Source organism: Phaseolus vulgaris, chromosome 6, assembly GCF_000499845.2.
Source record: "Phaseolus vulgaris cultivar G19833 chromosome 6, P. vulgaris v2.0, whole genome shotgun sequence".
Taxonomy (NCBI): domain Eukaryota; kingdom Viridiplantae; phylum Streptophyta; class Magnoliopsida; order Fabales; family Fabaceae; genus Phaseolus; species Phaseolus vulgaris.
The window spans coordinates 17172084-17316262 of record NC_023754.2 but is presented as its reverse complement, the minus strand read 5'-3'; the positions used below and the strand labels follow the sequence as shown (position 1 = coordinate 17316262).

The following is a 144179-nucleotide window of genomic DNA, read 5'->3' as shown; positions in this document are numbered from 1 at the left end:
TTTAAACATTTGATTGATAAATTTAACGGCGAGGATCAGTTATCACTTACAGCCGAAAGGTGGTCCCCACTCACCTGAATCTCTGCAGTAACGAATTTACAAGTTAAATGCGATTTCCCAAAAAAGTCATTAGAAGAAGTCAACAACTCTCTCAGGCTAGGATCCAATATGGATCTTCCTCTTTCTTGCCTTAGTTAACCTCAGCCGCTATCAATTTTCCGATAAGATCCTCGGTGAACTCTTTGACCAGAGGTGGCTTCTTGGTGATGTTAGTTTTCAGTGGGTAGTATAAATAAAAACACTGAGAACACTTTTTATAGAGTTCTTTTTTTATTTCAAATGAATCAATGTAAAGTACTGTTAGGGTTCGTTGTTGGTTACATAGGTTGTTTTGGTTAGTTATGTTTTTCAATTCAATCGATACAGTGAACACTGTTCCTCTCTTTTGTTCTTACCTTCTATCAAATTGTTCTTTCGTGGAAGTTGTGATTAGGGAAACTTGATCTGTGAACCTCTCGAGCAACATATAGAATTCGTCAATAGGTGGATCTGGTTCTTACAGATCTGGTGTGTGTGTACCACCATCTGTGTCGTTCATAGATCTAATGAACATGGAAACAGTGACCATGGTTGTGGAGCCAACGAACAAGGTTAAATAGATCTGGAAGTGTACGGAACACGATCCGTTTGTAAACTGCACAAGGTTTCCAAGAAGGCAATGGAGAATATCAAGCTGTACCATAGTTTGGACGATCTGTGGCATTTGTTTTCTGATGGCCATCACACTTTTTCAGCATCTCAATGGGCATAACTGTCTCAATAATTACTCCAGCTAGAACAATCTTACCTGGTTGAGGATAGATGTTCAATTAACAATGTAGAGATATAGCTTTGGGGATGTGACTTTATGCTGTTATCTGATGTTATTGTGGTGTGCTTTTATTTTTTTATTTTTTAAAGCTGTGTTATTTTTCCTAATTAAAGAAGGGGTAGGTTTTGTCAACTCTGCTGAAGGAAGAATGATGGAAACCAGGAAGAGTGCAGGAGGCAATGGAGGGAGGGTGTGTTATCTCACCAAAGATTCTCAAGCTGTGCAGGGGTATTCGTTAATTGGCTGTGGAGAAATTAAAGACCCTTGCTTTTTGTCTGGAAAGACTTAATTCGGACACGCCTCTTCTGACACATACTTATTGTAGGACACATGAAGCTCTTTTGACACATACTTAATGTAGGATACAGAAAGAATAGTACGATTTTAATATAATTTTTTTTTATAAAAATACATTAATTTTTAGAAATTAAAATTTATTGTATAAAATTTTATTATAATTATAAAAATAAAGAACAAATCTTTTGGACGAGAGTCCTGATAAACACATCTTTCTTTTAACAAAAACAAACTGAAATACATACTTGTGCAGATAAAGCTTTATTTAAAAACTAAATAATTAGTAGTTAAAACATTGGTAACTAATTAGATATCAATTATTTAAAAATATAATAGAAATTAATTTAGAAACCAATACTTTTTTTTGTCTCTAAAAAGGTCTCTAATCTAGTCACTATAACCACTAATTATTTTTTATCTCTAAAATTAGTTTCTATTTAATGATTTTCTTGTAGTGATGTATCTGATGACACTCTGAGGGAAGTGTCCTACGTAGGAGCATGGAAAAAAAATTCTATTTTTTTTTTTAAATTTCAGGTGTTTGTCACAACACATATTTTTATTTAAAAAAAATCAGGAATTAAGAATGTTTTGCTTTAGGTTTGATTTATGTTTTAAAAAAAAACATATATAATAATGCTTTTTAGTTATATATTTCAAAATTTTATTACATAAAAAAGTTAGAATTTAACTTTCTTAAATTCAAAAAAAGTTTTCTTAATAAAAGTATTATATGTTCTATAAGATCATTTAAATTATAAACATTTAAAATAATTTACAGCATTGTAATTTATATAAAATTATTGTAAAGAATGCTTTTGAGAAAACAAAATAAATAAATTTATTTCTAGCTTATTAAAAAAAAAATATACATGTTTAAACATATGAAACTTCTATAATAAAGTTTGTCCTAACTTGGTGTCACCTTTAGATCATTAAATGAACATTTGGATATAAATCATGTTTGAAGTTGAACATATTTGTATTTAAAATTTTAACAGAGTAAAAGGATTTTGAATTAAAACTATAGAGTTTTATTGTCCAAATGTGAAAGTGATAGTTTGTTGATTGTATTTCAAGCTAAGTTATAGTGAAGAATAATTTTTTCTTTTTTCTCTCTCATCATCAACAAAGTAATCTGAATACAAATGGATAATAGAGGGGACATCTTTCTTCTTATCAAATTTTCCTTTTGATTTCAAGGAAACAAACATGTAGAAGGTTTTTCAAAGATGGGAAAGAGTGAGTGACGTTTTTATATCCAGGAGATTGAACATTAAGAAACAAATTCAAATTTGTTAGATTCCTGGGTGTTCAGAACATTAGGGAGCTGGAGAAAAAGCTGAATACAATCTGGATCGGAGTTTGGAAAATCAATGTTAACAAACCCAAATACAATAGAGTAGCAAAAACAAGAAAGGAATGAAACAATAAACAGAAGGAGAAAACAAAATTGTAAGAGAAAGTGGTTAAAAAAGTGTGGAGGGAAAAAAGAACAAATCATTCGTACGCACACATTGTCAAGAATGGGAACATATCACAATCACAGGACAAGACAAGAACAAATGCAATACGTTTCAAATTGGAAGAAACACCTAAAGAATCAAGGAAGTTATCTTTTAAGTTTGATGGACCTTATCAAATCCTGAGAAAGGTAGGTAGTGACTTATTATGAGATCGCTCTACCTCCTCAGTTAGATAACATGCATAATGTCTTTCACGTGTCTCAGCTAAGGAAATATATCCCAAGCCCTAGTCGCGTATTGGATAATTTGTCTTTTGAAGCAAAACCCGTTAGGATTGAAGATCATTATAATAAACAATTCAGAGGCAAGACCATCAATATGGTGAAGGTGGTGTGTGATGATAGATTTGGTGATTTAACTTGGGAATTTGAAAAAAAATCCATGAGAAAAACTTATCCTATCTCTTTTTTGGTAAGTCAATTTTCGGGGACGAAAATTTTCTTGTTTGGAAGAATGTAAGGATTTAGAAAATAACTTTAGAGTAGAAGTGATATATTTTAAATGACACCTGAATATTTTATTATTAAAATAAAAAGAGTTATAAAAAGAAAATTTAGTTATTGAGGTTTCATTTTAAAAGAACCACCATCTCTCTAAAACTTCTCTTTTTCCTTTTCTCTCCCTTCTTTATAAGATTTTGAACTTCTCGCTCATCAATTTGATGATCGAAGTCCGCCATTAGACTCCTGATAGTGAAGACTACAAGACTGCGTGATCAGAATTTGTGATAAAGTAAGTTCATTTTTACTCTTCTCTTTGAGTCAAATTTTGAACTTGTTAGGTTTGTCTCAATCTAGGTTTTTCATGTGACCCTTTTAGCTTTAGGATTATCCGGATGTAGGGATGGCGTGGTCACCAATTCCAAATTTTGTTGGCAGGATTGATTGTGTATTAGTAATGCAGGGTATTGTTTGAAATAAAATGTGAATATGTTGATTTTGATATGGATGATTTATGGTAGATGTTTTGGTTTGAATATGAAAATTTGGTTGATTTGTATAGTTGATATAGTGTAAGTTACTCTTGAAGTGAATAATGTAGAAACTAGTGGAAGTAAATAAGAGAAGACAATAGGTTGTAGCAACTGAATGAACGTAATTGCACAAAATTGTAATACTGATCGTATTCATTTTGATTTACTTCAATAATATATATAATAAAATTACAATTACTGAAAGCTATAAAATAGGAATACTAACAAGCCTGTAAACTGACCATCAATGCAATATAACGGTAAAATAGTTTAAAGATAATAAATAATAAAATCAGAATTAATAATAATAAAATCTGAATTAGTAATCAACATCCTCCCTTAATTCTGATTTGGAACAACCTTCCCAATTTTAGTCATGATATTGTTTTTCTCAATCACCATCAATTCTTCATTCATAGTCTTTTGCCATTTGGGGTGTTGAATGGCATCGACAAGTCTCACAGGTTCTGATCCTGCAAAAAAAGCAAAGTGAACCAAATCTCCATTGTCATCAACTACATCATCAAGATTTACTTCGCAATCTTGAAGATGTACAGGTTGCCGCTGTTGCCTTCTTGGTCGCTCCATCATAGTTGCAATTGGAGTTGCAACTTCAGGTTGAATTACAACTTCAGGTTGAACTGCAGCTTCAAGTTGAACTGCAGGTGCTTCAAGAGTGACTCCATCTTCCATATCATCGTTCAAAACATAAATATATTGTTTTTTCGAATCTATTTCAGCTGCTGCATTCCATTGCCATTCCTCATCTTCGACAAATGTAACATCACGACTAATAATCACCTTCTTTGTCATTGGATTATACAGTTTGTATCCTCCATTTTTATAACCAATAAAAATGGTCTTCACTGCCTTATCATCCAACTTCGATCTTGCTGTTTTAGGGACGTGGGCATAAGTAATGGACCCAAATACTTTCAAGTGTTGCACATTGGGTTTGATTCCGCTCCATGCCTCAATCGGAGTTGTGTTAGGAACACTCCAAGTGGGTGATCTGTTTATCAAATATACCGCACATGTTACGGCCTCAGCCCAAAAATAATTTGGCATACCTTTCGCTTTAAGCATGCTCCTCGCCATGTCCATGATTGTTCTATTCTTTCTCTCAGCAACTCCATTGTGTTGAGGTGTTTAGGGGCAAGTAATGTTATGTTGCAACCCAAGTTCTTCACAATACCTCTTGAATTCATTAGACTTGTTCTCACCTCCTCCATCACTACGCACCATCTTAATTTGTCTGCCACTCTCTCTTTCAACAAATGCTTTAAATATTTTAAAGTAGTGGAATACCTCATCCTTGCTTTTCAATACATAAATCCAGGTTTTCCTTGAAAAATCATTAATAAAGGTTAAAAAATACTTATTACCTCCAACCGATGATATATTCATCGGGCCACAAACATCTGTATGAACAAGCTCCAAAGGAAATTTTGCACGCCAAGGCTCCTTAACAAATGGTATCCTGTGATTCTTTCCAAAAATGCAAGCCTCACACAATTGATCAGGGTGATGAATATGAGGTAAACCATTCACTAAATTTCTTTTGGAAAGATTTTCCAAGCACTTGAAATCACCCATATGAATATCTACTGGAAACATACGGTTTTTTGATAAAAAGGATTTAAGAATCAAACTACCTTTTTTTATCAAAAATTGATAATTTATTTTCAACTATGTTCATCACATAACCCTTCTCGGCCAGCTGCCCCATACTCAACAAATTACTTTTCATATCAGGTACATAGAAAACATCATAGATGTACCTGTGATCACCATTCTTCAATGTGATAAGAATTCGCCCTTTTCTAGTCACCGGAACGAACCTACCATCACCGAATTTCACTTTTGTGCAAAATGAGTCATCCAAATATGCAAACAACTCCTTCTTACCACACATGTGATTTGTGCAACCTGTATCCAAATACCAAGTCTGATTGTTTGGTGTTTCATTTGATGTGGCTGCCATTAGTACTGCATGATCCTCTTCATCTTGTTCGTGATTACTGTCTTCTTGAGCACACTTGGCAGCATGATTATCACCTCTTGATTTGCACTCATTTGCATAATGTCCACGTTTATGGCAATTATAACACTCAACATTTGATTTATTATAAATGCCTCCTCGTCCTCCACGACCATGTTCCCCGTGCCAAGCGCCTCCATGATTCTGGCCACCACGACCTTTGCTGAAATAGCTACCATGTTTATGATATGAGCTACCAATTGAGACTTGTGCTTGTAAAGCCTGTTCAATTGGTTTTTCAATCTTATTGTCATTCATCCGCTGCTCATGCGCTCGTAGAGAACCAGACAATAACCTTACTGTCATTTTTGAAATGTCATTGGCCTCTTTAATTGCGGTAACAACATGTTCAAATATGGAAGTTAAAGATCTCAAAATCTTCTCCACCTTTGCCTGCTCCGAATGTGTTTCACCATTGACCTTCATCTGATTTGTCAAGGCAATAACTTTATTTATATAAACATCAATAGTCTCTGTGGTTTCCATCTGCAGCAATTCATATTGGCGTCTTAGGGTTTGAAGACGCACCCTCTTAATCTTGTCATCACCTTTATAATTGTTTGACAAAATGATCCAAGCCTCATTGGCAGTTGTTTCTCCTTTTATCTGCTCAAACGTCTCGTCATTCATCCCTTGATGGATGAGATACAAAGCCTTATTGTCCTTCTTCTTCTGATCACGATGCGCTACTCATTGCGCCTCAGTTGCATTATCACCTAATGTAGACACTCCACTCTCAACGACATCCCATAACTCATGATAATCAAACAAAACTCTCATTTGCACACACCACCGATTGTAATTTTTTCCATTAAGGATAGGGACTGATAATTGGGTAGAGTTCATAATAACAGACTAGCTCTTGATACCAGTTGCAGAAACTAATGGAAGTAAATAAGAGAAGACAAAAGGTTGTAGCAACTGATTGAACGTAATTGCACAAAATTGTAATACTGATCTTATTCATTTTGATTTACTTCAATAATATATATAATAAAATTAAAATTACTGAAAGCTATAAAATAGGAATACTAACAAGCCTGTAAATTGACCATTAATGCAATATAATGGTAAAATAGTTTAAAGGTAATAAATAATAAAATCAGAATTAATAATAATAAAATCTGAATTAATAATCAACAAATAAGTTATTGAAATTGTTTTTGTTTCACTCTAAATGATGAAATTAGGGAAAATTACGCAGATTTTTCTGTATATCTCGTTTAGGCGAGATAATTCTCGCTTGAGCGATAGTATAATGAAAAGATGGGGTGTTATCGGGTCCGTTTTCGCCCAAGCGAGAGGGAATCTCACTCAGACAAGGCCTAAGATGAAATTTTGGATGCTCTCAGGTTCAATCTTGCTAAAGCAAGAGAATTTTCACTTGGCAAACGAACAAATTTTCCCTCAAGCTAGTAAAACAATTAAAAGTTTTATTTTTTATTTTGAAAGCCTAGTTTTATATTGCTTATTATTTTTAAGAGAAAATTCTAAATTTTATTTTAAAAAATGATTAAAGGAACTTATTTATGTGTTTAAGTGAATTTTGATATATATTTGGATTGCTTAGAAAGTTTAAAATATAATGTGATTGAATGGTGTATTGATATGTTAAATGAAGTATGCAATGAGGTGAAAGTGTGATCAAGACATAGTATTTTCAAGAAAGGAAATACCGTGTTGAGATTGTTCTTAGGATATATTGATTTGTGAGTATCCTGTGAATGAGACAATCTTGACTCTACTGATATAATGGAATCTTATAAATGAAGTTATTCGGTTGGTGAGAGTCGAAGGAGTTTCATTTGACTGAGTCTGAGGTTGGAAAGAACTGATCATAGCATATCATATGGGTTTATCTTAGCATATGAGATGATGAGATACTGAGATGATTGCGTGCATGACTTTGTGGATTTCACAACGAGTAGTATGACAAGTGCAAGTCTTTGGATGGTAATTTCAATATACGAGTCTTCCGAAAGTAGAGTCAAATGTCTGAGTATGTGAGTCAGTAGAAATCTGACTTGAGTAATGTGGATGATGAATGTTGATAGACAATTGATGATTTTATGCAAATAACGAGAATTTGACGGATTATGCTTATTATTAAAAGTTAAACTTATATTAGAATTCTTAAAAATAACTAGCTTACATTGTTCTTTGTTTTATTTAACTTGTAATGATCGTGTTGATTTACATAGGGGCAAATGAGCTTGCAGGTGAGTATGTGAGTCAGTAGAAATCTGACTTGAGTAATGTGGATGATGAATGTTGATAGACAATTGATGATTTTGTGCAAATAATGAGAATTTGACGGATTATGATTATTATTAAAAGTTAAACTTATCGTGTTGATTTACACAGGAGCAGATGATGTTGCAGGTGATAGAGCTCTTCAATGAGTAGTCGGAGGAAGAAATATTTTTATTTTGAATTTTTTGTTTTTAAATTTTTTTGTATATATTAAAATCTCTATGAAGAGAGATATATTTTGAGATAAAGTATGAAATAACTGTAAATGTTTATATGTTAATTAGATATTGTATGTATTTGCATTTTATTAAATATGGATAAAAATATGGATATTACAATTGTTACTTATGAATATTAGTTATCATCATTATTTATAATTATTCATATTATAATAATACTATTAATATAATTCATATTATTAATACTATTAATATAATTCATATTATTAATACTAGCGGGAACACAGGCACGTCAACACAGGCACTGACGTGCCTGTGTATCCGCATTTTTTATTTCTGTTTCTTTAGTATTTTTTTTTTGTTTTTAAAAAATAATTTCTCTTAATAATATTAAAATGAGAAGTTAAAGAGTATACAGTTAAAGAGTGTGTATCCGCATTTTTTATTTCTCTTTCTTTAGTATTTTTTTATTCTTCAAAAACAATTTCTCTTAATAACATTAAAATGAGAAGTTAAAGAGTATGTTAATAAAATAGTGGAGAGGTAATTAAAAGTTACATATGGTAAAGAGAATGAATGAATTTTCAAAATTTAAAATTCAAAATTACTATTTGAATTCAAAATTGTCTCTCAAGATAGAAAATAATTAAATAGAATTTGAGTTTCATATTTTTTTATAATTTTTAATATTTTATTAATTATGGGTAAAAATATATGTATTTGGTAATAGTTAAAATTTATTTAAAACTACAAACTCAACCGAAAAAATAATTAAATAGAATTTGAGTTTCATTTTTTTTTAATAATTTTTAAGTCTTATGATGACTTTCATCATGTACCCTTGTCTCCTCTTGTTGAGTCCTTCTTATCCCTCTAGTCACATGTTTCAAATTAGTGTTTTACAAATTGAAATGCATATAAAGAGAATTATGTTGTGATGAAGCGCACAACTTTTTTTGAGTCGTTTCGTTCCCTCTAGTCACAAACTTCAATTACAATTTCATGAAACAAATGTCAAATTAGGGTTTCAGAAAGATTAATCAAATAAATGAAAGTATGATTTTACATGAAAGTAAAAAGGAAAGAGAAAAGAAAGTGAGAAGTATGGTATAAAAAAATGTGTTATGTGTAGTGGAGAGAGAAAGTGGGAAGTATCTACCTATATATGAGAGAGAAAGTGGGAAGTAGGTACCTATATATGAGAGAGAAAGTGGGAAGTATGATACGTGAGTTATGTGTAGTGGAAAATCATAAAATTTGTTTTCTTAAATCAATTTTAAAATTCTACAATTTTAATAAAAAAGAATATCAGTTTAGATCAGAAAAAGTAACGATCTCCACTCTCCTGCTAAAGTAATCCACAAAATATTATAAATATCTTTAATTTTTTTATTTAATAGAGAAGAAGATTATTTAAAATAAACAATTTAAACTATCTAATTCAAAATTAAATAAGTTTTAAAACTTTCAATTTAGATATATAAATATATACAATTTTATGTAAGTACTTTGATGTTGAATTTAATAACCGCTTTATGACTATTTTTTAATATGACCTGTATGTTTTAGATATTTTAAATAATTTCTTAAATTTTCAAAATAAAAAAGAAAACGTCTACATGCATTTGAGATCTCAACTTCGATCGAATTAAAATTTTAAATATAAATTAATAAGTTGATAAGCAAAAACAAATTATGGAAAATATAAAATAATTTTTAATTCTGTAATAGTAAATAAAAATCCAATGAAGTTCAAAGTAAAGTATGACAAAAATATATATACAAAATTATCTCTAACTTTTCCACCATTAAAAAAATACATTATTTATGTATATATGAGAGTTATTTCTCATACACTAATTACAAATAACATTTACATCCATAACTATTCATTTATGCTTTAAAATATATCTATCCATCAAACAATTAGTCTTCCAAACAACTACTCACATATTCTATAGTTTATATTTCAATTCTGTTTAAAATCATTGATTCTTATTTTAATTTATCTCATTTTTAATGATATTTTTTTTCATCTAACAGAATTTATTAAAACCTTTAAAAAAAATCTTAAATCATTAATCAATTTCTTCGATAAATATTAATCTTTATTTTAATATTTTTTTTTCAATTATTGTATTTTTAAAAAAATTACTCATTTTTAAATAAAATGTATTTTTAATTTGTTTTAGATAATTAAAAATAATCATATTTAAAATATAGTACCTCCAATATTTCCAATTGTAATGACGTTTAATTTCTATACTTAATTTTTGTTTATAGTGAAAGTGAATTATTATAACTATCATTTATCTCCACTATATTTGTGAAAATAGATGATTTATTGGACCAATAATACAATATATTATAATTATTAAACACAATTGTTTTTATTATTTCACATATATTTTGTATATTTTATATTTTTACTATAATTTTATTTTACTTATATAAGTTAGATATTATTAAAAATTTATTAATATTACTAATGTTGTCATAATATTTGTAAAAGCTTAATTTTTATTGAATTATGATAACTTTTCAATTGTGAAAATTAAGATTTATCTTAAACTGTTGTCTAAACTGATTAAATGCAACAGGTGCGCATTATAATATATTCTATATAATTTAATAAATAAGTATATAAAGTATAAAATATTCTTATATTTAAATGTTGTTTATATAAACTGAAGTACTTATAATTTAATGGAATGTGGGAAATTTTATTTGTGGGTTAATTAGTCTTAGTTGCCAAACAAAGCATAGTCCAGTCCATTGTTGATGTGTTCCTTTAAAACATCCGGTATTTCTTCCGACACCCCTCATTCTTCTTCCTGCACCTCATTACTTTTTGAAATCCTGAATTACCCGTTTTATTTTATTTCAAAACGCATTTTCCATGGTAGCGAGGGTGTTTTCAGAAATTGGATTTTGAGAATGAATTTCAAAATTGAAAATCCATAAGTAAAAAAACACATTCCAAAAATAAGTGCTCCAAGATGGAAAATTGTTTCCCAAATGGAATTTTCAAAAGAAAAAAATTTATAAATATATGATTTTTTTTTATATCATTCTAAAGTGTTGTACATGATTATCTTAAGGTGCATGCATTTGCACTTGCACTTCTCCTCCTACTCAACCTGTTATATCCAGAATAAGCACCAAAATAATAAGATCTCATATATGAGTAATAAATTTGTCAATGTAATATAATCATAATGTTTTGATAAATCTCTAATTTATACTAGAAAATATCTTGCGAAATTTGAGAAAGTATGAGAACTAAAACTTCAAAATACCTAAAATAAGCTTAAATAATACTAAAAAAAATGATATTAAATGGTGGATTTTTGGAATTTTGGTAGTGTGATTGTGGGGAGTTTTAAACTCTTCGTCTCCCTTGTCCTCAACTCACCATTGTTTATTCCTATTATATCATTTGCAACTAACAACGTTTTGTTCATCCAATTTACATTCTCCAAAGTATTTATAAGGCTTATAATGTCCAACTTCATCAAGTGCATAATGAAAATTACTAGTATGCTTACATTGAGTTATTTTTTAAGAGAAACTATGTGTTTTTGGGATTTGTGTGCTCCTTGGTTAGAACCTCTAAGGGGTCCTAATGGTTTAGAATGAATTTTATTGAAGATCTTCATATCAGACATAGAATCTGAAAGACCAACATCTAGATGCATTCATAACATAATGGATGAGTCGGATCAGAACAAACAAAAAAAAATGCTTTTAGTGTAGAAATGAAGGGCACAATAGCAACAATTGTATGTATAAAGAATAACATGTTGTCATTTGTAAACAATCTTTTGTATTATGATAAATAACTTTCGATTTCTTGTATTCTTTAGCATACTTACATGTCATTGAACTCATTCATGTCATTATCAAAGTAGTTAATATCGTAATCTCTAAATAATTATAATTAACGCATTATTACGCATCTAAAATTTTCAATTCTTTTTACTTATACATATAATTATTGTGCACTATACTATGTGAATTACAAACCCTAAACCCTTAACATCAACTCTAACCCTAAACATTACATATTTACCGTATAGCATAACACTAACTGTGGCCCTAAAACTGAATCCCTCACATCTAAACCCCAACCACCACAGTACTATTAACATTGCCCGTTAAACCCTTAGATTTTTTTTGTTAACACTCCTCATTAAACCCTACCACCTCAGTTTTCAGGTTTTATTCTTTTTTTCACTTACCAAACTGAAGTCGTACATGACTGACACAATTTTAGTGTAAAAATAATACAATTAAAGTCGTGTAATGCACAACTTCAATTGTATTATTTTTACACTAAAATTATGTCATGTTGACGCAAATTTACTTAAGCTTTAATTTAAAATTAATCATAATCGTCCAAGTCACTCACAACTTATGTATTATATGGTTTCAACTAAAGTTGTTCATAAATAACACGATTTCTATATTAAATAAAGTTGTGTATTTCTGACATAATTTTTTTTTTATAATAAAATTGTGTTAATGAGATATATTTTATCCAAACACGTGATATTTTATTTTGCCTATATGTCAATAATAAACGAAGTGAATTACATTAATCTCCAAAAAAACGTAATAGTCAAGTATATTTGCTTAGAATAGTTATTTGGTTGAACCTTTTACTTACTAATTTTAGATACATTATCCTTTATCCAAAAGAAATGGTACGTGCTTTTAATTGAAAGAAAATTCCAAGTGTTGAATTTTCTTCACTTTTAACTCACATGTTTCTCTCCGTTGTCATCTTGTCCATGTTGTTTTTAACAAATACAAGTGTCAATTAAATATTTTAAATGTTGGTGTTGCCCTCCGTAATTCTCTTTCATAGCTCCACGACAACATATCTTTCGATCCTTACAATTATTCGTTACACATTTCAATAGATGAACCATGTTTTTTATATCTGTAACTGATTTTTTTTATATGTTTTATTTCCAAGAAAATTATATTCCTGGGTATATGTTTTTATTCCTGTACCAAGAAGGTATTAGAATCAAATTTTTCGATTTTTGATAAACCCAATTGATCATTAACACATTAATTTTATTTCGTATTTATTTGTACTCAAATAACTTTATCATTCGAATGATTTTTGGAATTTTGGGACTCCGTTTCGTCTGTCTCATATGTCTAGACAAGAATTAGTTGAAAAATGGAAATACAATTTTCTGTGAAAAAATATATTTATTCTTTTTCTAGCTATATTCATACATTTTTATTTATACTACTGACATAAAATTACTGAAAAGTTTGTTTTCGTGAGCGTCTCTAATTTTTAAGCCTAATAAGGTCATAACCGTCCATGTTCATTACTTCATCAAAAACAATTTTCTAAACCTTCTCTTTGACCTGATTTTGACTTGCACATCTGAGAAGTTAAGGTTTTCTTAGGGATAAAGTCTTGAAAACAAAAAGTTAAACATATTTTTTTTTTTTGTATAATCAGGGAAATTGAGGGAGTGATAGAAAAAATAGTTAAAAAGAAAAAGAAAAAGAAAAATGATTTAGCTAAAAATGTTTATTGTTAATATTTAAAGAATTAAGTTAATTACTCATGTTATAAATAAATTAATTTAAACAATTATGTATGAATATCCCGTAAGATTCTTGGTTATTTTTTCTTCAGATGTGGGATTGTCTCCCCCAAGATTTCTTCTTCCACAGTCAAATATTGCTCTTTTGTGGAATTTGGAAGAAACCAAACTGCAGGCATTCTCACAGGAGTTTTTTTGTTTTCAGTGAAAAGGCAACTGAAACATCTTGCATTGAATGACCAAAATTTTGCTTGACCTCTTCTTGCGTGTTTGAATCTGTCCCACAATCCTGAAACCACACGAAGCGTGTTTCCTTTATCTGTTTCCATTATCAGCAAATGGCGGCGGCACAAGAAGGACCCACAATGAAAGCCTCCTGAGTTTGAAGGCGCCACCATGCAGATCACTATATTCTCCAACCATTTGCTTTTTATCATTACTTCACTGTCGAATAACAGAGCTTGAAACAACGTTCGGAAGAATCAAGATTCTATTTCCATTTCATTGTCATTATAGTTTCCTAGTAAATCTTAAATCAATAATTTAATCGCGATTGAACACATAATTGCGCGTAACTTGGATTTGTAATCGCATCTCTGGGTTTTCCACTAGGACACTTAGAACTTGTGGCTCCGTTTTCTCTGACTTTGTGTTAAGTATGATTCGAATGCTGAAAATGACTGTCAAATTTATGTTTTTCTTCTATTTTAGGGAGTTTATATCATCCGCGGAATGTAAATAGGAATTGTCTTTTGAAATTAACCTTTTTATACTTAAAAAAAGGAAAAGTAAAACTTTTGTCAGTGTATAAAATGTGTGAGAAAAGTACTCCTCTCAAATGTTAAAAAGTCTTTGGTTTAAAGTCAAGTCACATGATTATGCAATCATTTTGACTAGTGATTATTTGCAATATATTACATAGTTCTATTAGAGGTAATTAATGTTTGTTTATATTGAATATGGACATAGCAAAACACACTAAAATAAAAGCTTAATATATAATTTTAACTAAAATACCAATATTATTTTGAAACAGAATAATAAATTACAAATAAGACATATAACATGATAACGCAATAATCATTGTTTTAAATTGTTAATTCACTCATTATTGAAATATGGAAACTAATTAGAAATTTCTTTAGTATTTATAATATCAATTATCTTTTTTAAATATAATGAAGTGTTGATTTTAAATTCATTACTTCCGCATATACGTTTTGAATGGGAAAAATTAAATGGAATACACATCGCGCGCGGTGGTGCGGTGATTGCAGGTTGCGATTCGTACGGTGGTTGCAGATTGCAGGTCGACGGTGGTCTTGGTGGTGCCGGGGTGATGTGGAATTAGGGTTGTGATTTACGTTATTAGAGTTCTATTTTTTTTTTATTGGGCTTCGGAATACTGGGCTTCAAATTGGAATTTTTTTTATTTAATTGAGGTGCAGTTTTTCTTTTGGGATGCTTTTTTTTTTTAATTAGGAAAAATTGGTGTAAATTTTATTTTGTTTTGTCAAAAATTGAATTTGGAGCAATATATATTTTAAAGAATGTTTGGGAGTAGATAAAATTCAACTGAGATTAATATAAGTGCATCATCTATTTTAGTAGAAGTAATTTTTTTTCAAAAATTAAATCAGATATTGAATAAAAGTATAGAATAAATATTAATGTACAGGAAAGGACATAATTAGAGAAATGGACATATAAATTTTTATAATATTTTTTAAAAAATTTAAAATAATAAAATATATCATTATACTATTATAATAGGTTCTCAAATGAAATGTTTCTTTTTCGTTTCAAAGTATCATTTTTGGTTTTCAAACTTCCATAAAACTTCCTCCCTTCCTTCTATTTGAAACTTCAAATAAATAAGTCAAGTTGGATTAATGGTAACTGATGTGACATTTTTCTGAGGGTTGAGTCTATCTACGTCATGATCATCAAAAAAAGAAGTAAGAAAAGAGTTTATCATTAATTAATAATAATACTTACAAAATACAATTATTTTTATAGTTGATCTTGGACGTTGAATACGTGTCGCAGAATATAAAGTAAATAAATAGTAGATGATAAGAATATAAAACTAAAAGCAAATAATTGTTATTTTAAAATTTAAAAATATATTAATAATAAATAAGTATCTAATTTAATTAACATAATAATTCTTTTTTAAAATTAATTTTTATTTAATAATTTTTTAAAGTAGATTGTCTTAAACATATTTATTAATGTATATATATTATTTAAAATAAAAGCTTTTATAATTTTTATCTGGAATATAAAGAAAAACACGTGAGTACATGCAGTATTATATACAACTTTTAAAGGAAATAGAGCTTGGGAGGCATCGTAAGCCACCGTCATCTTCGCCGTGCACTTATAATTCCATTTATGACGGCCATACATAACTATAATAATGCTTTATACTAATCTTCATTCTTCATTTGGCTATTATATATAATATTAACTACTGTTTCTATCCCGTCATCTAAATATTTCACTTTATATCATCATATTAATAACAAAAAAGGATAATGATAAAATTTAAAATATTGATTTTTAAAATAATTAATTTAAAACGTAAGGATGATAAAAAAATGTGTTAAAAAAAATTACATATTAATAAAATGAAAATAATGTTAAATAGAATTTGATGACATTCAACTGTTCACTAATAGAATTTGAATTCATAACTTCTTCCAATGGTTTTAGACGGCTACTCTTTTGTTATTCATATATATATATATATATATATATATATATACTACAAGAAAATAAAAAAAAATTGGTAATTAATTATATTTATTAATAATAAAAAATAATTTAAAAATATTTTTTTAATAATAAAATAGTATCTAATTTAGTCAATATAGTAACTAATTATTTTTTATCTTTAAAATTAGTTTATATTTAATAATTTTTTTTAGTAGTGATATATATATCATATATGATTTGTTAGTTTCTATTTAATAATTTTTTAATAATAATATATATATTATATATGATTTATTGTTTTAAGAGTTTAAATTAATTTTACAATGTGTAGTTAGAATAAATAAGCTTTACCAACAAATACAAGATTATTTCATTCAAATCTTACTCATTTAATTTCACAGGCTTAAATCTCCAACTACATATAATTTAAACTCATATAATTCAAATAATGCTCCGTATTTTTTTAATAATAAAATAAATAAGATAAGATTGGAAATACCTTATTGAGATAAAAATAATTATAAAATAAATTAAAATAATAAGGATAAAGACATCTTACTGACAAAGATAATTAGATAATTATAAATATATATATATATATATATATATGAAATGATAATCAATTTCTTCTCATACATAAATATTTGAAGATTAAGTCTAATCTCTTGTAACTCGAATGATTTTTAGGATTTGTCCTTAACCCACTTTTCTCTTTATTTCTTTATATTGAGAGACTCGACATCCCACATCCTTTTTTATAGCAAGGTTTATCATGATTTTTCAATTTAAACTTTGATTTTGTTATTTGATTTCAAACGAAATGAAAGTTTTGATGGATAGTTTGTAAGATATATGTACATGTGATGAAAGGATAAGTTCTCTAGATAATTTGTAAAAACATAATCATGTAATGTGAGAAGAAGAAAGATATAATCAAGCTTATCCTTATCCTTTGCATTAAATTTTTCATGCTAAAGGTAAACATATTTTTTTTTCTTTGTCCTTATGTGATTGAATGGATTTTGTGTGAGAAAAAGATTGAGTCTGAGTTTATGGTTGACAACCTTGCTAAATAATTTGTTGAGATCATATATGATCTTATACCAATTTAATTGGTCTAGACCCTTACATAGTTTCCTTTAGACCTTTATATGATCTAATGATATATAAACATATTTTTATTCATCTTATCATTTTAACACAGGGTTTATGACAACTTTAGTTCATTAGACACACGTTAAGAAATTATCCAATTTATCAAACGAAGCCTTGAGTAAATTTGTTAGAAGAAGTCTTGACTTCATCCGTTATCAAAAGTTTGTTAAAAAAAGCATGTCAGATGTAGTCTTGTTTGCCCTTTAAGGTTCATGAGATAAGCATGTTAGACAAAGTCTTGGGCTCATTTGTCCACCAAAATTCGTGAGAGAACCGCATTAGACAAAGTCTCAAATTTATCTATCCTTTAGAGTTCGTGAGACAAGCTTCAAATAAATCCTTGTTTTCAGTTATCCTTTAAAGTTCCTCGGAACAAGCGTTAGATGAAACTTTTATTTCATTTGTCTTTTAAAATTCGTTGAGCGGAGTTTTGGTTCGTTTATCCTTCAAGTTTCATCAAACAAATGTCAAACAAAATTTTGATTCATTTGTCCTTTAAGTTTCACAAGATGAAGCATGTAAGACAAAATCTTTAATTTGTCTACTCTTTAGAGTTCATCTTACATGTGTTATTGGTGTTGCTTAAAATCAAAACTTAAAATATTTAAGTCATGTTTATATTAATGTGATTTAATATATATATATATATATATATATATATAATATTATTTTATAAGTTTGGATGTTACAATATGGCTTTCTTACCATGTATGTACCAACATACACTACAAGAAAAATCCATTTTAGCTGTCAACAAAAAACGGGGGCTATAAAATAGAAGTCACTAGCATGGGTGAAGTCTACTCAAGTTAGACAAAAATAAATAAATATCAAATATCCACTACAAGAAAATCATGAAATAGAAACCAATTTTTAGAGACCAAAATAATTAGTTACAATAGGAACTAAAATAGAGACCATTTTAGAAACTAAAAAAAAATTGGTTTCTAAATTAGTTTCTATTATTTTCTATTATTGTTAAATAGTTTCTAAATTGGTATCTAATTAGCAACTAAGGTTTTAACTACCAATTATTTAGTTTCTAAATTTGGTAGCAAAAACCTTGGTTGCTAATTAGATACCAATTTAAAAACTATTTAACAATAATAGAAACTAATTTAGAAACCAAATTTCTTTTTAGTTTATAAAATGGTCTCTAATTTAGTTACTATTGCAACTAATTATTTTGGTTTCTACAAATTGGTTTCTATTTCATGATTTTCTTGTAGTGATCGTGTCCACAATGGAAATCTTTAACACACTAAAAATTATTAAAATAGTAATAATAAGTTAGCGTCTAAAATGGGGACACAAAGTAGATGCAATAAAAAAAATTAAATGACAGAATAATATTGAGTTTAGAATGGAGACACAAAGTGTATGTAAGTTAAAAATTATTAAAATAATAATAATAAGTTAGCGTCTAGAATTGGGATACAAAGTAGATGTAATAAAAAAATAAGTTGCAAAATGATAGAATGGAGATACAAAGTGGATGCAAGTTATTATTTAATATTTTATTACATTTAATATAGGTCTAGGCGACACTGAAGTGGCGTGGAGGTTTATTCACGCTAAGTTATTTAATGAGAAAAAAAATATTAAAACATTTTTGTCTCACATTTTCATTTTCCCACACTTTCAATTTCTGATTTTTGTCTCACTCTTTCAAACTCATTATCCTGAAATTCCTCCCAAAAATCCTACGTCTTCTTCGTGGTTATTTCGCTATCCTTAAGTGCATTTTACTCATTTATTTCCCAGGTAGTGTCCCCAATGGCTAGGGATGGCAATGCGAGCTAGTCGCCCCACACTTAGCCCGCCCCGCATAGAATATGCGGGTTGATTTCTCTAGCCCGCCTCGCATAAGGATTGGCCCGTAGGCCAACCCGCATAAGAATTATTTTTTTTAAATTAATAAAAATTATTTTTTAAATAGAAATTTTGAATAAATTTAATTTTTTATTTATTTAGATGCATTAGGTAAATGGTATCAAATATTATTCTCACAGGACATGCGTAATAAGATGTTATTAAAAAATTTGGAATGTGAAATATGAGACTATATTAAGAAAATATGGGGGTGTAGAAAAAAATTTCTACATTTTTAAGTTATGCAGGTCATGTGGGCCAGCTCGTTCTGCCCTCACTTAGCCCGTGCGAGTTGTGGGTCATGTGTGGCAGGCCTGAGCAGATCAGTGGGTTGGAATAGGCAACCCGACCCATGTTTTCTCTAAGCGGGTTGTGGGTCGGCCCGCATAGCCCGTCCCACTTTGTCATCCCTACCAATGACGACAATTTACTCACATTTGCTTTCCCACGTAGTGTCCCCAATGGCGACGCTAACTTTAATTATTATTGGAGATCTCACATCGACTAGAGATTATGACATTTCATAGTATATAAGTGGGTGTAAACCTCACCTTATGAGCTAGTTTTATGAGGTTGAGTTAGGCTTAAAGTCCACTTCTTAAAATGATATCATAGTCATTTCGAGTCTATCCTAAAGATTGTTTTTTGGGCTTATCAGGTCACCCGCTATCGGTCGATTATCGGACCACCCATAATATATAGTCTCACGCACGAGTTGGTAGGCTCGACGTGAGGGGGTGTATTGGAGATCTCACATCGACTAGAGATTAAGACATTTCAGAGGGAATAAGTGAATGAAAACCTCACCTTATAAGTCAATTTTATGAGGTTTAGTTAGGCTTAAAGTCCATTTTCTAATAATTATTTAATTTTATATCCATTTTAGTGTCCTTCAAACCTACGTTATAGTTAAATAATATATTTTTCTTTATGTAGGCTTAGTCAACACTATCTTGTAAATTTGTTTCTTATTGGAGGCCTTCTCTAATGCATAGCCACCGTAAGATTAACTTTCATTTCTATTGGGACGTTAAGTCCACACTAGTTCCATGTATAGTCTCTCTTTTACTCTTTTCGTCGATCTTTTGGATACTCAACCATCATTATTTCTTGTAGTGGTATTTAAGTTATCATCCTTTTTAATGAATCTAAAACTACACCTAAACAATTTACTTTTTTCGAATTAAATTATGATTGCTATTCCATCACAGTAGATATAAAAAAAATTAATCTCTAAAATATTATTTAATTTAGTTAATATAATAATTAATTTTTTCTCTAAAATTAGTTTATTTAATAATTTTTTAGTAGTGTATATTGTGTGTTGTGGTTAATTATTAATTGTTAAAATTGTGTTCAAATTTCCATGTCCTAAAATGAAGGAGACACTATCTATTTTTAAAAACAAATTAAAAATCTTCAATATTTTAGAAAATAAATATTTTAGTTCATATGAGTAAATCTTTTAAACTGTTTAAAAATAAATAATACTTAAGTTTAGACTAAATTATAGAAACTAAATTTTGAGGAATAATGTTGCATATAATTAACATACTAAATCTCAATACAAAGTAACTCTTAAGTTATCTTAATCTCTAACACTAAATTATTTTTGTCCCATCACTTAATTATAAGATAATTAATTAAGTGATATTAATAATTTAGGGAATATAATTAAGTGATATTAATAATTTAGTGATGTTGAAATTTTAAACCCTAAACCTTAAAATAAATAAGATAAGATAATAATTGATTTTTTTTCATTACTTCAATTTATTCAACTTAATTAGATTTTAAAGTAAATTTTAAAAACTGAGAAAAAGAAAATTACTGATTTTATAATATTAAAGGTCCTTAGAACTAGTTATCTCAATCCATCCTATCATCATTATGAAGATGATTCTTTAACTTAGTGTTTGAACATATTGTCATTATTGAGGCGAAAAGTTTTGTAAATATAGTAGGACAATAAAAAAAAATTCTTTTTTTTCTCTAAATTTAATTAATATTTAATAACATAGTAATTAATTATTATTTTTTCTCTAGACTTAGTTGTTATTTATGTATATATAATCGCGAGGTTGCGTTAGGTTGAGTTAATATTGTTGGTAACATAATATCAAAGAGGCACGTATGAACAGAGTGTGAAGAAAAAATGATAATCAGAAGAAGGAAATTGCATGCTAATTTAATTTTCTTGTAGTGACAGGTCAAGCAAGAAGTTTAGATTTAGATTAGAAGAGTGTGTTATGGCTTGCACGGGCTGATTCAGGAGTGTGGATCACTCACTTTTCTAATGCTAACAGACAGATTCATATGTTTTACGGTTTAAGTCAAATTTTGCATACATATTTTTATAAATTAGAATGCCTGGTTTTTTCTGCGGGAGACTATTATTTTATCTGCTCTTTTTCGAACTTTGGGCAGGTAGGTACACCACTCTATAATCGGTAGGTACACCACTCTATAAAGCTTCAATTCAATTCTCCCCTCCAACTCACACTTCAATATGGGAGCGCAAACACACATAACCCATAAACCTTACGCCGGCTACGCTGCCTTCATAGCCGTCTGTGTTAACTTACTTGCCGTGAAGCCCTACCCCATCACTGACCTTCAGATCGTCTTCTTTCTCACATCCATGTTCTTCCACGCTCTTGCTCTTTCCCTACCTCAACCCTCAATCACAGCTATAATTACTCTCCACGCTTCTGGTATTCTTGCTTCTGAAACCCTCATCTGCGTTATCCTACCTCCTAGCTCCTGGCTTTCCTCCTATTATATCATAAATGCCTTTTTCTTCCTCTTTGCATGCTTCTTCTTCAAGGATCATATCATTCGTTTTCTCCGAAAAGATCAACAAGACACAAATCACATCAAAGACTTGGAAGCCCAGGACCAAGAACTTGAAGAAATACAGTGAGAATGTGAAACTCTTTCTATACCAACAAGACACCACTCCACAGCCTCATCACACCACAGACTTGGAAGCCCAAGACCAAGAACTTGAAGAAATACAGTGAGAATGTGAAACTGTTTGCATACCAGTTTTCTTATGTCATTAAGTTGTTGTTCACTAGCTCATCTCAACCGACTGCAAAATTAATCATTAATATATATACCCTCTTCCTTGTAAAATTTGCTTTGTTTTATTTAGCATACAATTCTTTTTTATATTATGTCATGCAGTTCTTGGTTTCGTTATTGTGTACTATTCTCGCTTTCAATCCACTATATAGTTAGGTTTTACTTTTAACACACTATTAAGGGATTTTGTGTAACCCAATCATATTCTATGTTTTTTCTTTTTCCTCCAATTAAGAAAAAAGAAGAAGAGAGAGAGATCTGAGCCGATAACTAATTTAATTTAAACATTTGATTGATAAATTTAGCGGCGAGGATCAGTTATCACTTACAGCCGAAAGGTGGTCCCCACTCACCTGAATCTCTGAAGTAACGAATTTACATGTTTCATGCGATTTCCCAAAAAAAATTATTAGAACAAGTCAACAACTCTCTCTGGCTAGGATCCAATATGGATCTTCCTCTTTCTTCTTCCCTTAGTTAATCGCAGTCGCTATCAAATTTCCGATGAGATCCCCGGTGAACTCTTTGACCAGAGGTGGTTTTCTTGGTAATAGCACTGTGAACACTTATTATAGAGTTTTTTTTCTTTTTTTTTCAAATGAATCAATGTAAAGTAGTGTTAGGGTTCGTTGTTGGTTACATAGGTTGTTTTGGTTAGTTATGTTTTTCAATTCAATCGATACTGTGAACACTGTTCCTCTCTTTTGTTCTTACCTTCTATCAAATTGTTGTTTCATGGAAGATGTGATTAGGGAAACTTGATCTGTGAAACTCTCGAGCAAGAATTCGTGAACGATATCTTCAATAGGTGGATCCGGTTCATACAGATCTGGTGTATGTGTCTTCTCCTACAACACTACCATCTGAGTCGTTCACAGATCTAATGGCTGATGTGACGTATGCACAATTAGCTCAGTGCGTATGCTGCCTAGTCTTTTTAGAGCCTTTGGAACAAAGCCTTTGCTGGGTGCTGTTGGAAGAACTAGCAGGTTGGTGCTGGTGTTGGAAGATTGGGGATTAAAGATGAAATCCACACACCTAAGGATCAACACCCAAGACTTTTTAGGTGAAGTAGGGAAGAAATTGATGGACTTGGAGCTAGAAGGATTGGAGTAATTGGTGAGTCAATCCTCGGGTGTAAGCCCCACTGTCCAATTTCTGAGAATCAAGCAGTTTCTATTTTCAATTCAGATCCTGATATCCACAATTCTGCATAGTCTCAGACGTTTAGAGTCGAACAATATCTTGTATACGGTTAATTCTTCACTAATTGAAAAAATAGATCTAACGAAATTGTTGTGTTGCCAACGAAACAAGGTGAAATAGATCTGCGAAGTGTATGGAACACGATCCGTTTGGAAAGCAGAACTACTTCCTCTATAGAACATAAGCAGTGGAGAAGGAAATAAGTAAAATCTCATAAATGAACAAATCTTTTATTTCTTTTTACAAAATATAAAAACAGAAAATGTATTATTAATTCCATAATCAATTATGTTTTTATATTTATGTTTGTAACCTAATTCGTTATATGGTGAAGATTTTTAAAAGAATTTATTTAAATATTAAAAATAATTTATTATAATAAACATTGGATTAAGTTGAGTTTTGTCTGGGCATAATTATAATTATTGGTCAATAACACATATTCATGTGCCTGACACTGTGAGGGAGTGTCCTACCTAGGAACATGGACAGAAAGATTCCAAAATTTGTATTTTTTTTTTAAAATTTCAGGTGTTTGTCACAACACATATTTTTTTATTTTTTAAAAAAATCAGAAATTGAGAATGTTTGCTTTAGGTTTGATTTATGTTTTAATAAATAACATATATAATAATGCTTTTTAGTTACATATTTCAAAATTTTATTACATAAGAAAAATTAGATTTTAACTTTCTTGAAATCAAAAAAAGTTTTCTTAATAAAAATATTATATGTTCTATAAGATCATTTAAATTAAATATTTAAAATAATTTATAGCATTGTAATTTATATAAAATATCATTGTAAAGAATGATTTGTAGTAAACAAAATGAATAAATTTATTTATAGCTTATTAAAAAAGTTTATTCTAACTTGGTCTAGCCTTTACATCATTAAATAAACATTTGGATAAATCATGTTTAAGGTTGAACATATTTATATTTACAATTTGAACTAATATTCGTGTTTGGTAAATTTAGAGAGTAAAAGGATTTTGAGTTAAAACTATAAAGTTTTATTGTCCAAATGTGAAAGTGATAGTTTGTTGTTTATATTTCAAGTTATAGTGAAGATCATTTTTTTCTCTCTTATTTCTCATCACGAACCAAGTAATTTGAATACAAATGGATCATTCAGGGGAGACATCTTTCTTCTTCTCAAAATTTCCATTTGATTTCAAGGAAACAAACATGTAGAAGGTTTTTCAAAGATGGGGAATGGTGAATGATGTTTTGATATGCAGGAGATTGAACACTAAAAAGCAGATTCAAATTTGTTAGATTCTTGGGTGTTCAGAACATTAGGGAGCTGGAGAAAAAGCTGAAAACAATTTGGTTTGGGTTTCGGAAAATCAATGTTAACAAACCCAAATACAATAGGGTAGCAGAAACAAGAAAGGAATGGAACGATAAGTAGAAAAAAAAAGAAGACAAAATTGCAAGTGAAAGTGGTTAAAAAAGTGTGGAAGAAAAAATGAACAAATCATTCATAGGCACACATTGTCAAGAATGGGAACAAATCACAAACACACCACAAGGCAAGAATAAACGTAATACATTTCAAAGTGGAAGAAACACCTAAAGAATGGAGGAACTTATCTCCTAAGTTTGTTGGATCCTGTCAAATCTTGAGAAAGGTAGGTTCAGTGACTTATGAGATCGCAGAAAAACGCGAGAATAAAAATTGCACCGGATGAGATTTAAAACCAAGTTCCTTAAGTGACCAAAGAAACTTTAACCACTACACCAGACAAATTTTATTATATTATTAATATAATTTATATTATTATTATTAATATAATTATTAATATTAATATAATTTATATTATTATTATTAATATAATTATTATTATTAATATAATTATTAATATTAATATAATTTATATTATTATTATTATTGATATAATTTATATTATAATTATTATAATTTTTTTTTTGGTTAATTAGTCTTAGTTGCTAAAGAAAGTCCAGTCCATTGTTGATGTGTTCCTTTAAAACATCCGGTATTTCTTCTGACACCACTCATTCTTCTTCCTGCACCTCATTACTTTTTGAAATCCCGAATTACCCGTTTTATTTTATTTCAAGACGCATTTTCCATGGTAGCGAGGGTGTAATCAGAAATTGGATTTTGAGAATGAATTTCAAAATTGAAAATCCATTACTAAAAAAACACATTAAAAAATAAAGTGTCCAAGATGGGAAATTGTTTTCCAGAATGGAACTTTCAAAAGAAAAAAAGTTTATTCCAGAGTGAGAGCAGAAAAAAACCCATCCATAACCATTTTCATCATTTCAGGTTTTTGACATGAATAATAAATTTTATATTATTTTGTTAAATAATGATTAAATTTTTTGTCCATAAGATATTATTTAAAGAACTTGAATGCATATAGTTTTAATTTTGTATTATACTATGATTTATATGTGTAAAGAAGAATTGCCAATAAAGTATATTTAACATGTTATTTTAACAAATCCTAATGGCGACATGCTTCTTCTTCAAGTATCATATGATCATATCATTCATTTTCCACTTGAGGAAAAAAAACTTAATTCTCATATAATATTATTTACACTTTTATTTTATCATCTAGCATTCTTTGTTTTTATTTTTTTATCTAGCATCATTTTAAAAGTAAAAAAAATAATAAATTAATAATTTTAATTTTGAATGCATTAAATAAATAAATATTTTTAATGTTTAAAATAATTATTAATGAATAAAGAAATGGTTTTTTACAAAATAAAATTAAAATAGTAATAAATTAAAAATGTTTAGTTTATTTTTTTTGTAAGAATGAAGAAAATAAAAAATTAAACCCTACAACAACATAAAAGTTGAATCTATAAACATAAATTAATATTTATTTTTATTATTATTGATGATGTAATCATATTAATTTCAAGTAAAAGCATTCAAAGACAAACACTCATACATGGCTCTCCTTTGATAGGAGGAACACCAGATTTTTGGTAGAAGATAGACAAAATCCAAGAGAAGTATGACCATTAGGCCAATTTGCAGTTCGCTTGGACGAATTATGGTGTGACTGTGGGAAATTCCAAAAACTACACTTATCATGCTCCCATGTGCTTGTTGCATGCAAATATGCTCACCACGATTTTGCTAGGTACATCTCACTTGTGTACACATTGCAACAAGTCTTTCATGTTTACGAAAGACTATTTGGTGAACTCAGAAATGAAGAGTATTGACCTGCATACACTGGTCAAATATTATGTCCAAGTCCCGACATTAAAACCCTCACATCTAAACCCCAACTACCACACTATTAACATCGCTCGTTAAACTCTTATATTTTTTTTTGTTAACAATCATCATTAAACCCTACCACTTCAATTTTCAGGTTTTATTCTTTTTTCACTTATCAAACTGAAGTTGTGCATGACTGACACGATTTTAGTGTAAAAATAATACAATTGAAATCATGCATGAATGTCACGACTTCAGTTATATTATTTTTACACTGAAGTTGTGTCATGTTTACACGAATTTACTTAAGCTTTAATTTAAAAATTAATCATAATCGTCCAAAACACTCATATGTGTTATACGATTTCAACTAAAGTCGTTCATGAGTAACACGACTTCTATATTAAATGAAGTTGTGTATTTCTAACATAATTTCTTCATAATAAAACTGTGTTAATGAGATATAATTTATCCAAACCCGTGATAATTTTTTTTGCCTATATCAATAATAAACTAAGTGAATTACACTAATCTCCTACAAAAACGCATTAGTAAAGTATATTCGCCTAAAATAGTTATTTGGTTGAACATTTTACTAACTCATTTTAGATACATTATCCTTTAGGGATGCTAACCAAGCTATCTATGACTACCAAGCTGGTAGAAGAGATGCTAACCTTCCTATCTATGACTAGGCTGCGTCGAGAAGAGAAGGATGGCCATACGTGGGGAAGTGAAGATGAAAGGTGTTTTTCAGTGAATTCCGCTTATGCATGCTTGGCTAACCAAGGAAGAGGGCCACATCTAGACGTGTTTAAACTTCTTTGGAAGGCTAACATGGAGGGCTTTGACGGACAATCTACCAACTAGAGAGAGGTTGAGTAGGAAAGGGGTGATCTTGAATAATACCTTATGTGCTCTATGTCAGACCACAGCTGAGTTCAGTCAACATCTCTTCATGGAATGCAAACATACTCTGTGCGTTTGGTCGTTGTGTTACAGATGGTTTGGTATAGTGCTTGCCCAACATAATGATATAAAGACCAATTTTGAGAGTTTCCACTTATTCCAGGTTAACTAAAAAAAAAATTTGGTTTGAAAAGGAGTTTGGCCAGCAATTGTGAGGAGCATATGGGACCAAAGGAACGAGGTGGTGTTTAAGCATGGTGTAGTAGATGCAGAGGAGATATTCCAAAAGGCCCAAATCAAATCATGACTATGGTTAAAACATAAATCAAATTCTTTCACCTACTTTTTAGTGGACTGGATTTTAAATCCAATGTCATGCATTTAAATAAAAGGGGCGGAAGGTGGATAATCGGTGTGAAGAAGGAAGGAGGTATGGTAGATGTATATGGAGTGAGATGCTCTCACGGGGAGTAGAGACAGCGTGAGAGTGGGGGGTGTGGCTAAGGAGTTTCTTTCTCTTTAAAAATAAGGTAACATTGGAGAACTTGTTCTCTGTTCTTTATGCAGGGGTGCTCTTGGACGGAAAAGCTCTCATACTGGTTACAGTGGTAACCTTTTGAAGCTATAAAGCGGTGTATGGACTAGGGTGATGAGCGCATATGGGAGAGGAGAAGACGCATAACAAGTTGGAGCTATACACAAGTCCTAGGTGATGCAGGAGTGTGGTAACAATAAGGATTAAATCCTCTGTTTTGGGATGGAAAATACCAGGAGTTCAGCCGAACAATGCAGGTTTTTCATTCGTGAGTTTATGCCTTCAAGCTGGATGAGTTTAGTACCATCTTATTAATGTAGGTTTTTTGTAATTGGGGTGAACCCCAGGTGAGTAGAGATTTGCTGAAATGAACAACTTTCTATGATTTGGAAGCCTTGAATTACATGTGGTTTACCACATGTAATGTATGGGTATTGTATAAGGGTTGGGACATCCTGAAATATCCCTCTTAATTTATTTATTCTTTGTTGATAAAAAAAAATACATTATACTTTATCCAGAGAAATGATATATGCTTTTAATTGAAAGTAATTTCTAAGTGTTGAATTTTCTTCACTTTTAACTCACATGTTTCTCTCTGTTGTCATGTTGTCCATGTTGTTTTTAACAAATACAAGTGTCAATTAAATATTTTAAATGTTGGTGTTGCCCTCCGTATTTCTCTTTCATAGCTGCACGGCAACGTATCTTTCGATTCTTACAATTATTCGTTACACATTTCAATAGATGAACCATGTTTTTTATATCTGTAATATAATTTTTTTTTATATGTTTTATTTCCAAGAAAATAGTATTCCTGTACCAAGAAGGTATTAGAGTCAAAATTTTCGAGTTTTAATAAACCCAATTAATCATTAACACATTAATTTTATTTCTTATTTATTTGTACTCAAATAACTTTATCATTCGAATGATTTTGGAATTCTGTGGACTCTGTTTCGTCTGTCTCATACGTCTACGCAAGAATTATTTGAAAAATGGAAATACAATTTTCTGTGAAAAAATATATTTATTCTCAGCTTTCTAGCTATGTTTTTTATTAAACACCATAAATTTTTATTTATACCACTGGCACAAAATTACTGAAAAGTTTGTTTTCGTAAGCGTCACTATTTAATCTTTAAGCTTAACAAAGTATAACCAGCCATATTTTCATCAAAAACAATTTTCAAACCTTCTCTGACTTGAGTTTGACTTGGACATATCAGAAGTTAAGGTTTTCTTAGGGATAAAGTCTTGAAAAAAAAGTTAAACTATTTTTTTTTTTTTGTATAATTAGGGAAATTGAGGGAGTGATAGAAAAAAAAGTTAAAAGGAAAAAGAAAAAGAAAAATGATTTAGCTAAAAATAATAATGTATTATTGTTATTATTTATAGAATTAAGTTAATTACTCATGTTATAAATAAATAAATTTAGCCAATTACGTATGAATATCCCGTAAGATTCTTCGTTGGTTATTTTTTCTTTAGATGTGGGATTGTCTCCTCGGATAACAGATATGCTCCAAGATTTCTTCTTCCACAGTCAACTATTTGGAAGAAACCAAATTGCAGGCATTATTCTCTCAGGAGCTTTTTTTCCAGTCAAAGGCAACGAAAAATCTTGCATTCAATGACAAAATTTTTGCTTTACCTCTTCTTGCGTGTTTGAATCTGCCCCACCAGCCTCAACACCATCACTGTCTTTTTCCTTGCTTAAGGGAACGTGTCTTCTTTCGTTCCTTTCTTATATCTGTTTCTAATTTTCAACACATGCCCACGGCAAATGGCGGCGGCACAAGAAGGACCCACAATGAAAGCCTCGTGATTTTGAAGGCGCCACCATGCAGATCACTATATTCTCCAACCATTTGCTTTTTATCATTACTCGATCATATACTCTTTTTCAATTATTAAAACAGTATATTATTACTTCACTGTCTAATAACAGAGTTTTGAAATTGAAGATTATAGATAAAAATATTTTATTATATATAAGTATATAAGTTTTGTAAAACTCACTTAATTAACTGGTTTTATAATATTATTTTAAATTTAAAAAATTTATTTTTTAGTATGATATCATAGTCATTTAAAACTTATTTTAATAAGTATTTATTGGAGCTATCGTATCATCCGTTATCGAATCATTGTTGGACCATTCATAATATTATCGACTTAGAAGAATGAAGATTCTATTTTTATATCATTATAATTCTAATTTTCCTGTAAATCTTAAATCAATAATCTAAACACATCAAACTTGGATTTTTAAGCGCTTCTGGTCATGGGTTGTTCACTAGGACGTTGAACAGAAGACTTATAACCTGTAGAACTCCGTTTTCTCTGACTTTGTTGTGTTAAGTATGATTTGAATAATGAAAATGTAATTTTTAATGAAAATGACTCTCAAATTTATGTTTTTCTTCTATTTTACGGATTTGAAATTAACCTTTCTATACTAAACAAGAAAAATAAAACTTTTGACAGTGTGTAAAAGTGTGAGACAAAAGTACTCTTTTCAAATGTTAAAAGTCTATGTTAGATTTGCAATTAATTAGTAAGTCTCCTAAAATTAATTAGTTTAAACTCACGTGAAATTATTTTGTTTTAAAGTCTCATCAAATTAATTAATCTAAAGTCACGTGAAATTAATTGGTATAAAGTCAGATGATTATCATCAACTAATGCAATAATTTTGACTAATGATTATTTGCAATATTTTACATAGTTCTATTAGAGGCAATGTTTGTTTTTGTTGAAAAAGTACATGGCAAATCACATTAAAAGAATAATTAAGTTTAACTAAAATACCAATTTAATTTTGAAACAGAATAAAAAATTACAAATAAGACATATAATTACATGATAACACAAAAAATCATTATTTTAAATTGTTAATTCACTTCTAAGATATGTGATATATTGAAATATAGAAACTAATTAGAAATTTCTGGAATATTTATAATATCAATTATCTTCTTTAGATATATCAAATCTAATTTAATGAAGTTTTCCATTTTACATTCATTACTTGCAGATAATATCTTCGACCCATAATAACTAACTATTTAAAAGTAAAAACAACTAACAATAATACACTTATATTATGTACATATGATATGAAAATAATATTCAAAAATAAGTTTTAATTATATTTTCAAATACATTACCAAAAATCATTTTATTTTATTTTTTTATTAAAATTATTTCTTATACTATATACACTATCAATTAAAATAATATATAAATTATCAAATAATATATAAAATAAATTATAGAAAAAAATTTATTAATAATATAGTAAATATAGTTCAAATCTTTTTAATTTAGTAAAGTAATATAAAAAAGGTACACGTTTCTCTCTCATTCTTACCTTTAATTTTGACACACTATTTGAAGGCAAAAAGCAAGAGGTTTCCAAATAGTAATTATAGTTATCTGAGAACTTAATAAATTAATATTTTAATTATATTTATTTTATTTTTTAATTTAAAATAATAAAATATATTATTATAATAGGTTCTCAAATGAAATGTATTTTTTTGGGTTTTATCATTTTTGGTTTTCAAACTTCCATAAAAACTTCCAGAAAACTTCATCCCTCTATTTGAAACTTCCAAATAAATAAGTCAAGTCGGATTAATTGTAACTGATGTGACATTTTTCTGAGGTTTGAGTGTGTACCTATCTACGTGCGAAAGCATCACAAAAAATTAACAAAAGAGTTTATCATTAATTAATAATAATATTTAATTTATTCTACAACTTTCCAACTTTCCTTAATAAAAAATACTATTTATTTATTTATATATGATATTTGTGTTTGACTCAGAAGCTATTTGTTCACCAAACTTTACTTTCTTCCTTTCATGCACTTTCATCTAATATATTCTTTATATTTACTAAATGCCTCTTTCATTATAATTATTGAAAACACAACGTAAAAACCTTCGATAAAAGAATATTAAATAATATAAAATATTTTCTACACATTAAACTATTATAGATGTATCATCTAATATTCATCCAACTCATTTCAACTTGACAAAAACAAGTTGAGTTGGATTTGATTTAATAAAACAATACGTAAATTCCTTATTCCAAGTGCAAATGTTTTCGTTAGGCTCAATAAAATGAAATATACTATAAGATACTTTTTCCTCTATAACGATCCCTAAACAAAAATCTTGTAACACTATTAAATAATATTTATTATTATAAAATAATTCGTTTTATTCCATTCCATTTCAAGTGTAGTTAAAGGTTATTATGAAAAAACTAATAAATATATTAATTCTTTTAATAAAAAATTTATAAAAAAATTTATTTTAACCTTTTCATTTTTTATTATAATAGATAAATATATGTATATAAACTAAAAAAATATAAAATTAATGGTATGAATATAAACAACAGCAAACATAGATGTCATTTTGAAATTTAAAAGTATATAATAACTATCTAATTTAGTTAATATAATAATTAATTTTTTTATATTTTTTTAAACATATTTATTTATGTATATATATATATATATATATTACTTAAAATAAAAGCTTTTATACTTTTTGTCTGGAATATAAAAAAAAAACACGTAACTATACATGCAGTATTATATACAACTTTTAAAGGAAATAGAGCTTATTGGGACCCATTATAAACTACCGTCATCTTCAACGTCATCGTGTCGGCAAATACGTAGCTAGATTAATGCTTTCTATTAATATTCATTTGGCTATTGCATATGTAATATTATTTATTTTATTTTATTTGCAAAGAATTAAAAAATTAAAGGGAGACTTTAGAGTTACCTTAACCTTTATACAAATAAAAAAAAAATAAACTATAAAAAAAAAAAAACTTACCCTCTTACACCAACTTATAAAAAAACCTGACAGCAAAACTAGTATATATAATATTAACTAGTGTTTATATCCTGTCATCTAAATATTTCAATTTATATTAACTTTGCATCATATTAATAACTAAAAAGATAATAATAAATTTAAAATATTGATTTTGAAAATAATTAATTTAAAATGTAAGGATAATGAAAAAAATGTGTGAAAAAACATTACATATTAATAAAATGAAAATATTGTTAAATAGAATTTGATGACATTCAATTGTTGACTTATAGACTGAATTAATAACTTCTTCCAATAGTTTTAGGACGGTTCTTCTCTTTTCTTATTTTTTTTTTATTTGATATAAAATGAAAATGGCTTTCTAATTCATCTTAAATTTTGGAAATCTTTAAACTGTTTTCATAAATAAATTATTTAACCATTTGTACTGGCTGATTCTATTTAAAAAAATTCCAATCAACATATTTCTTTTTATTTCGAATATGTACATTAAAATCAGTGAAAGATAAGCATCACACAACACGTAACACTCCTTTCTAAATAATATTTCTAAAATTAATTTCTAATTTTCTTATAATATATATTAAGTTATAAAAACTAAAATTTGAGGAATAATATTGCATATAACATACTAAATTCTCTAAATACAAAGTAACTCTTAGGTTATCTTAGTCTCTAACACTAAATTATTTTTGTCCCATCACTTAACTATAAGGACTAAAACAAATAAGATAAGATAATAATTGATATAATAGAAATCATTTTAAATATAAATAATTTTCATCTCTGAAATATAATCTAATTTAATTAATATAGTGATTAATTATTTTTATCTCTAAATTTAGTTAATGTAGTGATGACTAATTATTTTTTATCTTTAAATTAAATTTTCATTTAACCGAGGTTGGGTTAGGTTGAGTTAATATTGTTTGGTAACATAATATCAAAGAGGCATGTATGAACAGAGAAAAAATCATAATCAGAGGAAGGAAATTGCATGCTAATTTCACTTTCTTGTAGTGGCAGGTGAAGCAAGAAGTTTAAATTTAGATTAGAAGAGTGTGTTATGTTTTGCACGGTTGATTCAGGAGTGTGTATCACTCACTTTTCTAATGCTAACAGCTAATAAAAAGCCACAGATTAATATGTTTCATTGTTTAAGTCAAATTTTGCATACATATTTTTATAAATTAATTAGAATGGCTTGTTTTTTTCTGAGGGAGACTATTATTTTAGCTACACAACTCTCTCTATAAAGCTTCAGTTCAATCATCCCCTCCAACTCACACCATAAAATGGGAGCGCAGACACACATAACCCATAAACCTTACCCCGGCTACGCTGCCTTCATAGCCGTCTGTGTTAACTTACTTGCTATGAAGCCCTACCCCATCACTGACCTTCAGATCGTCTTCTTTCTCACATCCATGTTCTTCCACGCTCTTGCTCTTTCCCTACCTCAACCCTCAATCACAGCTATAATTACTCTCCACGCTTCTGGTATTCTTGCTACTGAAACCCTCATCTGCGTTATCCTACCTCCTCACTCCTGGCTTTCCTCCTACTATATCATAAATGCCTTTTTCTTCCTCTTTGCATGCTTCTTCTTCAAGGATCATATCATTCATTTTCTCCGAAAAGATCAACAAGACACAAATCACATCAAAGACTTGGAAGCCCAGGACCAAGAACTTGAAGAAATACAGTGAGAATGTGAAACTCTTTCTATACCAACAAGACACACACGACTCCACAGCCTCATCACACCACAGACTTGGAAGCCCAAGACCAAGAACTTGAAGAAATACAGTGAGAATGTAATACTGTTTGTATACCAGTTTTCTTATGTCATTAAGTTGTTGTTCACTAGCTCATCTCAACCGACTGCAAAATTAATCATTAATATATATACCCTCTTCCTTGTAAAATTTGCTTTGTTTTATTTAGTATACTATTATTTTTTGTTTTATGTCATGCAGTTCTTGGTTTCGTTATTGTGTACTATTCTCGCTTTCAATCCACTATATAGTTAGGTTTTACTTTTAACACACTATTAAGGAGTTTGTGTAACCCAATCATATTTTATGTTTTTTCTTTTTCGTTCAATTAAGAAAAAAGAAGAAGAGAGAGAGAGAGAGAGATCTGAGCCGATAACTAATTTAATTTAAACATTTGATTGATAAATTTAACGGCGAGGATCAGTTATCACTTACCTCTTAGAACCTGAGCCGAAAGGTGGTCCCCACTCACCTGAATCTCTGAAGTAACGAATTTACATGTTTCATGCGATTTCCCAAAAAAAAGTCATTAGAACAAGTCAACAAATCTCTCTGGCTAGGATCCAATATGGATCTTCCTCTTTCTTCCCTTAGTTAATCTCAGCCGCTATCAATTTTCCGATGAGATCCCCGGTGAACTCTTTGACCAAAGGTGGCTTTCTTGGTAATAACACTGTGAACACTTTTTTTAGAGTTCCTTTTTTTTTCTTTTCAAATGAATCAATGTAAAGTACTGTTGTTAGGGTTCGTTATTGGTTACATAGGTTGTTTTGGTTAGTTATGTTTTCAATTCAATCGATACAGTGAACACTGTTCCTCTCTTTTGTTCTTACCTTCTGTCAAATTGTTCTTTCATGGAAGATGTTATTAGGGAAACTTGATCTGTGAAACTCTCGAGCAACATATAGAATTCATCAACGATATTGAATAGGTGGATCCGGTTCATACAGATCTGATGTATGTGTCTTCTCCTACAACACCACCATCTGAGTCGTTCATAGATCTAATGGCTGATGTGACGCATGCACAATTAGCTCAGTGCGTATGCTGCCTAGTCTTTTAAGAGCCTTTGGAACAAAGCCTTTGCTGGGTGCTGTTGGAAGAACTAGCAGGTTGGTGCTGGTGTAGCAAGATTGGAGATTAAAGATTAAAGATGAAATCCACACACCTAAGGATCAACACCCAAGACTTTCTAGGTGGAGTAGAGAAGAAATTCATGGACTTGGAGCTAGAAGGATTGGAGTAATTGGTGAGTCAATCCTTGGGTGCCTACTGTCCAATTTCTGAGAACCAAGCAGTTTCTATTTTCAATTCAGATCCTGATACAGCGTAAATCGATACGTAGAAAATCGTGATGGAGCATCATCCTCTAAAACAAACAATACTTTATATGCAAATATCTCATATGCGGTTAATTCTTTGGTGATAGAAAAAAATAGATCTAACGAACATGAAAACAGTGAGCATGGTTGTGGAGCCAACGAAGAAGGTGAAATAGATCTGGAAGTGTATGGAACACGATCCGTTTGGAAAGCAGAACTACTTCCTCTATAGAACATAAGCAGTGGAGAAGGAAAGAAGTAAAATCTCATACAATGAACAAATCTTTTATTTTTTTTACAAAATATAAAAACAGAAAATGTATTATTAATTACATAATCAATTATGTTTTTATATTTATGTTTGTAACCTAATTCGTTATATGGTGAAGATTTTTAAAAGAATTTATTTAAATATTAAAAATAATTTATTATAATAAACATTGGATTCAGTTGAGTTTTGTCTGGGCATAACTATCGGCCAATAACACATACTCATGTGCCTGACACTCTGGGGGAAGTGTCCTACCTAGGAACATGGACAGAAAAATTCCAAAATTTGTATTTTCTTTTTAATTTCAGGTGTTTGTCACAACATATATTTTTTAAATTTAAAAAAAATCAGAAATTAAGAATGTTTGCTTTAGGTTTGATTTATGTTTTAACAAATAACATATTAATAATTCTTTTTAGTTACATATTTCAAAATTTTATTACTTAAGAAAAATTAGAATTTAACTTTCTTGAAATCCAAAAAAAGTTTTCTTAATAAAAATATTATATGTTCTATAAGATCATTTAAATTAAATATTTAAAATAATTTATAGCATTGTAATTTATATAAACTCATTGTAAAGAATGTTTTGTAGCAAACAAAATGAATAAATTTATTTCTAGCTTTTTAGAAAAAGAATATACATGTTTGAAAATATGAAATTTCTATAATAAAGTTTGTCCTAACTTAGTCTCACTTTAGATCATTAAATCAATATTTGGATAAATCATGTTTGAGGTTGAACATATTTGTATTAACAATTTGAACTAATATATGTGTTTGGTAAATTTAGAGAGAATAAAGATTTTGAGTTAAAACAATAGAGTTTTATTGTCCAAATGTGAAAGTGATAGTTTGTTGTTAGTATTTCATGTTATAGTGAAGAATTCTTTTCTCTCTCTTCTCTCTCATCATAAACAAAGAGGGGGGACATCTTTCTTTTTCTCAAATTTTTCCTTTGATTTCAAGGAAACAAACATGTAGAAGGTGACTGTACATGACACTCAAATATCTACGACATGAGTTCGTAAAGAGATTGTGACCATGCATGTGATGATTTTTTTTTTTTATCAGCAATAAGCATGCATGTGATGATATTGTTGTTAATATGATGAATGCAACAAAAGTGCAACATAATAAGCAAGAATGATAGATTGGAAGACATTTCAACCCATCTCCACTAGTAAATTTCATAGATCATGTCGTTGTGAGACTATAGAAAGTAAGATTGAAATAACGGTTTAGTTAACTTGTGTCACAATTGGGGTTACGATAAGTTGACAAACAAAATAACTTTAAGAAACAGAGACAAGTCGTCATAGTTTATTACAAAAAACTATGAGAAAAACAAATTTAGAGTTCGAGAGTCCATTATGTCTAAGGAAGATATTAACACCTTACGATATGTATCCAAAGACAATGATACATTTCATTACATGTGCAAAACGAATGTGATTTTTTAAAATGTTTATTTTATACTGGAAAAGAAACAAGAAGTCTGTTTTAAACAAAACTAAACTATTTTAAAAAAATTATTTGGATCTAATAAAGATTAACCTTGATCCTTCATATTTCTATTAATAATGAAAAAACAAAATGTATGTTAAAGTATTTGTCCACTTATGTTGATATTTTTTTTTTAAAATTATATATTTTCATATTTTTTTTATAATTTGTGTGATTTATTTTTAATTTTTATCATAAAAATATATTGAGCAAAATGTTTACAATCATGAAAATAGCCAAACAACTTATTTTTATTAAATATTATATAACCCGTATGTTCATTGGAATATCTAAAGTTTATTTGAGATAACAACAAAAAAGTTCACGGTGTTCACAACAAATAGAAAGGCCTAAAATAAAAGCTTAAGATTTGGAACAAATCTAAAGGTGCAAAGAGTAATGTCAAAATAAAAGGCCCATTAACAGATTTTTCATCACCAATAGAAACTGTGGGACCCACACATAGACTCCATTTCTTTCTCTCTTTTGCTTGACCTGAATCATTGTTCAATTCATGCAACACTTCTTCCTGCACCTCCATACCTTCTTTTCCCACCTCCATAAACTTTTATATTCCAAAAATGTTATTTTTGTAAAAATGTTAAAGTGTATTATATTCTATATTACATAATTCAGAAGTCTTTTTTCAGATTCATATGTAACTTGAAAACCTTTTTTTAGATTTGTGATTAGTTTCTAGATTACACAATTCGAAAGTATTTTCTAATAAGTGATTAACTTCCGATATGTAATCTGAAATACATTTTAGATTACATAATTTAAAAGTCTTTTATGAATTTAAGAATAGTTTATGGACTATGTAATCTGAGATATATTTTTTTTAAATATATTTTAGATTACATAATATGAAAATTATTTACATTTTAATATCAACTTCCAAATTATGTAATCTGAAATATGTATTTTTTTTTAAAAAAAAACTGGATTTTATAAATTCAGAGAACACTTTCCGATTCAAAAATATATTTCTATAAAATATTTTCACTATAAAATAACTCAAGAACATAGTGGAGGTGCAGGAAGAAGAAGCAGTCTTCGTTCAAATATTCTCTCAAATAAAAATCCGTGGCCCACATGTAAAGATTACTCACCAATGACAGTTTCTTCCTGCACTTCCATGATTTCTTCGGACACCTCCATAAAATTTTAAAATATCAAAATTATCCTTCAGTAAAAAAGATAAAAATAAAAATGTTCTTTTACATTTTTTCTGCGAGTGAAAAATACACCACTTTGTGTGGTGGTGGGGTGCAGAGTCCTTGAAGTGGTACTTCAGGTAGTGCGTGGTGGTAGTTGATAGGTGTTAACGATTGTCCTGGTGTCGGCATTGTCACTATTGGTGAGTTTGTCATTCTCATTCTCCGATAAGCTTTGTACTTTAAATAGTAATTTACAGATTAGTTAATTCGGTGGATCAACAGATCACATAATCCGTTGCATAAGCAAAACGTTTTGATTAGATAATCCGTAGGTATACCGAATCCAAACCTACCAAATTAACACTTATGGATTGTGTAATCTGGTACCAAAATGAACTATAGATTACATAATCCAGAAGTGATTTTAAAACTCCACATATGCCTTATGGATTACATAATCCGAAATCCATTTTGTTGTATTAATATGACTTATGCATTACGCAATCCATAAGTCATTTTAAAACTTCAAATATGACTTACGGATTACATAATCTAGAATTGCTGGAAAACCAAAAACTCTATCAGATTATGTAATCCAAAACTTTTGAGTTTTAACCTACCGGATTACATAATCTGGAATATAATTCAAAATCCACTCCGGTTCCTATGGTGTGAAGAGCATACATGCTTTTCAAATGCTTCCCAAATTCAAATGCTTCCCATATTACATTTTAAAATTAAAATTACTAACCTATGAAGAGGACACTGGTTAATGATGGAGAATGAGAGGTTTAACAAAGATGAAATGGAAGTGTGAAGGAAAAAGGTGGGAGACTTTGAGGGAAGGAGAAAGGTGAAGGGGCTAGGAGAGGGTGGGAGCAGCGCTTACGAGTGAAATGAAAGAAGGTGATAAAGAAAAATTGAGATTAAAGTAGATTAAACTAATATTTTTATTGAAAGGTATAATAGTAAATGTGATTTTAGTATGGGTGTAGGAAGAAGTCATGGAGGTGTAGGAAGAAGCTGTCCTCACCAATCTCAACAAAAACAAACCGTGGACCCATGTGCTCTACTTTTTTAAGACTGTTAAGTAACTTCTCTCCAATCCCTACTGAATGTTCATTTTAAGTTTTTTTTTTTTTATGAAAATAGATAAATAGTTTCTTATGGATAAACTTCAAAATAGAATGAAAGTTGTATTTAAATTTTAATTATATTATTTTATATTAAAATCCCATTTAGACTTTTACTCTGAAGTCATATTTATAGATACATTTTCACTAAGAAGCTGACTTTCATTACTTGTTTTCAGCTCCGGCAACTCCTCTTCCGGCGTCGCCGCTATTTCCGCCTTTAACTTCGCCCGTAACCTTCTATTCCTAAGCGCTGCACCAGGTACTCTTCTTTTTCATGTTCGCACATCCAACTAACTCTCCTTTCGTAATATCCTCAAATTAGGTTATGGATGATTTGTGAATTGGAGGTTTCTTCTGTTTTTAAATTTATTATCTTTATTTGATTTCCTTGCTGAGCTGAAATTATCATTAAGATACATTTTCACTATGAAATCGTATCTATATAGTATGACTTATTTATTTTTTGAAAAAAAATAACTACTTTTGTGCAAAAATGGCATTTTAAATTCTTCAATATCGGTTGCCCCACTTTGCATATAAAAAATGTCACGAAATGGTTTGCAGTAGAACTGGCACAAGTTGGGAAGAGAAAACAACGGTGAACATGCATGAACTAATTGTGCACAGCCACGGTCCCACACGCATAAAATAAAATTAAAAACTACCACTTGCAGTTGGATTGGTGTGCAAATGCAGGAAAGAAAAAGCATGACAGAAGAAGTACTAATGGTAGATGAATGGTTAGATTATTCCTCAGATAGTGGGGTTATTACCTGGTAAAATAAACGAGGCTATTTTACTTTTACTCTAATTTTCTATACAAGTTGGATGATTAATTCTGATAACTCTGTTAATGGATCAAGTAGGATTTGGAGTTAGATTAATATCCAAATTATATGGGTTTTGAGTTGTGTTTTTGACTTTATGCTTCTGCTCATGTTATATGCTTGTGCTAGGTTTTATTTTCTCTATTTGTGGCTGTTTTTTAATGTCTCTTGGAGTCCGATTAAGTTCATTTCATGTAACTATTGGTTAGATTAATTCCCAAATCATCACGTTATTATAAGCAAAGTAAACTAATTACACAAGGAATCCTCGTAACAATAACAAACAAAAGAAGGAATAAGATCGAAAGAAAACATATTTATTAAAATTTTTTTTTTTTTTTAAAAGATTACATTTGAATTTCTTCAAACTAAACGTGGATTTTTACGGATAAATCTCAAAGATTGTTGCATTCATATATTGTGGGAAATTTTAGAACATTTTGACAGCAAAAGAAGTGGTTTAGGACTGGGTTTCGGGGTTTGTCTAAATGTTCTCAAGTTTGTTGAATCATATGTTTTGTTAAGTTCAGCTCTTTTTAGCTATTCTCTTAAACCATTTTCTGCTATTTTCTTAACTTTTATATATAAAAACTGTTATGGACAAAGATGTTACATTGTATCTTGCATTAGACTTTCTGTATAATTTTTTTTAATTTTAATAAAAATGTTTTTTTGCAGATAATAACGTGATGATTTGGGAACTAATCTAACCAATAGTTACATGGGACTAAGAGACATAAAAAAACAGCCACAAATACTACATAACATGAGCATAAGCATAAAGTCAAAAACACAACTCAAAAACTTATATTTTGGAGATTAATCTAACTCCACATCCTACTTGATCCATGAACAGTACTGAGTTATCAGAATTAATCCAACTTGTATAGAAAATCAGAGTAAAATAGCCTGGTTTATAGGTAATAACCCCATGATTTGAGGATTAATCTAACCAGTAATTATTAGGAACATGAGAAAGCACAAATAGGGAAAATTAAGACTACATAATATGACATAAGCATAAAGCCAGAAACACAACTCAAAACCTACATATTCATGAACCCATAATTTGGGATTAATCTAACTCCAAATCGTACTTGATCCATGAACAATACTGTTTTATCATAATTAATCCAACTTGTATAGAAAATCAGAGTAAAAGTAAAATAGGCGGGTTTATTTTACAGGTAATAACCCCATGATTTGAGGATTAATCTAACCAGTAATTATTAGGAACAAGAGAAAGCACAAATAGAGAAAATTAAAACTACATAATATGACATAAGCATAGAGTCAGTAACACAACTCAAAACCTATATATCTGGGATGCTACACCTGGAATTCCTGAGGTTGCGGTTCTGGCATCTCAACAATATTTGGAGATGTTCCAGGGAGCAGTTGAGTGATGCAGTTGAAGGATAAAAGGAGTTGAGTGAGGAACTGGGCTTTTCTGAATTTCATATCCCACTTGATCCATGAACAGTACTGTGTTAATTACTCCAACTTCTATAGAAGATCAAAGTAAAAGTAAAATAGCTTGGTTTACTTTGCAGATAATAACCCGATGATTTGGGAATTAATCTAACCAGTAATTATTAGGAACAAGAGAAAGCACTACAAGCACAAATAGAAAAAATTAAGACTGCATAATGTGAACATAAGCATAAAGCCGGAAACATAACTCCAAACCTATATATATCGGATGCTACACCTGGGATTCCTGAGGTTGTTGTTCTGTATTTGACATCTCAACAATATTTGGAGGTGTTCCAGGGAGCAGCTGAGTGACCCAGTTGAAGGATAAAAGTTGTTGAGTGAGGAAGTCAAAGTACAAGAATTTGACTATTAGTAAAAGAAGGAAGTTAATGACAGAGAACCACAAAAGCTGAGCAATGAGCATCCACAGCAGTGTTTCACATCCAAGTATCCCTGAGAAATGAAATGTTATGACGGTGATTGGCTTGGTCATGTCAGCTGCAGATGCAAGAGCATGGGAAAACATTGCAGTGAGGAGAAGCAAGAGCGTTGATTGCTGGAAAGGATTGGTCTTGGAGACTCCATACTTGATTCCAATACAAGTTAACTGAAATGTCACAAGAGCAAGGTATGTTATGTTGCTTTTCATGGTAAGATGAGAGTTGAAGTGGGCAAGAAAGATAATTGTTTGTAGTACAGAGACTCAAGGATCTACTATTTATAGAGAATTAGGATAGGTAACCATGGTTCCCATTCCACGGTAGAACCCACTGACTATTTGCACGACTTCTTCACACATGTGTGGCATCTTAAAATGAAAAGAAAAACTTTTGTTTCACACTTCACATAGCTAAAAAAATATTACTTGACATCTCCTTATAATAATATTTTAAATTAAAAATTAAAATAATAAATAATAAAAATATTAATTTATTAAGATGTTAGTTGTATGTATTTAATGTAGATGGTGTCAATATGTCATTATGCTTAAGTTATTGGGTAAGATATCTTGACACCATAAATAATAATAAACATATACTTGATAAATAAATAAATAAATATTTTAATTTTATTAGATTTATTTTTAATTTAAATTATTATTATGTTATTATAATGGTTTGCCAACTATATGTATGTTACTTTTTCACTGTCATCAAAATCTTTTCCTAAGTTATTTCATTGTTAGCCCATGACAATTCTAGATGCATATTATGCGTTTCATCTATTTTACGGACTTTGTGTATTCCCCGGCAAATAATAACGGATGAGAATAAATATTATTATGAGAATAAATATAACGGATGAGAATAAAACTAATTAACTAAAAATGTTTCCATAACATAAATTAAATTATTAACAGTCCAAGTTTATATAAACAACATTTAAGTGAAAATATATTTTATACTTACATATTTTTATTTATCAAATTATACATAATACATTATAATCCACACGTGTTGTATTTAATCAATTATTAAAGAACATTTTAAGATAAAAATTAATTTTAACAATAGAATACTATTATGTAAAGGGATATATCATCTGATGTTTTAATTAAAAAATGGTAAATCATATATTGAATATACCATTTATCAAACAAGAATCGTCAAATCCATTTACGATTTCAGAAAAAAAACTCCTATATTTCATATAGAATTTTAACTCATATAATTCATATACAATTTCAATTTAAAGTAATATATGAAATATGCATTTTCAGTTTTAAAATATTATAATCTGTCTAATTAAAAAAAATAGAAAAATTTGAAGCTCGTATGTCTTGTATACGATTTTAGATACGTTTTAAATTTAAAAAAATACTAATGTGTAAAGTAAAAAAATAAAAAAATCTAAACCTACAAGGAGATTTTTTATTATAGTTTTTTTGTACACAATTTTTTTTTTTTTTTCTATTTTATCATTTTATAATTACTTAAATTTAAAATTAAAAAAAATTAATATTAAATTCTTAAAAAAAAATTTACAATTTGTAACTATTATTTTTAAGTGGATACAATTAATTACTGATTTTATTTTTATTAACACATTTAGTTTTATTATTTAATTTTTATTTTTTTTAATTCTTTTAAAATATAATAGAAATTTAAGTAAAATGTATAAATATTTCATCAATATAATTTATTTTCTAACAAAATTACAAAATTTAAAATTTGATTTTATTAATATTGATAGTTATTTTTATTTGGTATTTTCTCTACAAAATAATTTAATTTTTTTCTTTAAAATATATATATATATATATATCATTTAAATAAATATAAATACACATATAATATATATATATATATATATATATATATATATTGTAATAAAAAAAATGAATACACATATGCAAGAGGTCCTGTGTAGGTAATAATAGATTTAAGTTACTCCTTTTAAGCTTTTATATATATATATATATATAATTAAAAAAAAATAGGTTGTTATAAAATGTTCTTTTAACTAAATAACTAGAAAGATCAAAATGAAAGAATATGGACAGCAGAGGGTAAACCAAAATCAACACATTGTACAAATTTTAAATTCTTTTTAAGTCTTTGCAAATCTAGAAAGACCAAAATGAAAGAATATGAATAGCAGGGCGGCGAAACAAACTTTCAAACCAAAATGAAAGAATATAAAAATGAAAGAATATGGATAGCAGAGCCGTAACCAAAAAAACTTCCCAAATTCTTCCTACACCCAATATTTTAAATCTGCACCCTACATATTTTTTTAATTTTTGAGAATGTTTGGAAATAAAAATTTAAAATAATACATTATAAAAAAATGAATCTGAAAGAGTGTAACGACACTTTTTAAAAAAAGACAGAAAAAGCGTTCCCCACATTCTTTTTTCTTCCAAATCACTTCTCTCTCTACCAACTTCTCTCTTCTCCTTTAATTTCTCACTTCATACCTCATCTATTTTAGAATATGATCATATCACACTCTAGCAGAGGAGTTAAGGAACATTTTTACCCGATCAGATTTTCAAACAGAGTAAGTTCATTTTTACTCTAAATATCCTTTGTTCGCTGTTTTTCCTTAGGATTTAGTCATCAATATTTGTGGGGTCAGTTGAGAAGTTTAATCCTCTCAACTTATTCTATTATATACTGAATTTTTGTTCTGTTTGGATAACTTGCATTAGACCCGTAAATCTTGAAGCTTATCCAGACTGTGGAGAATAAAATTCTAGAAGTTGCTTGGAACGCAAACAATTAAGGTAAGGGAAGCTAAATTTAATTTTTAATAGAACCCTAGGCTAGAAAATCTGGATGTGGAAGGGACGTGGTCCCAATATTCAATTTATTTTGCAGGGATGTTGTGTGTTTATATATATATTGGGTTGTTTGTTTATATATGATTTAAATTTGTGGAAATATTTGGTTTTGATGATTTAGTATTAAAGTGTTATTTTTTTTATGTCAAATAGACTTTTGAATATTTTGGATCACTTTTTGAATGATATTGTATGACGAAATGGTATGGAATTGAATTCATACATTTGGGATAATGTATGGACTGATGTTCGTTGTGTATTAAGTATTGATGTCGGGATAATGTATGGATTGATGTTTGCTGTGTATTAAGTATTGATGCCTATGTGGTAACAGAGATCTCCGAGATTCACTAATGATCTAAGTCACATAGACTAAGATATCAGGTGGTGAGAAACTGATGGGGGAGTTCATGCACACCGTGACATATGAGATGCACGACTTGTGTTGTATTGAACTTACCCTGATCCTTTCTGTTGGATTCGCTGGTAATCTTTGGATCAGGTGTTAGTCTCTGGTAGGACTTACTTAATACGGGTCTTCCGAAAGACGTTGTTTGTTGAACATTCTGGATGTGTAAATCCATGTGAGATCTATGTGATTGTTTTATTGTTGAGATTTGAAGAAAATTGAATAATTTGATAAATAGATAATGTAATTTGGTTTTCTCTTTGGATTTAAGTGTGTATATTATAAAATTCTATTTTCAGTAGTTTACCCTTGCTTTTCTTGCTGTGTTTGAACTGTGATGGCTGTACTATGTACACGAGCAGATGACCATATAGGTGCAGGAGAGCCTTAGAGGTTACCAAGTTTTATTTTGAGCTGTGGATATGTAAATATTTGTATTTCTATAAATCCTAATCATGTATTAGAAATGTTTTGAAAAACTCCAAGTTTGTATTGAAACTGGTAGAACTTTTATTGTAATAGTTATATGTAAATTATGGGGTGTTACATTAAATGGTATCAGAGCGGTTCATCCTTATGATAATGATAGCTGTCGTTTTCCTGTCAAATTAATATGATTCTAGCGTAGACTTGTCTAACACTAGAGAGATGATAGTATAATTGTGGACAAATATCCTCAAGTCGTCTCCCAACGAATCCAATAGAAAAATCAGTTGATCAGGGTTTAAAATCTATCTGCAGACAATAAAAGTTAGCAATAACAATAAAGATAAAAAGGGGGTTTGAGATAGTTGTGCAGAAAATATAAAAAAAATGAAAATAACAAATAAAAAGCGGTTGATCCCAAGTTCTTCCACCATTGAATTCTTCACAGGTTCTCTAAAGATTAATCTTTTCTCAATCCTCCAACAGAGCTAAACCAGATTAAACATGCGCCGATCTGATTCAACTGAAACTCATCAGTAAAGCATGCGTCTACTGGTTTAATCAATACCCACTTTGTTCCATGCGTATACTCCATGGGAATGCTTACCTCCTCTCCCTTGAATCATGCGCCCAAGAAATTAATTAGAACAATGCGAACTAACTAAGAAACCAAAGTTCAAGATAAGGAAGACTCTCAATCATGCGTTTAAGTACAACCTCTCACAAAAACCAGTTTTCCAGGAAATTAGACAATAAAAACAACTGCTATAGAGAATTAAAAATCGAAACTTTTATTGAACAAAACCTCAGAACTCAATGGAGAATTACAAAAGAATCAACCAAAAAGGTTTAGCCTTCCATGCGGAGGCAAAACAAAAGAATTACTAAGAAGAAAATAAACTAAGAAAACCCTATGAAACTCTCCCTCTTCTCCTTGATGCTTGTGTCCTTTTATAGGCTTTTCTGCTCCAAGGATCTTGAGAGAATATTGTAGTTTATATTTTGTTAACCGTTTCCAAGTTTCTATCTTTCCAGAATTCTTGTATTTTGCAGAAGATTTGTTTCCAATTCTGTTTCTGAGATATTGTAGATTTTATTTTCTCTTTCTTCTCCTTAGAATTTGTTTTCTGTTTTGGTTCAAGAAGCAACTTGGACTTTTGCATATTTGGCCCATTCACAAAGGTAGATGCTTCCTCTGGATAATTTACTCTAAAAACACAAAATTAACAATAATAATAGTTAAGGCCCAAATAAACCCAATTATAAGAATATTAATTAAAACAATGGATTTATTTATTATTATAGTCCAATAATCTATGAATAAGGCTAGTGAGTGTGAATAAATATATGCTCATCAGATAACCTTAGGGTATTGGGTTTATTTTGTTTCTCCTGCGTGTAGATTTTTGTTTAAGTCTAGCGTCAAGACTTAGTTAAAAGTTTCTAATAAGATGTTTGACAAAGTTGTTTTTCTTGAAATTTTGTTTGTTTTCGAGTCAAGTTAATTGTTATGAATAAAGATGAAAGTATTAAGAATGAAAAAAAATCTTGATAGAGTAGTGAGGGTGCACACTCATGACTAGATCAAGATTATTTTCTATCTTAATTCTAAGTAGCTAGAATACATTTTAGAGATAAGTCTTGATTAGTTTTGTATCTATTTTGTGTGATTATTTATTTTAAGTTAATTTGTCTTAAAGATGTAGCTGGAAATTTTTAGTAATTTCTAATCCAATTCTTTATGTGCTTAGTAAATGGCACGTAGACCACCTACTCCTCCTCCACCAGTAGATATGCCCAACTTAGCTCGGGTAATAGAGATATGGCAACAACCTTGCAACAACAAAGTGCTACTATGGCACAACAACATCAGGCCGCCCTTCATCAATTAGAAACAGCTAGATTAGCAGCAGAAGCATCTCAGCTTCACCAACAACCCCATACTTTTAGTCTGGAGGATTTTCTGAGACACAATCCACCCAGATTTAATGGCAAGGTAAATCCAGATGGAGCAGACCAGTGGGTGAGAGACATAGAAAGAATCTTTGAAGCTACTCAATGCCCTGAAGAGAGAAAGTTATCCTATGTCATTTATGTACTAACTGAAGAAGCTGAATTTTGGTGGATAGGCATGAAGCAAATGATGGAAGACAAAGGAGAAGATGCCACTTGGGAGAACTTCAAAGTAAGATTCCTGGAGGAGTATTTTCCTGATAGTGTCAGGTATGCAAAAGAAATTGAATTCATGCAGTTGGAACAAGAAAATCTTTCAGTCACTGAATATGCTACTAGGTTCAAACACCTAGCTAGATTCTACACCTAGACCATGACTGAGGCTTGGAGATGAAGAAAATTTGAGTTTGGGTTGAAGCAAAAACTTAAAGAAGTAGTGATTCCTATGTCTATTAGAGATTTCCCTGCTCTAGTGGAGAAAGCAAAAGTAGTGGAGAGTTTGAAAAATAGTACCAGATTTGCTAAGCCTCAAGTGGGAGGACCTTATAAAAGTATGCCTAAATATGAAGATAGAAAGAAACCTTATTTCAAACCTCAATCTTATAGCAGTGGAAGACCCAGTTCTCAATCACCATCTAGTTTCAAATGTTTTAGATGTGGTGGGCCACATGTTGTTAGATTTTTCCCTCATCCAGTGTCAAATGTGACATGTGATAGATGTCACAGGTATGGTCATGCAACAAAAGACTGTCGTGTCCAATTGGGAGCTCCAAATTCTGGCGGAGTGCAACAAGTACAACAAAATAGTAATCAAAAACCCAAAGCTGCTGCCAGAGTTTTTGCTATTAGTGGAGCTGAAGCTTCACAGTCTGATAGCCTTGTAAGAGGTATTTGTTCTATCCTTGAAACACAGTTATCTGTATTGTTTGATTTTGGGGCAACCCATTCTTTTATATCTTTTGATTGTGCTAAGAAGCTTAAGTTGTCAGTCCAAGAATTAGAATTTGAGTTGGTGGTATCTACACCAACAAAAGGTATTATAGTAACTTCTTCCATGTGTGTTGAGTGTCCAGTAATTATAGATGGGCATAGATACACGATCAACATGATTTGTATACCTCTAAAAGATTTGGAGGTTATATTGGGAATGGATTGGTTGTCTGCTAATCATATCCTTATAGATTGTGGTCGGAAGAAGTTAATTTTCCCTAAATTAGAAGGAATGCAGGTTATCTCAGCTCATCAGTTTGAGAGAGAGATACGAGAAGGTGCAGAATATTTTATGCTCTTGGCTTGTTCTATAGTTACTGATAAAGTACAAAAATATATGTTTGTAGTTCAGGAGTTTATGGATGTATTTCCTGATGAGATTCCTGGACTTCCACCTAAAAGAGAGATAGAGTTTGCAATAGACTTGACTCCCGGAGCCGGCCCCGTGTCAATTTCTCCATACCGAATGGCACCAGTAGAGTTAGCTGAATTGAAGAAACAACTAGAAGACTTATTAGAGAAACAATTCATTCGACCTAGTGTTTCTCCATGGGGAGCTCCAGTGCTATTAGTGAAGAAGAAAGATGGTTCGTCACGTCTATGCATAGATTACAAACAATTAAACAAGTTAACAATAAAGAATAAATATCCTCTTCCTAGAATTGATGACTTGATGGATCAGTTGCATGGGGCAATTGTCTTTTCTAAGATAGATCTACGCTCAGGTTATCACCAAATCACCAAATTTCAGTGAAAGTGGAAGATGTTCAGAAGACTACTTTTAGATCAAGGTATGGTCACTAGGAATTTCTGGTTATGCCATTTGGGGTGACTAATGCTCCAGCTATTTTCATGGATTATACCAAATTTCAGTGAAAGTGGAAGATGTTCAGAAGACTGCTTTTAGATCAAGGTATGGTCACTATGAATTTCTGGTTATGCCATTTGGGGTGACTAATGCTCTAGCTATTTTCATGGATTATATGAATCGGATATTCAGACCTTTTCTTGATAAGTTTGTGGTAGTGTTCATAGATGACATCTTGATCTATTCTCGTACAAGGGAAGAACATGCAGAACATCTTAGAACCGTCCTGAACATTTTGAGAGAAAAACAGTTATATGCTAAACTTTCAAAATGTGACTTCTGGATGTCAGAAATACAATTTTTAGGACATGTCATCTCTGCACAAGGAATATCAGTAGATCCTTCTAAAGTGGAGGTTGTACTTTAGTGGGAACGTCCTAAAACAGTTACTGAAATTAGAAGCTTTGTCGAGTTAGCAGGATATTACAGGAGATTTATAGAAGGTTTTTCTAAAATAGTGGCTCCTTTGACCCAATTGACTAGAAAGGATCATCCTTTTGCATGGACTGAACAATGTGAGAGAAGTTTTGAAGGGTTGAAAAGAAGGTTGACTAATGCTCATGTATTGACAATCCCTGATACCAATCAGTCTTTTGAAGTTTTTTGTGATGCTTCCTATCAGGGATTGAGTTGTGTTCTGATGCAGAATAAGAAAGTTGTTGCCTACGCTTCTCGTCAGTTAAAAGTGCATGAAAGAAATTGTCCAACTCATGATCTAGAATTGGCAGCAGTTGTCTTTGCTTTAAAAATATGGAGACATTTTCTTTACGGAGTTAGTTTTAATGTGTTCAGTGATCATAAAAGCTTGAAGTATTTGTTTGATTAGAAGGAGTTAAATATGAGGCAGAGGAGATGGATTGAATTTTTAATAGACTATGATTTCCAACTAATATATCATCCTGGGAAGACAAATCTTGTTGCAGATGCGTTGAGTCGTAAAAAGATACAAATGTCGTCGCTTATGATTAGAGAGCTGGCATTGATTGAAGATTTCAGGAGTATGAATTTGGAGGTTTCCATGTCATCAAATTGCATTAGTTGTAATACACTTGTTATAACTAATGAATTTCTGGAGAAGGTGAAGGAGAAGCAGTTGGAAGATTCAAAATTGAAGAACTTCATGGGCTTATTAAATACTGACAAAGCTAAAGACTTTTCTTTAGGAGTGTATGGTATTTTGAGATTCAAAAATAGAATATGTATACCAGAAGATAATGAACTAAAGCAAACAGTGGTATCTGAAGGTCATAAAAGCAAACTCAGTTTACATCCAGGAATGACCAAGATGTATCAAGATCTCAAGAAGTCTTATTGGTGGCATGGCATGAAGAATGATGTATCTAAGTTTGTAGCTGCTTGCCTGACTTGTCAGAAATCAAAGATTGAACATCAACGGCCTGGAGGCATGTTAACTCAGTTAGACATTCCAGTGTGGAAGTGAGACAGTATCTCAATGGATTTTGTTACCCACTTACCACGTACTTTGCGGAAGCATGACTCTGTTTGGGTCATAGTGGACAGGCTGACAAAGACGGCACACTTCCTACCTATAGACCTGAGAATCTCTATGCGGAAGTTTGCCCAGATTTACATAGATGAAATAGTCAGATTGCATGGTGTACCCTCCAGCATAGTTCAGATAGAGATCCCAGATTCACCTCCAGATTCTGGCAAACACTTCAAGAAGCTTTGGGGACTAAACTCAGACTTAGTTCAGCATACCATCCTCAGACTGATGGACAATCAGAGAGAACTATCAGGTCCTTAGAGGATTTGCTTAGGACTTGTGTATTAGATCATTTGGGCAGTTGGGATGAAATTCTACCTTTGGTAGAGTTCACTAACAATAACAGTTACCAAGCTAGCATAGGAATGGCTCCTTTCGAGGCATTGTATGGAAGAAAGTGCAGGAAACCTTTGTGCTGGTTTCAGGATGGTGAGAGTGTGTTAATTGGACCAGAATTAATACAACAAATCAATGAGAAAGTCAAAATGATTCAGGAAATATTGAAAACATCTCTCAGCAGGCAAAAATCTTATGCAGATCAAAGAAGAAGACCTTTAGAATTCTCTACGGGTGAGCATGTCTTTTTGAGAGTTACACCGTTCACTGGTGTAGGAAGAGCACTGAAATCCAAGAAATTGACTCCTAAGTTCATAGGACCTTATCAAATTCTCCGGAGAATAGGCCCCATGGCTTATGAAATTGCTTTACCTCCTCCTTTAGCTAACATTCACAATATTTTCCATGTATCCCAACTCAGAAAGTATGTGCCTGATCCTAGTCACATTCTAGAGTCTAACTCCATCCAGGTCAAAGAAATTTTTTCGTTTGAAGTGAAGCCAATCAGAATTTTAGATTCACAAGTGAAACAACTTCGTGGAAGAAGTATTCTCATGGTGGAAGTAATGTGGGATCTCACCTCTGGAGATTCCACTTGGAAAATTGAAGAGGTGATACGAGCATCATACCCTAATCTCTTTCTTGGTAAGTTCATTTTCGATGACGAAAATTTTTGTAGTTGGAGATAATGTAACGACACTTTTTAAAAAAAACAGAAACAGCGTTCCCCACATTCTTCTTTCTTCCAAATCACTTCTCTCTCTACCAACTTCTCTCCTCTCCCTTCTCTCTTAATTTCTCACTTCATACCTCATCTATTTTAGAATCTGATCATACCACGCTCTAACAGAGGAGTTAAGGAACATTTCTACCATATCAGATTTTCAAACAGAGTAAGTTCATTTTTACTCTAAATATCCTTTATTCGCTGTTTTTCCTTAGGATTTAGTCATCAATATTTGTGGGGTCAGTTGAGAAGTTTAATCCTCTCAACTTATTCTATTATATACTGAATTTTTGTTCTGTTTAAATAACTTGCATTAGGCCCGTAAATCTTGAAGCTTATCCAGACTGTGGGGAATAAAATTTTAGAAGTTGCTTGGAAAGCAAACAATTAAGGTAAAGGAAGCTAAATTTAATTTTTAATAGAACCCTAGGCTAGAAGATCTGGATGTGGAAGGGGCGTGGTCCCAATATTCAATTTCTCTTGCAGGGATGGTGTGTGTTTATATATATTGGGTTGTTTGTTTATATATGATTTAAATTTGTGGAAATATTTGGTTTTGATGATTTAGTATTAAAGTGTTATTTTTTTTTATGTCAAATAGACTTTTGATTATTTTGGATCACTTTTTGAATGATATTGTATGACGAAATGGTATGGAATTGAATTCATACATTTGGGATAATGTATGGATTGATGTTCGTTGTGTATTAAGTATTGATGTCGGGATAATGTATGGACTGATGTTTGTTGTGTATTAAGTATTGATGCCTATGTGGTAACAGAGATCTCCGAGCTTCACTGATGATCTAAGTCACATAGACTAAGATATCAGGTGGTGAGAAGCTGATGGGGGAGTTCATGCACACCGTGACATATGAGATGCACGGGTTGGGTTGTATTGAACTTACCCTGATCCTTTCTGTTGGATTCGCTGGTAATCTTTGGATCAGGTGTTAGTGTCTGGTAGGACTTACTTAATACGGGTCTTCCGGAAGACGTTGTTTGTTGAATATTCTGGATGTGTAGTTGTGAGATCTATGTGATTGTTTTATTGTTGAGATTTGAAGAAAATTGAATAATTTGATAAATTGATCATGTAATTTGGTTTTCTCTTTGGATTTAAGTGTGTATATTATAAAATTCTATTTTCAGTAGCATACCCTTGCGTTTCTTGCTGTGTTTGAACTGCGATGATTGTACTGTGTACACGAGCAGATAACCATACAGGTGCATGAGAGCCTTAGAGGTTACAGAGTTTTATTTTGAGCCGTGGATATGTAAATATTTGTATTTCTATAAATCCTAATCATGTATTAGGAATGTTTTGAAAAACTTCAAGTTTGTATAGAAATTGGTAGAACTTTTATTGTAATAGTTATATATAAATTATGGGGTGTTACAAAGAGATTATTATATTCTAAAAATTAAAATCCAAAAACAAAAATTAAAATTCATTAAGAAATCCGTAATAAAAAAAATTATGCTAAAAAAAATTCAAAACATATTCTGAATAAAGGAGTCCAAAAAATACTTTTATATATACCCATTTCATTTATGGACATTTTCGTCTTTTGTATGAAATTGGGTGCGGTTATATAATAAAAAAAAGTAATTGGAAGTAATTACCAAGAAACTTTGAAACTGAAAGCAAAAGGGCCAAATATTTTATGAGTATATGTTAGCATAATGATTATTTTTTTCTTTTAAGATGTGACAAATTTGAGAAGAAGTCGTGCAAATTAAACCTCACTTTGCATAAAGTGCTTTTCAAGAAAGAAGTGTGTTTGTAGTATAATCAAATTGTGAAAAAATAAAGCACATAAATGAGTAGAAGTGTTTAAAAGTATTCCTCATATATATAGACTGAGATCTGAGATTTTAGACGAAAACCAACTCAGTAATGATAATTTTTTTTTTGGCCCTTCAAATAAATCGAGCATATAGTGAAGGTTGTTATTAATTCCTTTTAATAGTAAATGTATTTTAATTTATAATTTAAATTTAAAATATATTAATTAATTTATTATTGTATATATAAAAATTATAATTGATTATATATATATAAATTGATTATATAATATAATATAATATAATATAATAAAGTAATATTAAATAATAATAATAAAATTTAATAAATAAAAATAAATATTAACAATTAATAATAATGAATATATTATTATAATAAAAACATAAATTTACGCAATAATAATGTTGATTATAAAAAAAATATAAAATATTATTGTTATTTAAATTTGAAATAAAAATGACTTTTAATTAAATTTTTATAATAATGAATACTTAAATATTATTTATTTTTATATAATAATATTTAATTTATATTTTTTAAATATTAAGGTTATATTTTTTAAAAGTAAATATTTTTAATAGATATTTTACTTATTTTAAATTATTTTTCCAATATTTTTTACAATTTTTAATATTACAATTAAATAAAAATTTATTTTTATGAGAATTTTTGACAATAATAAATAATTCATATCTCTTGTAAAAAGAATTTATTTAACATAAAAAAATTTGTAATAACTCAAATCTATTAAAAAAAAATATTTTCATTATTCAAATATTTTTAAAAATAAAAATAAATTTATAAACTTATATTTAAAAAAAAATAAAAAAAATTCTCTCATAACCATAACTATAACATTAATAGTAAATTTTAATAAACTTTTCTCTTGTTACTCTAACCTACCGTCCCAATCTAAATATATTAATCTCTTCCAATCTAAATATATTAATCTCTTCGGACTTTCATACTTTGACAAATCATTAAAAATTTCCTGTGTGTGCGAACACACTTTTCTCACAGTAGTCTAACCTACCTACCCCCACTCTAAATATATTAATCTCTTCAGACTTTCATACTTTCACAAATCATTGAATATTCATTCCCTCTCTTCCTGAGTGCAAACACAACTTAGGTCGGTGGGTCCAACAGTGGGTTGCTACTGACAGTGGATCCTATAAATAGTAGATCCTTCAATCTCTGAACTACAAACTATTATATTTCTTTCCCACTTCAACTCTCATATTGATTTGTGTGTTTTATCTTAGTCATCTCAAAATCCATCCTTGGATACAAATGCAACCTTAGTCACTATTTATAGTAGATTCTTCAGTCTCCGAACTACAACCAATTATCTTTCTTGCCCCCTTCAACTCTGATCTTACCATGAAAAGCAACAAAGCATACCTTGCTCTTATGGCATTTCAGTTAACTTGTATTGGAATCAAGTATGAAGCCTTCAACACCAATCCTTTCCACCAATCAACCCTCTTCCTTCTCTTCACTGCAATGTTTTCCCATGTTCTTGCATCTGCAGCTGACATCAACAAGCCAATCACCACCATAACATTTCATTTCTCTGGGATACTTGTATGTCAAACACTGCTCTGGATTCTCATTCCTCAGCTTTTGTGCTTCTCTGTCATTAACTTCCTTCTTTTACTAATAGTCAATTTCTTGTACTTTGACTTCCTCACTCAACTGCTCCTTTTATCCTTCAACTGCATCACCCAGCTGCTCCCTGGAACACCTCCAAGTATTGTTGAGATGCCAAATACAGAACCGCAATCTCAGGAATCCCAGGTGTAGCATCCGAGATATATAGGTTTTGAGTTGTGTTTCTGGCTTTATGCTTATGTTCTTATTATGTACTCTTAATTTTCCCTATTTGTGCCTGTAGTGCTTTCTCTTGTTCCTAATAGTTACTCGTTAGATTAATCCTCATTTCATGGGGTTATTACCTGTAAAATAAACCAGACTATTTTACTTTTACTCTGATTCTTTATACAAGTTGGATTAATTATGATAAAATAGTACTGTTCATGGATCAAGTAGGATTTGGAGTTAGATTAATCCCCAACTTATGGGTTCATGAATATGTAGGTTTTGAGTTGTGTTTTTGGCTTTATGCTTGTGCTCATATTATGCAGACTTTATTTTCTCTATTTGTTTTTTATGTCTGTTGGAGTCCGATTTAAGTTCCATATATTTTACTTTTACTTTGATCTTCTATAGAAGGTAGAGTAATTAACACAGTACTGTTCATGGAAAAAGTGGGATATGTAATTCAGAATAGTATTGTAAAGTTTTATGTAACTCGTTCATTGATCAATTTAACTTTTCTTGCTCATGTTGGAAAGGATTCAATTCAGAAAAGCCCAGTTCCACTGCAAACATGCTTTAAGCAGGATATATTGGATAAAACATACTGAATAGGACAATAATTATGAAATCAAGTCCTAAATCACTTCTTTTGCTGTCAAAATGTCCTAAAATTTTCCACAATATATCAATGCAACGGTTTTTTATCATCATGGTTTTGTTTTTTTTTTTACCAAAATGAGATCACTGTAAAAAAAACATTATAAATATAGGGCAAGTCATGTGTAGAAGTCGTGTCAACTTGGCACGACTTCTGCCACATCAACCTGAAATCGTGTCAAGTTGACACGACTTTGTTCACGTCATATTTTTTAAAAAAATTTATTTTTTTTAAATAAATAAATATATATTATAATTATTCAATTATAATTAAAATTATAAGTTATGTAATATTTGAAATTAATTTGATAAAAAAAAAATTTATAAAGGAATAAATACTTAGGTAAAGAAAATGAGTAAATTAATAATCAAACTTAAAATTGAATTTTATTATCAAGTTTGTTTGTGCGGACAATTTTTTCTATTGTAACCTTCGGTTCTGCAATATGGATCTTCCTCTGTCTTCTTCCCTTAGTTAATCGCAGTCGCTATCAAATTTCCGATGAGATCCCCGGTGAACTCTTTTAAAACACCGTGAACACTTTTTTTAGAGTTCTTTTTTTTTTAATAATATGAATATAATAATAATAATAATTAACATAATAATAATAATTATTAACATAATAATAATAATTATTAACATAATAATAATTACTATTATAATAATAATTATTAATATAATTATAATTACTATTATAATAATAATTATTAATATAATTATTATTTTAATATAATTATTATTATTCATATAATTATTATTATTAATATAATTATTATTAATGTAATTTATATTATTATTATTATTTATATTATTATTATTAATATAATTTATATTATTATTATTATTATAATTTATATTATTATTATTATTATTATTTATATTATTATTATTAATATAATTATATTTATTATAATTATTATTAATAATAATAAGTATAAATTATATTAGGAATAATATAATAAGTATAATAAAAATCATAATATAACTAAAGAACTTATGTGATATAGTGATTAATGCTTTTTTATGACTGAAACGATTTCTGCCTGCATTTTTTTTAATAGAAAATTTAGTCATTGAGATTTCATTTTAAAAAAACTATCATCTCTCTAAAATTTCTATCTTTCTTTTCTGTCACTTCTCCCTTAAAGATTCTGAATTTCTCGTTCATCAGTTTGATGATTAGAGTCCACCATTAATAATTTAAAAATAATATTTATTACTTTTTCCTGTTAAACAATAATAATTAAGAAAATAATTGTCATCTTTATTGTCAGTAATTACGATAGTTCAAACCGTTATAAAAAATATGTTTTTTCTAATACTAGATGTTTTTACAAGGATTTCAAAACTATAAGAAAATATCTAAATAATCATAATTAAAAGACTCTTCTGCAATAACATTACAAATTCATTTAAATTTTAATATAGTATTGTTTAAAATTAAACAATTTAAACTATCTAATTCAAAATTAAATAAATTTTAAAACTTTCAATTTAGATATATAAAAATATATAGAATTTTATGTGAGTAGTTTTATGTTGACTTTAATAACCAGCTATTTTTTAATATGACTTGTATGTTTTAAATATTCTAATTAATATTTTAAATAATTTCTTAAATGATCAAAATTAATTTTAAAAATGTAAAGAATTTTAAAAGAAAACGTCTAGATGTATTTGAGATCTCTACTTCGATCGAATTAAAATTTAAAATATAAATTAATAAGTTCATAAGCAAAAACAAATTATGGAAAATATAAAATAATTTTTAATTTTAAAGTCTCAAAGTAAAGTATGACAAATATATATATATATATATATATATATAATTATCTCTAACTTTTACACAATTAAAAAAAAAAGTACATTATTTATGTATATCTGAGAGTTATTTCTCATACACTAATTTACAAATAACATTTACATCCATAACTATTCATTTATTCTTTAAAATGTAACTATCCATCAAACAATTACTCTTCCAAACAACTACTCACATATATTCTATACTTTATATTTCAATTCTGTTTAAAATCATTGATACTTAATATAATTTAGCTAATTTTTAATGATATTTTTTTCATCTAACAGAATTCATTATACCTTTAAAAGAAATCTTAAATCATTAATCAATTTCTTCGATAAATTGTTGAGCCTTGCTTATTAATCTTTATTTTAATATTTGTTTCTAAATTATTATATTTTAAATAAAATGTATTTTTAATTTGTTTTAGATAATTAAAAATAATCATATTTAAAATATAGTACCTCCAATAGCTTCCAATTGTAATGACGTTTAATTTGTATACTTAATTTTTTTTATAGTGAAAGTAAATTATTACAACTTATAACATTTATCTCCACTATATTTCTGAAAGTAGATGATTTATTGGACCAATAACACAATATATTATAATTATTAAACATAATTGTTTTTATTATTTCACATATATTTTGTATATTTTATATTTTTACTATAATTTTATTTTACTTATATAAGTTAATATTATTAAAAAAGTATTAATATTAGTAATGATGTCATACGTTAGTGCACATTTATTTATATTTGTAAATGCTTAATTTTTATTGAATTATGATAACTTTTCAATTAAAATTAAGATTTATCTTAAACTGTTATCTAATAAATGATTAAATGCAACACGTGCGCATTATAATATATTGTATATAATTTAATAAATAAGTATATAAAGTATAAAATATTCTTATATTTAAATGTTGTTTATATAAACTGAAGTACTTATAATTTAATGGAATGTTGGAAATTTTATTTTTTTGGTCAATTAGGCTTAGTTGTACTAGTCCACTCCATTGTTAATGGACTGTTTCTTCCTGCACATCTATATCTTCTTCAGCACCTCCATACATACACAATATGAAAATATTCCGGATTATATAATCTGGAAACGCATTTGAAAAAAGACTTCTAGATTACATAATCCGGACGTTAAAAAAGACTTTCAGATTATGTAATCTAGAAAGTAATCATGCATCTGAAAAAAGACTTCCACATTACATAATCCGGAAGCTAATTACAAATTTTAAAAATGACTTCCAGATTATGTAATCCAGAATATTACATAGGGACATTTTTGGAAATACGAAAATCTATGAAGGTGAGAAAAGAAGGCATGGAGTTGCAGGAAGAAGCAGCCTTGTTAATGTGTTCCTTTACTTTAAAACATAGGAGCTTTCTTCCTGCACCTCTCATTCTTCTTCCTGCACCTCATTACTTTTTGAAATCCCGAATTACCCGTTTTATTTTATTTCAAATAACGAGGGTGTTTTCAGAAATTGAGTTCTGAGAATGAATTTCAAAATTGAAAACCCATAAGCCGAAAAAACACATTCCAAAATGAAGTGCTCCAAGATGGAAAACGTTTTTCATAATGGGACTTTCAAAAGAAAAAAAGTTTATCCCAGAGTTAGAGCAGAAAAAAACCATCCACAATCATTTTCATCATTTCAGGTTTTTGACATGAATAATAAATTTTAGATTCTTTTGTTAAATAACGATTAAATTTTTTGTCCATAAGATATTATTATATAGTTTTAATTTTGTATTATATTATAATTTATATGTGTTTATATATGTAAAGAAGAATTGGCAATAAAGTATATTTAACATGTTATATTAACAAACCCTCATAGCGACATTCTTTCTTCAAGGATCATATGATCATATCATTCATTTTCTCTACAGGAACTAAAATCGTAATGCACTCTATCAAGCTTTAATAAAAATAAAATATTTTTATTACCTTAACTCTTTACTAACATTTTTCAACATTAAAATGACTTTACTTAAATAAGGACTAAAAATTATTTATTAATTTAAAGGGTTTCATAGACTGTGCCAACTTTCTTTCATGTGTAATGTAGTTAAGTAGTTGCCCAACCACCGCCATTTCCTCAAGGCTTAAATTTGGGTAATTGATGAATAAACTAATTGTATTAAATAAATCTTTATGAATTTTATTTTTAAATTAATTCTTAAATGAAGTTGTGTGTTTCTGACACATTTTCTTTAATAAAACCGTGTCAATGAAACAATTTATCCAAATACGTGATAATTTTGTTTTTCCTATATCAATAATTAACAAAGTGAATTACACTAATCTCTTAAAAAAATACACTACTCAAGTATATTTGCTTAGAATTATTATTTTGTTTTTCGAAGTGTTTGAATTTTCTTCACTTTTAACTCACATGTTTCTCTCTGTTGTCTTTTTGTCCCTGTTCTTTTTAACAAATACAAGTGTCAATTAAATATTTTAAATGTTGGTGTTGCCTTCAGCAATTTTCGATTCTTACAATTATCCGTTACACATTTAAATAAATGAACCATGTGTTTTGATATCTGTAATCTGATTTTTTTATAGATATGTTTAATTTCCAAGAAAATCGTATTCCTGGCTGTATGTTTTTATTCCTGTACTAAGAAGGTATTAGAATAAAAAAAATTCATTTTTGATAAACCCAATTGCTCATTAACACAGTTTTATTTCTTATTTATTTGTACTCAAATAACTTATTTTCTATTATAAAGTGAACTTTAAGTCTAATTCAATCCCATAAAACTGGTTTATGAAGTGAGGTTTGCATTCACTTATATACAATGAAATATTCTTATTTCTAGTTCATGTGGGATCTCCAACACACCCCTCACTCGTGCGTGGGACAACATATTATGAGTGGTTCGATAACGACCCAATAGCAAGTGGCACTATAGGCCCAACAAACACTTGCTAGGATAGACTTTAAATGACTCTAATATCATATTAAGAAGTAAACTTTAAGCCTAACTAAAATCTATAAAACCAGATCATAAAATGAGGTTTGCACTCTTATTTCTAGTCGATGTGGAATCTTCAATATTTTATTGTATAATTAACGAAATTGAGGGAGTGATAGCAAAAGAAAAATTAAAAAGAAAAAGAAAAATTATTTAGCTAAAAATAATTATTTATTATTGTTATTATTTATAGAATTAAGTTAACTGATGTTATAAATAAATTGATTTAAACAATTATGTATGAATATACGTAAGATTCGTCGTTGGTTATGTTTTCTTCAGATGAGTCCAATCGGATAACAGATATGCTTCAACATTTCTTCTTCCACAGTGAACTATTGCTCTTTTGGGAATTTCGAAGAAACCAAACTTCAGGCATTTCTCACAGGAGTTTTTTTTTTTTTTTTTTTCAGTCAAAAGGTAACTGAATATATCTTGCATTCAATTGCCAAAATTTTGCTTTACCTCTTCTTGCGTGTTTGAATCTGTCCCACATCCTGAAACCACACGCAGCTGTCTTTCATAGCTTTCCTTTATCTGTTCCCATTATCAGCAAATGGCGGCGGCACAAGAAGGACCCACAATGAAAGCCTCGTGATTTTGAAGGCGCCACCATGCAGATCACTATATTTTGCAACCATTTGCTTTTTTTATCATTACTCACTCATATACTCCTTTTCGATTATTAAAACATTATATTTTTTAAAATAAATTTTTGTATGTTATTACTATGCAACTTAAGATTTCAGCTAAGATCTCAGTTAGACTGACACTTCAAGCAACAACAATAATTTACTATCACATAAAAAAATATTATTAAACAAAAGAAAAAAGAAAGAAAATACAAAAATACGGGGACTAGACCAAAACTCATATGTTAACAAAAACAATACATAGGTAGACTATACCTATTCATAAAGAATTCTAAGAACAGACAAGGTGGAAGCCTATTACACCAAAGAAAAGATTCTCTATGAAAAAATCTTAAATTAGCCAACTTATCACAACACGCATTTCATTTCATTTACGAAAAATATGAGTATCCGTAAACCTAATTTTTCCACAGTAATTAAGACAAGCATTCCATCGATTACGAAGCATCCAAGGAACATTTGTCCTAGCAGTAAACGCAACACAAACCAAAGCAAAATCACATTCCAGCCAAACATTAGAAAGTCCCATCTTTCGAGTTTCCTCCATAACATGTATAACCCCATAAAACTCAGCAACCAGAGCAATCTGAACTTCAAGAAACGCAAAAAAAGCTCTAATAAACTCCTCCATACTCCCACGAAAAATACCTCTGCAAGTAGCAAGACCAAGATATCCCCTAACAACCTCATCAGTGTTAATTTTAACCCAGCTTGGTGAAAGAAACTCTCATCTAACACGAAGAGGACGTAGAACTTTACCAATACGAATGTTAATACAAAAAAACTTGAGCACATTTAAATCAACCATATCAATCTTTATTAAAGCTTTAGACGAATTATCCACTAGACAAGTTAAATCTTTAATAACCAAAATAACCCTAATAACCTCAATCTTATCTTAAAAACGAACATAATTCCTCATACGCCATATCTTATCATGAAAACAAGTATAAGATATGCCATATCATCCGAAAACACTATATTATTACTTCATTGTTTCATTCTCATTAATTATAGTTTCCCTGTAAAACTTAAATGAGTAATTTAATTGCGATTAAACCCATAATTGCGTGTAACTTGGATTTGTGATCGCATCGTGTCCTGCGTTGTGTCCACTAGGATGTTGAACAGAAGACTTAGAACCTGTAGGTTCCGTTTTTTGACTTTGTGGTAAGCATGATTTGAATAATGAAAATGTAATTTTCAGTGAAAATGACTGTCAAATTTATGTTTAAAAGAAAAATAACCTTTTTATACTAAAAAAGAAAAATAAAACTTTTGTCAGTGTGTAAAAGTGTGAGAAAAGTACACTTCAAATATTAAATGTTAAAAGTCTATGCCAGATATTTGAAATTAGTTGGTTTAAATTCGCAACAAATTAATTGGTTTTAGGTCAAATCAAATTAATTGGTTTAAAGACAAGTCAATGTACTAATCCCACAATTTTGACGAGTGATTATTTCTAATATTTTACATAGTTCTATTAGAGATAATTAGTGTTTGTTCTTATAGAATATGGACATAGCAAATCACATTAAAAGCTTCATAGAATTTTAACTAAAATACCATATATAATTTTGAAACAGAATAATAAATTACAAATAACACATAACATTATAACACAATAATCATTATTTTAAATAAATGGTTAATTCACTTCTAAGATGTGTGATATATTGAAATATAGAAACTAATTATAATTTTCTAGAATATTTATAATATCAATTATCTTCTTTAGATATAATGAAGTCTTTCATTCTAAATTCATTACTTGCACATAATATCTTCGACCCATAATAAATAATTATTTAAAAGTAAAAAAAAAAAACTAACAATAACACACTTATATTATGTACATATGATATGAAAATAATATTCAAAATTAATTTTTAATTATCTTTTCAAATACATTACTAGTTTTTTTTTATTAAAGTTATTTCTTATACTATATACACTATCAATTAAAATATATCATTAATAAAATCAAATAATATTAAAAATAAAATAAAAAATAAATTATAGAAAACATTTTTATTAATAATATAGTAAATATAGTTCCATTTTTTTAATTTAATAAACTAATATTATATATATAAAGAATGTTCCAAATAATAATTACATTTATCTAACAACTTAATAAATTAATATTTTAATTATATTTATTTTATTTTTTAATTTAAAATACTGATATATATATATATATATATATATATATCATTATATTATTATAATAGGTTCTCAAATATGTATTTTTTTTTCGGTTTCAAAGTATCATTTTTGGTTTGGAAACTTCGTTAACTTCCTCCCTTCTATTTGAAACTTCCAAAAAAATAATTGCAATTGATGTGACATTCTTCTAGGGTTGAGTGTGCATCTATCTACTTGCGGAAGCATCACAAAACATTAAAAAAAGAGTTTATCATTAGTTAATAATAATATTTAATTTATTCTCTCAACTTTCCAACTTTCCTTAATAAAAGTACAATTTATTTAAGAATATGAACAACAGCAAACATAAATGTTATTTTGAATTTAAAAAATATATAATAAAAAATAAATATTTAATTTAATTAATATAATAATTAATTTATTTTAAAAATTAGTTTTTATTTAATAATTATTTTACTGTGGATTACCTTAAACATATTATGTATATATATATATATATATTATTTGAAATAAAAGGTTTTATAATTTTTGTCTGGGATATAGAAAAAAACACGTGACTACATGCATGTATACAACTTTTAAAGGAAATAGAGCTTGGGACCTATCATAAGCCACGTCATCTTCAACGTCATCTATAATTCCATTATGGGTCGGCTATGCATGGCTATAATAATGCTTTCTACTAATAAATTCTTCATTTGGCTATTGCATATATAATATTAACTAATGTTTCTATCCCCTCATCTAAATATTTGACTTTATATTAACTTTGCATCCTATTAATGGCTAAAAAGGATAATAATAAAATTTAAAATATTGATTTTGAAAATAACTAATTTAAAACGTAAGGATGATGAAAGAATGAAATGAAAATAATGTTAAATAGAATTTGATGACATTCAATTGTTGACTAATAGAATTTGAATTAATAACTTCTTCCAATAGTCTTAGGACGGTTCTTCTCTTTTGTTTTTTCTTTAATATTTTTTATCAGAATTTTTTTATTTTTTTATATGAAATGAAAATGGCTTTTTAATTCATCTTAAATTTCGGAAATCTTTAAACTCTTTTCATACATAAATTATTTAACCATTTGTACTGGCTCATTCTATTTAAAAAATTGTAAATCAACATATTTCTTTTTATTTCAACAGAATATGTATATTAAAATCGGTGAAAGATAAGCATCACAACACGTGACACTCCTTTCTAAATAATATTTGTAAATTATAATTTATATATATTTGATCAATGTTCAAACCAGGTGTGAGATGTATAGGTTTTATCAAAAGCAAGTGTTCCCACTGAAATATAAGGTGAAAATTAATGTGATCATCTGCCGAACTATAGATGCAAGCATTTTCATTTGTAACATTTATCTGATAAAACTTTACTTAGATAGAATATAAGTCTCCTTCGTTGATAAGTGTAAAGTTGCTTCTCACTAATCTTTTATCAAAACGCATCAAACGCAAATCTCTAGAACATTTTCTCAAGAGTCCATCAATTTGGTATTAAACCAATCCTATGAGACAAAGTTGGTAAAAAAAATTCCCAATCATTTAATTACTTTTTTTTAAATGTTTTCTCTCTTTATATTTATATATATATATATTATAATTTTTTTATCGACAAGAAAGAAATAAATAAAAATCATTTCAGAGATAATTCCATCTTTATATAAAGTATCAAAACAATTAGCCAGCAAAAAAACTCTCCAACCAACGATACTATTCTAAACAACAAGATGCCCTAACCGAAAACCGTCTAGCAAAGAAACCAACAAAGAGAGCAAACCTAACAAACCGCTAAACCCAATTGTCCCAACAATAATAGCCTTACACAAACAAACTACCCAAAAGGGACAATCCAAACACCTAATCGCTACAACACCCCCTCCCTTCCTAAACCATAAACTAACAAGCTAAAACAAGAATAGACATACCAAATGATCAAGACATCAATCTAAATAAGAGAAACTAACCGAGAGGATTTTAGAGGAAATCCAAGACCAAACCTTCGGTTGAGCTATGGAAAAATTTCTGAATGATCCACCACTCCACCTTTAAAGATGATTTTAATCCTATGACACCAAATCTCACTAATCACCGCAACAGACACATTCACCAAGATCAAGTTGATAGATTTTGGGGCATTACACAAATTGAACTGCAAGAAGTGAGAATGAGGGAAAAGAGGATCAACCGATTGCAATCCTAACCACCCATAACAAAGATTTCACACTACTGCAACCAAAAAAAAAAAATATACAAATTCTCCTCTTTTACCTTGCATAAACAACAAAGGATATTTTCAACCTTAACCCCACGCCTGACCAAATTGTCCTTTGTAGCAATCTTATTTTTCAATACCCTCCCGGCAGTAAATTGCGCCAAAGGCAAATCCTTAATCCTAAAAAAAAAACTTAAACAACACTGTATTTCTAAAATAGTATCTAATTTAGTTAAATATATAGTGACTAATTAGTTTTTGTCTCTAACTTTGATTACTATGTAATGATTTTTTTGTAGTGCATGAAATGGACTAACCAATTACTATAACGATGGATTAACGTGAGTGGTGGTGACAACAATCATAAATGTGATAGTGATGAGACTTATTATCGAAATCATCATAACTCCATTTAGAAACGTTAGTAGCGGTAAACCCTGCCCCTGAAAGTTATAGTGTTGTTTTGAGCGTTCATATTCCACTAAAGGCTGGGAAACGTGGCTTGAATTACAATTAAGAATCGTTCAACGTATGGACAATCTATCTAATTTTGCTTGTGAAAATCTTTTACCATTTTAATTAAGAAAAGGAACAAGAAACATAAAAGAAAGTGAGAATAAATATTATTTAAATAAATTTCAAAGCTGAGTTTGTTAGAAGAAGTCTTGACTTCATCAATTATCAAGAGTGTGTTAAACAAACATGTCAAATATAACCTCGTCTACCCTTTAAGGTTCATGAGATAAGCAAGTCATACAAAGTCTTAAGCTCATTTGTCCATCAAAATTCGTGAAAGAAGTGCATTAGACAAAGTCTCAAATTTGTCTATCCTTTAGAGTTCGTCAAATGAAACCTTGAGTTTGTGTGTCTTTTATAGTTTGTGAAACAAACTTCAAATAAAACCTCAACTTCATTTATCCTTTAAAGTTCCTCGAAAGAAGCGTTAGATGAAACTTTTACTTCATTTGTCTTATAAAGTTCGTTAAGCGAAGTTTTGATTCGTTTGTCCTTCAAGTTTCATCAAACAAATGTCAAACGAAAGTTTTGATTCATCTATCCTTTACATTTCACAAGATGAAGCATGTAAGACAAAAATCTTTAATTTGTCTACTCATTAAAGTTCGCCTTACATGTGTTATTGATGTTAATTAAAATCAAAACATAAAATAAAATATTTAAATCATGTTATATTAATGTGATTTAATATATATATATATATATATATATATATTATTTTATAAGTTTGGGATCTTACAATATGATATTATATTATGTTACCAAGTACGTACCAACATATTTAAGTTATCATTCTTTTGTAATGAATCTAAAACTATTTTTTTTTCACAAAATTTAATTAACTTAAATTTACATAAATATTTTATATTTCATTATTCAAATATTTATTAAAAAAAAAATTTGTAAATTTATATTTTATATATTTTTTTAAAAATTCTAAATTTACTTACAACCGATAAACTTCAAAATTTTATTTTATTATTGATCAAAGTCCATACAAAGTCTATATTGAGCCTGCTCCCAAGGATCCAATCGTTAGATTCACCGAAGGTCTCCTCTGGTTTCCCTAATAGGTTGCACAGTACATCGATGACCGTCTTCTTCCCCTTCCCCTTGGTATCCTCATCCAAGGGTATGTAGGCCATTTCTTTGCACGGATGGAATAAATTGTACTTAGCACTCTTCATGAATATGTTCTACAATGCACCCACTTATACATAGGGGTGGCAAAACACGCCGGGTGGGCTGACGTTTTCAATCCGCTAACCCGCATTAGTTCGTCCCGTACAACCCGTGGCTTGCGCGGGCCACAACATGGCGGGGCTGGCCCGCTAGTCTGCCAAAAAAAAATTAAAAATTAATTGACTTGACAGCAATGGTCCAGTGGAGGAGTGACAATTTTAGGTGAAAGAAAATTAGGTTTTCACTCAAATCACAACTTAATTACGTTGTTCGAAAAAATGCACACAACACACGAGGCACTCTACTTTGCAGTGTCGCCGCTCGCTCCGCTTGCGACTCCGCGTGACTTCTCCTGTAATTGTTGTGCGCTAAAAAAAAAAAACGGGTCGGCCCGCAAGCACGTGGACCAACCCGCATACGGGATGGGTCATGAAAACTAGCCTGCATTTTGTATGCGGGACGGACAAATCCGACCCACATTTTTGCGGATTTAAGCGGGAGAGGCCTATGCGGCCCACTTTGCCACCTCTACTTATACAACAGCTAGCAGTTGAGTCATGACGTAGAACAAACAAAAGCTTGTTTGGACAACACATTAGCTAACTTAGTTTACAACAACATGAAGCCAATGGCCATGGGAAGGTTCACCCAAGTTTTGAGAAACGGTATAATCTCAGCACTGCTTCCTTTGGTTGTCACAACCAACACATCCTTTGTGTCTCTCAAGATGGTGTAGTTTAAGAGGATACAAAAGAACATCAACCCCTGAAGCACAATCTTCTTCAAGGTGGAAACTTCAACACCCAAAAACTTCGGCTTCTCAGTTTCTGGTTCCCCAAAGGAGGCTGCAGCTGCTGAAGACTCAACCCTGCACAAGAATAAATTTTGACTTTTGTCCCTTTGGACAAAGACATTGTGTTTTTCTGAGAATTTTTGGAACCCACTGAAGGAAAGAGAAGAGACAGCAAGGACTTTTGGCTTTGGTGAGAAAAGCTTGTGCCTTAAACTCTGGGAGGGGTGTAAAAGCGAGACCTTGTTAATAGGGTTTGTGGGGGAGAGAGAGAAGACCTCTGGTTTGAAGAACAACATCCATGACTCTTTTTTCAATTCTATTGGCGAGTTGAAGAAAAAGGATACAGAAAGTTGGCTAAATAACATATTTGCATTCACTTCCTATGAATTATATGTACTAGGAAATGTCTCGCTAAATGCTAAATAACAAATTTGCATTCACTTGTATATATTATAAAATGTTTTTTTTTATTGAAAGCATAAGTAGGATTTTGTATTGAAAGCATAAACAGGGTTTAACACTGAGTTTTTTCTTTTGGTATCCTACGTGGCCAGCTTCTGCTATCAATTGTAAGTCCATTGACATCATCAAAAGCACTCTTATGGGAAGCTTTTTTTGTACTACAGGATTCTTTTGTAAAAATTATCCTATTCAATATGTTCCTACCCAATATTGCTCCATGAACGATCATGACTATGAGTTAACAGAGTTATGTTGAAAATTTTGTTTTTTTAACAGCAAATAAATTTAAGTGCACGTGAAATTTTATTATTCTGTTTTAATTGTTGATTTAATATTTGTGAAATTTTATTATTCTGTTTTAATTGTTGATTTAATATTTGTAGGTAACTGTTCATAAAGAGTCAGACAAGTATTATAAATGTAAATGTAATTGTTGGCAAACATAATAAAATATATTCCTCTGATTTATTAAAAAAAAAAGCAACAATTGGTATCAGAGCTATCTTCTTGATGGATCTTTTACAGTTGTATCTCCTATGTTATTCACAAGGATATGGGATTACCTCAAGGCCGAATATGAAGGTGATGAGAGAATTCGTGGAATGCAAGTGTTGAATCTAATCAGGGAGTTTGAACTGCAGAGAATGAAGGAGTCAGAATCCATAAAATAGTACTCTCTGATAGACTTCTAAGCATTGTCAACAAAGTGAGATTGCTTGGATCTGTGTTAAAAGATTCAATAATTGTGGAAAAAAACTGTTTGTAACGGTTCCAGAGAGGTTTGAAGCCACCATAACAACCCTAGAGAACAAATGACCTATCAAAAATTTCTCTTGCAGAGCTCTTAAATGTTTTACAAAGCACAAGAACAAAGAAGAGCCATGAGACAAGATGGAGCAATAGAAGGAGCCTTAATAGCCAATCATGAAGGTGGCTGGAGAAATAAAGGTAGTCAGATCAAGCAGAACCAGCAAGAAAATGGAGAAGTTGTTGCACACAATAACAACCAAAAGGAGAAATTACCCTCCTTGTAAGCATTGCAACAAGTTGTTTTAAGTGTTGGAGAAGACCTAAGTGCAATCAACTGGGGCATGAATCAATCATTTGTAGAAACCAAAATGAGCAACAAGATGTAGATGCTCAATTTGCAAATAAGGAGGAGGATGTACTTTTCTTTGCAACTGGTTTCTCCAACAATATTTCAAGTGCATCGTGGCTAATTGATAGTGGATGCACAAATCACATGACTTATGACACAAAACTTTTCAAGGAGTTGAAGTCTTCAAAAAATTCAAAGGTCAAGATAGGCTATGGGGGTCACATTTTAGTGAAAGAAATAGAAACCACTATTGTAGCAACACATTCCGGTACTAAAACTATATTGATGTGTTATATGTACCTAACATAGACCAAAATTTATTGAGTGTTGGTCAGTTGCTACAAAAAGGCTTCAAGGTGTTTTTTTTAAGATAACCATTGTTTGATCAAGGATGCTAAAGGACAACATTTGTTCAAGATACAAATGAGAGGCAAAAGTTTCTCATTAGATCTAGCTGACTAGTCAAGGGCTTCTCAAGATGCAAAAATATGGAATGGAAGATGATCCACCAATTAAAGGCAATCGATTACTCTCTCTGAACTTGTTGATCACAAAAACCCGAAAAAGGCAATGGAGGGAGAGGTGTATATGATTGAGAAGAACAAAACTCGGGGGCTTGTTGACATACCTCGAGATAGAAAGGTACATCAAATGGATGTCAATTCAACATTCCTTAATGGATTTATTGAAGAAGAAATTATTTATGGCTTAAAAGATGTTCTCAGAACATGGTATAACTAAATTGATGATTATCTTATCAGCTTAGGCTTTGACAAAAGGTCTTTTAGAATATGCACCTTATGTCAAATCAAAAGGTGTTGAATGGAGATTAAGCAAAGCGAGATGAAAAAAAAATTGCAAATTTGTTTACCAAGCTACCCCTGCCAACAAGTTTGAGTTCTCAAAACAAAAAATTGAAATTTTGCAGTTTAAAAAATCAAGGAGGATTGAAAATTCTATTTTTTTGCGCATAAGTGCACGTGATATTTTATTATTCTATTTTAATTGTTCATTTAAGAGTCACTTTGCGCAAGTATTATAAATGTAATTGTTGGTAAAGATAATAAAATATCTTCATGTGATTTATTAAAAAAAAAACATGAATCATGGATTAATCTAACACCTTAATTATTGGGAACTTAAATCTGACCCCAACGGAAACAATTTAAGCCAACTCTTTTTATTCACTATTAACAGAGGCTGGTTTCTTTTTCACATTATTAAAATTATTTTTCAACCAATATAGATTTGGACTATCTTTTTCACTGATATCTAGTAGAACTATTTTATATGGATGTCAGTCAGATTCTTTTTTATTGAAACTTTTAATAGTTATTTTTATTGTCAATATTTACAGAGAATTTTTTTATCAAACGTCCTTAGTATTATGTAGTGATAATTTTTTTATTTTTTATTTTTAATTTGCTTCCAAACAAGAAATTAAAATTGTCTTTCTTATCTACACAAATATGTGGAAAATTTAAAATGTATTTGATTTCTTGAAAATTGTGAAATTTACTTTGCATTCCCGTAAGCGTCTTGATCTAAGACAGGAAGTCTGAAGAAGAGAAAGCCTTCTGATCAAATACTCAAATACCTGCATGCATAAAAATGTTTAATGCTGTTAACTCTATATGGAAAAGTTTAATGCTGCATACATAATGCGGTGATCCAGAGAAAGAAGCTTAAGATTAATTAGTGATTAGTTAAAAAGAAGGGATAATTAAAATGTAAGAAAGGGGTGTGTTCAGCTAACACAACAGAGTTATGTAAATGGAATTGTAAAATACTGAAATTCTCTTTCAAAAATTCCTTATTCAGCTAACACATCTAAGTTATCTAAATGGAGTTCTAAAATCCACTACTAATGCAGGCCTAACACATTTTAAGTTGTCAGAGAAGCAAACAAAGGAAAAAACATGGAGAAAACAGAAATAAAGAAGAAAAAATGCAGTGAAAGGATATTGGGAGAAATGGCAAGAGTACTCCTTGTCCTCACTGAAAGAATAGATATCATGTGATTGCTTCCAATCTCCAAAGACGTAGAGAAGCTGCAAAAGAAAAAGAAAATCAACAAGGACCGGCAAGATCAATTTGAAGAATATCAAGAGCATGGGGGAGAGAAACACGCATGCTGATAAGCAAAGGCAGCAACAATATCATTCCTTCTTTATCATGCATACAATTCCATGAAACCATACAAGACCTACTCTCCAAAGTGATGATGATAGTTATTGTAGAATACTTGATGTCAAAGTAAAGGCACAAATCATATTTGACAATCCAACAGGTGCAAAACTAGTAGTTGGTGTGCCTCAATACCTGAAATTATACAAACTTATTGAGCCAAAGGCTTGAAAAACTATACATATACTCCCTACTTTTTCTCGTGAGAAGGCGTACAAAGTGCATCAGGTTCATTCAGAAACAAATTGTTGAGAGGTATATTTGTCCGTTGAGGGAGAAATGAGAAAGAGGGATCTGTAATTTTGTTGTTAGGTGAATTCTGTTGTTGCAGATGGTTTGGTGAGTGAATCAGAGGTTAATTCCTTGTAAGTTAGATGGTGTGATTTACAAAGCCAAACTATAAAAGTGTGCAATCAATCCAAATCAGGCGGTGCTGTTGAATTCTGCAATGGCATCTGCAGCACCTAATGTCATTCTCTTCGATGCTTATTTTCGACGCACCAATTTGGATCGTGACGACCGTATCAGCGGCGCCGAGGCCGTCTCCTTCTTCCAAGGCTCCGGTCACTATCTCTCTCTTTCTCTTACCCCAACAACTCACCAAATTAGATAAACTTTTCTTCATACTCTTGGCCTTCACATTTGCTGGGTTTTTTAATCTTTGTTGTTTTATACAATTCCTTCTAACAAGATTTGTCTCAAAATTATAATGTTCTGATGTTTTAGAGATTCTCCGAAACGTCTTTGGCTTGCTTAATCATTTCCTTCACTGCAATCCAAATTCGAATAAGATAACAACAAATTAAATTAAAATTAGGAGAAAACAAATACAGATACAAATGAATAGAAAAAGGACTTAAAAAGATGAGACTTTTTCCGATCTTGCCGACAGATAGTTCGCGGGTACTCTCTTTAGTGACATTGTAATCTCAACGTGCGCTGCTCCGTACGTGGCATGTGCCTAAACTAGTGCATTAAAAATTTATTGGAAATGATTATTTTAAATATATTTAAAAAATTTAGAAACAAAATTAATTTTTTTAAAAATAACTATATTAAATTGACTATTAACTCTAAATGTTATAGATAAAAAAGATAATTAATTTTTTTTTAATGATCTTTTGTTAATATTTCTGTATAGGATTTATGTATAGAAGTTATTAATAAAGTGTTTTCTACAATTTTATTTTTACTGATTAAGAACCCAACAAATTGACTTAAATTTCTTTGGGTAATCTATACACAAAGCTCTAGCTACTAGTTTTAAGTCTATCAACATCATCAAGAGTATCCATACGTGGAAACCTTTTTTTTTTCTGCTATTGGGATTCATCTGTAATTATTGCCCTATTCAGTATGTTTTACTCAATATATCCTGCTTAAAGCATTGCAGTGGAACTGGGCTTTTCTGAATTGAATCCTTTCCAACATTAGCAAGAAAAGTTAAATTGATTAATGAACGAGTTAGATAGAACTTTAAATACTATTCTGTGTTTTACGTATCCTACTTTGTCCATGAACAGTACTGTGTTAATTACTCCAACTTGTCTAGAAGATCAAAGTAAAAGTGAAATAGCTTGGTTTACTTTGCAGATAATAATCCGATGATTTCATGGTAAGATCAGAGTTGAAGTAGGTAAGAAAGATAATTCTTTGTAGTTCAGAGACTCAAGGTTCTACTATAAATAGACTACCACGGAAAGTTCAACTTCGGTGGTAGGGGGGTGGGGTGGGGTGTGGGACTTGTGTGAACAGAATTTGGGGGAAGGAAGGTTTTTGCGGGGCTGGTGCGAGTCTTATTCATAAAAATATTTAAATAATAAAATATGAAGTATTTTTTATAAATTTATAATTATTTTTAATGTTATTAAAAAATTAAAGAAATATGAGTTTTTTTTATTAAATATGATTTTTTTTTCACAATAATAATAAACTTGTGAGTATGATTCAAATTTTAATTTTTTGTAATTAATGAAAATTAAGATTACATATTTATTTTTATATTTAAAAAATTAATTAATTAATTTATATATTATAGATAAATATATTTATTTTATTATATTATAATTTTATTTTTATTATTAATGATATTATTAAATACTTGATATAAATAAAATTAATTATTATTATTTAATAAGTTATTTAATTTATATTTATTATCATTATTTTAAAAATTTATTATAATTAATATTATTATTTATAATTTTATCATTATTTTATAAATTAATTTTATATATTATTATTATTTCAATATTTTTAAATATTTATATTAATAATATTTGCTATTAATACAAATACATAAGTATTTTTATATTATTATTACTTATTTTATTATTATATTATATATTATATTATGTTATTATAAACTATATTATAAAATTTCAATACGTAATCAATTATGTATATAATTTTTATAATATAATATTTTTTTTAATTTTTTATTAACATATAATATTTTTTATTTTATTATAAATATAGATAATATTTTTATTTTTATTACAAATATACTTAATATTTTTATTTTATAATATATCTAATCTTTATCTTTATTTTTTTTTTTTTGCCTTTAGCTTGTCAAAATCTGGATTAAATTGGACAAATCATCCATGCTGACGTGTCTTTCTGTAACACTTTTTTTGCACATGAGAGACATGATTTTTCCGGAGATATCTTCCCTCATACTCATACATCACTGTATCCAAATAATTAGTTGATATCAGTGCTCGTCCGCTCGTGTGAATAGCCTTTCCAATGAAACAAACAAAGGATTAGAGTTAATTTGTTTCTCCAATGATTTTGAGAGATTTTTAATTAATTTAAAATGTGTAAAATATAAGTTTAAAAAGTTATTTTTATAATTAATAAATATTTAAATAATGAAATATAAAATATTTTTGTGTAGATTTGAATTAAATAAAATTTTGTAAACTATATCCGGGGTCATTGAATAATTATTTTATTTATTTTAATTGTTTGTAATTAAAGTACTGGTACAAAAAACACATTACACATAATTTAGGAGACATATTACACCGATTCTATCACCAATGTAAAATATCAATCATATATTACACTGATTATAAAAACCTGTATAATATGTAACAAAATTTAAATAAAATAATCCAAAAACATGTGCTTGAGAAGGAATATATTACATCATTTGAAACAAACAACAAACAATCGGTGTAATATGTGACAAAGGTGTTATCACCATAACCATGCACCTCCTTCACACATAATCAAAGGATACCTCATTTCATTTTACCAGAACCACCACCGTCTCCTCGACTGGTACACTGAACACATAGCCCAATCCCTAACCCACACCATAGTCGTTCACTGCCTTAGCACACATCGCATAGTGATGACGGCCAACTTCAAAAACTTCCCCAAAGGCAAACCCTTCACTGAAATCCTTGGCAACGCTCCCTTAAGGACTTCATTGTGTTGCCTGGACCTGAACAAGCCGCTTTCGCCTCTTCTCACGACATTCGACACCACATTAGAGGTGAGCGTCTCATGCGACGCATTGCTAGTGTGGAAGGTGAAGAGAATGTTGAACGTGGGTAAGAAAGGCTCTGAAGGAAGCCATGAAGTTGGTGCATGAGTCGGTGATGAAGATCATAAAAGCAAAGAAATAACACTACAAGAAAAACGCAAATTATATATGAATTTTTTTCATTATAAAATAAAATTTGCAATGGATTTTTCCTTCAGTGACCAAGGAAAATTTAACCACTACAACAAACAAATTCTTTAGTATTATTATGATTTTTATTATACTTATTATTATTAATAATACTAATAATACTAATAATATTAATAAAATGAATATAATATTAATAATATTAATAATATGAATATAATAATAATATGAAATATAATATGTATAAATTATATTAATAATAATATGTAAAAATTATATTAATAATAATAAGTATAAATTATATTAATAATAATATGTATAAATTATATTAATAATAATATGTATAAATTATATTAATAATAATATGTATAAATTATATTAATAATAATATGTATAAATTATATTAATAATAATATGTATAAATTGTATTAATAATAATAAGTATAATAAAAATGGTATTATGACCAAAGAACTTGTCTGGTCTAGTGGTTGATGTTTCCTTAATCTCTAAAGAGACTTGGATTTGAGTCTTACCTATTGTAGTTTGCTTGTAGATTGCTTCCAATATTAATAAGCATAAATAATTAAAAAATAATAATAATGTTTTTTTTTGCATTACATACGGATTTTGGCTGTATGTAATTCTAATTTTTCTTGTAGTAGATGAAATCACATCTATGGAAGAAAAGGTGGCACTGATTTGCTAGTACGGTTGTTGGAGGCAAGGCAAGAGGAGACGTGGTGAGAGACATGATTATAAGCATGATAATAAATGATATCATCAACATAAAATTAACAAATCTCCATAATCATTAGTCTTTACATAAAGACCATGATCTGATGCACATTTTTTGAATCACAGTGGCATAAAGAAATGAATCAATTCTTTTGTTCCAAGCTCTTGGTGTCTGTTTAAGACCATATAAAGCCTTAGTTAGTTTGTACACCTTCTCCTCTTTTCAGATTGTATGAAATCCGGCGACGGCTTTACATAAACCTCTTCATCAAGTGGGTCGTTTAGAAATGCAGACTTGACGTCCATTTGGTGAATTTTTCATTGCCTTTGTGCACATAAAACAATGATTAATCTAACTGTTTCCATTCGAGCTACAAGAGAAAATATTTATTCGTAATCATAGCCTTCTCTTTACTCGAATCCCTTCGCTACCAACCTTGTCTTGTATCTATCAATCTCATCATTTGCTTTCACTTTAATATTGTACACCCACTTCATATCAATTGCTTTGTGTCCATTTGGAAGATCAGTGATCTGCCATGTATTGTTTTTCTCAATCGCCATCAATTATTCATTCATAGCCTCTTGCCATTTGGGGTGTTGAATGGCATCTGTAAGTCTCACGGGTTCTGAATTTGCAAGAAAAGCAAAGTGAACCAAATCTCCATTGTCATCAACTTCATCATCAAGATTTACTTTGCAATCTTGAAGGTATACATGTTGTCGTTGCTGCCTTCTCAGTCGCTCCATCATAGTTGCAATTGGAGCTGCATCATTGAATTACAGCTTCAGGTTGAACTACAGGTGCTTCAACAGTGACTTCATCTTCCACATCATCGTTCGAAACGTAAATATATCATATTTTCGAATCCATTTCAGCTGTTGCATTGCATTGTCATTCCTCATCTTCAGCAAATGTAACATCACGACTGATAATCACCTTCTTTGTCATTGAATTGTACAGTTTGTATCCTTCATGCTTATATCCAAAGAAAATGGTCTTCACTGCCTTATCATCCAACTTCGATCTTGCTGCCTTGGGGACATGACCATAAGTAATTGACCCAAATACCTTCAAGTGTTGCACATTGGATTTGAATCCACTACATGCCTCAATCGAAGTTGTGTTAGGAACACTCCGAGTGGGTGATCTGTTTATCAAATATACCGCATAAGTTATGGCTTCAGCCCAAAAATAATTTGGCATACATTTCGCTTTAAGCATGCTCCTCGCCATGTTCATGATTATTCTATTCTTTCTCTCAACAACTCCGTTGTGTTAAGGTGTGTAGGGACAGATTATGTTATGCTGCAACCTAAGTTCTCCACAATGTCTCTTGAACTTATTAGACTTGTACTCACCCCCTCCATCACTACGCACCATCTTAATTAGTCTATCACTCTGTCTTTCAACAAATGCTTTAAATATTTTAAAGCAGTGGAATGTCTCATACTTGCTTTTCAATAAATCTAGATTTTTCTTGAGAAATCATCAACAAAGGTTAAAAAATACTTATTACCTCCAATTGATGAAATGTTGATGATGAAGTTAATTTGGTCTCATATTGGACAAATCAGATTTGAGGTCAACATATTTGTATTTAAAATCTAAACTAGTATATTGGCAAATTTAGAAAGTAAAAAGATTTTGAGTTAAAACTATAGAATTTTATTGTTGTGAAAGTGATACTTTTGTAAATTTAGTTTTTAAAAAATTACTAATTATGTAAAATTGTTATAACATAAAAAAAAATTATTAGATGAAAATGAACAAATTTTAACACTTATAACTATAAAAATTTAATTAAAAAACATTTTTATAATTAATATTATTATATATATATATTTATATCATAATTTTATTATTAATAATATTTTTATTAAATATTTGTTAAAAATAAAATAATAATTATTAATATTATAATTATTTAATAAATTTATTTCTCTAGATAACATTTTTCTATTAATTGAATTAAATTGTATGTAAGATATTTTATAATAAAAAATATTATACATAGAGTGAATTGAGTAATAACTTTATTTATAAAGAAAATGATATATATATACAAACAAAGTATAAAATGTGATATAATATAATAAAAAAATAATAGAAATAAAATGTATTATTATTATATATATATATATTAATTACATAAATAAAAATAAATAAAACAATGCCAAAGTAGGAAACCACCAATGTATCACCAATGTAGTTTTCCCACTAATACTTTTGCACCCAGAGAAACCACTTTTCACACCCATCTACTCTCTCCTCCCCTTCTCTCACATAATTTCTCTTTAACAATGGAACCTATAAACAAACAAAATTTTAATATTATATAAATTTTATGTATGACAAATAAGACTAATTCATAACATAAATTAAATTATAAATACTCCAAGTTCATATAAACAACATTTAATTGATTTTTTTATACTTTACATATTTTTATTTATCAAATTATGCATATATAATACATTATAATGCACATGTTGTATTTAATCAGTAGTTATTAGAGAACATTTTAAGATAAAAATTAATTTTAAAATTACAATACTATTACGTAAAGGGATATATCATCTCATATTCTTTTAAATAATTTTTAATGTTTTAAATCATATATTGAATAAACGATTTATCAAAAAAAAAAATGTCAAATCCATTTACGATTTCAGATAAAAAAAACTCCTATATTTCATATAGGATTTTAACTCGTATAATTCATATATAATTTCAATGTAAAATAATATATGAAATATATATTTTTAATTTAAAAATACTATAATCTGTCTAATTAAAAAAATTAGAAAAATTTGAAACTCATATTTATATACGATTTTTTTTATCTAAAATCATATATAAAATATATATTTTATAATAAAATAATAATTTTCTATGCAGGAGGTTTAAGTCAAATAATAAGTCGTGTATCAGTAGGGTCGTTGTGTAACCACCGTGTTAAAGATAAGGGTAAATTTGTCCATATATTAAATGTTGCCATGGACTTTACACATTTTAATGCCCCGAACCTTCCTAAAATTCTCTTCTCTCTAATGGTCTATTTATAGTAGATCCTTGAGTCTCTGAACTACAAGAAATTATCTTTCTTGCCCACTTCAACTCTGATTTTACCATGAAAAGCAACAAAGCATACCTTGTTCTAATGGCATTTCAGTTAAGTTGTATTGGAATCAAGTATGAAGCCTCCAACACCAATCCTTTCCACCAATCAACCCTCTTTCTTCTTCTCACTGCAATGTTTTCCCATGTTCTTGCATCTGCAGCTGACATCAACAACCCAATCACCACCATAACATTTCATTTCTCAGGATTACTAGGATGTCAAACACTGCTCTGGATTCTCATTGCTCAGCTTTTGTGGTTCTCTGTCATCAACTTCCTTCTTTTACTAATAGTCAAATTCTTGTTCTTTGACTACCTCACTCAACTTCTCCTTTTATCCTTCAACTGCATCACTCGGCTGCTCCCTCCAACACCTCCAAATATTGTTGAGATGCCAAATACAGAACCGCAACCTCAGGAATCCCAGGAATCTCAGGTGTAGCAAATGTAGCATAAATATGGACATGGAGATATATCTCTAAAATGTATGTCACCGACACGGATTTGTTTTTCCTGGCCAAATAGTTTGTAAAGGTCTTGTTACTACTCAGATATTCTTATATTCTTAGCTAGCAGAGGAATGAGAGCAGAGTATTGATTTTTCTATGTTTTTATTTATTGTATGGAGATTTTATCTCCACTAAAAATAAAGACAAAACAATTAATGAAAATAAATACATTTGATAGTATATTTGAATGCAAATATGTTATTTAACCAATTTTCTGTGTTCTTTTTCTTTAACTCGCCAATAGAACTGAAAAAACAGTCATGGATGTTGTTCTTCAAACCAGAGGTCTTCTCTCTCTCCCCACAAACCCTATTAAAAATCCAGTCTAAATATTTGAATTTGAATACGGAGTTAGCATTAATCTTGTTGACTTTTCAACTGCAACTGAAATTGCTACATCCACAATGACAACTGAGTCATGGCGATTTGCAACTAGCTCAATGGATAATTTCTCCGTTGCAACACCGTTGACGGAGCAATCAGAGTCGATACAGAGCCTGCTTCCAAGGATCCGATCCTCAGATTCACCGAAGCTCTCCTCGCCTATCAGTGTCCAAACGAAGTCAACGCCAGAGTGGGTGCGTATCGCGATGACAATGGAAAGTCTGGGGTTTTGGAAAGCGTTAGAGAAGCAAAGAGGAGAATTGCAGAAGGCCAATTCATGGAGTATCTCTTCCTCTGGAAGCCGATAAATGGTTGAAGAAGGGCTCAAGCTGGCAACTCTTAGTTCATAAGGATAAAAGAGGTGTTTTTGAACATCATGATTTTTTATTTTTTTTAACTAAAATAAGTTCGTTTTTAAAAAAATTACCAATATAACAATGAAAATTCATATTAAGTTGGCACGATTTTTTCACATCATTTCATGCAAGTTAACAGACTTCTGTCATGTCAATTCCTGAAATCATGTTAACTTGACACAACTTTGTCCATGTTATATATATATTTTTATTATTATTATTTTATTTTTTTAAAATTTTTTTATTTATATATTGAGTAGTAAGTTATCTAATTTTTAAATATTTAAAATTAATTTGATACATAATTTTTAGAGTATTATTTTTAAGTAATAAAAAATTGGATAATCGTGTATAAATAATGTTTGTCACTAATATAATATTTTAATTTGGTTATTAGATTAATAAAAAATATGAAAAAAAAATTATTATATTTGGAAATATATAGAAAAATAAGAATTAATTATTTGGAAAATAAATAGAGAATTGTGGGGAAGTTTCAAGCTATATGTCTACCTTGTCCACATATAATTGTTGTTTGCTCATTTTTTCATTTACCGCTAACGACATTTATCGCCCCAGTATACCGTATCCAATATATTTCCAAGACTTATGAGGACTAATTTAATCCATGAAATAGATGATTCAATTCTAAATAAACCAAAAAAATGTTTATATTGCATAACCAAAGATTATAATAGAAGCAATTGTCCGCACAAACAAACTTAATAATAAAATTAATTTCAAATTTGATTATTAATTTCCTCATTTTCCTTACCTAAATATTTATTCCTTTATAAAAAATGACGTGGATAAAATCATGCGAACTTGTTACGACTTGAAGTTTACTTGGTGCAAATTAAGATTTATCTTAAACTTTATCTAATAAGTGGTTAAATGCAACAGGTGCGCATTATAATATATTATATATAATTTAATAAATAAGTATATAAAGTATAAAATATTTTTTTATTTAAATGTTGTTTATATAAACTGAAGTGCTTATAATTTAATTGAATGTTGTAAATTTTATTTTTGGGTTAATTAGTCTTAGTTGCCAAAGTGAAATAGAACTAGGTTAAATACTTACTATTTTAGTTAAAATAAAAAGTAACTTTTATGACGATTTTAGTCTGATCACACATAATAAATATCTACTATATTAATTCTAATTTTAATAGTCATAAATACTAAATTTATGATTATTATAAAAAATACTTCATATTTTTTTATGACATATAAAATACATCCATCATAATAAGTTTCTATTGATTTTTATTTTTTACTAGTGAAATAAAAAGAAAGTTTCCATACAAGATTAGCACATAAAACAAATTATAACTACTCCAAGTTCATAAAAACCACATTTAAGTAAAAAATATTGTATACTTTACATAGTTTTATTTATCAAATTATATATAATATATTAGAATGCACACATGTTGTATTTAATCAGTTATTGGAGAATATTTTAAGATAAAATTTAAGTTTAACAATAAAATACTATTATGTAAAGGGATATGTCATTTGATATTCTTTTAAATAATTTTTAATGTTTTAATTGAACAAATTTATCTTTTAATAAATTAAATTAAATTTTTATTTCAAAATAAGTAAATCATTTTTTTTAAAATAATGATTGTATAATTTTTAATATTACTTTTATAAAATTATATATATATATATGTGTGTATTTTTTACAAAATTTATCATTTAATAAATAATTTTTTTTATTTGATTTTATTTTTTTGTTAATAAAATAAAATAAATTTTTTTCTTTATTTTAAAATAATTAAATATTTTTTTAAGTTAAATATTTTTTATTTTTTTAAATAATAAAATATTTTTTTAAATAACAGTTAAATAATTTTTAGGTTTTTTTTCCAATGTAGTGTAATTTTTAAAGCTATTTTCTGAAATGGAAAAAAAATGGAAAATGAGTAAATCATAATACGATTTATCAAACGAAAATCGCCAAATCCGTTAACGATTTAAAAAAAAAAACTCGTATATCTAATATACGGTTTGAATGTAAAATTGTATATGAAATATAAGATTTTTTTTTCTTAAGTTATAAATGAATTTGATAATTTTCGTTTAAATAAATTATATATTTAATATACGATTTATTCATTTCTGGAAATTGCTTTTAAAATTGCACTACATTGGAAAATTAGTGCCAAATTAAAGGTAAGAATAAAAGAGAAAAATGTACATAACAAACAGTTTGAAACCCTTCCAAAGTTTTTTATATTAGTTTATTAAATTGAAAAGGCTTGGATTATATTTTTTGTATTATTAATAAAGTATTTTTATAATTTATTTTATATATTATTGTTAATATTATTTAATTTTATTAATTATTATTTTAATTGATAGTGTATATAATATAATAAATAACTTTAATAAAATTGGAAAATAAAATAATTTTAGGTAATGTATTTGAAAAGATAATTAAAAACTTAATTTTGAATCTCATTTTTCATATCATATGTACAAAATATAAGTGTATTATTGTTAGTTGTTTTTAATTTTTTAAAAAGATAGTTATTGTCAGTCGAAGAGATTTTGTGGTCAATTTATAATGAAAAACTTTATTAAATCAGATTTTATATATGTAAAGAAAATAGTAGACATCACAAATATTTAAGAAATTTTTAATTAATTTCTATATTTCAATATGTTTATACCTTTTAGAAGTGAATTAACATTTTAAAATAAATATTATTATGCTATATATGTTTTGTAATTTGTTGTATTAAATTTATAATTTGATTTTCTAAGTCCATTAATTTTACATTTTTTATTTATCTTTTTATGTGTAATTTAGTAAAATAGTTTAATTTAAACTAAAATATGTAATATTTTTTTTTATAGAATTTACTTATGTACTATTTAAAATAAATAAATTTGAAAATTTAAAGTTGTGAAAATAGTTGTTAGAGAAAAAAAATCATACATATGAGATAATGTATGGATTGATGTTTGTTTGTGTATTAAGTATTGATGCTTATGTGTAAACATAGATATCCTACTATTTAAGTCACATAAACTAAGATATCAGGTAGTGAGAAGCTGATGGGAAAGTTCATGCACACGATGACATATGAGATGTACGATTTGAGTTGTATTGAACTTACATTCATCTTTTCTATTGGATTCGCTAGTAATTTAAGTTTTGGGTATTGTATCAGATTTTAGTCTCTGGTAGGACTTATTTAATACAGATTTCCCAAAAGGCGTCAATTGTTATTTTGTTTTGTTCAATACACTAGATGTGGATGTGTAGATACATGTGAGATCTATGTGATTGTTTTATGTTGAGATTTGAAGAAGATTGAATAATTGAGAAATTAATCAATGTAATTTGGTTTGCTCTTTTGATTGAATATCTATATTATAAAATTTTATTTTTACTAACTTATCCTTACTTTTCTTGTTATATTGTAAACTGCGATAACTATACTATATAAACGCATATGATGATGATTCAGGTGCAAGAGAGCCTAGAAGACTTTAGTTTTTTTTAGCTATAAATTGAAAATTGCACCTCATTATTTTTTAAAATCCCAAAATTACTCTTTTCATTTTATTTCAAAACGCAACGCATCTTCCATGATAGCGTGGGTGATTTTAGAAATTAGATTATGGGAATGAGTTCCAGAATTAAAAAAAAATCTAGAATTGAAAAACCATAATAAAAAAAATTACATTTCATAATGAAGTGTTTCAAGATGAAAAGTTGTTTTTTAAAATAGGATTTCTAGAAAAAAAAAAAAAATTTACTCGGGAGTGAGTGCATTCTAGAAGACAACCTTTAAGAATCATTTTCATCATTTTACGTTTTTGACATGAATAATAAATTTTATATTATTTTATTAAATAATGATACATTTTTTTTCCATAAGATATTATTTAAAGAACCTGAATTCATATAGTTTGAATTTTGTATTATATTATAACTTATGTGTTTATATATATGTAAGAAGAACTGCCAATAAAGTATATTTAACATGTTATTAACAAACTCACTTATATATAATTTTTTTCTTGAATTACGTAAAAATAGAAAAAAGTAATGTTTATTATTTTTAAAGTACATATAATTTTTTAATACATAATAGTGAGTAACTCTAAAAGTATAAAAAAGGATTTGATAGTTTCAGTATTTTTTTTCTTTGAAGATGATATTTTTTGTGAACATATTATAGTCCATCAAAATTGTAATTATAATTTCAAAATTAATATATCAAAAATAAATTATAGTTTTAAAAGGATAAATGTTACATTTAAATTATTGAATGCAAAAAATGTAAAAATAACGTAGAAGTATTATTTTTAAAACACGGTTGTATTTCAATTTATTTATTTATTTAATTTTTTTTAGAAACCAATTTAATTATATATTTTACCTTTTAACCATATAAATATAAAAATTAAAAATAAAATGATAAAATTAGTTTAAAAAAACATGTGGGACAATTCACACACGTTATATATAATTAACAAATTAAAATAAGATCATCCTTGGACACACTTGCAGAGGGACCACAACCACATCGCTTTCAAGCAAATTAAAATGAGAGTAACAGTTCGAATTATCAAAGTACATTCATATTTTTTTAATTACGTGGAAAGGTAGTTCGGAGAAGATTTTCGGGTTGCCAATGCTAGAAAGCTAATTGATAAAGAAGAGAGAGAAAGAGGAGAGAGAAAGACGAAATGACAGAAAGAGGGAATGAGAGAAAGAAGAGATATAATTTTTTATAAAACTGCCACTTTCAAGCAAGCAATATAAAACTGCCACTTTCAATCACTCTATAACATAAGTAATATTTAACGCAAACTTAACGAAAATAACCAGTATATATTTTTTTTTAAAAATATTTTTTTTAGAAATCACTTTACTCAATATTAAATTAGTAAATTGAATATTAGTCCTAAATATATAAACAAATAAAATAATTATATTTTTTTAATTAATATCTTTTAGGAGATTATTAATAAATAATTATTTTCAAGTAACTCTTTAAAGAAATAAGAAAAGCTTAATAGAAATATATATAATATTAAAAGTAGAAAATAACTGATTTTTTTATAAAATCGAATGAAAACTTAAAGAAAATGTGTAGAGAGAAAAAACAAAATGAGTTACTTATATGATTTATTTTGAACCACAGAAAGATGAAGACACGACTTGAGAAGCTCATCACATCAAGTTTGTCTCCTTCTTATTCCTCCCACACTGCATATTTCCATGGTAGCCTTGCTTCATTGTTGCCATCCAGTGATGTTATTTTGTAAACACTTTTATATATTTACAAAACTAGCACTATTTTGTGATTACAATCTTTGGATCAAAACATTTTGGATGACCTAATTTGGTCTCATATTTGGATTATTAAATAAATGTTTGAATAAATCATATTCGAGGTTAACATATTTGTATTTAAAATTTGAACTAATATACGTGTTTGGAGAGTAAAAAGATTGTGAGTTAAAACTGAGTTTTATCATCGTGAAAGTGATACTTAATATTAATTTTGAAAAAATTACGAATTATGTAAAATTGTAATAACATTAAAAAATTATTATATCAAAATAAACAAATTTTAACATTTATAACTAAAAAAATTTAATTAAAAACATTTTTATAATTAGTATTATTATTATTATATATTTATCATTATTGATAATTTTAATAAATATATGTTAAAATGAATTATTCTCTGGATAATTTAATTTTAATTACTGTTATATTTATTTATGTATTTGAAAGTTTTTATTTATTTATTGAATTAGATTATATGTAAATACATAATAATTATGTGGATATTTTAGAGGATATTTTATAATAAAAAATATTATATGTAAAGTGAATTGAACAACAAATTTATTTATAAAATATATAGAAACAAATATAAAATGTCATACCATAAAAAAATAAAAATAAATAAATATATATATATATATTATTATACATATTAATTACATAAATAACAAAGAAAAGAAAAATCAAAAGGAAAACCACTTTTCATGTGCGAATCTACTATTTCACCTTATATCTATTAATCCAAAACTATAGATATTCTCTCAAATAATTTATCTTTAACAATATAATCTATAAACAAAGAGAACCTTAATATTATATTATGTATAATAAATAAGACTAATTACTAAAAATATTTGATCACTGTGCAATTGTGGTGAAGTCAGTGAAGAAGGATTGGGGGCCTAAACCGTTTCGCTTTGTTGATGCTTGGTTCTTGGAGAGGGGTTTCCGTGAAATGGTGAAGGAGAAATGGTCCTCTTACCCCGCCGAGGGGAATGCTTTTGTGTCTTTCAATGAGAAGCTGAAGAGGTTGAAGGGAGATCTCAAAATTTGGAACAAGGAAGTGTTTGGTAACATTCAATCTCAAAAAAGCTTGATTCTGCAGGAAATAGAGGAGTTGGATTGTAAAGATTGTCTGGACGGACTGGGGGAAGATGATAGTTTGAAAAGAGGCGAACTGGGGAGTCGGTTGATGGTTATAGATAAGAAGCTGGAGTCCCTTTTCTGTCAAAAGGCTAGAGCTAGCTGGCTAAAAAACGGGGACTCTTGTACTAAGTTCTACCATTCGTCTTTGAGATGGAGAAGGCTTAGAAATGAAGTAAAAGGCGTGGAGGTAGCGGGCCAGTGGATTGAGGAACCTAGTACTGTCCGCTTCGAAGCGAAGAAGCTCTTCGAGAGTAGGTTTAAGGCTACGAAAGATCTTGGTGTAAGACTAGACAAGGTCGATTTTAAGTCTCTGTCTTATGAGGACAATCTCAGTCTGATTAAGGTCTTCTCAGTGGATGAAATAAGGGATGCTGTGTGGCTTTGTGATGGGTCTAAGAGCCCTGGACCAGACGGATTCAACTTGCTTTTTGTTAAAGAGTGTTGGGAGGTTTTCAATGACGCGTTAGTAGAGGCGATGACTCTCTTCCATGAGACGGGGTGCATCCCCAAGGGTTGTAATGCTTCTTTTGTTGCACTTATTCCAAAAGTCAGGGACCCGGCTAAGCTCGAGCAATATAGACCTATCTCTTTGGTGGGTGTTATGTACAAAGTAATCTCCAAGGTGCTGGCAGAGAGGATAAAGAAAGTGTTACCCTTTGTTATTGATGAGTGTCAATCAGCTTTCCTTAAGGACAGAGGTATTCTTGACAGTGCCCTAACGGCCAACGAGGTCATTGAGGATCTAAGGAGGCGCCGAATGAGTGGGCTGTGTTTTAAGGTGGATTTTGAGAAAGCTTACGACTCAGTTAGCTGAGATTTCCTTTATGACATGTTACAAAGACTGGGATTTCATAGTAGATGGATCATGTGGATTAAAGGATGTCTGACCAGCGCATCTGTGTCAGTTCTGGTCAATGGAAGTCCCACAGAGGAATTCCACCCATCAAGGGGATTAAGGCAGGGAGACCCCCTCGCCCATTTCCTCTTCTTGGTGGTAGCTGAAGGGCTTGCTGGACTAGTTAGGCAAGCCGTGAAGGCCAATCTTTATGTTGGTCTCCATGTTGGTAGAAGTGAGGTAGATCTTTGTATGCTACAGTTTGCTGATGACACGCTGTTTCTATGCCAGGATGCATTTTCCAATGTCTTCACCTTAAAGGCGATCCTCTGGGGGTTTGAGGTAGCATCTGGCCTGAAGATCAATTTCCATAAGTCTAAGCTAGCTGGCATAAACGTCTGTAAAAGCAATATGCATTGCTATACGAAGACTTTGAATTGTTTACAGCTGGAGGTTCCTTTTATCTATTTGGGTATTGAAGTGGGGGGTAATCCGAGGAAGAAGAAGTTTTGAGAGCCGGTCCTAAGAAAGCTAAAATCAAGGCTTAATGTATGGAAAGGGAGATTTCTGTCCATGGCAGGTAGGCTATGTCTTATTAATTCTGTTATGTCTGCCATTCCTCTCTACTATTTGTCCCTGTTCAAAGCTCCGGAGGTGATCTGCAAGAACATTATTAGTATCCAGAGGAGATTCTTGTGGGGATGGGGTTAGGAGAGTAGGCCTGTTGTCTGGATTAAGTGGGAAGACATATGCAAGTCGAAAGGGGAAGGTGGGCTGGGCATCAGAGATATTAGAAAGTTCAACCTTGCGATGTTGGCTAAATGGAAATGGAGGTGCATATCTGATGATAAAGGAAGATGGAAGGAAGTTATGGATTCTAAGTACGGCACGGACCCAAGCAGTGCCCGCGTCCCTGTGAAATACTAGTCTTGGTGGTGGAGAGACTTGATGAAGGTGTGTAGAGAAGGAGGAGGAGATGGGTGGTTCCAGGAACAAGTTGGATGGAAAATAGGTGGTGGGTAAAAAAGCAAGGTTCTGGGAGGACGCATGGGCTGGTAACTCGAACTTGAAAACCCTGTATCCAAGATTATTTTCTCTTTCGTTGAACCAAGGACAGAAAGTGGAGGAGGTAGGCGAGTGGGATGACTTGGTGTGGAGGTGGTCTTTAACATGGAGAAGAAGCAGGTTCGAGTGGGAATCGCTCTTGGAATCGGAGCTTGTTAATCATATCTCCAGGGTTAATCTCAGGAAGGATATGGAGGATACCCAAGTATGGAAAAGCGATGAATCTGGTCGCTTCTCGGTAAAATCAGCTTATGAATTCTTAACCAAGTCTGAAAGGGGCCATCAAAAAGAGGTGTTTAGTATCCTATGGAAGACGAAGACTTTCCCTAATGTGTTGATTACGGCTTGGAGGGCGTTGCTGGGGAGACTCCCAACAAGGTTGGGCTTGAGTAGGACAGGGATTGTGCTCAATACCACAAGGTGTGCTCTTTGTTTGGTAGAGGAGGAGTCTTGTCAACACCTCTTTGTGGAATGTAAATGTGCACGTAGAGTATGTAATAAGTGCTTTAAATGGTTTGGTATTCTGTCTGTCCAACATAATGACATTGCGATCCACTTTGAAGGCTTTTCCTTGTCTCATGGCAGTAAAATACAAAATATGGTATGGAGAGGGGTTTGGCAGCTATAGTACGGAGCCTGTGGGAGCATAGAAATGACGTGGTCTTCAATCACTGTGTAGTGGACGAAGAAGAGGTGTTGCATAAGGCCCAACTTAAATCTTGGTTGTGGCTAAAACATAAGGGACATAACTTCTGTTATTCTTTCTCTGATTGGGTGATGAACCCTTGGTCCTGTATCAGTAGTTATAAGTAATTTGTTGCAGGTCTCACATGCAATGAATGGAAGAGGATATCCTAGAGGTTCCTTTTGACCCGAAGCTTGGATGTATCCTGTTTTGTGGCAGATTTTTGATGGGCTGTGGCTACGTACCACATGGATGACAAGTATGGATGTCTAGCCGGTTGCAAGAAGGGGCCATGATATGCTGTAGGTATTCTCTGATGTGTGCAGATTCAAATCCAGCAAGGTTTGTATGAGGCAAATTCCGCCATGTTCGCTGAAGTTATACAAGGTCAACTTGATCGTCGGTCGATGAAACGACGATCTCCACGCGGGCGTAGTCGGTGGTCGTCGAAGGTATGCAAGGGTCAACATGACCGTTGGTCGATGAAACGGCGATCTCCATGCGTGCGTAGTCGGTGGTCGCCAAAGATATGCAAAGGTCAACATGATCGCCGGTTGATGAAGCGGCGTTCTGTCAACATGATCGCCGATCGAAGAAGCGGCGTTCTCCATATGTGTGTAGTCGGAGGTTGCTGAAGTTACACAAGGACAACATGATTGTCGGTCGACGAAACGGTGATCTCCATGTGCGTAGTCGGTGGTCGCCATAGGTATGCAAAGATCAACATGATCGCCGATCGAAGAAGCAGCGTTCTGTCAACATGATTGCCGATCGAAGAAGCGGCGTTCTTCATATGTGTGTAGTCGGAGGTTGCTGAAGTTATACAAGGACAACATGATCGCCGGTCGACGAAACGACGATCTCCATGTGCGTAGTCGGTGGTCGCCGTAGGTATGCAAAGATCAACATGATCGCCGGTTGATGAAGCGGCGTTCTCCATAGGTCAAAATGATCGCCGATCGGTGAAGCGGCGTTCACCATATGTGTAATCGGTGGTCGCCGATGTTGGTTATTTTTTGGGTAGGGTTTTCTCACTTTAAGGTTGTTCTGCTCCAACCATAAAGGAGAGTTTCGCTTGTGGATGATATAGGAAGTCCACTTCAACTTCTGGTTACTGTATATGGGTTGGGATACCCATGAAGTATCCCCTTTAATTTTATTTATTCTTTGCTGATAAAAAAAAAATAAAAAATTACATAAATTAAATTATTAATACTCCAAATTCATATAAACAACATTTAAATGAAAAAATATTTTATCCTTACATATTTTTATTTATCAAATTATACATAATACATTATAATGCACACATGTTGTATTTAATCAGTTATTAAAGAACATTTTAAGATAAAAATTAATTTTAACAATACAATATTATTATGTAAAGAGGATATATGATATGATATTTTCTTAATCATTCTTAATGTTTTAATTCAAAAATGAAAAATCATATATTGAATATACGATTTATCAAACAAGAATCGTCAAATCCATTTACGATTTCAGAAAAAAACTCTTATATTTCATATAGAATTTTAATTCATACAATTTCAATTCAAAATAATATATGAAATACATTTTCAGTTTTAAAATATTATAATCTGTCTAATTAAAAAAATATTAGAACAATTTGAAACTCGTATGATTTGTATACAATTTTAGATATTTTTTTTATTTTTAAAAAATAATAATACATAAAATCTAAAAAATCTAAATCTATATAAAGAGGATTTTTCATTATAATTGTTATTTTTTTAAATAATATTTTTTTCTTATATTATTATTTTATTATTTTATAATTACTTAAATTTAAAATTAAAAAATAATTAATATTAAATTTGAAAAAAACTATTTATGATATTTGTAATAATTATTTTAATGAATATAATTAATTACTGATTTTATTTTTATTAATATATTTTATTTTTAATTATTTTAAAATATAGTACAGATTTAAGTAAATCTCCATAAATATTTCATCAATACAATTTTTTTTATAAAATTAATAAATTAATAAATATAAAATTTAATTTAATTAATATTAATAGTTATTTTTATTTTATTTTTTCTTTAAAAATAATTTAATTTTTTTCTTTAAAATATATATATATATATTGATAATTTGATATTTTAAAAATATAAATACACATATATCAATATCTCATTTAATAAATATAAATACACATATAATAATAATAAAAATAAAAATAAAAACCTGTGTGTTAGCGTGGTATAGGAAATAATAAGTTTAAGTTACTGCTTTTAAGTTTTTTTATATATATATTAACTAAAAAAAAATAGGTTGTTATAAAATATTCTTTTAACTAAATAAGTTTTGCAAAGAAAGAGCTGAAAGAATATGAATAGCAGAGCCGAAACCAAATAAACTTTCAAACCAAATGAAAAGGATATAAATGGTAGTAGGACTTCCAAACAGGTAATAGGAAATGATGGTTGGAGCATTGTTAAAATTGTATATAATCTGGCGCATAATTTGAAGTTGTCAGGTATATTTTATGGATATATGTTGGCATAATGGTTATTTTTTTCTTTAAGATGTGACAAATTTGAGAAGAAGTCCTGCAAATTAAACCTCAATTTGGATCCTGCATACTATTCACTCTGATAGAAAGATGTTGCTAGTGTATTTGTACAGTGTGATTCAGTGATAAAAGACAAAAACTTATGATATTTATCATTTCTTTTGACCTCCAGAAAAAGTGTTATTGAGAGGGATAAAAGACAAAAAAAAATTGAATAGAAATATCATTTGATTAGTCGATTTATAAAAAAAAAAATCAAAGTTTCTTCGTTAAGTGATAAATGAAAAATTCATAAAAAATTAGAATCACTACAACGTCTAAAGGGGGCCAAATACCTCCGATCTCTACCGTAGGTGCCAAAGAAGAATGAGAAGAAGCCCGAAAAAAAGCAAAAAGGAAGCCCCAAAAAAAGCAAAAAGGAACATGCACGTGCAGCATCACTACAACTTGCAGCTATACGTCTTCATTTATTTATCTGAATTCGAGAGTTAATACTTCCGGAAATGGTTCATGGATAGTGAAAGTAGTGTTATTTTGTCATTTTAATAGTAAATATATTTTAATTTTGTTATTTTTTATTTACATATTTTTACAAAATATCAATTTATAATTTAACTTTAAAATTAATTTTAAAATATATTAATTCATTTATTATTATATATATAAATATTATAATTGATTATATATATAAAATTGATTATATAATATAATATAATATTAAATAATAACAAATATTTAATAAAAATAAATATTAAATATTAAAAATTAATAATAATGAATATATAATTATTTATATAAAAAAAATAAATTTATACAATAATAATGTTGATTATAAAAATAAAATATTAAATATTATTGTTATTTAAATTTGAAATAAAAATTACTTTTAATTAAATTTTTGTAATAATAAATCTTTAAATATTGTTTATTTTTACATGATAATAATATTAGTAATTTATATTTTTTAAAATATTAAGGTTATATTTTTTAAAAATAAATATTTTTAATAGATATTTTACTTCATTTTAAATTATTTTTCCAATATTTTTTACAATTTTTAATATTTCAATTAAATTAAAATTTATTTTTATAAAAATTTTGACAATAAAAAATAACTCGTATCTCTTGTAACAAATTTATTTACCATTAAAAGAAAAATGTAAAATTTTAATTAATTTAAATCTAAAAACAAATTTCATATTTTATCATTCAAATAGTTTTAAAAATTAAAATAAATTTGTAAACTTATATTTTAAATTTTTTAAAAATATTTTTTCTTTTACCATTATTACATCCACCACATCTTCCACGAACTAATCCACTCCATCTTTACTTGTCCTTGCTTTACATAAATAGTAAAGTGGGACCTGTTACCTATTCTTCCTCTATAAATAGTAGATAGATCCTTCAGTCTAACTACAACCAATTATCTTTCTTGCTCCCTTCAACTCAGATCTTACCATGAAAAGCAACAAAGCATACCTTGCTCTTATGGCATTTCAGTTAAGTTGTATTGGAATCAAGTATGAAGCCTCCAACACCAATCCTTTCCACCAATCAACCCTCTTTCTTCTTCTCACTGCAATGTTTTCCCATGTTCTTGCATCTGTAGCTGACATCAACAAGCCAATCACCACCATAACATTTCATTTCTCTGGGATACTTGTATGTCAAACACTGCTCTGGATTCTCATTCCTCAGCTTTTGTGGTTCTCTGTCATTAACTTCCTTCTTTTACTACTAGTCAAATTCTTGTACTTTGACTTCCTCACTCAACTGATCCTTTTATCCTTCAACTGCATCACTCAGCTGCTCCCTGGATCACCTCCAAATATTGTTGAGATGCCAAATACAGAACCGCAACAACCTCAAGAATCCCAGGTGTAGCATCCCGAGATATATAGGTTTTGAGTTGTGTTTCTGGCTTTATGCTTATGTTCATGTTATGCAGTCTTAATTTTTCCTATTTCTGCTTTTAGTGCTCTCTCTTGTTCCTAATAATTACTGGTTAGATTAATTCCCAAATCATCGGGTTATTATCTGCAAAGTAAACCAAGCTCTTTTACTTTTACATTGATCTTCTATAGAAGTTGTAGTAATTAGCACAGTAGTGGGATATGTGATTCAGAATAGTATTGTAAAGTTCTATGTAACTCACATTGATCAATCTAACTTTTCTTGCTAATGTTGGAAAGGATTCAATTCAGAAAAGCCCAGTTCCACTGCAAACATGCTTTAAACAGGATATATTGGGTAGCACATACTGAATAGTACAATAATTATGAATCCCAATAGCAGAAAAAAAAGGCTTCCCATAAGAATGCTCTTGATGATGTCGATAGACTTAAAACTAGTAGCTAGAGCTTTGTGTAGATTACCAAAAGAACTTTTAAGTGAACTTGTTGGGTTCTCAATAATAAGAAAAGCAAGAAAATAAAAACAAGATTCAAGAAAGCACTTTACTGATAACAGAAGGTCTATACAGAGAACACTCACTGTTTTAGTGTATGGACTATGTTCATCAAACTTTATATATAGACTATATACAGAAATATTAACAAAAGACCATTAAAAAAAAAACCATTAAGACACATTTACTAGGCGATCTAACTCGTGTCAACACTACTAGACGGTCCTGAACAAATGATCTTTTGGACATGATTTAGAGTCAATAATCACAAAACTGAAAACAATTATGATAGAGCAATTTATATAGCAGTTTTTGCTACAATGACAGATTTTCATTGCTTAAGCTTTCCTACACATACACATACCAGTTTCCACAATAAACCAAATGCAAAGCTCAGTCCTAAACTTCTGTTAGGTTTGCAACAATAACAAACAAAAAAACAAGAATAAGATTGAAAGAAAACACTTTTATCAAAATTGAAACGTGTACCTTCTTTGTCGAAAACGGTTTCTATATATAAAACTTAAGCTAAGAGAATAGCAGAAAATTGTTTAATAGAATAGCTAAAAAGAGCTGAACTGAACAAAGCACTTCTTTTGCTGTCAAAATGTCCTAAAATTTCCCACAACATATGAATGCAACACTCTGAGGTTTATCTGTAAAAATCCATGTTTAGTCCGAAGAAATTCAGATGTAATTTTTGGTTAGATTCGTACGTCATTATAAGTTCTAACAAGTTCAGAGTTACTATGAACGAGACTGCACCATCTTTTTCTCTTTGTTAGATTGCATGAAACTTAACTTTAATGCTTTTAGTCCCTTCATGCCAGACAGGAGTGTAGTGAAGGCAATATATTTATGATCATCCTCAGTAATAGCTTCATTTCAATTTTGTCACAATTTAGTTGGGTTTTTCTTATTCAAATATCTTGATTTGCTACCAAGACAATTACTTTGTATGACTTCTCACTAGAAAAGTATGGAGTATAGTTTTTCAAGCCTTTGGCTCAATAAGTTTGTAAAGTTTCAGGTATTGAGACACACCAATTACTAGTTTTGCACCTGTTGGATTGTCAAATATGATTTGTGCCTTTACTTTGACATCAAGTATTCTACAATACCCTATCATCATCACTTTGGAGAGTAGGTCTTGTATGGTTTCATGGAATTGTTTGCATGACAAAGAAGGAATGATATTGTTGCTGCCTTTGTTTATCAGCATGCATGCATCCATGTTGCTCTCTGCAGCTTAACAGTTGGTAACCGTGTTTCTCTCCCCCATGCTCTTGATATTTCCTTGTTGATTTTCTTTTTCTTTTGCAGCTTCTCTACGTCTTTGGGGATTGGAAGCAATCACATGATATCTATTCTTTCAGTGAGGACAAGGAGGACTTTTGCCATTTCTCCCAATATCCTTTCACTGCATTTTTCTTCTTTATTACTGTTTTTTCCTTTGTTAATGCTTGTTTGCTTCTCTGGCAACTTAAAATGTGTTAGGCCGCCATTAGTAGTGGATTTTAAAACTCCACTTAGATAACTTTGTTGTGTTAGCTGAATAAGGAATTTTTGAAAGAGAATTTCAGTATTTTACAATTCCATTTTACATAACTCTGTTGTGTAAGCTGAACACACCCCTTTCTTACATTTTAATTATCCCTTCTTTTTAACTAACCACTAATTAATCTTAAGCTTCTTTCTCTGGATCACCACATTATGTATGCAGCATTAAACTTTTCCATAGAGTTAACAACATTAAACTTTTTTATGTATGCAGGTATTTGAGTATTTGATCAGAAGGCTTTCTCTTCTTCAGACTTCCCGTCTTAGATCAAGATGCTTGTGGGCTACTATTTGAATCCTTACGGGAACGCAGAGTAAGTTTCACAATTTCCAGGAAAAAGATAGTCCTACTAAATATTAGTGAAAAAGATAGTTCAAATCTATATTGGCTGAAAAATAATTTTAATAATGTGAATAAGAAAGCAACCTCTATTAATAGTGAATAAAAAGAGTTGGCTTAAATTGTTTCTGTTGGAGTCAGATTTAAGTTCCCAATAATTAAGGTGTCAGATTAATCTCTTATTCATGGGGTTATTAACAGCAAATAACTCTTGCCTTGATTTTCTGTAGAAGTCTGATTAATTCTGTTAACACATAGTGATGATCGTTCATGGAGCAAATAGGATAGATTAATCACTACACAGATGCTTTAAGCAGAGAATATTGGGTAGAAACATATTGAATAGGGTAATTTTAACAAAAGAATCCTGTAGTACAAAAAAAGCTTCCCATAAGAGTGCTCTTGATGATGTCAATGGACTTACAATTGTTAGCAGAAGCTTGCTACGTAGGATACCAAAAGACAAAACTCAGTGCTAAACCCTGCTTATGCTTTCAAAACAAAATGTCTGTCCTAATACCTACTGTTATCACTGCTTGAGATTTATACATGAACATCCAAGATTAGTCCTAAGAGATGCAAACGTATTTCTGGCTATAGCTTCAGTTTATGCGAATTGGTTTCCAGATCTGTAATGAACTAAACTAACTTATTCCTCTCCTTCTTCTCGGGTTGCATGAAATATAAACATTATATCTTTAAGGGAGTTAAAAGATGGTGCTAGCTATTTATTTTATCTCCACTATGAAATAGCTTCATTGAAATTTTGTCCCAATATATTTGTGTTTTTCCTGGCCAAATAGTTTGTAAAGGTCTTGTTACTACTCAGATATTCTTATATTCTTAGTTAGCAGAGGAATGAGAGCAGAGTATTGATTTTTCTATGTTTCTATTTATTATATGAAGATTTTATCTCCACTAAAAATAAAGACAAGACAATTAATGAAAATAAAGAGATTTGATAGTATATTTGAATGTAAATATGTTATTTAGGCAATTTTCTGTGTTCGATTTTCTTGAACTCGCCAATAGAACTGAAAAGAGAGTCATGGATGTTGTTCTTCATTCAAACCAGAGGCCTTCTCTCTCTCCCCACAAACCCTATTAAATCCTTCAGAAGATCAATGGAGAGAGAGCTCTTCTCAGATTAAGGTTAAGGGTCATTTCCCTTGCTTTGACATGGCATATGAAGGTTTTACTAGTGGTAATCCAGAGAGAGGTGCAAAAGCCATTAGGGTTTTTGTGGAAGACGGTCATTTAATAGAGCTTGATGCAGTCATGCAAAAAAATATGGGACTGGACGGCCAGCGAGTTGAATGTTTGAGTGTGCTCTGTGAAGATGAGAAACAAGCTCTGGCTGTGCATCGTCAGTTACCAGCACATTGATGGACCCGTGTACAGCAATGGAGCGCTTATAGTTTCAACTGTCCTCGGTGATCCAGAGTTAAAGAAGTTATGGTTTAGTGAAGTCAAGGTTATGGCAGAACGCCTCATTAGAATGGTTTGTTCTAATAAGAGCTGACTGAACAGAGCATATGATTATGCAAACTTGTGAACATGAACATTTAAACGTTTAGACAAGCCCCAAAACTCAGTTCTAAACTTAAGGTTAGCCACTTCTTTTGCTGTCAAAACGTTCTAAGATTTTCCACAATATATAAATGCAACACTCTTTGAGGTTTATTTGTGAAAATCCATGTTTAGTCCGATGAGATTCAAATGGGTTTTACTGTTGTACGAAGACTCTTCTTATATTCCTTATGACTATAAATAAACAATTCTTTTAATCAAGAAATAAAATATTGGATTCAGTTTTCATTTTTCTCTCAAACTCCAACTCCTCTCAAAATGTAGTTGCAATGAGCTAGACTACACCAGCCTTTTCTGTTTCTTTAACTGCATGAAATTGAACTTGTACGTGAGATTACTCCTATTGTGCTGGAAAAGAGTGTTAGTGATGGCAATGATTGGTTTATGATCATCCCACAATAACAGCTTCATTCCAATTCTGTCTCAACTTAGTTCCACTTTTCTTATCAAATAGCTTGATTTGAGTTCACATAAAGTATATTCCATTACACTGTCATCAATATGGCGAGTTGGTGTTGTCTGTTTCCATGGAATTGTTTGCATCAGAAGAAACAACAACATAGGTTTGCTAATCAGACATGCATCTATGTTCTTCTCAATACCATGAAAAGATTGTTTTCAAATCTTCTACAACAGTAAATTAATGCTTAACACATTTATTAATAATATTTTCACATACCAATTAAGAAAATAACAATGGTTCTAAAACTGAGAACCCAGCTCAATTTAATCTAACAATATCTGACCTACAAAAAAAACTGCGAGACAAAAAGATTGATTGTAAAATTGAAAAGCTCACTCCAATCCAACATATAGTGGTTTGAAGGTTGATTGGGTTTATCCACCAATTTTAAAAAATAAAAATAAAGAAAAAAATTGTAAAATGTTGATGACTCATACACCAAACAAATAATAGCATAATGAGAGGTTGATAAATGTAGATTAAAGTAATAAAATAAAGTGAAATCCATAATACTTCATAAAATATATTATGTTTAAGAAGTAATATTATTTATTAAAACATGTAAAAAAGATTTCATTGTGGAAGAATTTACTCTAATATCTTTTGACTTTACATGGGTGAGTTATAAGAAAGTGGATGCTGGTAAGAAAAAGTGAACATCAATTACTAAATAATATCATATTTGTGTCACCAATGTTTATTAATGTCGATTTTTTTTAGAATATCATATTTATGTCACATGTGTTTTTTAATTATTTTTAAATAAAAAAACAAAATTATAATATTACTTTTTTATCAATTAAAAAAAATTAGGATTTCAATCACATATATCACATCATTCACAATTTTTTATAATTTGTTTTTATTTTTCTCTTCATATATCTTAACTTAAACAACTTCACTTCCATCTCATTTTCTTTCACATCCAAATTCATTTCATACTCCAACCAAAACAAAAACCTTATGGAGAGTTTCTATTTTAATTCAAAGACACACAAACTTAAATAAATATTAAAAAAATTATATTATTGTAGATTAAATCAATGTTAATATAAATAAATATTAAAAAAATAAAATTAATTTTAATTGAAAATAAATATAAATATTAAAATTATAAGATTAATTTTAATCAAATTCAAACTAAATTTAATAATTATTAAAAAAATTATATTAGCATAAGGTAAATCATTATTAATTTATATAAATATTAAAAGTAAACTAGACTAGTACAGGTTAAATCAATATTAGTTTAAATATATATATATATATATATATTAATTGGTATTGATTTACTAATATTAATTTTAATAAATATTATAAAAGTAAATAAATTATATTAGCGTTCATTTAATCAATATTAATTTAAATAAATATTTAAAAAATAAACTAGCACACTGGTACGTGAAAGATTTTATTATTTGATAGTTAATTGGAATATTTTTTCTCGTGAGTTTATGAATGAAGTGGTTAATAACCCATGAAATTCATCATTCTTTCACATTCTTAACGATGCTAAATTCCAAGTTTGGTGTAGTACCAATCTGCATTCTTTGCCATTTTGTTCGTCCCACGAGCCAAAGCTAACACTACAAGTTAAAACTATGATAATGGATAACACACTTTTCATCTTGGAGATATCTCATTGATTACATCACCACAAATTATACTGAGAATAATTGCACACATTATCTTAACTTAAAATGTATCACTAGATTGAAAAAATATAAATCATCTTTATATATAAATTTACGTTAACTTAAAAATGATTTAATATTTCATTTATACATTAAAATTGATTATCTATTTTGAAAAATATATCAAATTATAAATAATTTAATTACTTTCATATTTTCATGAAGTTTTAATAAAATTTAACTCAAAAATCTGATAATTAATTATATGCTTAATAACTAATAAAAGATTAGTGTATAAAACACATGCCTTACACACATAGTTTCGTTATTTTCGTCAGCTACGTGGTTTTGGCGCAGCAACAGTGCTATACCCTAAAGCTTCGTTGTTTTCTTCGCCAACATGGTTTTGGTGCAACACTATTTGCCAAAGCAAGCTTCGGTATTTTCATCAGTTACATGGTTTTTTGCACAACACAACTATACGCTAAAGCTTCATTGTTTTTGTCAGCTACATATGGTTCGAAGCAGTTGCATGGCGCTTTTATTTAATTTTAAGCTTCCCTATATATATAGATAAGAAAACTTCTATCTTTCCTTGCTCTTGCTGATCAAAAACAAATCTTTCCTTGCTCTTGCTGATGAAAAACAAATCTTTCCTTGCTCACAGAAGTTCTTCTTAATCTCTTTCTCGTTTTAGATTCCATCCACACAGTACTATGCCAAGAATTCTCATGGCTTAGTGAAATATATATTATATGAGTTCGACACAGATATTAAGCTCAACCAGGGAGCTATAATCCTCTCCAACAAGTAGGACAACATTGTATATGTGCATGCTGCCAGTTCGAGATCCACAGTATATGAAAATCAATAGTAGCTTTTGTAAGGATACTGTCAAACTTCAGTTTTGTAAAAATGAGTTAAGTTTAAAATTCACTATTTAATCGAGTTCAAACTTTTCTAACTTTCACGTGGGGGCATGTATTAGTTTTTGAGGCATTGATACAACATATATATAACCAATCACTGAGTTTGATGGAAATGGGTGGTTTTGGTAAAACTTGAAATAGAATTTTGAGAAGTAAAAATATAATTCAATGTATATAATGCTGAATTTCTATCCTCATCTGCTCAGATCCTCCCGTCATTTGAGTTACTGCTGTGATCTTTTTTATGCAGTTAACATCTTAGCTTTGCGTGCCAAGTTTGTGCCAATTCAGTGTTTATGTTTTCCGTTTTTTTGGTTATACAGTAGCTATAGCATGTTGTAGACGGTCTTGCAATGCAGCAATGGTAAGGAGGCGTTGATGCTAATGGTTAGAATTATCTGGAAGGGTGCTAGGATTGTAATGTTATGATTCTGGTCTGTCTGCTCTTCTGTCATGGCATCCCTGCTGTTTGTGCAGTTCTTGGTGCTGTAATTGGTCTGTGCTGCATCTGTTTTGTTGAAGGTGTGGAAGAAATGTTTAAGAAGGCTAAGCTTATACGTGTTATTTTGGTATTTGTATACAGGTAGGATACTTTTTTTTATACATTTTTCTGATAAAAAATAATAATTTAATGTATATGTATACTTACTATAAGAAAAATTTAGAGAAAAAAAAGTTTGGGGGAGCCGTATAACTTTAGCACCTTAAGATCCGCCATTATCAAAGCTATTCGAAAAATTGCATTCTTCCTGCGGCAAGGACTGTCATGGAATTTGTAGCATCTCTGTTCAGCCTTTGATTCAACATTACTTCACAAAAATATTAATTTGCAGATCATCAAAAAATTTGGTTAGCATGAGAACATCCGATAGAAAAGTAAAATAGAAAAGCACGTTTGAGTGTGGACTGCAGAGAACTTCCGATATGGATCTGATAATGAGAACTATCTGTTCAGCTTCACACATGGATGAGATAAGGACACTCATCAAACGTATGGTAGTCTTTCCACACTTGTAACATGCAAATGTGCATGCATGGCAGTATTCATGGTGAAGCTTCAAGCCCATGTATTTTCTTCTGATATATATTTATTTTTCTATCAACAAGTTTTGTTGCTGTAACTGTTCCTTTCAGTATTCCTCATGAACTGACGATTGAGGCCAATTTTAATTCAATGTACGAGAATTGATTTTTTATTTTTGGACCAAACTTGCAAGTATTGTTAAAACATCATAAGGCAAATATTAAATTTAAAAGAATGAAAACAGAGTTTTTGACACAAATCAGGCATGGGAGATGGTTTTCATGTAGATACCTCGAGCAATACGAATTTGCACAAGAAATACCATTTTCCTTTTGATTTTATATTCGTATGTATCCTAAGATATCATGTTTTGTTTGATATTGAATGTACTAAGGAATATTGTATTTCGGCAACTTTAACATATTATATAATTATTTTTATTTTTATTATTCTCCGTTTTTTTTATATTTATTATTTATTATCATCTGAAATAAAATATTTTATTATTAAAAGGGTTATCAATCATTTTTAAAATAGTGGGTGTGAAATTATCATTTTTCATTTACTACATATACATTGCTTCCAAAACTCCAAAATATTACAATTTACTAAACCTTGCATTTAGCTACATCAAAACAAAATTTTAGCTCTGGTTTTTTACATAAGATACATATGCAAACTATTAACTTTCAAATAAAAAAATCTTTTAACTTTTTTTAAAATAAGAAACAAAATGCAAATTACTAACTTACTGTAAAGTCTATTAAAGAATATATATTGATAACTCATATTTATTATTAGATTGTAATGTTATAAACATATACACTTAAATAGTTTAACTCTGCTGGTATTTATGAAATTTATATAACTGAAATTTCAAAATGTATTATAGATAATTTAACTATGTTTATTTATGTTAATGAATTAAGCACACCTTTTCGTTTGTTGAATATAAGAACCAAATTAAAAGTTTTGACGTTTTTTTTATAAGAATCAATTTAGAATGTATCTTATATTATTGCTTTTTGTTTAAAATACCTTTCTAAGTCTTTTATTTATTTATAAAATTCAATTTAATAAGTTTCTAATAGGTTCATTTCCTTAAATACCCTCCGTTAATAAATCCCACTAAGTAGTAAATGGAATAGTTTAAATTTTTATAAATCGAACTTTATATTTTATAAAGGGCATTTTGCCAACCATAACTACAAATGTGCGACTATCTTTAAAATAGCTTAATATTAGACGCACTTATCTATTTTTACAAATTTTATCATATTATTAGCACTTTCAAATTTTATTCTTTATATGCATTTACATAGTATACTTTTAATAAAGTAATAATACTTATTATACTAATTTATCCATATATATATATATATATATATTCTGTAGAGGGATGGAAAGCGACACTGTAGTGGCAGTGTAGAGCCACATGTATTTGTATCTTGGGAAAAATACAATGCAAACATGGAACAACATTGGTTACATCAATGCGAAGCTTCGGTATCGACGACATGCTGGGCCGCAACATTTATATAACTACTGACGAACAGTTCCTTAATGAACACAACTTCTCCATTTTCTTCCGACAGTGTTATGAAAAAGCACAAAGCCTATGCTGTTTTAATGGGGTTGGAGCTAGCTTCGATTGAAATTAAATATGGAATCTCAAGTACTGCTAATCCCTTCCAACAACTAAGCCCTACCACCTTCATTTTCCTCGTTGCCATTTTTTGTCATGCCCTAGCTTCCATAGCTGACTCCAGCTTTCCAGCTACCATCATAACATTTCATGTGTCTGGAGTAGTTGGATGTGAAACACTCTTGTGGTTGTTCCTAGCTGAGTTTCTGAGATACTACATCATCAACGCTATTCTTCTGCTCCTTGCTTTCTTCTTCTTCTTCCACCATCTCACTCACTTCACCTCTCATACACCTTCAGATGATGTTCAGCTGTCAAACATGGAATCTCAGGAAACTCAAATGTAACATTTCTGACATGCATTTGTATGTCATTTTAATCATGATGCAAGGTCTCTTTATCTTTTATTCTGCATAATTAATAATTAATTAGATGGATAGTAATACATAATACACTTGAGAGATTAGATGAATCTCATAATCAATATATCATTTATAAATATATAAAAAATATTATTTTGATAATTACACTTTTAAATACACAGTTTATAAATATGATGTAATACAATATAATTTTAAAATTACTTTATTTTAGAAAAAAAGTTATTTTTCTCACAAATTATAAATAATACGCTAGTGCTTTTTATATATATGGTTTTATATCTTAACCCATTTTTTTTTATAAGAATTGGAGTATCCTGTGATTTTTATTATATTTGCTGATAAATTTCTTTTTTATTACATAGATTGTAATCATAAAAAGTTATAGATAAATAAAAGAACCTGTTTGATTTTACCTTTTTTTATAGTAAAAATAAAATATGATGATGATGTTTACTAAATCTATGTTGCTACATACTGACAAGACTCCAAAAAAACCCCAATTTTCAGGAGGGTCCCAAATAGTGTGTTTTTTTAATCTAAAAATATGTTGTTTTTCGATGAAAATCATGGTGTAAAATTTATTCTTATTCTCTAAATTTAGTATTTTTATTCGGGAGTACCTTAATTGTTTTTATTTTTACAAATATATATATATATATATATATATATATACACACGTGTGTTTAAATTTTTTAATTCTAAACTCATTTTAATTAATTAAATTGTATAATTTAACGTTTATTCTCTATCCCACTCTATTTACCGTATTACATTTAACTTTGAGACAATTTATTAAAAATGTATTCAAGGGAAGTTAATTTAAGCCATTATAACATTAAATAATATAGTTTAATCTGAATGGGAAAATTAATTGAATAAACCATAGAAGTAAATTTAATAAACATATTTTTAGGCACAGATATAAAATTGTGAATAAACAGATAAAGAATGTTAATAACGATCACCATGTGAAATTAGAGACTAATTAACTAGAGGCAGAGCTTGAAAGGCAGCGCGAATATTTGTGAGATGTGTTTGAAGAAAAAAAACAAAGGAAGAGTGCTGTTAATTATGTCATCACCATGTCAAAGCCTTGCCATCTGCTTTGTTCACTGCTTGGAGGGTGTTGTAGAATAGGATTGTCTCTAGGGTTAACTTGGTAAGGCGCGGAGTGGCAGTAGAAAATCTCTTGTGTTGTTTGTGTGGGGAGGAGGAGGAGTCATCTTGTCACTTGTTCTTTGTTTGCAGGTTTGCTTGGCGTGTCTGGTGTTTGTGCTTTAAGTGACTTGGTGTGTCGTGTGTAATTCACAAGGACCCTAAGTCAATTTTTTCACAATTCAGGATGAGTCAGGCTTCTGTTTCCGTTAACGAAGTTTGGGGTACAATTTGGGTTGGCATTGTGAGCGAAATCTAGAAACATAAGAACTCGGTCATCTTCAATAGAGGTGTGGCAGATGTGTCTGAAGTGTTCGCTTCGGTGCAAGTAAAGATATGGTCTTGGATTTATGCAAAGTCTCGTTCTGCTTATTTCCCTTATTCTAGTTGGGTTTTAAATCTTTTGGCTTGTATGAGGTTAATTCATTAACATTGGTTAGTGTTGGTATGGTTATCCCTTTGCTAATTTGGTAGGCGTTCTAATAGGAGACTTATGTCAAGTATTTCTGTATAAGGGTTGGACCACCCTTGAAGTGGTCCCTATTTATTTATTTATCTTATTGCTGGATCTTTATAAACAAATTATTATAAGAGAACGGGTATTAGTTGTGTAAATTTTGCAACAGTCAAGAGTAGATGTGAATTGCGTCAGTCAAACTGATAAAAAAATCAATACAAAAAAGATGTTGCATGGGTCGACCGACGTATAAAGGACGCAAAAAAGAGAGTAAAAATAATAATAAAAATTAAACAAAATCACGTGTTAGTCTAATCAACACTAAATGAGGAAAAAAAATTCATATATAATCAGAATTTAAACATATTACTCTCAATTCTAAAGGAAAACATTAGTCATTTATGTTTCTCCTTACCCACTTTTTCTTTTATAAGTTTTTTTCCTTTAGTTCCCCTTTCGGATCACACCTTTTTCTTTGTCTTACGTCCTTATTTAACCTAATGTGGCTTGGACTAAGTGATATCTCTATTCATAATATATCAATTTACTTCATCTCTCCTTAAATTTATGAAAATAACACAAAATTGAGAATAAATAGTCATATTAATCTTATAACTCCAAAAATATATTATTAAATTCTAATTTTTTTAAATTAGGCTTGAGTCATTGCTTAATCAACAATTAAAAAAATAAATGTCTAACTTTTTTGTATGAAATTTTACTAAATAATGACATTTATAAATTTTAGTTTTTTAAAATAGGATTGAGTCATAGTTTAATCATGAATTAAAATTAATAAATATCTAATTATTTTTTATGAAATTTCACAAAATAATGATACTTATCGGTCCCTACCATCGGTCTTCCGACATGCATCGAGGAAAATCTATAGGTTCTAACCTCACCAAATTGAGTTCAAAAATCGGTTCAATAAGTGACTCAATCCAAGCTCAATAACTTGCATTGCAAGAATGAGGTTGCACATATACATAGGGTAAAACTATGTTCGATATTTGAAATATAAAATCCTTGTCATATTAATTTGAAAGTAAAATAAAAATTCAAAAAAAAAGTGATTATCTTACCATTGTAGTCCCTAAATTTAATTGTTTCTCATCGTTTTAGTCTTCAAAAGTTTGTTATTATTATAAATAAGTCATGTGACTTTTTTAAGATTAGACTAAATTGAATGATAAATTATACTTTGAAGATTTTAATTTTTGAATATTTTTACTTTCAAATATTGAAGGAAAATTGTCTTGTACTTTTGAGGATAAAATTTACTATTTATTCTATTTACATATACATGCATGCACTTACACAAACAACCATTGGTTGTATAGCATTGTCATGAGTTCTTTAGTTTCCTAATTATATAAAAAGTTACTTCCTACTTCTCAAAACTCATAATTGAGTCATGGTAGCAAGCTATATAAGAAACATAAAGGAAAAAACTATATAGAGTACATGCATGTGACATCATCTACTACCAAATTATTAAAACATGTATTTATTTATTTATATGTCAAATAGTTATAAGGTTGTTTGTTTATAAATAGTTGTAAATCATAATTCACATTATAATAACCTAACTGGAAATTTTATTTCGAGTGTGAAATAACATAAGCATCATAATAAGAGAACTTCTATACTATAATTTGACATGGATTTTAACTAAAAAAATAAAGCAATAAAAATCTAAGAAAATATTAAGTTTCCATCGTGCTTCTCACTAATCATATCTATGTGTTCCATTTGAAAGATCACTTCGTGAAGAGCAACCACTAGTTTGATAATATGTGTTATATAAGTTGATATGTTATAATTTTTGTTTCTCTTGTGGTTGCATTGTAAAAGTTGGAGTAAGAGGAAGCCCTTGTGCTTGATCAACAAAGCGATGATTTGTTGTAATCCTTGCATTCTTTTTGTAGCCCTTGTTCTTATCAATAAAGCAAGGATTATACGTGTTGTATGAGTTGATAGGTTATAATCCTTGTATTTTTTGTAGTTGCATTACTTGTGTGGTTGTATTAGAAAATTTAGAGTAGGAGGGAGTATTTGTTCTTAATCAACAAAGTAAGGAAATACATGTTAGGTAAGTTGATATGTTCTAATCCTTGCATTGTTTGTGGTTGTATTGAAAATTTTGGAGTAGGAGGAAGCTCTTGTTCTTGATCAACACTCATTTCAATGTCATTTAAGGTTACTTCGTGATACTTTTTCTTTTATTTTTCTTTAGATCATTTTGGTGAAGTTTATAATAATTGTAAATCATAATTCCCATTATAATAACCTAATTGGAAATTTCTTGATTAAACATTGTTTGTCCTATTAGTTATACTAATTAAAATATGTAGGATGCACTATTTTTTAATCAAATTCATCTTCATCCTTGATGTATTGGTTACATCTGATTAAAATGGACAGGATATAATATGTTGTTCATAGAATTTCCCTACATCATGTTTGATGTATTCCATTATATTGCGGATCATCATAGGATTTATGACTTAAATATGTCATAAAAATTAATAGACGGTTAATTTAGTTTGTTTTCACAATTTATGTTTAATCTCTCTTGGTCCCTTATTATTTCATCAATCCTTATATAATCAAAATAAAATACATTCATAACAATAAAAATCATTTATAGTGACTTTAATTATTATTAATTCATTTAATTTAATCAAAATTTAACAACAATTATACACAACATTTATCATATCAACATTGATTAATGGTCAGGCAGCATCACGAATGTTTCTTTCTCATCCTTAATATAAAAAGAAAATTAATTATAATATATTTTTTAAATATTTTCAATTTTTTATATACAGAAATTTATTTTATATAAAAAAATTAAATTTATTGTTAGTTACTGAATTTTCATATTTAATGCTGATGTGAAAGTTTTAATAAATTACATAATGAAAGTTCGTTTGTCATAAATGATAACATCATTTAGAATTCACTTCAATAATTTTTAAAGTATAAAAGACACATAATCAATAGATTCTATTAAGAACTAAAACCAATTTCAAAATCCATTTTAATAGTTTTTAAAGTATAAAGACAGAAATAATTAATAATTTGATTAAGAACTAAAATCAGTTTTAAATAAAAATTACAAATATAAGAACAATAGTTTCATTAAGAACTAAAATCAATTTCAAATAAAAATATAAAAACGAAAAGTATATTGAATCCAAAAAAAATTAATTAGATTCTACAGATTGGGACATACAATCACTGGTATTTTTATACTGCTGTCTGCAATTCTAAGGTTGCAAAAGTGATTTACAATTCTAAGTTTGGAAGTGATGTTATAAAAGATTTTTAAATTTTTTTAAAATGTATACAAATTTGATAAATTAATATAAAAGAATTTATAAATATAGATTAGAATTAAAATAAATTAAAATTAATAAAATATAATATTAATAATTAAAATTAATCTTTTATTTATTATAATATGAAAATTAATATTAATAATTAATAAATAAATTATAAATGTTAAATATATATATATATGCTAAAATATAATTTATATATATAATCAATATATATTTTATTAACTTTTACAAAAAAATAATGTATAATTCTCTTTCCCCTCAAATCCATTCAGAAGAAAGTTTTGGAAAAAAATTCTCCTAAAGTATTTTTATTCTCGTTTTTTCAACTTTCATCCCTCTTTATCTTTCTCTGTCTTTCTACACTTGAATGCAAACAACCCATAGTAATGAAAGATAAAAATGTTATAAAGATAATACATTTATTAATAAATGAAATTTGGTTATTTTATTCCAATCATCTCACTTAAATATAACAGAAAATTTCAATTTATAGAAATATATTTACTTTCTATATGTTTCTCTAAAGGCCAAATGAAGCATTGACTAGATAAAGTATCAAACTATTAAGGAAAACATTTGATAACAACAAGCCAAAACATTAAAATTCTTATTGGCTTCTAAATTTGAACATTATCTCAAAAGCAAGAATAATGAAACACAAAACTAACAGAGTAAAATTAGCATAGTTTTTTCATAGTAAATTGTCCTTTTAAAAAATAATCTCTCTTTGTTGATTAAGTACATAACCATTTTTAATTAATTTTTTTGCACACAGATTAACTTTATAATCACTAGGTGGTTAGCATTTGGTTTTATCGCAATCACTCTGCATTATGCAGGTAACCTTGTTTCAAACAATATCATGGGGTCTAAGCCCAAATTTGACAAAAGGGACCATGTGTTGTTGTATGTTTCGAATGCAGAGAATCCTAGGCTGAGTGGAATTATAGAATCTCCACGTTCAGGACAAAGAAAATCAATGTTTTTTTGTTTAACAGACTTGGTTTGTTTATATATATTAATAATGTCAAAATGGGAAGCTTCAAATTTCATAGGGAAACTACCCATTCGTGTCTTGGCAAGGTCGTTGGCAGTTGGCACTTGCAGTTGCTTCCAACAACAAGTCATGTTACTAACATTACTTGTCCTTCCACTCATGTTCGTTGCTTTTACTCCTCCATTAGATCCTCTCTTTCTCCTTCTCCCTCTCTCACACACATTTTCTGGGTTACTCTCTGTGTAATCAATAGTTTCAAGTGTGGACTGGATATAGCTTATACCACTACCCTGTGTTTATCTTCATGTAAAGTTGTCTGCTTTTTTCTTTTTTTTTCTGGGTGGTGAAAATTTTTTGTCTTCTTTTATTGTTAACCTATGTAATTTTGAAATTGTAATTTGTTGTGTTTGATTGTGAAATTGTAATCTATTGTGAGAGGTGTTGATCATGCATCACACACACACATTTTCTGGTTCACTTTCTATGTAATCAGTAGTTTCGAGAGTGGACTGCTTATTTAATACTATTTCCCCAAGTTAATCCTCATATAAAGTTAGCTGCTTTTTTCTTTTTTTTTTCTCTGAGTGGTTAGAAATTTTTATTTATTTCTGTTTTATTACTGTTACCTATATGGTTGATTGTGAAGGTGTGATCGATTATTGAGTCCTGATCATGCTGCATAGTTAGGTCTGGAATTTCAATTTTGATTTATGTTTTATTGTTAAGATGACTGAAAGTTTCGTTTTTGGGTGTGTTTTGGTGAAGGGGGAATGAGAAGAACTTGCTAAGCTTGGAAAATTGGTAATTTTTGCTTTGAACTACAGTGTGTGATGGAGTTTCCTTCCTTTTATCGTTTGAATGTTTGGAGGGCTTGTGCAAATATGCGAGTTTGGACCCTTTTCTTACTCCTGCTGCTGCTACTGGAGACTGGTGTTGTGTGTTCTAGTTCTGACTACTTGGTTGGTCTTGGAAGCTATGACATTACAGGCCCTGCTTCTGATGTTAACATGATGGGGTATGCTAACACCGGACAGACTGCATCCGGAATTCACTTCAGGCTACGGGCTCGTGCTTTCATTGTTGCAGAGCCAAAGGGGAAGCGGGTAGTGTTTGTAAACCTTGATGCTTGCATGGCTTCACAGATTGTGAAAATCAAAGTAATTGAGAGGTTAAAAGCAAGGTACTAGCAGTGTCTAGTTCAATTATCAAGAGTTAACAAAGAAATTGCAGTATCTTGAGAAAATTTACTTTATTTCTGCTTGTAGTAAAACGGATCTAAATACTCTGGAAGTGAGCAATTCGATTCAGAGAGTAAAATAAGCAAATCTTTATCATTGATGAGAAAAAAATGGCTGATATTACAGACACATACATAACAAATAATGATTGTATTAGAATATGAATTGTTGATTTTTTTCATCAAAGCTGGAAATATCAAAGATGAATGAATCACATTCTTGTAAGACTTTTTTAATCTCAATAGTTGTGTGATTAAAGTACTATTTTCATTTTGTTTGACAGATATGGTGATCTATATACTGAAAATAATGTAGCCATTAGTGGAATTCACACTCATGCTGGTCCTGGGGGTTATCTCCAATATGTTGTTTACATTATAACTTCTTTTGGATTTGTGCATCAGTCCTTTGATGTCGTTGTCGATGGCATTGAAAAAAGTATTATCCAGGCCCATGACAATCTCCGCCCAGGGTCAATATTTGTCAATAAGGGTAAGGGATACAATTTGCATACTTTCTTCCTTCCTAGGCCTTTATGTACCATGTGCAAACATGCGATCCCACACACACCTTTTATATCAATTTACTTACCACAGATGGTATTGTGCTTGTGCATACTATTGAATAATTTCAGAAAAGATGAAAAACTACAGGAACTGAGTTCAGCTTTACATTTTGTGTTGTATGTTTTGAAAATTTGAAGTAAAAAAAGCATATGACCTTAAGTTGGAGGAGGAATTGGAGTTTCTTACTTTTATTTCAATATTGGAACATTTGTGAAGTTATTCTTTCAAGACCTCATCACAACTTTCGCTTGAATTCTTATATGTGAACTTTAGTGTTAATTACTACTCTGTACCATGTATGTCTGGCTTGGTTGATCAAATACCCAACTTAGAAATATGATAAGAAAGAGGAAATAAATACGAAACACACAGCAGGGATGAAGTAGAAGCATACAAAGTTTATTTATTTTTTCTCTAATTGGTATGTATGGTTCAAGTTTAATACTAGATCTCCATTGTTGTACTAGTTTTGTTGTAGTATGAAATCACAGGATAAAATGATTACTGCTGATCCTTTTTCCTATCTTTAGGTGAACTTGGATGGTAATAACTTATAACTCATTGGAAGGTTATCTTATACTTGCAGGAGAACTCTTAGATGCTGGTGTAAATCGCAGTCCCAGTGCTTATCTAAATAATCCTGCTGCAGAGAGAAGAATGTATAAGTATAATGTTGATAAAGAAATGACTCTTTTAAAATTTGTTGATGATGAATGGGGACCTGTTGGATCCTTCAATTGGTTTCCTACTCATGGAACATCAATGAGTCGGACAAACTCATTAATTAGTGGGGATAATAAAGGTGTAGCGGCACGATTCATGGAAGATTGGTTTGACCAAAAAGGTTATGAAAAAACTGATTCTGCTCAATTTGAAGATGGTGGTTTGCCTCGAAAAATCTCAAATATAATTCCTAGCCTTCACAATAATAGTAAGATGCTTATGCTTTGTTTTTCTATGTAGTAATGCATCTGTTATTGAAATTTTTAAATTCTTTTCCAACACTGATCTAAGAAGCAAAAGATAAATATCCTAATTAGTAGCATGAAAATTAGAGTTTTATATGTCAGGTGGATCCATCATTTGGAATGCTAACACAGTTTGAAACCCTTGATGGTGATGTAGTTGAGTTGAGACTGTACAAACGTCATAAATTGTTTCATACTGTGTTTGAAGAACAACACAAACTTTTAAATGTTACAAGCCTTTCCAGTTTGAAATTCCTAAGATTTATTGACTATTGTCTGCATACAAGAAGAGAGAGAGAGATGAAAATATGCAAGTTACAGCTAAGTGAGCAGTCTATTGAACAAATGATGCCTTACTTTGTATGATTGAAGTTATGCAACTAGGTCAGCAGTAGTTAGAGATCTTATTACAAAATGAACTTTAAACCTAACTCAACCTCATAAAACCAACTCATGGGGTGAGATTTGCACTCACTTATATACAATGAAATATTCTTATTTCTAGTCGATGTGGGATCTCCAACAGATCTGAAAATAACAAATGAATGATACTTGTATTCTCGTGTAAAATTCATTGGTGCAGAGCATGAATTACTGGAAATTGCTACCTCCTTTCAGTCTTCTCCTGGTAGATCAGCAACCAAAACTTTGAGTGTTTCTAAACGTGTGAGAGGTGCTCAAAGGAAGGTTGACAAACCTAGATTTGTATCTGCATTCTGCCAATCAAATTGTGGAGATGTTAGTCCAAATGTGCTTGGAGCATTTTGTACAGATACTGGATTACCGTGTGACTTCAATCATAGTACATGTGGAGGCAAGAATGAACTATGCTATAGCCGAGGACCCGGGTAACTTTTTATTACATACTCTGTCACAAGTGCATGGAAATGTCATCTAAGCCTTCTCAATTACTAAATTGCATCCCACAATTTATGTGATAGCTACCCAGATGAATTTGAAAGTACACGCATTATTGGAGAAAGACAATTTAGAAAAGCAGTAGATCTTTTTAATGTTGAGGATGAAGAGATTGAAGGGGAGGTTGATTTTCGACATGCCTATGTCGATTTCTCCCAACTTGAGGTAACCATTTCTGATCAAGGAGATTCTGAGGTTGTAAAGACATGCCCTGCTGCAATGGGGTTTGCATTTGCAGCTGGAACAACAGATGGACCTGGAGCTTTTGATTTTACACAAGGTGATGATAAGGTAATCATTCATTCGTATTGCATTGTTCTAGACAGTAGTCTTAAATACTTATTTTTGTGTATGCTTATTATTTGTTCTGATGTGTGTTAGGGCAATCCTTTCTGGAAGCTGGTTCGCGACTTGCTTAAGACACCAACCAAGGAACAAATAGAATGTCATCGCCCCAAACCCATTTTGCTAGATACTGGTGAAATGAAGAAACCATATGATTGGGCTGTAAGTTACTCATGATTCCTTTACCTTGGTTCAGTTTAATTATCTCCTCTGTGTTGGTTGAATAAGGACTCTTTTTAGCAATTAGCATATATAATTCAGTCACCTCACCCAGTCTTATCCTTAGGTAGACTTTGTAATGTGAATTATCCCATGCCAGTGGCTACCTTTTACCATGACTTTTGTTTTATGTGGAAATTGCTGAGTTGGGTGGCTTCTTCTGTTCTTTATTTTCTATTTTTGTCAAAATTTGGTTCCAACTAACTATATGAAGTTGTTGATATAAATCAAGTTTGATATAGAGGTTGAGATAAGATGAAGTAAAGGACATATATATTGTAGATAAGAATTTTGACACATGAGGATCTATTATTTAATTGCATAAATTGTATTTACTGATCCAATGCGTTTTAAATCTTTTCCCAACCATGCTGTTTGTTAATAGAAGTTCTGTATACAACAAGTTTTACTGTATAGCTTTCAGGTCATGCAGATCTAGTATGTGCTGATAAAAAGTATTCTTTACTTGTATGAAGCTTTCATGTTCATGTTAATTTTGCAGCCTTCAATACTTCCTATTCAGATCATTCGAATTGGGCAATTGGTCATTCTTTGTGTACCAGGAGGTACCAACTTGTCTCTTCCTCTCTTATTTTACTGTAATATGCTATTGTTGGAATCTTACTTCATGTTCTCAACTGTTGTTTCGATTATAACAGATAAGTACATCTAATGAAAAATAAACATGGCTAAACCTTACTTTACAATTCGGTTTGCAAGATTGAGTTTGGTCTAAACCTACATTTTAAGATAAAATCTAATTTATTGTGCAGAAGCTTATAAACAAAAATACTTAAATTTCATACTAATTAAAAATGTTAGTTAATTTTTTTTAATTTTCTTGATTTCATAAAATAGAAAAGTACATTTTCTAAATTACCCTTAATCATATTTATTAGAGATGATACACAGGTTTAAACATTAAGACATTTTGAAACAGTAACATTGAATATGGTTAAGTTACTTGGTATTTACTTGTATTCATATTCACCAAACATGATCACTTTCTTGCTTATATTTGAGTTTAGAGGGAGTATCATTAATAGATTTTTTCAAAATTAGCTGTTAGTGACCTTAAATTGATAATGGGCATGGGGGCTTATTCGTTGTTACTCATTATTACCATTAACAGATATGTTCACATCAAAGTGGTTAAAGCTTAACACTTACTAGTCTCAGAGGTTGGGGAGTGTAATTAAAGCTTCTCTTAAGGGCATAAAGTGTAGTTAACTTAATTATATTTCATGGTTATTGTTTTCCCCGTCGAAAGTGATGGTTGTTTATGTATTCATTTAAGTGTTTGTGAAACAACTTATTTTTGGTCCTCATAATTCTTCTTAGAGCTTCATACTTGTTTTCCATTGTTTTCATTTGACAGAACTCACAACAATGGCTGGGAGGCGTCTTCGTGATGCAGTGAAGACAGTGCTAACTAGTGAAGATGATTTTGAATTTGATAACATTTACATTGTTATAGCAGGGTTATCTAACACTTATTCACAGTATATCACTACATATGAAGAGTACCAGGTGCAAAGATACGAGGTAAGTCGTAAGAGCATGAAACTCACAACAAACATTTGACATTTCTATAGATTACTTTGAGTGATCCAAATTCTTAATCACATCATATTATTCTGTATTGACAAAAGATAGATGGAAACAGACATAGACTTTCTTAGCATTTTTGAAAATTTGTTCCTACAATTCAGTCATATGCTAGAGCTAGACTAAACATTGTGCACACTTGTGTGCATATGTGCTAACATTTTTGAGTAGATATTCTATATAACTTTCTGACTTTAATTTTATTGTTGTCAGGGTGCTTCTACACTGTATGGCCCCCACACACTGAGTGCATACATTCAGGAGTTTAAGAAACTTGCAATGGCCCTCATCAACGATGAAGCAGTAGAAGCTGGTCCTCAACCCCCTGATCTCCTTGGGAAGCAAATAAGCTTACTTCCACCAGTTGTGGTGGATGGAGTTCCCCTTGGAGTAAATTTTGGAGATGTTTGTGCTGATGTAGAGCAGAACTTCACCTTCAGTAGTGGTGACATGGTGACAGCTTCATTTTGGACTGCTTGTCCTCGCAATGATCTTATGACTGAAGGCACCTTTGCACTGGTGGAGTTTCTCCAAGAAAAGGATGCTTGGATTCCTGCATATGATGATGATGATTTCTGTCTGCGCTATAAGTGGTCAAGGCCTTCCAAACTCAGTTCAAGGAGTAGAGCAACTTTGGAATGGAGGATACCACAGGGTGTGACTCCTGGTGTATACAGATTTAGACATTTTGGTGCTGCAAAGGGTTTATTTGGATCAATTCATCACTTTACAGGTTCATCAAGTGCCTTTGTAGTAGCCTAAACTAAAAAATGGAGACATATTATTGCAGCCATTACTATAATTATGATTTGTTTTGCTTAACTTTAACATAATCAGAGCATAATCAGTTCAATCCTAGTGAAGGTTGATTCAACTATGATCATCTTTATCCTTTTTCCCACAAATTCTACAGCTAACATTATATCTCTACCATGTAACATATAATAAATATTCTACTTTTGTTATAAATGAAAGAGGCCTATTTCAATAGTTGGTAAATGATAATTTCTTTTAACTATAATATATTTATAAGTTTTCATATATTAAATATCATTTCTACAAATTCTTCTGAAACAAAAATTTAATGTATGGTATTTAATAAATTTTTTGACATCTTATAATTATAATTATTGTTGTTATTGCTGATAAAAAAAAATTATTGTTGTAATTATAGAAATAAATAAATGATCATTAAGAATATTAAAATTTAAGAATATATATATATATATATTAGGAATTTTTTTTATTTATTCTTATATCGTATATTTGTTATTAAATAATATTAAATCTCTTCTTCTATTTATTTTATCATTAAAATAAATGAAACACATGTTTTGTCTTAATTGATCACATATATAGTAATTTTTTTTATCTTTTTTTCTTCCTTTAAAAGTATTGTTGTCAAATATTTTAGATGAAGAATGAGTTAATTTTGATTTAATTATTTTTATAAATCATTTTAATTAATTTTATAAAAAAATTAATTATTTTTAAACTATTTACAAGTCTTATTTTTTAAAAACTTACTCAAAATTTCATTCTACATTAATATTATTAGTTATTAAATAAATTTGAAAACTCACTTGTCAATAAGTTAATTAACACAACTATATATATAATTTTAATGAATCAACATAAGTTAAATAAATATTCTTTTAATAAATTAAATATATATTATTTTAAAAATAAAATTTAACATAATAAATATTAGATTATTTAAATAATCAAACTTAAAAGAAATTTGATGGAAATTTTCAAAATTTAAACAAACATTAAACTATATTTAAAAAAATTAACATAATAAATATTAGATTATTTAAATAATCAAACTTAGAGAAATTTGTAGGAAAATTTCAAAATTTAAATATACATTAAAACTATCTCGATTGTATTAAATTAAAAAAAGTTTGATGATGAAATTTTTTCACAAAATATTAAAGATATGTTTGGTGGATAAAATATAATAACAATTTAATATAAAAAATAATTTTTAAAAATATAATTAAAATAAGATTTAATATAAAATATATTAATAAATATTAAAATATTTCATTTTTTGCATTATTTAGTTATTTATTTATTATAATATAAACATAATATTAATGAAATACTAAAAGTATAGTTATATATAAATTATTATTTATATTTATAATTTAATTAATTATATAAACATAAAAACTGATTTGGCTTTTGCATTAAATGTTTTTAACAATTAATTGGAGTTTAAATAATCTGCTAGCTCCTGATTGTTAATGATTCATATTATCTCTTTCAAATGAGTTTTTTCAAGATTGCTTCAAGCTTAGGATTTTTTCTAAGAATGGAATAAGATTGCTTTGTATTTTTCATTCTCAATCTGTGATTGTACCAGGTGTTATCATTCTTTTTATCTCTTGACTATTTTATTTATGTGGTGCAGATCCAAAGGTTGTTCTCTGATCTGTGGTGTTGTTTGTCAAAGGTGATGTGTGTTCTCGAATGGTTCAAGATCACTACTTTGGTTTGTGTTGTGTAATCAAGGTGTTTGATTGCTTAGTGGAATTTCCAGAGGTTTCTCAGGACAGGATGTAGCTTTTGGTAAAGAATGAACCAGTATAAAACTTCCTGTGTTGATCTTTCTATCCCTTATCTCATTTAAATTTGTTATGCTTTGGTTTTTAATAGATAAAAATAATCGATTGTTTCGCAAAAACAACTGGTTGATTTTCTAGAACCATATTAAAAACTGATTTGTTTTTGGCTGAACTGATTTCTCCTTTATTGATTTCTCATTGACTTTCTCTATACCTTCAACATTTGCGAAAATCATACATAAACAATTCACAAACAAGCAAATTGTGATGGTAATATGAACCAGAGTTGTTTCCAGGTCTAATCTACCATATGAAGCAATCTAAGATAGTCTTGCTTATTTTTGTCTTCGAAAAAATTGTTCTAACAAAAGTTAAGATGATATTTTTTGCTTTAAAAATCCCTTTATAATTTTTTCACCTTTTTTTCTGGCTTTTAGCTGTTTTCATTTACACTTTTAGGTGAGAGATGAGATTGTATACTGTCTTTGAGAACATATATTTTGTAGTTATTGAATTCAGGAAAAACCAACAATGATAAGATTTTGTCTTCATATATTTAAACATTTTCAATACATACACCAAAATTATGAATGCATTAGATTTAGATCTCGTAAGGTTGTATTTTTGTGCGAGTATCTATGTAGTTACACTCGATGCATTCCTAAAATGAAATGGTTTTTTTGCTACTTTTTATCACTATTTCTAGGTATAAAACCTTGATTCAATATTTGACATAATTATGACAGATTTGTCTAGAAAGAGCAGAGCAAAGGGTTTTGCATAAAAGTTTGTGGAACTGTAAATACTAAGACAAAGGAGATGATCTTTTGATTGATCTTCTTGGTAAAGTGCCAAACATTAAAAATATGATTTTGAAGAGTAAGAAATCAATGAGCTAAATGCAGAAGTAGTAGCACATTCAGTTTTGACATTTCAATATATTTTGATAATTATTTTGATAAATTTCACTAGTGTGGTCTGAGTACTGAATATCTTGATCAACAAATCAAATATTTTAATGATGGAATTGTAAATACTGATACAAAGGAAATGATATCTAGATTGATATAAATTAAAGACAGTTGTTAGTTAAAATGATCATGTATATTACTCTAATAATCATCCTAAGATAAACGAATATCACTTTTAATAATTAATAGATATATTATTTTTAAAATAAAATTTAACACGATTAAAGAACTAAATTGATTAAACTTGAAATTGGATATTTTCAAGGAGTGGAGAACTAGTTTCATGTTTGATGAAACTACCATATTTTATCCAATATATTATTTATTGTGTTGGAATGTATTTCCACCCTAAAAAACAGATAAATGAAGTTAAGTGGGGAACTTTCTAGAGACAGGAAGAGTAGTTGTTGAGGGTAATCAAGAATCTCTCACTTTGAAAAAATATATGAAGACAAATTCGTACCATTATTAGTTTTTCCTGAACTCAATAAGTACAAGATATATATTTTCAAAGGCAGTATAAGTTTCATCTCTCACCTAAAAATGGAAATGAAAACAATTAAAATCTAGTACAAAAAAGGGAGGAAATTATAAGACAAAACATATCACCTTAGCTCCTGTAAGAACAATTTTTCCAAAGACAAAAATAAGTAAGACTATTTAAATAATCATCCCCACTATAAGGCAATACAACCAATACATCAAATGATGGAGGGAACTTTATCAACAACATAGTTCATCCTACATAGTTTAACTAGATGCAACCAATACATGAGATGGAGATGAATTCTATTAATAATATAATGCATCCTACACATTTTAATCAAATGCGACCAACACAATAAACAATGTATAAAAAATATTAATATAATGTCATTGCAAAAATAAAAGTATAGAAAATATTATGAAGACAAATTTGTACCATTATTGATTTTTCCTGAATTCAGTAAGTAAAGGATATATGTTCCCAAAAAGACAGTATAGGTCTCATCAATCACCTAATAATGGAAATGAAAATAGTAAAACCTAGTAAAAAAAGGGAGGATATGTTTTGTCTTATAATTTCCCCTTATAATTTCTTCACTCTTCTTTTTGTATTTAATTTTAGTTGTTTTGATTTACACTTTTAGGTGACAGATGAGAATGATAAGATTTTTGTTTTGTTTGTGGTTTATTTTCACTTTAGCTGTTTTCATACAATGTCGTACATATCTCATATTTATATTGTATTCCTGATTGAAGATTCACTCAACTACAAGCCATTGTAAAAATATAATTTCCAAATAGACTAGTGTGTTGTCCATTTTTATCACACTTTCCATAATATTTACCACTACTATCTAACCTGACAATTTTCACCTTTCTGTCTAGTTGCCTTTCCACTTCATTTATATAAATTTCCAAGACATTCACTGCTTGAGATTTTTCATGCAGTAAATAAACATAACCATCTGCATGAGATTTTCCAAGGCATTATATTTAGAAGTGTATTCGCATAATATTGTCACGAAAACACACCTAGGTAGGATAAAGAAAAGAGGAAAAAAAGTGCTCTGCAAAGAAAAGAACAAATTTGCAGAGAAAAGAGATGAGAAATGACAGACAAATAAATATAATGATAAATAAAGTGTAACAAAAAGTTGGATAAAGTGAAGAAGAGAATCTTCTTCTTCTTCAAGTTCTTGGATGGCGTAAGTGGTTTTTCTAAACCGTTGAAGAAGAAAGGGATAAAAATGGGGTTTTAAGACAAATGATTGGTTGAATAACTCAAAAGAGGAATAACTCAAATCAAGAATCAAATTCAAGACAATTGCAATTTTGAATTATGTTTACAACTAGCGGGAACACATGCGTTTTCGCGCCTGTGTATCTGCATTTTTTATTTTTATCGTTACAACACATGTGACACCATTAAACAATAAATCAAAAATTCATCCTCAATCGCTCAATCAACATTAATCATGACAACCCAGAGAGACTTAGTCAAATCGTTCTGATCATTTACCACCACCGTCAACCACTTCCCCTTCATATCCATCATCACCACCACCCCTTTATTCTTAACCTTCCCAATCAAATCCAAAAACTGAACCATTTTTTTATTCACAAACAAAACTACCAACCTTTCACTACTCTCTCCAGTGGATGTATAAGCACATTCAACACGCACCGAATCCAGATTACACACTGCTCTTAACCGTGTTACTTCACATTGGAACCTTGTGCTTGGGGGTAAGCACGACAATGATAGGAACGCGCACATAAATAGTGTCTAGGGGTTCATTGTCTTCCTCATTCTACTTTCTTCTAACTAAAGTTTCTCTCTATTTGAAGATTGTGAATAAGTAAATCAGATTGGAAGTAACTTTTCCGTAAAACATGAGAAAATGAGAATATAATTTAGTCACTGTTCTGTATGATTTTATTTAAATCCATAAAATTATTTTCAAAAAACGTCTTATGATCAAGGACTTTCATCACTTACCCTCTGCCCCTTGTTGAATCCTTCTTATTCCTCTAGTCATATGTTTCAATCACAATTTCATAAGAAAAATGTCAAATTAGTGTTTCACAAATTGAAATGCGAATAAAGAGAATTACCGATTGTTGTGATGGTGCCCGCAACTCCTTTTGTTAAGTCATTCCCCTCCATCTAGTCACAAACTTCAATTACAATTTCATAAGACAATGCTCAAATTAGGGTTCCACAAAGATTAATCAAAACATAGAAATACAAAGAGAAGTGAGAATCAAAGTATGCTTTTACATGAAAGAAGAAAGGAAAGAGAAAAGAAAATGAGAAGTATGGTACAAAAAGGAAAGTGGGAAGTAGTGTGGGTACGTGGGTTTATGCGTAGTGAAAATATTCATATCCAATATTAAAGAAAACTTCTTAAATCAATTTGAAAACTATTTTTACATACATTTTTTATAAAATATTTCAAATAAAAAATTTGTTTCTAATTTTATACCTAATATATTTAAAATTTTGAAAATTTAATTTTTTTTCAAAATTTAAAATTTTTCGAAAAGGCTTTAGGGTTTGAAAATTCAAAAAATTAAAATTTTTAAAAAAAATAAGAAATGACGCAATATCCATAATAATAAAATCAAATCAAATATTGATATAAGAATAAAATAGAAAAATAATTAAGAGAAGTTAAAGAGGAGAATCCCTTTATATAGAGGTATAGAATACTCCATAATTCAAAATTTAAAATTCAAAATTCAAAATTCAAAATTCAAAATTTAAAATTCAAAAATTTAAAATTTAAAATTTAAAATTCAAAATTCAAAGTTTAGTTTTTAAAAATAAAGAAGTCACCAAATCACAAATATCTACTCTGGTATATTTTATAATAATAAAATAACACATAAAAATAAAAATAAAATTTGAATAAAATAACTGGGGAAGGTAGTTAAATATATGAAAGTAGTTGTTAAGGATAGATAAGAGTCTCACTCTAAAAAAACAAAAAAGTTAAATATATGAAAACAAATTCATACTTATTTTTCCTTAATTCAATAAGTTCAAGATATATATTTGGAAAGGCAATATAAGTTTCATCTCTCACCTAAAAATAGAAATGATAACAGTTAAAATCTACTAAGAAAATGGAGAAAATTATAAGAAAAAATATATCACCTTACTATCAATATACAAAACACCTGTTAAAATATATGTAAAAATATATGGTAAAATACCAGTTAACATCAACTTTATATATCATAATTTCGACTAAAATCCATATAAATATTTTTTTTAAACATAACAAAACGAACCCTAAGAACATAAAGAACAGAATAGGACTTTTAAAACTCAATGTACTAAAACGGAAAACTAAAAGCTAACATTTTGACAATAAAATATAACTTGGCTAATATTAATTTATAAAAAAAAATACCTATCATAAGTTTTGTTTGACATATTATAATGTAAATATTTATATTTATTATTACAGCGACATATAAACTTAAAAATATAACATGTAATTTTTTTATCTGTATCAGGAAGTAATTATACAAATAAAATATTTGTTTAAATTTTTTGTAAATATATTAATTTTAATTTTAGAAAAAAAATTATAATTTACATTTAGTAAAAAAAACATATATTCAAACCCATCTTAACATATGTGGCCATCCCAATTGCCAAAAAAAAAAGCAACACAAATAAATATTTTAAAATATAAAATATCAAAACAGTATTAACCGTAATATTATTAAGGTGATCTCTTTTATCTTTTATCTTATTGTTAATATCTATATGATTTAGTGTGTTATCTTATCTATGAATATAAAAATGGATGTGAAGAGTGAAATGTTTGAAGGAGAAAGTGTGAGAAGAGAAAAGAAAAGTGAGATTTTGTAGTGAGTTGGAAAGGAAGAAAGCGTTTAAAGAAGAAGAAAGAAAGAAAAAAAATGGAAGTGTTGAGTGAGGAATGGTGGAATGAGACGAATGCTTTGTTTTTGGAAGTGTTCCCTAACATCCAAACTCAGCCTGCCACCTCGGACATGATCAATGGTCCTCCAATAATGCTACCGGAAGCAACTTCCCTCTCCGGTCACCCTCATCAAGATGTTGTGGAAGCTCCTTTAATGTTGCCACCGTCTCAAACATCCAAACAGTGTGGAATCCAGGTTCAGTCCAATAAACGAAAAAAAATTACCTGGACTATGGAAGAGCATAGGTACTTCTATAATATCAATATTCTTTTTATACTTTTATTTTTGTAATAACATTATATTAGAGTTTCATATTAATTTTTAATTTATTTTAAACTCATTTATTTTTTCATCATAGATTGTTTTTGGAAGGACTTTCCATGTACGGGAGAGGATATTGGAAAAAGATTTCATATTACATTCAAACAAAAGATGCAACTCAGGTGGCGAGTCATGCACAAAAATATTTTATGCGTAACAAAATATCGCAAGAGAAAAAGAAAAGGAAAAGCATTCATGACATGGTGTTAAGTCAACCAATGCAAGTGCAAGAAGGGATACACTTCAATCCTCCTATCAACATGCCTCATCCAGTACATCTAAATCTTGTTAATGTGACTCATCAAATACCACCAATAACAGGAATGATGCAGTCAAATCATATCAACCATATAAATCATCATCCACAATATAATGGAATAGATCAAATGATGGAGGACAATTATATCAATAACGTAGTATATCCTACACTGTTTGATTAGATGCAATGAAGATGGAGATGAACTCTATTAATAATATAATGCATTCTACATAGTTTAATCATATGCAAATATATAATGTATAAGTTGGTCATGAGGATTATGTAATTGTTTTTAATAATAATAATAATGCACAACCATATTATTTGATGTAACTACTACAACTCTTTTTATTAACTTATTTTTTAATGAATGATTTAATTTTTATTTTTATTATATATGTTAATTTAAAATTTTATTATTAAAATTGCTCTCAAATAGTTGTTTATAAAAGAAAAATCATTGTCAAAATTTTATTTTCTATTTAGTGAAAACTTGTGATGATATTATTATATATAGACTATCTCGTTCAAATGGGTGGAACGAACATTCAAGATTTTCATTACTTTGTAGGTGATTTTTTTTGGATTATTAAGCCTAAGCAATTTAATATAGACTATAAACTTATTAAGAATGATTATCAATAAAAAAAATGTATTAATGTAGAACATGGAGCAATTGGACAATGACCAATATAAATGTTTTTTTAAAGTTAAATATAAGTTTCATGTAAAACACTGTTATCTTTTACATTTCATTTCATGTATTGAGTTTTTGTTACATATAAGTTAAATCTAAAAGGATATTATCTTTTACATTTCATTTCTTGTTTTTTATTAGTGTATTTGTAACATCTCATAATACATCTAATCATTATAATACAAGTTCTACATGTTTCTATACAAACTTAGAGTTTTTCAAATATTCTTAATTCATTATTAGAGCTTATAAAAATAAAAGTATTTACCATATAAGGTTCAAAATTACATCCTAAAGCCTTTCAAACTCTGTGACACCTGTATGATCATTTGCTCGTGTACGTGGTATAGTCATCACATTTCACAACATAACAAGAAAAGTAAGGATAAACTAATGAAAAAAAAATTCATAACATATTTAATTCATGCAAAAAGAAATCAATCAAATTAATCATTTATAAACATTTATTTAAATGTTGTCATATAAAATTTCAATACCAATTTCATCATTCATATAGACCACACATGGATCTATTTTCAATCACAACCATTGGATTTCATTTCAATCACAGTCACTACACATGACTCCATCATCTTTTAGAAGACCCATTAAGTATGTCCCTACCATAGACTAACAATAAATCCATACATATATCAAGGATCATAATGAGTTCAAACATCCAATACCGAGTGTCTACAGCAAGACCCGTCATGTATGAACTTCCTCATCAGCTTCTCACCGACTGATATCTTAGTCTACGTGACTTAGATTATTAATGAAACCAGATAATCTTTGTTAAACATAGTCTTTCCATAATTAATGTACCATCAAACAACAATACATTATCCCAAATGTATGACATAAATTTCATACAATTTTCATCATTCATATATAATACATATCATTCATAGATATCTTAATATATTTACGTAATGCATTAGTATATAGAGACTATTGCTTTTTTAAGCTTCTTCATCCCGAATGATGTATTATACATCCATAAACTGAAAAAATAAAAGTGCGTTAATGTTTTCAACATTTAATAATAATTTATTGACATGGCTATTAAAAGCTTATCACATTTATTTGGAGGAATAGTATTAAAATTTTTATTATCATATTAATTTGTTACACACTTTATATATTTAAGACTTTAATTTAATCATTTAAGTATAAATTTTATTTTTAAAAGTTTTATGATTTTCATACTTCCAGCTGAATATTGGTGATTCTTGTATCAACTTAGTAAATATCAAAACCTTTATTAATTATTTTACACGTAAATTTTTTTTGTCTATTTGATTTATGTCTAATAATTAGAATTTAGATATTTCATTAAATCTTCTAACTTAATACTTATATCACATTTTAGCATTTTAATAGTAAATTTTATATAACTATTATCATATACAAGTCATTGCATTATTATCACTCTAGTAATTACTCTATCATCATAGACAACATATCAATTTATTACACTAAATGATTCAAAATATGATGATTCACAAACTCATATGATATCTCATATTATTACATACATATCAAATTTAAGTATTAAATAAAATATCAAATATATCTCATTTAAACAATACATTTTTGGTTAAACAAAGAAATAATTGTTTGAACATAATTTACGCTTAAGGACATCATCACCATTTGAAAAAAACACTTAAAGTAAAAAAAAAAAATAGTTTAAATCTCTTTTTCATTTTTGCAAAAATTACATAAAATAGAACTTTTGAATAATTAAAACAACAATCACCAATCAAAATTCTCCAAATTTATCTATTCTAACATGTTTCATAATCTTACTACAAAAATCAAAACCACTATTTCATGTAATCAAAATGTAGCATACATGTTAATTCAACCATTCAACAAAAACACTACAATCTACAAATATGCAATATCAAAACAAAACATGTTAATGTATATGATGAATAAGTAAACTATCACTTTATTCCACTTTCACATGTTCTATCAATCTATAGAATCTAAAAAACAGTAGTGGCCCAATCTATAAAATCTACCTTAATTTTTGAAGAGTTGAATATGTTTTTTTTTTTTTATGTAAAATTGATTTTAGTTGTTATTCAAAACTATTGACTATTTGTAATTTGAAAACTACTAAAATAAATCAGACGATGTTAACATTTGTACAACGTTATAAATAAAATTTTAATATAAAATTTATTAAAATTTTCACGTCAACGAGAAGTTATTATCGACTTAAGTATAAAAGTTGAGTAACTAAAAGTAAATTTAATTTTTTATATAAAATTATTTTTTTATAAAAAAGTTTAAAATATTTAAAAAATATATTATACTTAATAAATTTTTTAAAATCTAAGATGAGAAACACCCAATAATGATTTCTGGTTCATGTTGCGTCACCATTAATCAATATTGATACCAATTTGAACTTTTGGTATTGTGTTAGTACCTTAATCAAGTAATGAAAACTAATTTAATTTTAAATAGTACCTTAGGTTATATGATCTAGATGTGAAGGTAACATAATCACACTATTTTGAGATTTTTGCAGGGATTGATATATTGGTTGATTCTTTTGAATTAAAGAAGTGTATGTAAAGTTTATCTTGGTTGATGATGATTTAACTTATGTTTACCTTTAATTTGTTTTGTGATTATAAATAAACTCACCTAAAATTTATGGATTGGTTGAATGGCAAGAAAAACCCTATTTTGGTTTTAAATGTTTTGTAGGGAGTATGCATGTATTAATACATTCATAATCTGATGGCTAAACAAAAGGTAACCACGGTTATGGAAATAGTTGAAATTAGAGTTGTATGTATTGAAAAAAAATTAAGTATATGAAGACAAGTTCGTATCATTGTTGATTTTTCCTTAACTTAATAAGTATAGGATATATATATTCAAAGGTTGTATAAGTTTCATATCTCACCTAAAGATGGATCTAAAAACAGCTAATATTCAGGACAAAAAAATGAAGAAATTATAAGGGGAAATTATAAAGCAAAACATATCCACCTTAGCTTGGGTGAGAACTATTTTACCAGATACAAATATAAACAACATTATTTTACTATTTATTTTTATTATTATTGATAATGTAATCATGTTAATTTTAAGGAAAAAATACAAGACATAATTATAAAAAAACCAAAGTCAATTAGTATTAATTAGTAGTGGACACAAATAATATTAAAGTGTGTACCCTAAATGCAAAATCCTAAAAAAAAAATACTAATACAAATGCGCTACACTTAATGCTTAAAAATGAGAATAAAAAAATAAAAAAAATATAGAAAATAAAGACAACAACAATAAAAATAAACAAAAAACATAAATAAATAAAGAATGGTAAAAAAAAAATAACTAAAAACATTAAAAATATAAAATAAAGAGAAAATAAAATAAGATAAATATAAAATATATAAAAAAAACAAAAACAAATCTAAACATGATAAAGATAAGAGATCTAAGAGATACTAAATAAGTAGTTGTTGAACATAAAAAAGAAAATAAACAAGATATATTTAGTATCCGCTTATATATCTTATTTTTATCTTATTCAAATTTGTTTTTATTTTTTTATATTTTTTATTTCTATCTTATTTTTTAGTTATTATTATTTTTTCTACCATTCTTTTTTTTTTTATTATTGTTAGTTTTATTTTATATATTTATTTACTTTTAAATTTTTTTCTTCTCTTTTACTTTTATTTTGTAAATTTTTTTTTTCATTAATAACTATTTTAGACATTAAAAATAATTTTTTAATACATTTAAAATTATTAAAAAAATTATTAACTTTTTTAATTTAATAATTTATTTTTATTTTTAAAATAGTAATAGATAGAGAAATAAAAAATAACAGATTAAAAAATAAAAACAAAAATATACGAATCCAACGTGGCGTGTCATACTCAGATAAATAGTAGGTGGCAGATCTTGTTTCTCTTCTCTCTTCACACACTCTCTCTTCTTCTTCACGTCTCTGGACATACATACAAACGCTCATTCTCTTTCTCTCCCTCTCCTTTATCGTATAAAAGAACTCTTCTTTCGAATTCTTCCCGCTCTCTCTACACCTTTTCACTTCTTTCCCTCTCCGATTCACTCCACGCTCACACGCAAGCCTTCCAATTTCTCCCAAACTAATTTTAAGACATCAAGGGGAGTTCTTTGCATCGGGTGAAAATCTTTCATTATCTATTTGTGTTTTTCTTGTCTTTCAAGATCTGGGTTCTTGGTCTTTTTGATTTTTAATTAATAAAGGTTTTTCCTTTCCCTTTCTTGCAGTTGAGAATAAACCTAGCGTAGTTTTGTTTGGTACGGATCGGTGTTGAACGTGGTGGGTTTTTTTTTTTTTGCGGGCAGCTCTTCGTTTGAGTTAATATATTAGGGTTTGATGGCTGACCAAGGATTGGAAGGGATCCAGCCGGTGGATCTACAGAGGCATCCTTCTGGGATCGTGCCCACCCTTCAGTGAGTTTCACTTGTTTCTTTCATCAAGTTTTAAAACACTGGATAGCAGGGTTTCTGTTAACACCTTCCCACATTAGTGAAAGCGTGTATTTTTTATCCGTATTGCCGAAATTTGTTTTCTATGTTTATTGAATTATGGTGTTTATGTTAAAACCATTTGAATTTGAGGTCGTGCCTAACAAGATGGCAAATCATATTGGCCACTTTCAATCTCCTATGATTTTTTTCAAGATGGATTTCTCTATGAGTCAAAGCGTGTTGTTGTGTAGAGGTGTTTCATGTCATTTTCACCACCTTGTTTTTCTGTCCCACTCACACAAAATTTGCTTCTTTTGATTAATTTTCTTTTATTTTTGTTGGCATGTATAGTAATTTTGCTTGAATTTACATTTTATTATTTAATAATTTTGCTTCTGTTTACAATTTACTTTGGACTGTGCAAATGATTTGTTTCTATTTATATTTGTGTACTGCCAGAAATATTGTGTCCACGGTCAATTTGGATTGTAAATTGGACCTCAAAACAATTGCACTACAAGCTCGTAACGCTGAGTACAATCCCAAGGCAAGTCTCGTTTACTTGTAGTGAGTTTCACTCACATTGGTTATCTGCGCACTTGTGCATGTATGCATGTTTCTTTTTTCTGATTTTGCATCTGAATTACGATAAAGTTTGATGGTGGTTGTGCAGTCATCTTTTCTGCTTTCTGCTTTTTGTTGTTCTTATCTGGATCAGAACAGTATGGTTAATCTAAGATTGCTATTTTATATATCCCATGTGATATCTTCTACATGTTTATACTTGTTTTATTCAGAATTATTAAGTAGCAGATGTACTATATATGATAGTTTTAGAACCGCCCTACCTTACTACAACATAAGGACAGAAGGGAGAAGGTTGGTGGTATACTGTACTGATGTTATGATGTGTTTGCTTGCAGCGTTTTGCTGCTGTTATTATGAGGATAAGAGAGCCCAAAACAACTGCACTAATATTTGCTTCTGGAAAGATGGTATACTTCTTTTCTTCCCTTCCGTATCTATCTTGTAGATTAGAGCATGGTAGTAAGTATTGCACAATTACAAACCCCATGATACGAATCATAGGAAAACTCATTTGTTCTCCCAAATCGGTGTTGTATCGTTTGTATCAAACTCGGAATCGCGATTCTAACAAGAAACTCAGCCTGAATCATGCATTCGGGTCTCACTACAAAACGGGTGAAGTCGCATGACTCAGTTTGAAAAAACCCTAATCTGATTTGTTTTATTGTGTGAACTGAGTTAGAAGAGATGTATACCAATTCGTGTTCTTCCTTACTTTGATTGCCATGAATGGTTTATTTTAATTAACCGTGTTTATCAAATCAATGGACAAACTGGTGTTAGTTATAAACTCATTAGGTTTGTCTTTGCCTTAGTATATCATTGAAGGTGCTAGTAATGAGGTTGCAAACATAGTTGCCACTTGTCAGAATTGTATGAATAAATTGGTTATGTATAGCATGATGAGAGAAAAAGAGAGATCACGCATGGAGCAACCTCAATGGCCCAATTATTAATTTTTGCAAAATGGAAATTAAGAAGATATGTTCCATTTCTAAACTTATTTTAGTAATTTAGCATTAATCTTGCAATTTACTATACATTTCAATCAGGCATATCAGATCGTAGGCCTTCTGGTTTGGAATTTTCTTTGCTGCTTTATGTCATAGCTCTAATTTTTATTCCCTAACCAAATTAATTTGGTACCCCTCTTGTAAAGGGACTCTTTCTTATGGACTTTGATTTATTCTTTTTATGACCATTGACTAGGTTTGTACTGGAGCTAAGAGTGAACAACAGTCTAAATTGGCAGCCAGGAAGGTATGTTACTTTTTTTTTCTCTATCATCCTATAGGTATTGGTGATTCTTTTCTCAAAGTGAATCCCTCGAGAACTGAACCATGTTGTTGTAGCTTGTTTTTGAGACTATTCCTCCTGTTTTGAGTAGATTGAGGAGGCTGAATTTTTTAATTCTTTCCATGTGTTTAATATTGATCTTCAGGTTGCTCTCTTCAGTTAGGATTGTGAAGTTCATTCTGAAAAATTTACAAATTTTCTGACGTTTCTATTTTCCCCATTACAGTATGCTCGTATCATCCAAAAGCTTGGTTTCCCTGCCAAATTTAAGGTATTGCTTTTGTTCTTCCTTATAATTGTTGCTGTAATTGTTTTATCCATTATTGTTCTTTTCTCACTTAACTATGTAGTGCTTGATTACTAGTTGATTCCTTTGCTATTGTGCTTTAGGATTTCAAAATTCAGAACATTGTTGGCTCTTGTGATGTCAAATTTCCCATACGGCTGGAGGGTCTTGCATATTCTCATGGTGCTTTCTCAAGTGTAAGTTTTTTTAATTTTTGGTTAAACAATGGCTTGCATTGGATCTTTGATATTGACTTTTAAAATAACACCATTATTTTTTTTTCACAATCAATTTTTGGCTATCTTGATTTTTAGCAGTCTCAAACAAGGGCGTTTTTTTTTTTGTAATTATATACTTGATGTCAAAATAACCTATGGAAAAACTGTATTTTTGTTTAAAGCACTATGTTGCAAAGCATAAAGGATTGAAAGGCTTCAAGAGTTCGAAAAATTTAAAAATAGAGTGAAATGGTTAAACTGGACTAGTATTATTATAAATTACTATGCTCGTGTGATAAAGTAACTTAAGTTAGTATAAATTGTGGAAAGGGCATCTTCTGTTATGTTTATGCATGTGCTTAATCTAAAGTTTTGAAGTAGGGGAGAATGATGGATATTTGCTGATACTTTGCTTGTTTGTGGTGGTAGTATGAACCAGAGTTGTTTCCGGGTTTAATCTACCGAATGAAGCAACCCAAAATAGTGTTGCTTATATTTGTCTCAGGAAAGATTGTTCTGACCGGAGCTAAGGTAATATGTTTTGCTTTATAATTTCCTCCCTTTTCTTACTGGATTTTAGCTGTTCTCATTTCCATTTTTAGGTGAGAGATGAAACATACACAGCCTTTGAGAACATATATCCTGTACTTACTGAGTTCAGAAAAAATCAACAATGGTACGAACTTGTCTTCATATATTTAACTTTTTTCAATACATACAGATACAGATGGAATTTCAACTATTTCCATAATCGTGGCTACCTTTTGTTTAGCCATCAGAATTATGAATGCATAAGGTTGAATTTTTTGTGCCAGTGTTTATGTAGTTACACTTGATGCATTCCTAAAATGTATTGTTCTTTTTTTACTTTTGATCACTATTTCTGGGCATAAAACCATGATTCAATATTTGACACGGTTATGGCAGATTTGTGCAGAAAGAGCAGGAGCAGCAGGTCTTGCAGAGAAGTTCACGGAACTGTAAATACTGATACAAAGGAGATGATATCTAAATTGATATAAATTAAAGACAGTTGTTAGTTAACACAATCATGTATATTATTTTAATAATCAGCATAAGTTAAACGAATATCACTTTTAATTAATTAATAGATACATTATTTTTAAAATAAAATTTAACACGATTAGATAATTAAATTTGATTAAACTTAAAGAATTTTGAAAGAAAACTCAAAATTTAAACATAAAGGTATGAAGTTGTCTTTGTCCTTGTACTTGTCGTTAAGTTTAGTCGTTTCTTCTAATTTAAAAAATTTATTAGTTAATTCTCAAACTTACAAAAAAATTATGTGAATTTATTTATTTTTAACAACTTTTGTCATCATAAAAAAAATTGTTAATAAAGTTAAATTTAAATATAAATAAGTACTAAGATCACACATAATGTAAATTTAATCGTTCTATCTCCGACCATAAAAATTGTTACTAGATATAAATTGAGGTGTAAGAGATTGAAATTATATATTTTCAAAGAGTGGAGAACTAATTTCATATTTGATAAAACTATCATATTTTATCCAATATATTATTTATTGTGTTGATATGATACCATACTTTTATATTGTCACTATCATGTCTTATTATTTCTACCCTAAAAAAACTGATAAATGAAGTATGGAATGCAAGCACATTTTGATACCCTTGATGGTGATGCAGTTGGGAGTTTAAAAAATCAAAACAACACATTTATATAAAAAAGAAGATACACGAGTACTCAAATTTAGTATAAGAACTGACTCCAACATACAAGTATAATCATTACAGAATGTGTGTTATACAAAAACTACACCTGATTTTCCTTTTGTGATGCTACAGCTAGCATCTCATTGGCATTTGAAGGTGAAAGAGAGAGCAGTTGAGTGATGCAGATGGAGGCCGAGAGTGATTCAGAAGAGTGACTGAGATATGGTGTTTATTAAGAAAGAATGATGCAAATGTTACTTTTCTTCAGATTAGGATGCTTCTTGCTTTGTCTCTTTCCACCTTGTTCATTAAAAACACCTATACTATAGTTACTTTTCTTAATAAAATAACATATTATGATCAAATATAGAATTCAATAAATCATATGAACAGGAATATTAAGGTAAATCATATGAACATCATCTCTCCTACTACAATAGAGTTAACCTGTTTAATAAGTTAGTTATCTTTCACACAATTTATCCATTCATATGAACATCTTTTGACTCTCACCACCTGAATAACTTCATCTATATGATTTCATTATATCATTAGAGTCAGTATACTTCTTTCTAGACGAATTCCTAGTCAATGTCATCCTAAAAAATCTTAACACGGTATTTTCTTTCCTGAAAACATTATATCTTGATTAAGATTCATATTCCACATCTGACAATATCCAAAATCACACAATCATAAATCATACCAAACCTAAGAATTTCAAAACACAAGAATTCGTCCAATTATTACATAAATATCTAACAAAGAATTTTCAATTAAATATACATAAAAAAATTGACATAAGTTATAAGTAAAAACTATAAAATAGAAACAAACCAACTTTTTAAAAGGATTCTTTTTAAGGCTAGCTTGAACGAAAATGAGTCTTGCAAAAATCTTCTTGCTTGAGTAAGATTGAACTCGAGAGCACCCAAAATTTCATCTTAGACCTTGCTTGAGCAAGATTTCTTCTTGCTTTGGTGAAAACGGACTCGAAAGCACCTCATTTTTTCATTATATTATCACTTTTGAGATATGCAAAACAATCTGCATAAACCTGTTATATTTCTGAACCAAAATAACTATAAACTCATTATGTTATAAATATACACATTAAAAGGACAGTTCTTACTCAAAATTATTCAAGCACAAATATTCAAAAACAAGAAATCTTATAAGAAAATTTGATACACTGTTGGGTATGAAGTCAAAACCAATTGGGTTGGGATGACTAGACACCATGTTTAGTGAGTGAGCTTAATTATTGTGTCCTTTTTATAATCTCTATTTAAAGAGATCATTGTACTTGTAATTGTGTGCAACAAGACTGAATGAAAATCTAATAGTTGCTCGTGTGGATGTAGGTTGCAGTTGATTCTTGATTATGTGTGTTGCTTCCCCGTGCATTTTTCCCATCAAGTGGCATCAGAGCTTGGTTCGTTTACACACTAGAGATCCGATCAACAGAAATTAATCGACGAGACGTGAAAATTGCGGCAGCAGCATTCCAAAGCTAGGGTTTCGCAGGGGTTGCAATAGCGTCTCAAAGTTAGGGTTTCGCAGAGGCGGCAATAACATCCCAAAGCTAGGGTTTCGCAGGGGTTGCAGTATCATCCCAAAGCTAGGCTTTCGCAGAGGCGACAACATCATCCCAAAGCTAGGGTTTCGCAGGGGCTGCAGTAGCGTCCCAAAGTTAGGATTTCGCAGAGGCGACAGTAGCGTCCCAAAGCTAGAGTTTCCCAGGGGTTGCAGCGGCGTCCCAAAGCTAGGGTTTCACGGCAACCTAGGATTCGCGACAGTCTAGACCTGCGACTCGCGGCAGGCGCGCTCAGTAGGCAGTGCGACGTGCAGTGGTGTGGGTCGCGACAAGAGTGGTGGCGACTCGTGACGTTGTGCAGGTGGTTTGCTCGGAGTAGGGTCGTGTCCAGACAGTGCAGCAGAGTGTGCCAGTAAGGCGGCAGATCGTGTTTCACGGCGAACAGTTGCAGGTGCTTGCGGTGAGCGAGATGACACGGAGGTGCAGTGCGATGACAGTGATGGAAGACGCAGGATGGCAAGTGCATTTTTTTGCTGGTACAGCAGTGAGAATGCGGTGCTAGGCGCGGGGTGTGGCTCTTTTTCACTACGGCACGAAGTTAAGACAATTCAGTTACTAAGCACATTAATAAAATGAATTTGATCTTAGCCAGACTTATGTCAGTGGGCATTAAGTTCGACGATGAAGTTCAACCTTTACTACTGCTATTGTCTTTGCCTGATAGTTGGTCTGGAACGGTTACAACAGTTACCAGTTCAGCGGGATCCGATGGATTCACTTTTGAGCAAATTCCTGATCTCATTCTTGGCAAGGATGTCCGAAGGAGGAGTTCTAGAGAATTATCTAGTGAATCGCTATATGTAACCAGAGGTAAGAAAAATATCAGAGATAGTGGGAGCAAGAACAAAAAAAAGAGTTAGTCAAAGACTCGGGATTGCTCAAGTGTAACATGTTGGAACTGCAAGGAGGTGAGGCATTTCAAGAATCAATGTCCAAATGATAAATAAGTTAACATTGCAGAAGACTTTGCGGACAAGGACCTTTTAGTCTGTTGCGCAAATAACAGTGTGGATTCCTGGATCATGGATTCTAAAACATTGCAGAATCTAGTTATTGGAGACTTTGGAATGGTAAGATTAGCGGACAACAAAACTCTTGATGCTATGGGTATAAGTGACATAATGTTGAAGACACCAGTTGGTTTCTGGACTTTGAAGGATGTCAGAGTTGTTCCAAGCTTAACGAAAAGTTTGATTTCTGTTAGACAGTTGGACGAATAGGGACATGAAATGAAGTTCGAAAATCAGTAGTGGAAGATCGTCAAGGGAAATCTTGTCATGACCCGCGGAAGAAAGAAAGGTTCGTTGTATATTATCGGATTACCGTATGAGGAAGTGACTGTCTCAATTCAGAAGATAAACAAAGTCTGGTTTACAGAATCTCGTGGGCAGAAGAGGGTTGTCTTTACAAGAGAGAAACATATTGTCACAGGTCAGATTCAGGATGAACGAGCATAGAAAGGTTCAGGTAGACCAGTCAGAGGTACTTATGGTAGTGGGAGCACGGGTTGTGCTTCAGCTGAGGTACAGTGGGTTAGGAGAACCAGTATTCCAGTTGTTGAAACATCTCCAGAAAATTTCTTGTTGAGTATGGAGTATGGTTGTCCGTGTGGATGTAGGTTGCAGTTGGCGACTGAAACACGTTAAATCCTGTGTTGTTTATTTTCTACAGTTGATTCGTGATTATGTGTGTTGCTTCTGCGTGCATTTTTCCCATCAGTCACTCCCACATCCAAATCTTCTAGTCTAAGGTTCTATTGGAAATTTAAAACTAGTTTCCCTTACTTGAACTAAGCATATACTCACTAATAGCTTCAAACCTACCAAAAGTTCAAGGGATAGCTTAACTTGAACCATAGAGTCCTGATAAAAACTCTAACTATTTCACTAGGACCCTAAACTAATAGAGATTAACCATAAAGCTAAAAGAGTCAAATGCAAAGCCTGGACTAAGACCAACCTAACAAATTCAAAATTTGACTCAGAGAAGAAAAAAAATGGACTTACTCTATCAAAAATTCCGATCGGGCAGTTGTAATCTTCGCTGTCAGGAGTTTAATGGCAGATTCTGATTGTCAATTTGATGAACAAGGAGGTTAGAGTCTTAAAAAGAAGAAAAAAAAAAGAGAACTTTTAAGGTGATGATGATTATTATAAAATGAGACTTGAATAACTAAATTTTATATTTATAAATATTATTTTTTAATAATAAAATATTGATGTGTCATTTAAAATATATCAGAGGTTATTTTTCAATTTAAGATTATTTTATAAACCCTTGTATAACTTCAATAATTATTTTTTCTTAAAATATAAAAATTATACATTATTTATAATGTAAGAAAATCAGACTAATTTTGTTTAAAATAACTTTGTTTTATTTAATATTTAGTAATTCCGTATTATTAAATATATTAAATTTAAATTTTATTATTATATATGATATATATGAATAATATGTATAAGAAAGTCTATATTAATTATATATTCGACATTATTAAAAATTAAAAATAAATAGAATTGCACAAATTATTTGATTTAAAATGCAAAAAATAACTCCAAGATCCTAACTTTCTAGTTTATCAATATGAGTTACTTATTCTTTTTTAACTAAATTTAATGATTCAAAACTTTAAATATAAAATTTTACATTATTAATCAATCAAAGATAATATTCGTCTAACTTTTTTTAATATATGTTTTATAATTAAAAAAACCAATCCACATTTTTTTTTTAAATTTTACTAATTTTCAAATTTTGTAAAGCTTTATATGGTTTATTTTGAAGAAAAAAAAAAGGGTTTTAGTTTATTTTTCAACGTTATATGGTGATCAACCAGTAACGTATCAGTTTCACAACCTTACTCTCCCAAAACCCTCAAAACCCTAATTAACCCCTTATTCTCCCACCGCCGCTACCATGGCGGAGCTCAAACTCTCCGAGAGCCGCGACCTCACCCGTATTGAGCGCGTGGGCGCGCACTCCCACATTCGCGGCCTCGGTCTCGACTCCTCACTCGAGCCGCGCGCCGTCTCCGAGGGCATGGTTGGTCAGACTGCCGCTCGCAAGGCCGCCGGCGTCATCCTCCGCATGATTAAAGACGGAAAGATTGCCGGCCGTGCGGTCCTCCTCGCGGGCCAGCCTGGTACCGGCAAGACCGCCATCGCCATGGGCATGGCCAAGTCCCTTGGTCTCGAAACTCCCTTCGCCATGATCGCAGCCAGCGAAATCTTCTCCCTCGAGATGTCCAAGACCGAGGCGCTCACCCAGTCCTTTCGTAAGGCCATTGGCGTGCGCATAAAGGAGGACACCGAGGTCATCGAGGGTGAGGTCGTCGAGGTCCATATCGACCGCCCTGCGGCGGCCGGTGCCGCCTCCAAGACCGGGAAACTCACGCTGAAGACCACCGAAATGGAGACCGTTTACGACCTCGGCGCGAAGATGATTGAGGCGCTGGGGAAGGAAAAGGTTAGCAGTGGTGATGTTATTGCGATTGATAAGGCCACCGGCAAGATTACCAAGCTCGGGAGGTCGTTTTCTAGGTCAAGGGACTTCGACGCTATGGGGCCGCAGGTGAAATTTGTGCAGTGCCCTGATGGGGAGTTGCAGAAGAGGAAGGAGGTCGTGCATTGCGTCACTCTTCATGAGATTGATGTTATCAATAGCAGGTTGGTCGTATTCCCATTTTGCCTTTTCCAGGTTTTTCAGAATTTCTTGATTTGGTTAACTAGTTAGTGGTTAATAGTTGTAGTTAGGGCTGGTTATGAACTGAACCAATTTGAAATATGTTCGAGACTCCATTTTATTGAACTTGGTTCATGAACTAAATGAGCCAAACTGGAGTTGAAAATTGAGTTACTTAAGTAAATGAGCTAAATTTGAGTTTTGTATAGTTCATAAATAAGAGTTGTTCACGAGCTTGAATCGAGTCAAGCGACACGGGAAAGATGTCTCATATTGAATTAGAGTTGAGCTCGTGCTGAACAAATTCTTGTCAAGTTGGGTTAAACTTCGCAACCCTAGTCAAGTTAATGGTTTTATTTCTTGATTTTGCGTAAAATTAAGGGAAAATGTGGCTACAATTGCAATCGCACCCTAAAGCCAATTCTTATAAAGTTGGGTTCAACTTGACTCACTTCATTTTAACCCCAGTGAAGATTTTATTTCTTAATGTTGTGAAAAAGGCAAATGTGGCTACTATTGCAATTGCGTTTGGGTTGTGGATGGTAAAATATCCTCCCTGTTGCCGAAGAAATGGTGATGGTAGAGACCATGTTTTAACCCTGCCAAAGGCTTAGAAAACAGTTAGTAACAATTTCAGTTGCAATATCAATGAATGCAACTAATCTGTGACCAAAATTGTGTCTGGTTTCGTCACAATTTTTTGACATTGTAGGATAATGCAGTCAACTCTACCAATGTGGTCGTGGAGAGCCCAAAGATCTTAGCTTGGGGTTGAAATTGGGGTTGCTGTCTGTTTTTTAAATCCTTGGTCCTAGTTTGAGTAACCAATTAAAATCTAGGCACTGGCTACATCATGGGACTGCGGAATTCTTTGAACCAGTTTCTGTTGTTAATCTTAACATGTATTTTAAAAAGTATTGCTATGTGCCTTTAATCTTAAGTTGGCAGATAGGTCTATGTATTTTGTGTGTTCTTCATGTTTTTATTCCTAATTTAATATAATCCTTGAGCTGGATTGGAATGTTCTATCCAAATAATGTGCAGATTTATATCCGTGATTCTGATTTGTGGTTTGTAAGTAGAGTTGGAATTTTAAAGTTGTCAAGGGAGAAATGGATATTTTGTGCTGGGATCATTATATCCTCATTGAAGCAAATGCGTTTCTCTTTAATTTGTTTATTGAACTTTATGTTTAGTGAAATTGGCTGTAAAAGCTTTGATTCACAAATGTTGTGTTTCCTTTTTATTCCCAAATTTTAATATATTCTTAAGCAGATATGGAGTTGCTAATTAAGTTTTGTCTGGGGATCGATTGTGGTCCTTGTTGAAGCAAGTACACTATTCTCTTATATCAAGTTTATTGAGATCTGTAAAGTGGAATTGGTAGTGAAAGCTTTTATTCATGTGTGTTATGTGCTTTTCAATGATTTAAGGAAGTGCCATTTTCCACAAATTTTTATTTTTTTTTCCCGAACAGATAGACAGACTGTTGTTTTCCAATTTATGTGTATGACGTCATTAGCTGTTTACCTCTTGCGTTGAAGGATATACACTTGTTAATTAGGCTTCTAAATTGCTTTACAGGTTAACATTTTAGTTCTTCATGCCATGTAATTCTGTTATGTTAATTTCAGAACACAGGGATTTCTGGCGCTTTTCACTGGCGATACAGGTGAAATTCGTGCAGAAGTCAGAGAGCAAATTGACACCAAAGTGGCAGAGTGGAGAGAAGAAGGAAAGGCTGAGATTGTGCCTGGTGTTCTTTTCATTGATGAGGTGCACATGCTTGACATAGAGTGTTTTTCATTCCTGAATCGGGCTCTAGAGAATGAGATGGCTCCCATATTAGTTGTTGCTACCAACAGAGGCATCACAACTATTCGAGGAACGAATTACAAATCCCCACATGGGATTCCCATTGACCTTCTGGATCGACTGCTCATCATCTCTACTCAACCTTACACAGAGGATGAAATTCGCAAGATTCTGGATATCAGATGCCAAGAGGAAGAAGTAGAAATGACTGAAAGTGCAAAACATTTGTTAACCAAAATAGGTGTAGAAACATCTTTGAGATATGCTATTCATCTAATCACAGCAGCTGCACTGGCATGCCAAAAGCGAAAGGGAAAGGCAGTGGAGTTGGAAGATATAAATCGGGTTTACAATCTGTTTTTGGATGTGAAAAGATCAACACAGTACCTAATGGAGTATCAAAGTCAGTATATGTTCAGTGATACAGGAGAAGCTGATGAAGATGAAACCAATGCCATGGTCTCTTAGATTTACAAACATCAGCTAGAGAGTTTGTAAGTACCCGGTTAGTCTTTGTACAAGTTGCAGAAATTTGTTCTATCTGGTTCTTCATTGCACTTCAATTAGTCTTATACAGTTCACCAGAAGTTTTCAGTGGTTGAACTCTGCTCATGACTTTGCAACTTATATATTTTGAACACGAGAAGCTGTACCGAATTTCTGTTACTACTGAGCATTTCATCCTTATTTTTTTTTGCTGTATCATGCATGCACAACAATCAACAGAGAGTGCTTTAACAGTAATTTATTAGACATGGTTTGCTGTAAGCAGTCAAAATGTCACAGGTGGAAAAATATGTGCCGTTGTCTTAATAGATTAGAATTGGTTGTTTTCTTGTTAACTTAGAAATTGAGTTTTATATTGACAAATTAAGCAGTAAATCATATAATAAATAGGTTGTTGAGATGAAGGTGTAATTATAAATAATTGTTTTAAGGAATCGCATGCCTATGATGGAAATGCTCGAATTTTGATGATGTATTTAAACAAATAAAAATTATAAAAACTATGGTCGTGACATTTGCAGCATACCATGAACCCAACTCCTTTTAGCAAATTATGTTATCGTTTTACAAGTTAACGGAAATATAAGGTGTCTAAGTATGGAACAAGTTTTACAAGTTAACGGAAATATAAGGTGTCTAAGTATGGAACAAATAAAACGTAGTTTAGTTTATGGTTATACTGTGATAGCATTAAAGGGTTGTCAATACACAATTTGGTTTTAACTTTTAAAAGGGGCTTACTTTGTTTTCATCTTCTAAAATTTTTGCATGTGGAGTTTATATTTTGAGGGATGAAATTACTTACAACTTAAATTGATATGAAGGTTATATAGATATACACGTTCAGATACCAAAACAAAAATATGTTCATATACCAAAACAACAAAACAAAAATATTCATATACC

The 144179-nt window shown here is 29.8% G+C and overlaps 5 protein-coding genes, 2 long non-coding RNA genes and 1 pseudogene across 16 annotated transcripts; 7 read left to right on the top strand and 1 right to left on the bottom strand.

The window, feature by feature from the left end:
• Positions 1-22950: 22950 nt before the first annotated feature.
• On the top strand, positions 22951-23849 carry LOC137833081 (uncharacterized). Its single transcript, XR_011084673.1, has 2 exons — positions 22951-23098; positions 23294-23849. It is a non-coding gene; the product is annotated as an uncharacterized lncRNA (long non-coding RNA).
• A 16726-nt stretch (positions 23850-40575) lies between these two features.
• LOC137831424 (uncharacterized) lies at positions 40576-43604 on the top strand. Its single transcript, XR_011084433.1, has 2 exons — positions 40576-40720; positions 43062-43604. It is a non-coding gene; the product is annotated as an uncharacterized lncRNA (long non-coding RNA).
• Positions 43605-48707: 5103 nt separating this feature from the next.
• Positions 48708-49208, top strand: LOC137833473 (uncharacterized). The gene has a single exon (XM_068641820.1). The coding sequence runs from the start codon at positions 48708-48710 to the stop codon at positions 49206-49208; it is 501 nt and encodes a 166-aa protein (XP_068497921.1).
• A 6892-nt stretch (positions 49209-56100) lies between these two features.
• LOC137831423 (uncharacterized) lies at positions 56101-100009 on the top strand. Of its 9 annotated transcripts, none has more exons than XM_068639095.1 (3): positions 56101-56660; positions 56805-56873; positions 98201-100009. In XM_068639095.1, exons 1-3 carry the CDS (start codon positions 56457-56459, stop codon positions 98279-98281), a joined length of 354 nt encoding a protein of 117 aa, XP_068495196.1. In that variant the 5' UTR covers positions 56101-56456; the 3' UTR covers positions 98282-100009. The 9 variants fall into 9 exon arrangements, 3 of the variants coding, with proteins under 3 accessions (XP_068495196.1, XP_068495195.1, XP_068495194.1); XR_011084428.1 differs by lacking the exons at positions 56101-56660; positions 56805-56873 and adding exons at positions 95441-95897; positions 97457-97685 and having other exon boundaries at positions 97750-100009; XR_011084431.1 differs by lacking the exons at positions 56101-56660; positions 56805-56873 and adding exons at positions 95441-97685; positions 97750-97801.
• Positions 69673-70210, bottom strand: LOC137832950 (ADP,ATP carrier protein 1, chloroplastic-like; annotated as a pseudogene).
• A 12092-nt stretch (positions 100010-112101) lies between the features above and the next one.
• Positions 112102-118695, top strand: LOC137831422 (neutral ceramidase 1-like). Its single transcript, XM_068639092.1, has 10 exons — positions 112102-112262; positions 112722-113136; positions 113478-113686; positions 114347-114691; positions 115312-115576; positions 115670-115937; positions 116028-116153; positions 116713-116776; positions 117589-117755; positions 118032-118695. Exons 2-10 carry the CDS (start codon positions 112787-112789, stop codon positions 118578-118580), a joined length of 2343 nt encoding a protein of 780 aa, XP_068495193.1. The 5' UTR covers positions 112102-112262; positions 112722-112786; the 3' UTR covers positions 118581-118695.
• Positions 118696-130995: 12300 nt separating this feature from the next.
• LOC137831420 (TATA-box-binding protein) lies at positions 130996-135056 on the top strand. Of its 2 annotated transcripts, none has more exons than XM_068639091.1 (10): positions 130996-131267; positions 131376-131561; positions 132039-132126; positions 132503-132574; positions 133377-133427; positions 133690-133734; positions 133854-133946; positions 134397-134498; positions 134570-134643; positions 134905-135056. In XM_068639091.1, coding segments are annotated over exons 2-10 (603 nt in total). In that variant the 5' UTR covers positions 130996-131267; positions 131376-131484; the 3' UTR covers positions 134906-135056. The 2 variants fall into 2 exon arrangements, with proteins under 2 accessions (XP_068495192.1, XP_068495191.1); XM_068639090.1 differs by having other exon boundaries at positions 131022-131267; positions 134895-135056.
• A 5008-nt stretch (positions 135057-140064) lies between these two features.
• On the top strand, positions 140065-143534 carry LOC137831418 (uncharacterized). Its single transcript, XM_068639088.1, has 2 exons — positions 140065-140935; positions 142586-143534. The coding sequence occupies exons 1-2, from the start codon at positions 140187-140189 to the stop codon at positions 143232-143234; spliced, it is 1398 nt and encodes a 465-aa protein (XP_068495189.1). The 5' UTR covers positions 140065-140186; the 3' UTR covers positions 143235-143534.
• The last annotated feature ends 645 nt before the right edge of the window (positions 143535-144179 follow it).

Excerpts from the sequence above, each read along its gene's own strand:
- LOC137831420 (XM_068639091.1), top strand. The coding sequence starts at position 131,485 with ATGGCTGACCAAGGATTGGAAGGGATCCAGCCGGTGGATCTACAGAGG. Across the intron at positions 132,127-132,502 it reads ACGCTGAGTACAATCCCAAG|CGTTTTGCTGCTGTTATTAT; the intron begins GCAAGTCTCGTT and ends GTTTGCTTGCAG. Across the intron at positions 134,499-134,569 it reads TTGTTCTGACCGGAGCTAAG|GTGAGAGATGAAACATACAC; the intron begins GTAATATGTTTT and ends TTCCATTTTTAG.
- LOC137831422 (XM_068639092.1), top strand. The coding sequence starts at position 112,787 with ATGGAGTTTCCTTCCTTTTATCGTTTGAATGTTTGGAGGGCTTGTGCA. Across the intron at positions 116,154-116,712 it reads AGAAACCATATGATTGGGCT|CCTTCAATACTTCCTATTCA; the intron begins GTAAGTTACTCA and ends TTAATTTTGCAG. Across the intron at positions 116,777-117,588 it reads CATTCTTTGTGTACCAGGAG|AACTCACAACAATGGCTGGG; the intron begins GTACCAACTTGT and ends TTCATTTGACAG.
- LOC137831418 (XM_068639088.1), top strand. The coding sequence starts at position 140,187 with ATGGCGGAGCTCAAACTCTCCGAGAGCCGCGACCTCACCCGTATTGAG. Across the intron at positions 140,936-142,585 it reads ATTGATGTTATCAATAGCAG|AACACAGGGATTTCTGGCGC; the intron begins GTTGGTCGTATT and ends TGTTAATTTCAG.
- LOC137831423 (XM_068639093.1), top strand. The coding sequence starts at position 95,478 with ATGAAAAGCAACAAAGCATACCTTGCTCTTATGGCATTTCAGTTAAGT. Across the intron at positions 95,898-97,749 it reads AACAACCTCAAGAATCCCAG|CTTCTCTACGTCTTTGGGGA; the intron begins GTGTAGCATCCC and ends TTTCTTTTGCAG.
- LOC137833473 (XM_068641820.1), top strand. The coding sequence starts at position 48,708 with ATGGCAACAACCTTGCAACAACAAAGTGCTACTATGGCACAACAACAT.